Source organism: Lepeophtheirus salmonis, chromosome 8 (assembly GCF_016086655.4).
Source record: "Lepeophtheirus salmonis chromosome 8, UVic_Lsal_1.4, whole genome shotgun sequence".
In the NCBI taxonomy this organism is placed as follows: domain Eukaryota; kingdom Metazoa; phylum Arthropoda; class Copepoda; order Siphonostomatoida; family Caligidae; genus Lepeophtheirus; species Lepeophtheirus salmonis.
This window is the reverse complement of record NC_052138.2, coordinates 36,760,367-36,904,545: the sequence shown is the minus strand read 5'-3', so window position 1 is coordinate 36,904,545 and position 144,179 is coordinate 36,760,367. Positions and strand designations below refer to the sequence as shown.

The window sequence follows — 144,179 nt, the reverse complement described above, 5'->3', positions numbered from 1 at the left end:
AGAGTAGAAAATTGTTTAATGGACAGTAGTACTTCTTTTTTCAGTATACGAATAGTACATATTGAGTGATGCATATAGTATGTCTTGTCCGCTATGTAAAAATAAAAGAAACTGAAAACTTACTCATTCAATAATTAAAGAAGATTGAGTGATTGATATTAATTGATATTTTGATATATTAAAGTATAAACAATTAGTTACAAAACAATGCAACCCTGAGCTTTATAAGTTATGTACAAGTCGAGAAAATGACAATTGACCGTGATGTACAAATTTCCATTCGCGCACTCCAAGCAGTTGGGCGTCTCCAGAACCACCGTTTACGCCGTCAGCAAGTGCGAAACGTTGGAGAAGAAGAAAGCAAAAAAGGGAAAACTGGATCCGGAGGAGTTAAAGAAAAATACCCAGGCCAATGCCCTCAAGTAGATGAGGGCCCTCGAAAGAAATCTCAGGGTTTCACACTACACAAGTAGGTGGAAAGAGCCTGGTGTTGGTGGAGATGCCACTTTTGACACGACCAATGAAAGAAACCATTCCTGCTTTGTAAAACTACTTCAGAATGAGTATTTTAATCTCTTTTTGACAATTTTGACTCCCAACAGTCTTTATGCCCATACCCCTTGACAACACCTTTTGTGTTCATGTCGAGGGAAGACCTGCTGTGTCTTCTTCCAAACACCAAGGATCTCAAAGCCACTGTTAATCTGCACTTAGACGCCACGATAGAAGACTATATCCGCAGTGGGTCCTTGTCCATCCACCACCCCCTGGGGTCCATCATTGCCGCATTAATGATTAAGAGAGCTCAGACACACATCTATTTATAGTATTAATTTTGTTGAAATTATATATTATGAATTTATCAATTATATCTTTTTGAAATTTTATTAAATTCCAAATGCTCAGATTTTCTGCTCTGAGAGAGTTGGAATGGAAGTAAACACAAATCCCACTCCCTGATAATTACTCTTACGTATATCCTTCATTCAAATCTGAGTGGAACGAGGAATTACAAGTTTGAAGTAACACATATAACTCCCCAAAATCATCATTTTACTCTGTTTTGTTTCATAAGCACACACAAATATTCAAACCGATACTGTGTCTATTAATAGTGTATAGGTAGGAATGGTTTCACTATGATATTAACAATTAAGTATTCACCCATTGTTTTAATTTGTCTTTATCAAGGATAAAAAGTTTGTCAAATGGTCAAAAATATATTTAATTCAGAAGATTCTTTCAGATTTTTGACATGCCCTTTTTTGTAATCATGAGATCAAAGCACATTGAATAAGTTTAAAGAAGAAGATATTAAAAATAGACTTCAAAAGAAAGAAGGAATTTAAACTCTATAAAAATTTGTATAATTAATTCCAATTCTGATATTTCCAATTTCACTAGTTATATAACCACAAGATGCTTGTCTCCTGCAATCCATTTTGATAATAATCCGAATTCACTCTCGCTTCTCCATTATCAAGTCAATGGAGTCTCAAACTAAATAAGTATTATCCAAGATTCATTAAGCATTTCAGGGTAAAGATATATTTATTGCAATAGAAGAAACTACAGATTCGAAGGTGATCCATGACTGCATTCGTGGTTGGTCCTTTGGATTGTCCTTTTTTGAGTCGTCCTTATCTCATTATTTGGTAATTATGTAAAGATTACAGGTGTTGCTGTATTAAGTACACGCAACGTTCCTGCCTCCAATTGTAGAGACGAATGAGTGGAGGTTTTCATGATCAATGTAAACTAAGTATTCAATTAAAGTAGCTAAAAACCTTAAACAACATTTTCCAATTATTTTGCATGTCACTTGTCTAGCTCATGGTCTCAACAGAATAGTAACACTCTGTCCAGATTATTTCTAAAGTAGGAGTACAAACACTATCATCTAGGCAGTGATTATTTTTTTATAATTCAGATGATCTAAAACAATTGACTATTACGCCAAGCACTTCAACTCAGTCAAAGAGTATATTAATGTTATGAATGGAAGCAATGTTGCAATCTAAAAAGAAAACCAATTTCGTCAGAAATAATGTTTATTCAACAAAATTTGAATCCAATCCAGGAAAACATTAAAGTATTAAAAGAGGGATTGCCACAACTCCAAAGTATAATTATTGTTAAAAATCTATGCCAAGATATTACTTTTGAACTTTAAAAAACTAAAAGCTTGAGGGGATATAGAGAGAAAAAGATATATATCAAATTGAGAAAAAGGGCACCTGAAACCATCAATCATGATAGCGAGTTTTTTAAATACCAAACCACTCCTATTGTCAACTTTGATCCTGAAAGGATTTTCATAGGGATGTCGGACATAAATGTACCAAAAAAGTTATATTTGAAAGAGGTTCACGTCAAGAGTATGATAATCAGACGAAGCATTGAGATTTACTATGAAGATGACTTGTAAATTTAGTAATATTAATAGATAATTAGAAATTTTAACTCTAATTTTGAAAATTATATACAAATTACAGGAGTCAATGTCTCAAATAGCTAAATCTTCTTCTTTCATCGTCGACAACGTTCCAATAGCCAAATTTAAGTACCTAAAAAAGTAAGAAATTAAATAAATAATAGTTTAGTAAACTAGTATGATTTATTAAATCATAATATCTTTAACGTGACTATCCGTCAAACAGGACCTTTTCGATTATGTCCGACATCACACTGAATACTTTTTCAGAATCATAGTACGCGATAGGAGTGTTTTTTATATAATAAAAAAATTGCTATCGTGATAGATAGTTTCAGATCTTTCGCCTCTGAAATCAGAGCCAAGAATTTGCTGATACTTTTTACAACAACACTTAGAATCGTTTTATTGTCAGCTTTCATAACATCTACCAAATTAGTGAGACCTAAAAAAATAACCATTTGAAGGAGCAACCAACACTCCAGTCATGGATCGCTGTCAAGTGTCTGTAGTTTCGTACAATGTAAAAATATACCCTTCCCATTAAGTTATTTTTTTATCTTGGATAAAACTTCTTTACTCTAAAACTCAATTAACTGGATGACAGAGAAGTGTAAATTTCTATGAAATTAACAAAATTTGAATGATTCACGATATGGAGTGGAATATCGATGGGGATAAGGACCTTGATCAGTAATAAAAATTGAAATTAATTATTTGACTTGTATACACTACCAAATCCCTTTTGTTAATTTTAATTGTAATGTTTTGTTCTACTTTGAACATCTTCAGGACTATAATTCTATAATTACAAAGACGGCATGTCAAAAACCTCGAATCTTCTTCGTAACTCTATAGATTTTTATCACTATTATGAGCCATCCAGGATTTGATACCAATAGTTAATACTTAATCATACTTCATCACGGTACAACTTTACGCGTTTCTAAAACTAAAAAAATAGTATATACGTAATTAAAAGTTATTTATTAATATACGATTATGAAATGTTTTCTACGCAAGAATGAAATAATTAGCGTCACAGCTTCTATTAATAGTTTGTTGTATTATATGGATTGCCCATTCAAAAAAACCCTTTCACTTTTTCAGACATATAATATACATGTCTGACAATGTGTTTGCCGAATGAAAGGAGGGGTCCACAGAAAAGAAGGAAAAATTATCTACCATAAAGCAATTGTAAAGTGTTGAAATTTATTTATTAAACGTTTTTTTTTTAAATTTGGTTATAATTTTTTAAATAGTGCTCCTATAAATATTATTAAACTATTACATTATTACAACACGATCATGTAGTAGTTATTGCTTTTAAATAAAAGCTGAATTAGTTGTTTCATAAATTATTTTTAATTTTTTTATTAACAGATAATTTTTGTCCATAAAAATATACCCATTCAGTTTCTTGACACATAGCAATTGCATCTTTTGAAAAGTATATCAGGCCTAGTAAATCTTTCCTTTTAACCAATGATAAATTGCTGCGATCAATTTTAGATGAATCTGTTGCTACACCACAACCAGAAAATGGCTCAGCTTCTGTGAGACATGTCTTCAGAACAAAAATCGAGCTAGAACCATAGACATTTTGGTGAATAGGAAGGAGTGGCTGAATGTATACGCCTACATCGAACTTCTTGATGATAAAGTGCTACTTTGGACCAGAGAAAAGTTCGTGGACAACTTTTTTTTCACTCAAGACGGAGCTCTGTGCCATCGTGCCGCTAAGACCCAGACCTTCCTGAGAGACAACTTTCCAGACTTTTGGGACCTCAGAATGTGGCTGCCCTCCAGTACAGACGTAAGCCCCTTGGACTACTCTACTTAAGTGCGTATGGACGAAAGGGTATGTGATACTTCTCACAGGAGTGTTCAGTCTTTAAAGGCTTCCATCAAAAGGAATGGAACTAGCTCTAGTCTGACTACATGGTCTATGTCTGCAAGGGATTTAGGCCCCGTAATGAGGTAATTATTAGAGAGCTGTGGGAACACATATAGAATAAAAGTCTACTATTTTCAAATGATTTTTTTTAAATAAATATCTTCACAAAACAACTCGTTTAAAATAAACTCTTGAAAAATTGAAAATAAAGAAATGTGTCTAACAAGAGCATACACTTATAATTCCCTGGAAGACCTTCCTTGTTAATATCCGCCATTTATGAGCAAAAACTCTTGTTAAAGTCTATTCCAATAGTCAATACGAAAAAGCCTATTCAAATTGTAGGACATATTTTATACACCTTTGCAAATCTTCTAGTTATTCATATAAGATAAAAACATGGTATTTTATGTAAACTACCTATGATTTTTTTTTAGTGGTAAATCACCATTATGAATACAATTTAGCTGTTCCGAGCCATGCACTATGTTAATTGGTGTTCGGTAAAATGATTGTGGTGAGAGGTCGCCAACAAAATTGTTGGAGTAATATCGTTATGTGGTAAAATCGTGGTATATGTACAAAATATGAGAAAAAAATTCTTATGGGTAATATATTCGTGAAGCAACATTCAACGCAAGGCAATATTATCCTATGTTATTTCATTTTACTTAATAGTCATACTGTAAAGCGTCAATCAAACATTTCAATAATGAAAAAAATTCAACTGCATCTGCTTTTCTGTGCATCCTGGATCCCAGCTAATATCCAAAAATACACCCCAAGACTCAGGTTGTATAGGTGAAATTATGGGCCAAGGCAGTTTATTTTTTTACTACCACCGCGTTTTTACACCGGAAACACACCTTCCACGTGTGTGCAGGTGAACAGCAGGGCCCTTGAGCAAGTTAAATTTATCCACCGCCGCTTCCTAGAGCATCAAGGAACCCTTTTAATATCCCACAAAACAGCTCATCCCTCAGGTAGTTCATTTGAACTGCTAGTCCACAAGATAGCTTAAACGTCACTGCCAACTCGTTTCTAAGCATCCCGGAACCTTTTAATATATCAAAGATCACAGCTGGCGCCGTTGAGTCGCTAGGAGTGTACCACAGGATTTTACTTTGGGTTCATGATTATTCGTGAAGCAGCAATTTAACATGCCTCGGGACCTAGCATTTAACCTATACAGCGAATGGGTGTGGGTGTGTTATAAGACATTAGGAGGGGTTCTTGATGCTTAGAAGCACGGCAGTGGTAGAGTTTTAACTCTCTCAGGTCCCAATACTCTACCTGTACAACCTGAGGGCCGTTGTTTCTTTTCGGATATTATAAGGGGTCTATTATTCTCAGAAAAGCGGCTGCCTATGGAATTTTTTTATCATTCAGTATTTTGATTGCCCAAATATATAATATGATTGCAATGTCTTCCTATAAAAAATTAATCACAGTCATATTTCCTACACTTATGTTGCTTTACCAACTACAATTTTGTCTCACAATGAAAACGAACGTTACGATTTTACCAGGGAACCCAAACAATTTTGTTCACAACCTTTCTAACAAATTTATTTTACAGCTTAAACTCTTGATATGACTTATCAGCGTTACTCCACGTCATTCTTGAGCAAACACATTCGTTGTTACACTTTATACGTATATCTTATCCTCACAAGAATGAAAGATTAATATGAACAGCTTTAGAATATAACAAAGCCATACATTCAGGTAGCAACTAAAAAGAGCCGGTCTCTTTCCAGAATAATATTATTTTTATGTGACCCAATGTCCTTCTTTAATGGACAAGGACGACATAAAAATCTTCTGTATCAGCGACCAAAATGAAGACAAATAATTTTTATAAGGAGATGGAATTTTGGATTTAATTTCTTTTTTCTGCACAAAATTAGACACTTTTTGCAAAAAAAAAATTAACAACTTGTTTAAAAATACCATATATATTTTTATCCTTTTGTATTTTTAAGACAAAACTATCTTATCTTCGCTGACATTGGGCGCAATGGGTGGCCCTCTATTTTAAACATTAAAACTAAGTTCAATAATTCCAAATGCTCCCCACCTCCCACAAAAATCTTTTAATAGCCACAACTCAATTTTGATCATAATTTGAAAACTATTTTTAAAAAGTCCTGTGTTTAACCAAAAAAAAACACACAGAAAACACGTAATTCGTTCAAAGTTGACTTCTAAAATTACAATACAAGTCGTTTTGGATCCATTGTTTTTAAATAACAAAAGTAGCGAGACAAAAAATGAAAGAGATTCCAAGCTTTGTAAAGTCTCAAGTCTTATCTTTCAAATTTAATCAAAGTTTTCAACCTTTGGTTTTGAGTTCAAAGAAAGTTTTTTTTTAGTAGATAAAACTTCCTTATAAATTTTAAAAAAAAAACTAATAAAACTAAAATTAAGAGAAACATTACAATCAAGGATGGAGACAATATATTAAACTGTAAATACAAAAGATAAAGTTCACGCGTAGAAAAAAATTAATAAATAGTAAAATCAATCAAAAAAACTTATTAATAAAAATAATTGTAATCAAATCTGTTAAAAGTAGTTAATTAACTACTCAGTTTTGCATTCTGGTCAAAACTTTCAATCGTTGATATTAATCCCCTGATAATCGCCTTCACCCCTTGACGTAATGCCTTTTTATTTTTTCTTGCCGTGTACATTACTTTCTGTATTCCCATCTCCTCTATTCTATTAAGTAATTGTCGCACAAACGGGCTGAGGAAGAAGAGGTGCTCTGAATTTTAAATCGCTCGAGCACAGAAAGTGCTATATTTATTTTATACAACTGACTTATTTTTGTAGAGGGAATATGTAGGCATTCGATATTGGAACGGGTGACTTTTGTCCATAAGAAAAACAATCTTCCTCAATATTGACAACTCAAGTCATCAAAATTACAGACTCAATCTCCAATCCCCACCTCTGATTTAATACAATAAAAAAAAAGAATATATTTATTGAATATTAATTAATATGAAAAAACTCCTTTCTAAAAAATAATATATTTTTTTGCCTTTCATTTTATATTTAATATTTGGATAATTAGGATTTGAATTTAGGTCACGTTGCATAGATACATTTATTTAATATTGAAAATAAGTGTATCAATTATTCACTTAATATTAGTTCTCTTCTGTTTGACTAAGTATGTGCTTTATGTAACACTTTGTTCAATTTTCCTCGTCATAAACTTATGTGCATATACAAGACTGAGGACAATTGACACATTTTTTGATTTTGGCTCATTTACATAAGCTGGTTTGACTACGGGACGCCTAAGTTTGTCATAACGTACAAAAGTATGTCTGTTATAGTTTAAACTAATTTATAAATTATGCCAACAAAGTAGTTTTTACACAAATTGCATTTGAATACGACTCGTCAAATACTAGATTTGTTAGTCCAAGAATTGGTCCTGTCCTTCCCGTTCCTTCCAAGTGGCATTGTGTCCCATCCCATCCTGTATTGACATGTTCTGTCTTGTCCTGCCTTCCCCTTCTTTTGAGTCTTTCGAACCCAATTAATTATTGATGAAAATATAAGGATTTGAGTAATAAAGAGATTTCTTCAAAGGAATGAATACGATCCAGGTTGCTGTGATATATAGAGCGCAAAAATCTATAGCTATTCCCAAAAATTTTATAAATTAAATTTTAATTATTAGAATTTTTGGGAAAAAAATTCAAAGGTATATAGGTATTCATAGAAGAAAAAAAAATCTTGGCCTAACGGCATAGCTTTATTTACTACACATTTTATATATACACTAACATGGGTTAAATTTATAAACAAATTTAAAAAGCATATATTCATACATATTAACAATTAAACAAATGTAGAACAATTAAAAACACAGTAAAATATTCAAAAACAAAAATTTGAATCATTTAAACGAGAAAACAAAAATAAAATGAGTCCCTTTAACACTTTGCTATATAACTCGGTAGAAGGGATAACACCTCGGAGGTTTATGTCTCCTTAGGTCCTCTTTGCATGTATAATTTGCTGTGCCTTTGTTAGGATGGTACTGATAAAATAATTTTCTTTTCCACTATAATAACCTAAAAACTCATCACGCCCGCTCTTGACCTTAAATGTATTCAACAAAAACTGTGAAATTATCCCATACAGATGCTTCAACATCTCAACCTGCCAAAAGCGATACTCCGTCGTTTCACTGACTAAATTGCAAACAGGAATTGCCCCACCGATCCTTATAAAACTTTGAAAAAATAAAACTATTCATAGAAAATTAAACTTTTTGTAGAAAAAGTTTTAAAAATTAAATTGCACATACTATATTTTTAGAACAAAATTTCAAAAATCTATAGTTATTTACAAAAAAATTCAAAAATCTATAACTATTCACAAAAAATAACAATTTTAGGGAGAAACATTTCAAAAATCAATGACTATTTACAAAAAATTACATTTTTTGGAAAACAATTTCAAACATTAAATTTTTTAATCTCCTTAATAATTTGCCTGAATGACGAAAAAAATTGATAGTACAAATAATCAATTTCTTATATGACTTAGGGAGCCGGAGGGGGATCTACATTCCTGCAGCACACCCACTAATAAGACTTTAATATTTATCTTCGAGAAATCCTATCCTCACAATAACACGAGTCAAAAGATGTTCATAAAGTAAGTAAACAATTTTATACCTATCAGTATTCAAGGTTGTATGTGTATGTCGCCTTTTTCCTTATAAAGCCTTTAGACTCATTTCTCATGTTCTTACTTTTATTCATTATCACTAATAGTGTGCTGTTCCATTCTTTGGATTCCGTAATCCGATCCGACTAGCAAAAAAATAAATTTATATTATCAAAGCAAAGTTTATCTGGTTGTATATACTTCATTTTTAAGTGTTACAACATGATTTAAGGAATATCAATTCTGCAACAAGCTTACTGTAACTAAGCACAGTGGCTCATATTAGAAAGAAAAGTAAAGGGTGCACTCATCTAGGGTTATAACATTTTTATCGTACGGTTTTTATTGTTGTTGTCGACCTGTACAGGTTCTTTTAATGTTGTTATTAGATATTTTTATTATATTGCTATTAAGGAAAGAACATCAAAGTGTAAAGTTTAATCACGACTGTGAGTTCTCATGTAAAATGTAAAGTAACGCTGAAAATTTGTTGGTTTGAGAAAATGAATATTATTAGAGCAAAGTTTGTCTGTTTGTCGACGTCTAATAACTCTGCACAGGTATTATTACTTGTTAAATAATAAATAAAGAGAGATGTGGGTAAAAAAAAAAGGTTAAGAATTCGATTAGGAAAGGAAAAACAGTTAATGTCTTCATCCGAAAGAAGAATCCTGGTCTATCTTTGGTGTAAATAGATTTTAAAATACATAATTAAATTAATGTATCTAAATTTTAAATATTTATATTATTTGCCCTGCACTAACGCTATTTTAAATATGAAAGGTTCTCCTCTTTATATCAGTTATTCATTTTCTCCCTCCAAAAACATAAAACAGGCAGCTGATATTGACAAAAGTTTTAATTTGTGTGTACCATATATCTAGCTCGGCCGCCGTCTCCTTCCACTTTCACAATATTCAATCCCTAATAATAAGTAATTTGGTTGAATAAATATAATTTTATAAAAGTTATATAATTCAATAGTTAAAATCAGAATTTCTTGGGGATTTTCTTTAGGTTTAATACCCAAGAAAACCTGAGATTCTGAAAGAAAGCCTATATCATGAATTAAGTCTAAGTAAAAGTATCTACCAATGCTAAATTCAAATTCTCAATGTGTATCTAAATGTTTTACAACAGACACTGTAAATGTGTAAATAACAATTACTTTTTTTATATTTCAATATTATTTAAAACTTAAATATTTGTTGAATACATTAAATCAATATATTTACACATTATATGTCAATATTAAGTAAAAAAAAATACTTAAATTTATATGTTGTATAAATGTTTTTGCTACATTAATGTCACCATAAATAATTAATTTTAGTCTATACCGGGTGGTCCATTGAAATCTGAATACTTGTTAATTCAATAATTTAAGGGAGCTGAGTGATTGAAATTCATTCATATTTTGACATATTAAAGTAAAAGCAATTAGTTACAAAACAGACCAACCTCTGCTCTTTAGCTTACGTACAAGTTGAGAAAATGACACTTGAACGTTATCGACGATTTTCCATTCGCACAAAACCAAACAGTTGACATCGCCAGGAGCACTGTCAATATCGTCAACCAGTCTAAAACATTGGAGTGGAAGAAGGCCTCTATCAAAAAGGCAAGTTAAGTCGTACTTAGGAGAGTTAACATTAGAATCACAAGGGTATCAGTTGTGATACCCATTTAGGATTCAATTAAATATTTTGCAAAACTTCTTGATTGTATTTGTTCATAAATTCTTGAATTTTCATAATTTATTTAACTAACCACAAAAAAAAACAATATTAAAAACTAAAATTACTAATCGTTTTCGTTGATATCGTGAACACTACCTTAACAGACGTGGTTATCATATTTGATACCCAATACCTTAAAATAATCTTTTTGTTCTACAATTTTGTATGAAAAGGCTCAAGCAATTTCAGACATGAATGAACAACTCTAGAAAGGAATTTTGTGTTTTCCTTCTTTAAATATAGACATAGATTTTGCTGAACTAGCCTTTTCGGAATAATATGCCTCGCAACAGATATAAGGGATTATTTAGATTTATCCGCTAAGATATTTGTTCCACAAGATCACAAAGACAAAAAACGACATCTTCGCCTTGAATTCAACGGTGGGATCGATTCGTCAAAAATTGTAAGTAATCATACATGCCAGGTAAAAATATCTGATATAAATCTGATGATCAAATATTCCCAACAAAAGCTAGATATCCATATACTCAATATTTGGCTAATAGGTATGATAATTTTTGTTTGCAGTTGTTGTATCGTCCAAATACTTGATAAATTGATTTCCTTTATTGGGAAAATATTATCAAACACCAACAAATAAATTTTTATCAGACTATGTCACAATGAAGCTAACGGAATGGAAGGAATATTACAGAAGATAGCTTCTTTTACAGAATTGGCTCTTGTCAATAAACTTCAGAAAAATAGCACGAGTATTTTAAAAAATATGAATCGTGCATACAAATAAATACCTCCTATTATATAATATATTATTTTTGATAAATAAGCAAAGTAATACTTATAATATAATACTTATGTTCTATTTCCCAAAGGACATGAATACAATTTCTTGCTGATTCCTTGTCGTATATATACAAATTTTCTGTAAATTAATTTTGGTTATCATATACAAATACAAAATGTAGATCTACGCTTTGAATAAAATGTTACTAAGCAATATTATAGTACAGTATTGAACAAAATAATATATAGGATTTTAATATTGTGAAATATAATGTGTACAAGTTACAACTTGTATAAGTAAATTGTACATGTTACAACCTAAAAACAAGATGATTTATTTTAAGAGAAGGATTTACAGTATTTGGAATGAGAAGAACGCAAAATTTTGAATATTCCAAGGATGTTCCATATATTAATGGTCTAATTTTAGACTATTTTAGTGGTTCATTATAGATTTCAAATGCCCACAGTTAAATTACTCATAAGCAAATGAAATGATAGTATCAATTGATAGTAATTTTAGGGACTCATGTTGTAATTATCTAATTGGGAATTTTAAGACGAAGAAATTTCAAAGTTGTAACTTGTACAAACATCAAATCTTTTACACAGTATATATATTTAATTCATTTAAAAAAATGTGTACAGGGTAGTCCAGATAAATTGGAAAACCTTTAAAGGCTCTCAACGAACAAGCTTGTTCTTTATAAGCCTTTAAAGATTTCCCCAAATTATCCAGACCACCCTGTAAAAATAATAATAGTCTAGGAGTTATTAAAGAGATACATAGCAGTTGGTATGATTGACTTATAGGGATGACTAACTAATGATATCAGGTATTTATTTTTTAAAGAAAGGTTGCCTGATAGAATAAAGGTCAGGGAGGAAATGCAGGTAAAAGGAAGGTGATAAATGCATGATTCTATATAGTACATGTCTTTTTTTGATAATGATTATTTATTTTAGAAATATTCTATCTTCTTCAGCATGGTTTTCGAGCCTGAGGTACTTTTCCCTATCTCAGGGGGTATATTTAAGTTTTTCGTAAAATAAAACCAAAATAAGTTTATAATCTTTATTATTTACCGGGCCGTGCAGAATTATTTACCGATTTTTGTTCAGAACATATCGCGGACCATAATGACATTTCGAATGACTTGAGAAACAATTTATTCATACATTTTTAGAATAATCAAATAGTTTGTGATCAAATTTAATCAATGTAGCCACCATTTGACTCAATGACACTGGTCAGGTGACGTCTGAAGCTGCCACAGACTTGCTGGATGTAATCAGCGTCCATGGAGGCCCAGGGCTTGTTGACATCAGCCTTTAAGGCATTTATGTTCTTGTGTCGTTTTTTGCAGGCCTTGGTCTTCACGTGCGCCTAGATAGAGAAGTCTAGTGGGTTCAGATCTGGGCTCTGAGGGGGGCAGTAGTCTTGTTGAACCCCCCAAGGAGAGTTGCCGACTATGGATTTGATCCACGGAAGGACCTTGGATGCCAGAATCTTCACATAATCCTCCGCTGTTAATCTGTAGCCAGTGGGGAACCATACCGTCTTCAAGGCCTTCTTGTTGGAGACCACGAGACCCAACACCATCACCAAAGCAGGGTGCTTTGTTGTTGCCACATAGCGGTGCACATCTCCAAAGCAACAACACGGTCATTTTACCTGTTGAAAACAAGATCGACCGTAAACGTTTTCTCATCTGAAAAAATGATGATGCGTCCAGATAAGCTCTTGATATCATTCAAGATTTTCTTGGCACGCTCAATTCTGACTTCTCGCTGACGTTCAGTTGGCAGAGGGTGTTCAGTTAGCAGAGACTTTCCTCCAGCCCTTTTCAATGCCCTTGAAACAGTTGATCTCGACGTTCCCATCTTTCTGCCCATGTCGGCAATGGACCTGTTGGGAGTCCTCTTGAACACTGCCTTTACTGGCCTTGTTGAGACAGTAGGCTTCCTGCCAGCCCCAAGGGAATGCTTGAGATCACCCCGAGCCTCCAAGTTCTTCAAGTTCAACGAGGCCCCAACCTGTTCCTTAATGTTTTATGAGGCTCTCCCGCTCGGAGGAGGGCTGCAATTTCTATCCTCTTTGTTTCCTGATTGGACATGGTCTCACGTGTGGAAGTTGTTACGCTCTCACAGGAAGGATTTTTGTTTATTTTAACAGTAAAAATACCAAACAATCAGATTGGTTGCCACAAAACCTCTTAAAAAGTATATTTACATCATCTGTAAATAATTTTGCACGGCCCGGTATTTCGATATAACATTCATAACAATATAAATTTCGTCAAATATTAATTTCAAAAGTCAGATTTTGTATATCGATAAACACTTTATGATCAGTCGTGATAAAGTTATTAGAAAAGGAGTACTCCATATAGTCTAGTTAGGTACAGACTGGTATCTTACCTCACCTTGCATAATATTTATATATTTATTCATTCGAAAACAATCTGTATATATTTAGTTTGTATCTGTTTGTCCTTTATGGGAGCCCACATTGTCGAACTTAGGAGCCTGAAATTTTGCATGGGTGCCTATTTGGAACTTGGTCAATGCCGATGTATACGGGGGGGAGAGGGGTCAATATAAGGATAGTTTATTCTATAACCGAAACAATAAAATGGTTTGTTGGAGCTCAAAGAGACTAGATAGGCAGTTGAGATGTAAATCAAAAATAAACTGGAGTCTCAAGCAACAACTTAACGAAAACTAAAGTTTTCTTAATTCATTCAAATCAAAAAAGGTATGGGCCAACCAAGAAATCGGTAAAAATTGTACTTATTCGTGGATTACCAATGGAATATAATTGGATTAGTAGATGAAATTAAATTTGAATAATTTTTCTACTTTTTTCATTTTTTTTTTCCATAAAAAAACATTTTTAATTTTGTAAGAAGAAATGTCTCAAAGTGATACATTTTGTATATCTCTATATATTTAAATCACGTATAGTATTTTCAATTTCCCCAACATTTTATGAAATAATTTTTGCAATATTTTCAAAAATGAAATAATAAAATTACCAGCACATCGCGAATGGATCACTTTATTATTTCGATCCAGTAATTTTCCTCGGATGAATTCTCCACTTATCGTCCCTCCTCAAATTCGATATCTGAATTCGAACATCTCTTCAGAAGTTAGAAGTATCTTCATTTGATTGCCTTGATCTTCCTTTTAGGCTGACTATTTGGTAGTACACCCACATTAAAATAGGATCACTACAAAATTTTCAGCCTAGAAATGGCAATATATCGAATTCAAACCAAGATACAGAATCAATAAAACACTTTTTGTCATTAAGACCTGCTTCCGTTTTCGAAATTAAGTTGAGGCCAATATTGACCCCAAAGGCAATTATATATATATATTTATTCTTTTGTTTCAGCTTTCAATTTATATTGGTTTTTATTAAGATTGGATGATTATTTTATGGGGAAATCTTCGTTTTTTTTCAATTGTGTTGACTGTTAAAAAAGAAGTGATTAAAAGAATATTTTTGAAAATGAATCAAGCCTCAATATTTTAATTATTTGGATGACAAAGGAGCTCATTTAAAGAATAAAGAATTAGGGTTTCATTTACAAAAGATTATTTCGTTCTGAGAGGTTTAGTTCAACAGCAGTATTTCTGTTTGAGCAATTTTTAATATCCATTTATAAATTTAATAAAAAAAAAGAATTTTACATCTAATTTTCCTGATTATATTTGGAATTATTTCGAAGCGATTAAGTAAATATTGATATATTTTATTAAAATAAAATATAAAGAATGGATTAAAAAGTTAAAGACTCAAAATAATGTAAAAAAACGTGATTAAATTAACGTGAAATGAAATATATTTGTGTGTTTGCATAGTTAAAAATGGTTTGAGGTAAGGCTGTATTTTCGCAAAAGTTTAATTAATTTTTTTACTTATGATTACATATATAACTATTTTGTGAACTGCAAAAGAGATAGATTTCATTTGATCTTCATATATATAAATTACCTTGTTTCGAAAAAAAAATCGATTAAAATATCAGAAATAAACTAAAAAGTAAGTCATATTTATAAGGTAATAAAATTAATTTTAATCAGAGGTTGTTGTTTTTTTTAAATCAGTTTTTTTTCAATTGTAAAAAAAATTATTTTAAAATAATACAGGTATGGGATGTTGTAAACAGGCCTTACCCTAATATATGTAGGTATGTACATTGTACATAGAAATGTAGTACTTGAGGGAACTATATACATGCATTTTATATGCATATCAGATACTTATTTGCAAAATTTTCATAGTCAGAAGAGTCAAATTTAACTCTTTATTACTTCCTAGTCGTTTTCATCTATCCACGAGACTAATATAGCTTTCTAATATCATGTGTGCATCACACAGACTCGATTATATAAGACCGAAAATTTTAAAACGAATTTAAAAGAACATGTACGTAAAATAGTGCTATAAAATTAAAACTAACGCTATATATAACCATAAAATTATACAAAGTGGAGACACAAAAATTGCAGTGGCATGAATATATTACGAAAAACGTAATTTTTAGGGAATCAGGAAAAAACAACTCACAACGAAATTTTAAATATTTAAATAGTATACAGGGAGCGGGGATCACATTGTCGCCTACTTTAAACCTTGATAGCTTGAAGACGACATTATCAAATAAAAAACCGGTTACCAAAGAGGAAAGCTATTCTCGTCAGCTGACGATACGTAGTTCAGTTAGCATCATGCCGTCATCATATGAGGAGATAAAGAGCTATAAGTGGAACGAGGAGCTTTTGAGGTCCGCCGTGTCATGGCATTGGTTAATAATGGAGGTGAAATCTCGAATTCAACGATTGCTTCAACCTTAGGAGTGAATTTACGGACTGTTCAGCGTATCTGTAAGAAGCTAAAGGACACCTGGGATATTGATGCCACCATAAAGAGGACACCCAAGAGGAGGGCGCCGACAGGAAGGTCAGGGACACTGACTTTGTCGACAAGGTGAAGAAGATGGTTGAGGATGACCCTACCAGGTCCATGAAGGCCGGAGACAGGCCCTGGGTGTGGCAACAGGACTCAGCATCCTGCCATGTGTCCAAAATCTCCATGCAGTGGTTAACCGAGAACTGTTATGACGTCGTAACCAAGGATCTGTGGCCTCCTAACTCTCCCGACCTTAATCCTTTGGACTATTTTGTCTAGCGCTATGTCAAGAGACATACCGACAGACATTCCCATAGCACCAAGGCCAGCCTGATGGACTCCATCAAGGAGGTATTCGGCAACATGGACAATGAGATGGTCAGAAGAGCCTGCAGCCGGTTCAGAGGCCGTATTGAGGCCGTTATTGATGCCAACGGTGATTATATCGAATGAATGGCTACTCTATACCTATATGCTCGTCATGGTTTTGATTTTCAATACAAAAGTTAAAAAATGTATATTTTGTGTTGTTTTTTGTAGAAATATATTTTGGCGACAATTTGATCCCCGCTCCCTGTATTTTTTATTCAATATGTTCTTCTTAACGTAGCAAAAACAGCCTCGACACGCAGGCAAATAGATTTGCAGCTATTGACGATGAAGGCTAAACCCATGCCGTATCACATTGTCATGATGGCAGCTCGGATCGAATCCAAGAGTAATCCGATTCACTTGATTATTTTCATTTAAGTTTACTAATCTTTTTGTATTTGACCCTATAAAATATTAGTTTTGGAATTCTAGTACCTATATTTCTAAAAGTAGGAGTATAACCGTGAATCCTGGCACTTTTTACAATACCCAATGAATCATTGGCACTTTTTATAATGCCAAACAAAAGTCCAGGGGGTTCATGAAGGATGGCTAGAAGTGGCCCATATTGTTGATGAAGATGTTTTGGTTCTTCTTAGCTGTATGTGCATATAATGGACTTATCCATGTTTTAGGAAGTCCGAATGGAGATGCCAACAGTCTCTGCAGCCTTTTTGACACCGTCGCAGAGGAGATGGGACATACATTGTCTTTTGCTCCAAAAAATTTACACCTAGAGACATGGGATATAAACAAAACATATGTATTTTTGTTTCAAAATATAACCACGTAAAAAAAAATAACGAGGATCAAATCGTTATTAAATGGTACTCAATGTTTTTAGTGCTCACTCTGTAGTAGAATTGCTCTTATTACGATTTTTTGACCAGGGGACTTATAACATGCCAAGACTAGATTTAATGGATGGTTTTCGGTCAATAACAAAGATGGGAAATATGTTCTTATCACACCATGGCAGATGGATATTTTAAGACTCTTGTCATTCTGTTTATCTTATTTAGACATCATCAACTGTACCCTTGAAGTAACCACGCAAGTTTTTGATTGAGTTAGAATAGTAATCAGTGTGAGCTAATTCAACCATTGCGTTATTTCCTCATTCTTTTGACATGAAACTTCTAGTTTATTTATATGATATATATTTTTTTTCCTCTAAGATGTAAGTTCTTAAATTTGAGGATGGTAACAAATTATTGGGAAATAGGGAATCTTTTTTTTTTTTAGCCGTCATTTGTTGCGTAATGAAACATTGTAATGAGAAAGAAAGGTGAAAAAGTTATAATTGAATGCTACTTCAAGTATTCCATCCCACTTCTGTAATTAAGAGTAAACGTCACTTATCTGTACAGTAGTATAAAATATTAGTCTCTTTTTTCATGATTTTTTTAATATGTATTTGAATTCGATCCGTGAGGATTTTGTTAATAGTCGCTTCTAATTTAAAGGTATTCGGGCCAGGGTCGGTTTTAGGAAAGGAAATTTGGGATATTTCCCTCAGAGATTCGATTGATTGTGAAAAATTATAGCTCAATTTAGTTTATCTGTATATATATATATAAAAGAGAATGTGTGTGTGTATACATGTCCTTTATACGTTTCCACAGCGTTGAATCTAGGAGTCTGAAATTTAGCATAGGTTCCTCTTTTGAGCAGAGCAGGATAAGACGGGGGGTAATATAAGGGGGTTTATCCCGTACCCAAAACACAAAAACCGTTTTTTGCAGCTCAAGGAGACTAGGTAGGGTTTTGAATTTTTCATCAAAAAAATTGGCATTTCAAAAAACAACTATGCGTTTTCTAAATTTATTCAAAATCGAAAAAGTTATGGGCAAAAAAAGAAATCGGTGAAAATTGCAATTTTGTTTATTTCAGGTGCAAAAAAATAAACTTCCCATAGAATATGGGATTAGTAAATAGAATAAAGTTTGTAGAAATTTGTCTAGAAATTGGTTTGCATATAAATTTGCCAAATAAAAATTGATGTTTAACTGAAATTTCGGTCATTTTCTGAATAATTTTTTAATTTTTCCCCATTTTTTCATCAAACGTCAATTTTCAATTTTTTAAATGCCACGAAACGATACATTTTGGATAACAAATTTTATAACTCTTTAAATCTTCAAAGTATTTTCAATTTCCGGAACATTTTATTGAATAATTTCTTACAATATTTGCAAAAATGAACAAGTTATCGAGGTCTATTTTTTTGACAACATTATTCTTCATAACTTTTTTCTTTTTGCAAGTACGAAATAAATATTGTAGGTTTGTGTTTCTTTAACAATTCCAATAAATGCTATTAACTTTTTTTGCAAAATTAGTGCAAAAAAGTTTGCAATTTTATTAGCCATATTCGATTTGGGAATTTTTTGTAGTAAATAAAAAATGTACTTCTCATCTAGACAATATCTAAGATGAATATATGTTGTTATGTTATTGTAGTCTGAAGAATCCAAGAGAAAAAGAATTAGAATTATCAGGATCTTTTTCGACAACAACAAAACATTCATATTATAATTATTAGTATATAGAAGTATTTTCTGAATACTTTTTTAATTTTTTCATTTAATTTGACCTTTTACAATATGATTTCCCTCTCCCTCATTAGGCTGAGCAACGCCGGGTAATCCTTAGCAAGTAAATATATATTAAGATTTAAATATCTTTATTTTGACTAAGTAAGAATTATCATTCCTTTATACGAAAATAAAAAGGAAAAGACAAGAAAAAGAATACAAGGTACTATTATGAATAATTGATATCATCTAAACAAGTCAAAATCCTACACTACTCCCCTTAGACGACAGAGTGAGTAAAGAGATCGTCTAGTTAGTAATACAAAACAATTATAAATAACCAAATAGATCATTCTCCAGTTGTAGATCTTGTGCATCTTATAGTCGGAGACGCTGGAAGGATACTTGGAACTCCAATTGCAGGTCGAAGTCTATTGATCAAGCCATTGTCAGTTTTAGATCCAAAGTCTAATTTAAAAGTAACGATTGTGCCTTTCAATCACCTTAAACGGGCCCGAGAAAGTTGGAGAAAGATAATCTTTTATGGGTTTATTTTTAACAAATAATTTGTTAATGGCTCCTTTATTAAGTGTCTTGGAGGAATGTGTATTATTTATTGAGAGTAGTATTGTGACATGCCCAAAAATCTATGCAATTCATTTTTTGATTTTGGTGTTGGTACTTTTTGGATTGCCTTTAACTTACATTCTAGAGGCCTTAAACCTTTTGATGAAATAAAATGTCGAAGGAAGTGTACCGATTTCATGAAAAACTCACATTTTTTAGGGGAGAGGATCATACCAGCTGTTTTAAGTCTTGATAAAACCACGTTCAACGTTTTCCAATGTTCATCCGTCGACTGCAAAGTGGCAAGGATATCATCAAGGTACACAAACACATTTGGGCTTCCTCTTAGAATTGAATCGATGAACCCCTGAAATGTCTGAGCAGCATTTTTAAGACCAAAAGGCTCCCTCAAATATTCATATAAACCAAATGGCGTAATTGCAGTTTTATTTATAGAAGTGCTATTCATAAGTATTTGGTTATACGCTCTGTGAAAATCCATTTTACAAAAACAGTCCTACTTTTTAGATTAACCACCAAATCTCTTAGATTTGGGACAGGATACCGAACAAGGTACGTCATCCTATTTAATTGACGATAGTCGCTGCACATTCGCCAGCTTCCTTTGGGTTTTGGAAAGACGTGAATAGCGGAAGAAAAATGAGAAAAAGACGATCATAGGATTCCTTTCTTCAGCAATTCGTTGATTTCGTCTCGTACAAAATTTATCTTCTCACCCTCTAACCTGCGTGATTTCGCAAAGCAAGGAGGACCTTTCGTCTCGATATAGTGTTCAACTCCGTTAGCTGGATAAGTTTCAATGAAACGTTTATTATCAAAGAAATCCTTACATTTCAATTTGATTTCTTGAGTCTTCGAGAGTTCTGAAATGAAGCACAGTTAATCTTGGAATAACTTTTTATTGAAAACATCAACTCCAAATCTGAAATTATATAAAAAATCTGCACCCATTGTTGTATCAATAACATCAACGACGGCTCTTCCATATCCAAAAGAGTTTTCTCGAACAAGACTTTTATGTCTTTGAAATAGAATAACAGACACCAGAAAATCAATTAAATTTGAATTGTCTTTCATGAAAAAGAAGTTTGATGGTTTATTTACAACCTCGGTTCCGTGCAACCGAGACAATTTAGTTTTTTTTTTTTTTTTAAAGTACATAAAAACGGCAACTAGCTCCTGAACAGGTAGTTGCGACAATTCCAAATTCAGAATGATAATAGCAGATATCTTTTTTCTCCTTCGATTTAGTAAATTTGGACGTGTTATGAAGAGGTTTTTTGAAAACATGATTGATAGGAGGCGAAGCGGACGAGTCTTCAACAGTGGAAATATGTGAATTACTATGTTCTTTGGCTGCAATACACATTTGCTTCATCTTTTCAATTGAATGGGACAGTGCTCTCAAGTACCCTTGCTGGTCTTTATGTACATTTCTGATGAGGGCCTCCCTTAGTAAATGATGACACAAATCATGGATGTATTCTTCGTCAAGGAGACGCTCAAATTCATCTATAACTTCCTCAGGGAAAATCCAGATGAATCGCAGAACATGTCAGAAATTTTTTTAATTCTGTTTGAAGTTGAGAGACTATATTTTTGTAAAATTGCATTTTTTGCACCATCATACATGAGACCTTCCTTTTTAATAGGGATAAACCTAAAAACTTCACCAAGTAATGCTGAATCCATTAAACAATATTTAGTCTGATCTTCATTCATCTTCCTCATCAAAAAATCCAGCTCCATTCTTCAAAACCAATTTTCCAGATCCATCGCCTGATAATTTTGGAAGACATAGTTCTGCTATGGCAAGAGTTAAGTTGCTGACCTCTTCCGCAACGTACTTTTGTTCCATCGGAGGGACATTGTCCGCATAGTCTTGACCATCAGAATGAGATTTTTTAGGAGGCATGATATCACGTCGGGGTCACCAATATTAAGATTTAAATATCTTTATTTTAACTGGGTAAGAATGATCATTCCTTTATACAAAAATAAAAAGGAAAAGACGAGAAAAAGAATACATGATAAAGATGAATAATTAATATAATCTAAACCAGTCAAACTCCTAAATATATATTTTTAAATGATCAATTGTAGAAAAAAAAGGTATTTTCTAATAAAAGGGTAATCAAACAATTTTATTTTTTACAGTAAGGTCTTTCGATACACAATTAAATAAAATCGTTAAAAAATGTTTCCCCATTTTATGCTTTCTATATCAAAAACAAGAATTCGGAATTTATTTTCTAAAAAAAGACCCTAAATTATATTCGCCATTGTACCGCTCACGATAAAACTGACACTATCTCTGACCACATCAACTATTCTTACCGGGTCTTGCAAAAGTTTTGAGACTAAAATGAACGAGTTAATCAATGATGTTCAATTTTTTATTTATTTAATATTCTAAACAATTTTACGATACAATTTATAAAAACGATGTTAAGGATAATTATTCTTGAATAGGATCGTGATAGGCAAAAATAACGGATTCAATGCAGCGGTAGAATTTGCCAAAAGAGCTTTTGATGTAGGTCTTTGTCATAGAAGCCCACTTCTCATTGAAAAAGTCATTTAAGGTCTCGAGATTTAGGTTTTGGATTATGCAGCCTTGAACTCTACTTGAAACCAGATACTACAATCCAGGGGATTCAGGTCTGTTCTTTGTGTGTTATCTGAGCACCTTAACAAGCGCTCCTTGACACTGTTTGACGAGTTTTTTAGCCATATTTGACCGCAATAGCTGCTTTAGATGACTTTCCGGGTGGAAGAAAGGTCAAAATCTTTCGTCTTTGTTGTTCTTGTGACATGATTATAAGCTCTAACGTATTGAATTTAATGTAAAGTAAAAGGAGACCCCAAGCTCTCTGTACATAGGGAAAAGATGGATCAATTCCACAACATCCAGAACGACCGCCGGCTTGTAGGAACAAAAGACGAGGTCAAAGGAGTTTACCACACCAATTATCCGGCCTAAACTATGGTCTTCGACGTTGTGGCCTCTGATGGAAAGAAGATGCTTCATTTATTTTCAAGGCTGGAGAAGAAATGTACCAAGAGGCTACTATAAGGTACTAAAAGACATCTCCTTGCCGTAGCTGAAGACTAACTACTCGGAGGGTAACTATATGTGGACTCAGTTCTGCGCAGATAACATGGATCGATTTTGGTCCAAAGAGATATAGTCCCCTTCTTCGCCAGATTAGAACCCACTGGACTTTTCTAATTGGGGCAGTTTGGAGAGGGAAACCAAAAGGATCTCACATACAAATGTGGACTCACTGAAGTCCTCCCTAGTGGCTGCAGATAAATTTGTTATCAACTCCTGAATGGATTCCAGGTGACGTGTAAAGGCTGTTATTGATGATCAAGGTGGCCATATTGAGTGAAAAAAGTTTTGCAAAAATTTTGCCCCCATATTTTGTCGCCATTATTATTTTATTTTTTTGCATACTATTGAAAATATATAATACTTGCGTATTGCGTTTTAGCCACACAATTCCTACTTTATACTTTAGATATCTTACCTCTTCTAGCCTTCGTCCTCAACCGGCGTGAACCCTAAGGACTTCACTGTTTTGTTCTTATTGGACAGCTAGACAAACAAGACTTCTCACCCGAATGTCGATGCCCTGAAGGCTGTGATCACAGAGGGGTGAAAACTTTTCTTTGGCCTTCATCAAGGCCAGCTTTGCTTCTGTTTCTCCCGGTATGGAAGCCTTCATTTAGAATAAAGGGGGACATATTGAAGAAAAAGTGTAGAAAATTGTTTAATTACTCACTTTTGCTTCAAAAGTTTGCCATAAAAATGGCACAAAATGAAAATATGTAGAAGTAAAAACGGATTTTAAAATTAGTGCTCAAACTAGAACAAAAATATTGGTATCGTGCAAACACTAGTAGATATCATTGAGTAGTAAAAAATAAATAGATTATCATTAGTTAATAATTTTTTTTTACAAAATTATTTATTCAAATCTCATAATTATAATAAATTTTCTTGACTTAATAATTAAATTAGTTTATGTAGTATTTGTATAAATATACTAATATAATATGTACTGTATTCGATAATTAACTCATGGATAATTAATTAGTTGTGGTTAAAATATTTTATTAATCGGGTTTCTAATTTGAGCATACACTAAAATGACACTCATTTAGTTTGAAAAATTACACCCTGTATTTTTGGGTTGCAAATTTGACATTGAAAACTCTCCAAACATAGCCAGTTTAATGATGCCCGATTCCTGACCCACAGAGCAGGAGCATTGAGACCTTACTTTTCCAGTCGAAGGTCTTCCAGAAGTGTACTCTATTTGCTTATATGTGGATGATGTCAAACCTGGGGTTTTGCACATGGTACAAAGCGATGCTGAGCCATTATTATAGCCATTGCTTTCATATTTGGAGTAGGGTTTGATGGAATTGCTACTTATTTTCTCTAAAATGTTACTTCCATTTTCATAGGTCAGAACTTTACTTGAATTAATAGCGGGAAAAATAGTTCCGTTATGATAACTATTGCTAACAATACTGGAGTTGAAATTCGTTATTGGGGCAGTAGAGTCCATACACGACACGATTCCTGTCTCAATGGGAATGGGAGGAAGAATTTTGTTGGTCTCCTCTGTTTTGCTAACAAGATTATTATTTGTGAAGGGTAGGACTTCCATGATGGGCTCCTCACGCGGAGATGTGGTAACCTTTTCCACTTTTTTGGTCCGGAGATATTACTGGAGGAGAAAAGACTTCATCATTTTTAATGACGGTCAATACTTCATCAATCTCTGCATGATCTGCGTTTCGTGGAGTATGATTTTGATATGTTGCTCCATTTATTGAAGATCGAGGAGTCTCTGTTTCCTCAGAAAGATTATCCTTAAATCCAACGGATTTGAGCAATTTCTTTTCATTAATTTCATGATTATCTCTCACTGTCTGCTGTTGTTTCCTCTCTCTTGTCTCTGAAATAGGCCCATATACTAAGGAAGGATGTGAAAAAGATCCTTTTGTTGGAGATGATTGTCTGCTAAAGGCTTTTCGATGGCCGTTCAATATAGGCGGTAAGTTTTCACTAAAGTCCTCCATAGATACTGACATTGACGAAGGAGTGGTGCATCGTGATGCAATTCTAGATCGAGGTCTTCGAATCCAGTTGACTTCTTGTTGAAGAGAATTCTGTAATAAATATTAGTGAAAATATTAGTGTAAAGTGATCAATTAAGTCAATTTTAAGTAAGTAAAAATTGCATAAAAATATTTTAAATATATGAATATGGAGCAGACACAAATTTAAATGATGAGACTGAAGCTTTTGTCCCTCGAGATTTTTCAGCTTGAAATTATTTCTAAATAATTAGTAGTATAACGAAATTATTCTTAAAAGTAAAGTAATATGTAATAAGTATCTTCCTTTTTTTCAAAAGGCAACAAAAAAAAAAGTTTTAAAATAGAAAAAGATTTATTCTGGTTCCATAATTATTTTAATATACATTTAAACTTAGGTTTTATACAGTTTTGAAAATCATATCTCATAGGTGACGTCCCCTATTGCCATACACTGAATAAACATCACTTCTGTATTTTAATGCCTGGTGGTTTTTCACTTTTTTTTATGACCTTCCCGTTAGATGGAATCAGGACTAACATCATCACTGAAGCAGCGTGTTTGGTGGTGGAAGAAATGTCGGTGCTCCTCTTCTACATGTCGCTATTCGATCATGGTACCTGTTGAAGACAGGGTCAACAGTAAAGGTCTTCTGATCAGAAAGATCACTATGCTATTCTGTCAACAGAGGCTTTCAACTTTCCCTTTTTAAATCCCTATACACGGCTAATGGGGACTTTTTCGTCATCCTGGTTATAGCAGCAATTGAGGAACTCTACTTTTCCTAGAAGGCCGACAGGCAGTTGATGGACACAAGGAGGAGGATTTCCTACCTGCTCCTAGAGAGTATCCTATGTCCTCTCCGATCTTCAACTATATGAAGACATTTTAAATCGTCTTCTTCGATATCCAAATGACGTTCCGGGGCAATCCCGAACGTAGGAGCGCTATTATCTCAATCCTCTTCTGGTACTGTGTTCTCATGGTTGTAACTAGGACAATGTACATATTTCTCAGCAAACGACAGCTAATTATGTGTTATGTGTCAATTTCTATGAAATATTAGCCTATATGTAAATATGAAAGAAAAACTAAATTGAGATTTTCTCCTTTTCTTGATTTTTTTTCAAAATTGTTTTCGTGTTGACGTATCTCATATATCAAGTGAATAAAGAACAGAAACAAAAATAATAAGAAATATGATTTATATAAATGGTATTACTTACGAACTGGAGTAAAAATAATTTGGTAATGAAAATGTAGACTTAATTATTCAATTTTAAGACCTTTGGAAAACGTTTTACTTCATATATACGTAGAGACCAATATTTCAAAGACATATTTGAATTAACTATAGGCTTTTTATTTAAATTTATGGGATGTGTCAAGGTACCCAAGAGTTTTGTCTATAGTTTAAAAGCCTTACTTAATTTAAGAGACATTCATTGGCCCCAATATACGTCATATTAAAAAAAGATAAAATATGTAAAATATTTTAAAACCTCAGCACTTATAGGTTAAATACCACATATACAGAGGCAATTTTGGATTCAAATCATAAGTATTACCTTGTGTCGATAGAAAAAAATATTATGTAAAATAAATGTTCAAAAGAACAATTTTGCAATATTTTTACTTCCAGAGTAGTTTGAAAATGTTATTTTTTTTTTTAAGAAAACTGATATTTCTAAGCACGGAACAATTAATAAATTTCCATTCCAGAACCAGCGGATCTATTTTACATATTCTACAAGGCACTTTAGTTCCTTGTTTCTGATTGGACAAACCCATATTATATATAGGGTTTTCCCTATATAATCTAATCAAATCAAATATATCCTTATGAATAAACACCAACAAAGTTTATATTTTGTGGTATTCTGGCCCTGTACATTTTTTACATGGCTAGTTATAAAATTGACTAGAACTGTTGGCTAGTAGGTAATTTGATGAACCGTCAAGCCCTGCATATATTCTCATGGAGCCCTTCCTTCTGCAATTGATATTGGATCTCATTGCCTCAATCAACCTGGATGTCCTCATGGACTTCGGGCGACCACTCCTAGGCCTGTCATCGACACTCCCAGTCTCTATGTACCACTTGATCGTGTAGTGGACCGATGACTTAGATACGTTGAGATCTTTCTGGCCCGTGGTAATGGCCTTCTCTTCCAAATGAAGCAGATGATGGCACGCATCTGGTTCAGGATCTTGTTAAAAATACTTTTCAGGAAAAAGTTGGGTTTTTTTTTTTTTGACAAACAAAGATACGGGTAATTTGAATCATAAGCATCAGACAGAATTAAGAACTATACACCCGCATAGGATGAATATTAAGTTAAAGTTGCTGTCCTACGACTTATGGATTACCTGTGTATATCCCCAATGCCCACTATGGGTCGTTAATTCTACGCATTCTGTAGTGTTTAACTGTTACTGTTATAGGGTAGCCTGAACAATATTCCTTATATTTTTCTGATGCAGTTATCATTATTGATTTATTTTTGAGGAGAGAACATATAAGGATTATGTAACTAAGTGTGAGTTTGCTCATAAAAACGCTGAGTAACATAAAGGGAAATGTTTTCTTTATTATTAAAGCAAAGTGTGTCTATTTTTCGTTGTCACATGATTCAGGACAATGTGTGTTAAATAAATAACACATTCGGGGAAGCATATTCTTATAAAAATATGTGTCATAAAAACTGCAGCACGGGATACTAATCCAATTTACATGTGTATTTAGTTACTTTTACATAATTAGACATACATATTTTATACCTTCCTCACGTGTGTGTGTTTTTTTTTTTTAAAGTAGTTGTTGTTCAAGTAAACAATGAAGTATGGTAAGTACTTAGGGATTAACCAGACAGAGTAAAACAACGGAAATAACCTTATTAAAAGCACTAATCTCGTCATATACATACATAACGTAAATTTGAGCATAATCTGTCAGAATTACATAGAAGTATTTCAAGGGAAATAAACGTTATATACATACAATGTGTGCAATTTATTTACTGCATGACAAGGTTTTTTTTTTAAAGTACAATTTTCTTTCCATCCAGTTATCAAATTAAAAAAAAAACAGATCTGAAAACTTTATGGCACTCTGATTTATTTTATTCCATAGAGCCTCAATTACAGTCCCTATACGAGGGCAAAAAACGCGAGCAGGCCTTTATCAAATGGTCTCTTGGCAAACCCTGGAATTATTTCATGATCCAATTGATAAATCGTCTTTGGTGTTGCAGGGGTTCGGTTGATTTGTCATAGGATCGCACCCCACACAAAAAAATCCATCGGATTCAGATTCGGCGATTTTAGAGGCCCAAAGTCCGGAAAGATGAAGTCGTCAAAATTATCTTGGAGATATTTGAGAATTTTTTTACTAAGGTGTGGAAGGGAAACGAGTCCTGCTCTCAACTTTAAAGGCTCCCATTGGCAGCCATATCAACTCAGGGCTTCCATCTTGGGATCTCATAGTTTGAGCAAATTAGTTGCTCTTTATTAGGGCTAAAGCGTTCGAAGGCCTTCTCAACAAAACAAAAAATCACCTGTCTAGGTACCAGCGTTTTTTCGAAATAGAGCACGCCATAGGGGCGAAATGGATAGCGTGTTCACCCTGTATGTACCACCAACAACGTTTTTTCTTTTTTTCTACTCCACCATATTCAATTTAAAGTGAAGGAAAGCCATATAAATAATGACTCTATGAAATTCACATTTCCCCTAATACTTTTGTAAATTCATTTTTAGTTACTTTATATTACATATATTATAATTAAAACCCTAATAGGTCATTTGTGGAGGAACATGGAATATACATTAATTATAATTAACAAACTATATACCGCTCTTGAACAATATATCAGCAAGACAATTAAATTTTCTGGCTGTTATAAATAGAGTTGTAACTTCGGTGTAATTTTGTACGGAGCGGATCTTTAAAATGATATTATCATTGTTATTTCATTCTTGAGGAGAGAAGTAGGTAAGCATGGGCGGGTATAGAAATTTTTTTCCAATCCGATATCATTCACAAATTCAAAGAAGATCAAAGTATGAAATATACATGCTCAAAGAAACATGGCTAACGAGTGATAAACTTACACGTGATAAGATGAGACTTCTAGTACAGCTATATAAATGTCACTGGTCATTTCTGGCCTACCTGAGTAAATGGAAAATATGAATGCAACATACAATGCCGGTATGGAAGAATTGCAGAGTGCAGAGCAGGTATCGTCTTGTATTCAAGTTATGCAAGAACTGTAACGTTTCTTTACAAAAAGAAATCCCTAACAATGAAGGGAGTCAAAATATGAACAATGCACAGTAGACGATTTTAAAGTTATCAGAACTCTAAGTGATATTTTCTTTCAGCATTGATATAGGTATTTGTCGTCTCTTTCCTTATAGTTTCTTTAGATTCAGCCTGTATTTAATATGTACTACACATGATTTAGCAACGAAATCTGGCACAGTAGATTTCCAGATTTTTCCAGCATATATGATGAAAAAATTGTTCAATATATATATATTTTATTCGGTGAAATATTCAAATAAGTGTTTCACTTAGTAGTCAAAAGACTGAAATGGAGACAACAATAGAAGATTTCAACCCTATTACATTTTCAGAGACAGAACAGAGGTGGGATGTTGTGATAATTTTGGTGAACAACGATCTATATATTAGCTACGCTGAGGTCTTAAAGATGGCAAGGATCAACAAATATAGGCTTCTAGAGTTGAAAAAGTACTCCAAGGGATGGTATGCTACTGATAAGGCTTGAGGATCATCATTAGGGTATATCTGGAGATGACAGAGTCTGTGGTGGTCTCCTGGATCATGCAGATCGCCAGGGAAAATCCATGGGTCATGACAATGACCCCTGCCATGGTTTTAAAACTACTTGGCCTTAGGACACTGCATTGGCTACGTGTCCAAATATATTTGGCCTCTTAACTCCCCCGGCCTGAATCCAATGGATTGTTTTGTCTGGAGTTACCTTGAGTCAAAGGTTAACAGAGATTGTAACACCAACAACAAGTCCCTGATCGACTCCATCATGATAAAATGCAAGAATTTTATTCGAGCTCTAGTTTCCAGGCCGTGTGTGCGGGTCAGAATCTGAATTGAGATAATTATTGAGGCCAATGGAGCCTACATTCAGTGCAACATATTCTCAATGATTGTATCTGCTGTCGCGTTTTTTTTTTGTTTTTGTTTTTTGAATTAATCATTAAAAAGAATCATTTTATGTTAATTTAAAATAGATGGATAAAAAGCACCAGATTTCGTTGTTATTCCCATTATATGTTGTGTTCAAACAACATATAATGGCCTGGTTTGATTTTCAACTGTTTTCGAATTTCGATTTAGGGGACTGCAGAAAAGTTGTCATATTGTATGAAAATTTCCTATGCAAATTCATCTTTCTACGATGCCATCTTTAGGTATCACATCCTTTTCAAAGTTTGAAAGGAGACAAAAACTCTTTACTGCGCCAATAAGGATTAAAATACAGCATAAATCATTATTTTACATTATTCTAAACTTAATTATGATAGAACAAAAAAAGAAAAAAACAAAAGAAAAATTTGATCATTCCTTTCTAAAAAGATTTTTTTAAATATACGCGGTCCATTAAATTTTCCGATTTTTTTTTCTTTTTATAACCAATAAGACAAATTTATAAAAGAAACTTTGAAGATACTTTATGTATGGGAGAAAAATGCCTATCAAAACAATTTAATGGCAAGTAACTAAAAATGTACTCTTAATATCTAAACTTACTAACAAAAGAGTGTTTGCTTTTTTTCATAGCTTGATCGCGATCTCCGACCTAAAGATCACCTCGTAGGACAATGCAATTTTGCGTAGTTAATTTTTATACACCAAGGCAACTTTACCACTCTACCCCTAATCGAAATTCGAAAAAAAGTTGAAAATCAAATCGGTCCTTCGAACAAGTTTCAAAAAAAATTAAGAAGACTAATTTTAAATTAAGCATTTATATTGTAGTACTATAGGATATTAAAACAATGAAAAGTTTCATTGCTTTATAAATGATATAAATTTTGACTATTTTAAGAATAAATTACTACCGTCACCTAATAATGCTCAAATACCCAAAGTCATGTTAGTCATAAATAGATAATAATCCATGTAATTTGAATAGATCAAATTGAAATGATAGTTTCAATTAATATTTGGTTTTTAAAATGACCAATGTTGTACTTAAATAATATATTTGAAGACGAAGAAATTGCAACTTGTACAAGTTTCTCATACAAACAGTAACTTAATCAATCATCGTAACTTGTACACAATATATAAAATATAATTTTCTATTATTTTAAAGTAAAGAAATATAATACCAATTTTCAAATAGATTTTTTAATTTAATCACCTATATTGTATTTGCAAAATATTATTACAGATAGAAACAGTAAATATGATATAGATTATATAATTTTTTTTTTTTTCCGTGCCAAGGCTTTTATTTATCCATAACACATAAAATATAGATAAATAAAAAGAAAAATTGCGTTCTAAATAAACATTATTAATCTACAATTAATTTCTTTTTCACAAACCTAAGAAATAAGTTGTAATTAATTCCTACCAATATCTTTATGGTAAAGACTATAACTGAATATAATTATTATTATTTTTTTTTCAATATAAACAAATATTTTTGAACCAGGGTTGTAATATCATTAAGAGAAGCAAAAAAAGTAAATCATGAAACTTTAAAAAAGATATCTGAACCTTTCTGCTTATAAAAAAACATTAGAAATTTCCCTACTTATAATAATGATTTTTAAAGGAACATTTTGATTTTATAACATGATGATTTTTTTAGCCTTTTACTCAGGAAAAGATTTTTAATGGTACTATTACAAAGGCTCAGTATATCTTGTATGCAAAGTGAACTTACTCGGACTATGATATTTCCAGTGTTTTATCCGTTGTGCAACTTCATCTACGTGATTTAAGACGGATAGTCCATTATAAAACACTCTACAGTTCAATGTTTTCTTGTTAAGTTTTTGTAATTATCTTTGTGTGATATGTTAATTTTTGTTTTTTTCTATGTCTTTGATTAAATTTTAGTGTCTTTTTATTAGTAAGCGTGTGTATATTTGTGTGTAAGTATTATTATATAATTTCAGTTTTTTTAAAGTCCTATAATTAAATTAAATTATAGATAAGCCTTGTGGCCTAAGATAAAAAAAATAATGATTTTTTACATACTTTTGAAAGATATAATGGATATGGTGCTTGGAAGTTGTGTGTGCAACGTTTGCCATATAATCATTGACTAACACATTCATTTCCAACATTATTAAAGCTAGATGATGGTGCCAATTTGAGGTCTGTACCTCAATATGTTCTCAGGTTATGACCCATTATGTATTTTTAATTAACGTTTTGCCTTAACTTCACCACTTAAAATTTAATGGCCTTTTTCTATTAACAAAGTTTGATCAAAATCGATCTGTCACTTCTCCCCTAATCTTGGAAACGAACAAACAGAGACAAAAATAAAACCTCCACTCAAATTCGTTGCCGAGGTAATTAAGAAACATAAATAGCTAAAGTGTATTTTGTTAAATGAAGAACTAGTCCATTCCCTTCATGGGTTTGATATGTAATTTTTTAATGGGGAAGACGTCTATAATGATGAAGTCTTTCCTAGTCTTTTTTGCATATATCATTTATTGACTTTCGGTAATAATGGCGTTAACCTAGAATAGTGTCTTAAAAATTCATCTCTATCAGTCGTTATTCTAAAAATCTTCAAGTAGGTCATAAGACTCTCTTAAAAGCCCATAAGCTACAGAAAAGATGGTCAGTAGTCGCTCTCATAATTCCTTATTGATCCATCACTAACTTTTTTGAAAGAGTTTTAGCCAATGATTACATCAAAAGAGAAGCATCAATCCAAAGGATGAACTATCGTCCTCGGATATGGAAAATAACGTTCTGATTAAAGACGAAGGTAAGATTAACCAAAAAGATCAAGGGTCTTTATTTAGTCTCAATATCAGAAAATTTGGACGGTTCTATACGAGAAATTGATGAAGTCCTTGACTACAACGTGGCAATACTTGTCTTAAAGAAAATAGGTTTACCATCATACAAAATATTGGAGCTCTGGGTAGAGATGGGATCGGGAAGGGTCATGATAGATGTATTAAAACCTATAGACTCCAGTTCTAAATACAAAGATATAAACCTACCTTTAGCATAGTAACAAAAATCTATCAAAGTAAAATTATTAGTCGATATACGAAGGTAAGGTAAAAAGTTTTCATTAATATAAGGCTCTGATCTTTATCTACACAAGCTCATTGTTAAAAATGACTTATCAGCAGATAAGCTATGTTTTATAAATTTATATATATGAGTATGTTTTATTATAATTTACGTAACGTCAACACCTTCATAGTTAACTCTGTGGTTATGGATACAATTAAAACATAAAGTTCGTCTATTCAGAATGAAAATAATAGGTTCATACTCATAAGGCTGTCAACAATATTAAGAAAAAAGAGTTATTGATAATTGCACATTTAAAAAAAAAGATGGTTTAAGTTTTAAAAGAAACATGCACAACGGATTGCCAGTAACAATTAATGCATCGTTTTGTTTGTTTAGGAACATCAAAACACTTGATAATAGACTAAAGGTCAGCAATTGATGAGAAAATGCAATATTTATTAACTAACATTAAAACTTCTTAACAAAGTGTAAATTGAACAAAACAAAGAGCCTTTAACTAATCATATATTGCATTTGTAACGATACAAGAGGCCTCTAAAAATAGTCAATTTCTACTGAAAAACGATAGTTTTCAAATGAAAATGACTTGTACCATGCAGTAAATACCCTGAAAAAGCTATGACTTTTTTTTTTTTTTTTAATGCAGACCAAAAAAAAAAAAAAAATAACAAAACGGCACATACTGATTTATACAGAGTGGGTAGCCAAAATTTGCAAAACAAGTGCTTTTTATGGAATCAAGAAAATATAGCTCAATTTAGTTATATTTTTTGTTCAACATGTCCTTCTTCCCAAGATGTAACAGCCTTGACACACCAGCGAACAGATCGGCAGTTCTTTACGCTGAAGACCTTGTCTATGGTATACCACGCTGGGGGGCGTTCAAGGCAGCTCATAGCGAATCCAAAAGTAGATGAGCGGTGCAGTAGAGATTCTTCTCCAACATAGCCCAAACAGCAAAGTCCAAGGGTTTAGATCAGGGCTGGAAGAGAGTCATATTGAGACAGGTCAGAATTCAACCGTATTGTTTCTGCATAAGGTTTGGTTATAATTGGTTGTGTGGAGCTATAAAGAACTTATTGATTTTGTAGGTAAACCGGATAGACATTTCAACCGTCTCTACAACCTTGTCGGCGCTGACACCGGCTAAGCATTTTGTATTGTTCCTCCGTCATTTCTACATGTAGAAGCATGGGATAAGAACAAAACTTGTGTATTTTTCTTTCGGCTGTCTTTTGGTTATTTAATGAAATATCATAAGTAAAAATAACTATTTTCTAATTTATATGTGTAGAAGTTACATATTTCCAGGATGGATTTCCAAGAGGATCTAATTACTTACATACATACGTCTTTTATGGTGAGTTCAAAGGCCTCACCATCCCAAAAGAAACCAGCAACAAGAAATTTTATCTTAATTATTTTAATTTAGTTTTAAATGCCACATGTAAATAACCTAATGATGTAATCTACTACGTCACTCCTACAAATAATTTGTTACTCTTATTACTGAAAGGGTGGTTTAATTGTCATAATTAAAGATAATAAAAAAAGAACACTTCCCGGTAAGCGTTGATCACGCTACAAGAGCAGTTTCTTAATAGGGGTTGTAAAACTTTTACACACGTGTGAAATTATTACTAGCTGCAAATCTGAAAATGATTTTAGGTTTTATGATTATATGCTGTAACTTGTTCTGAACTCGATATATTTCCATTTTTAGGGTGAAAAATGATGAAAAACGACACTCTTCTTCAGACTTTTATAACTAATTCATAATACAAGGTGATGAAGAATATCCTAGCTTATTTTACAGAAAAATATTCAATTTATAATTTTAAAAAAGATCTGTTTAAAAAATATGCATATTCTAGGACTTTTGTTCCATTTGGTAGTGATCCCATTTTTATGGGGGTGTAGTAGCAAATAGTCAACATAATCATCATATTTTCCCCCGATTTCAATACAAATTTCATGACGTCATGCCTCGTAAAAGGACGATCGAAACAGTCAAAGGAAAATACTTCTAAAGGGGAATTTCAATCATGGGAAATTACCAGACCTCTTTAGAAAATAGAGTGGACTCCTTCCTTGGGAATGAGATACCAGGATCGATAAATAAAGCAATCTGTTCACGATGAGTAGATAATTTTATTATTTTAAAGTAGGATCAGGTAAAAAATACAAAATGGAATAAAAATCCTTGGAGATGCATATTTTTTGAAATAGATCTGTAATAAAAACTTATCTCCCATCTGTTATGACTTAAATATGTTGAAAAAGATGAACGTTTTAAAAGGGGGTTTGTGAGGATATTTATTTTACAAAATGTGCTCGGAACAAATTTTTTTTTCTACATTTGAGCCTTCATCTCTAATTATTGCCTGAATACGAGGCTTAAATGCCTTGCAACCCTTGACTATGTAGTCAAACTCGAGCTTGGTACACTCCTAGCCTCTAGAGACTGGACACTCATGTGAGGAGTAGTCCACAACCTCTCCTCTAGACGCGCCTAGATAGAGTAGTCCAAGGTATTTGCATCTATAGAGAAGGGCAGCCACATTGTGAGGTCCCTAAAGTCTGAAAAGTTGTATCTTAGTAAGGCCTGGGTCTTAGAGGCGCAATGACACGGCGCTCCGTCCTGAGTGAAAACAAAGTTGTCCACGGACTTTTCTCTGGCCACAGGTCGCACTTTCTTATTCAAAAGTTCGGTGCAATGTAAGTTGAGCCACTTCTTCCTCTCCCTAAAAATGGGAAGACAGACTCTACAACGCCCAAGACCGTAGTTCTAGCTAGATTTTTTTGTTCTGAAGAAATTTCTCACTGAAGCTGAGGTATTGGCTGGATGTTCAGTTGGAATATGCCGGCTGTTCTGCTTATTCAAAGTGGCATCAATGGGGAAAAATTTTGATCATAAAAGAGCAAAACAGTACCCGAATTTTTATTCGCCTTGAGAAAAAATTTAGAATCTTCTGTGCTCTTTCCATCCGTCTCAGCTTGCTCTGTTCAGAAATACAATGTCTTGCTCTACTCATCCGTAATTTTTGCACCAATGTCATTCCGGATTAAAATGATAAAATGTGTACCACTCGATAAGATCAACCCTTTGTATATCTCAATAAGGGCAATAGTTTTCCAAAATTAATTTACCATTATCGCAATAAATAATTAAACTCTTATAAATACTAGATTATACTTTGCCTTTGATTATCAACATAAAATACTTTAGCCCTTTTCCCTTCTCAAATGTCATATTATGACTATACATTGAATTCCAAATTTACTACATAAATAAAGGTAAAAATAGATTTACATAGGTTTATATTGAAAGTAAGTAATACGCTGGATTTGCGTTTATATTTATATACATATTGTATGTAGACCACTAAATAAATAAGTTATGATATAATATGAAATAAATAAAATTTCAAATCACTGTGTAGCCATATATATTGTACAAATAAGTTGTTTAAGTCCCAACTTTTCTATGGCTTTTCTTCTGAGGGAAGTTCTGATACATTTAGTTTGTGGCTCAATTGCTCCGAGATGGTTGGCTTTAAACATAGAGCAATATCTTTAGTATTTTTTATCTATTTAAAAGTTTTATTAGTCAGTAGTTTTCCCTCAAATTGGATACGAATTTGACTCGTCAACTACCCCTGGAGTCAGATTCGGTTGTAGAAGTTAAATATAGTGAAGAAACAGAATGTGTTGTAACTGTTCCTAATCTATCCGACTTGTCATTTATTATGTTTTAAAAAATAGATCACAATCATGTATAATAGTAGTAATGATTAGACTCTTTTAATGTTGCAATTGTCGTTAGGGACGCAGGTAATAGTTTGAAAACATAGAGCTTGAGTTTAAGGAATAAATCAGTAGAATTTTTAAGGTGCTGATTGATGGACTTTCAATGTGTTATACTCGTAGCAGATCAAACTATAATTATATTTATATTATAGATTGAGGATCAGTGTTATAGATTCAAGAAATTCACTCTCACAAAACTCTTTAGAGCCTAGCAAGTAAACATGCTACATATGAATTGTATTGATATACATTATGACCCTAGGGAGGGATCATAATAATGTATGGAAACTTGACATGATGGAAAATATATGGAGGACATTAGTTCCTTCTGTGGCCAACCATCTGTCGTTCGGAATTTTGTGAGATCTGTCGACTGTCCATTGTTTCTCATACGAATAATAAATGATTTGGTTACCATAGCACTTCAAACCTTTTAGCATTTTTTTTTTTTTCATGAGCAGCCCGGGTGGCCTTTATTTTGTAGGTAAGGATATGTCTTTTGTAAAGGCGGTATGAATTTATCCTCAGGTCAGTGTTTATGGCCCTGGAGACTGTTGCAAGAGCCTTAACCTGTGTCCCAGGAGATGCCTTCCAGGAAAATTTAGGCCTACAAGGAGTCTGGGAGTGCGTTTTTATCACTTCAGGACTTGTGGGTTTTTCTCTTATATTCTCCCCCTCCTTCCAACAGTTGTAGACGCTGTAGACTGTACTCTTAGAAAAGTAAAGTATCTTTTTAATATAGACTGGGCGGTTTTCAACATCACCCAATTGGATGATGGTGTTCTTCTGGGTCTCCTTTTATTAACCTTGACATTAGTTAGTAGTTTTATATCAATTGCATTCTAATGCAACTCGTCTCATGTTGCAATTGTCCCCGTATACAAGGGTGGATACAACATTTTCATTAATGGAGTTCTAGTTTAAAAATAAGACAATTAAAGTAAATAATATTCCGTCAGATAGAAATAGACAGTCTTTTAAATTGTTGAAAGATTAGATTTCAATATATTTTTTCGGATTTGCTTATTATATCTTTGATAAGTATTATTTACAGAACGGAGAAATTGAATATTACAAACCCCTTTAGGCCCCTGCCGAACAAACATCCCTGGTGTGAGGTGCAAATATATAAATCAATTAAGAGGAATGAACATTAAGGAGTTCGTTTTTGTAACACTTGTTACAAAAACGAACCAGGGCCGTCGTTAGCATATTTCTTTGGAGGGGAGGATATTTTTTTTTCTTTACCTCCCATTCTACTATTAAATATTAAAATATATTTTTTTTAGATAGAACAGGTACAAAAAAATGGTGCCTTTCTTAATAAATTTTTTATGAATGTAATGTTTATCGAATGACTTTCTTTTTTAAAATTAATGTTTTATTTTATTTTTAGAAATGATAATGTCAATCCCTCTTTTTTTGTCTTCTTAAAAAATATAATAGCTTTAAATTATATAGTCACATATTTATAAATTATTTAGGCTTCGTTGGTCAACTGGGATATTATATTATTCTTATTCCTTTGAATCTTCATTTTATCGCCCGTACTTTTAAGTAGTAGTCCCTTGTTTAGTATTTATTCGTAATTTTAAAATAAATAAACTATTTCCGTTGTTTTTCTATTTGATTTCTTGGATTTTTTGTTTTTTCTATGTGAGTACTAAGGTGTACAAAGGAACCAACCAATGCATGATAATGTAGCTATTCATGAATATAATATACCCAACTTCCTCCATCACTAATAAGTACTAATTTTATTCCAAGATTCGTATTAAATAATATTTTAACTTTGAGAAAAACAAGTCTTATCTTTTTGAAACCTTCACCTCCTTATGTTAAAATTATCATAGAATGGGGACTTTTATCCTCTATTTATTTTTAGAATTTTAATTGATATTTAGAAGGGAAAAATGCATGGAATAGTTTTTAAAAATGTTAGAAAATTTATTTGACCTAATTATGTTAGTATCATTTAATTAAATACGTTTTATTTTTGGGGGTTTTACCACGTTCACTAACCGCCTTATGCAAAGGACATTCATTAATAGAAGGTTGAAGAAGAATAAACAATACGACAAAAATTGTTGGGAATTAAAATCATGAAAATTTCAAAAATTTGTTACAATTGATCCTTCTCCATATATTTACCCTCAATGAGTGAGTTTTGAACTTCAATCAAATTATATCAACTAATAGTAAGAAAATCAATAATTTCATCAAATTATGGAAGTTATCTTAAAAACCACAAAAATTGACTAGATTTTGTACACGAATATTGTTCCTACAGAAAAATACTTATACCCTGCAAAATATCCCATATAATTATTATAAGATTGGATTATACAAAGTATTTCTCATCCATTTATTCCTTGTAAAACAAGAAATAAGTATTCATATGTAACTGAATAGCTAACCACAAAACACTAGTATACTAATTTTGTCACTTATGAGGGTTGTTACGACACATATATAGAAATGACCGTCAAATCCAAAATGTCAGCTGATGTGGCCTACATAATTAATATTTCATATAATATCAACAAACCTCAGTAGTTATTACTAGGAGCAAATCTTATATCATCTTTAAAATAATAATTTATTTAAAATTATCTTTTTTATATCAAATGGTATTCGTTGTTAAATGATAAATAAAATAATTTTTTAATCAAGAAGTATGATCCCACAATATAGGATTAGGGCAGCAAAACGTGGACTCTCGAGCCTCTTAGTCTTTATAAACTCTGGCAGAAGGGGGCACTGTGTCCTTGTAAATGAGTAAATCCCAAGTCGATCTTCATTGCCCTCCTGATGATCCTAGAAGCCGCGGAGAAGTAGTTAACAGGGGAAATTATCGATTTGGTGGGATCTTCCTTGATCTTCTTTTCCATAGTGGACTGGAACTCCGGATTCCTCTTCAAAGTGTGCCTTCCGCTACTTGCTTTCCTGGAGAGGTCTTACACATCATTTTGTATCTTGGTCACATTTACAACTAGGCTCCTGGAGCACTTCATAATGTCCATAACCCTCGCCAACTCAACTTTGCATCAAGGAAATATGAGAAGTTTTGGCTTTTTGCTCACTCATGATGACGAGATGACGAAATATTTACCATAGTCTGCTTATGCACAAAGAATAACAGAACAAGAATTTCAAAAAATTAACATTTATTAACATTCCATGTTTGATTGTCCAACCCTGCATATATTAGAGCTATTTTTTTTACTCATTTTTGGTCATTTCAAGTATTAAATTATTTAGGAAAAAATTTCCAATAACCCGTATCTACTCTCAAAAAATTACTTTTTGGGAAAAAAAGTTTCAAATATTAAAGTTTTTGGGAAATAATCTTAAAAATCCATAGCGACTCACAGAAAATAACTCTTTTGGAGAAAAAAAATCAAAAATCCGCAGCTGTTGACGAAGAATGAATTTTTTGGGAAACCTTAAATTTCAAATATTTATAACTATTTTTAAAAAAATTCAAATAAATATAACTACTCTCAAAAAATTTATTTTGTTGAGAAGAAAATTTCTAATATTAAACTTTTTGGGAAATGATCTTAAAAATCCATTGCTACTCAAAGAAAATACCATTTTTGAAGAAAAAAAGTCAAAAATCCACTGCTGTTGACCTAGAATGAAATTTTTTAGAAAAAAAAAAAATTTCAAATATATAATTTGTTGGAGAAAAATTTCAAAAATAATCTTAAAATCCATAGCTACTCACAGAAGATAACATTTTTGGAGAAAAAATTTCAAAAATTCACAGCTGTTGACCAAGAATGAAATTTTTTGGAAAAAAAATTAAATTTCAAATATACCATTTTTTAGAGAAAAAATTTCAAAAATTTATAGCTATTCGCATAAAATTAATTTGTGGATAAAAAATTTGAAAAAGTAAATTACTTTTTTAATTTTTGGAAAAAAAAATTCAAATATTAAACTTTCTAGTAAAAAGCAGAAATTCTTTATTTAGGAGGGGGCTACAGCGCCTCCAGCCCACTATATCAGGCCCTAAACTATATCCAAAATTCATGGATATGTTAACTCATCACACAAATTAGAATACAAGTCAATAGTGAGCTCAAATATGTTCATGGTGTATGCATGAAGTTAAACAATAAATTGAGATTTTCTTGTTTTTGTGCAATTTTGTTTTTATGTGTACGCACCACATCCTATATAAATATATATGACATATGTATATACGTTCACTGTATGCCTGTAGATTATAAACTAGGTCAATAACAGAGTTAAAATTATTAATATATATCAAAGAGATCAATTTGCAACCATGTGGTATCAAAAAAGAAGGCAAAAACATACTGATCGGAGAAGTGATAAAGAGGCTAGTTTATATATATATATACAAATAAATGTTATCTGAGATAACATCTTCTTAAAAATACAAAGGGATGTTAAGTACAAGGTGCTACAGATAAGTTGGGAAAATCTTTAAAGGCTTATAACGAACGAACTCGAATAGGTAGACACATAATTTTTTTATTATTTGAAAGCTACATTTAATGTCATTCAATTATTTATAATAAGATCCACCTCTCTTGATTATTTTGTTCAAACAGGGCAGGAAATTTTGGCAGTCCCAGGCGACGGATTCAGCATTCCCATGGTCCTAGTTCTGCTTTTCCACTTTTAATTCACATTCCCAGGATAGATGGAGTCTCCCAAAGAAGAAATTACACCTTCCAACAAGAGAGTACACCTGCCCACAAGGCCATATAAGTGCAGTAAGTCTTGTCAACAAAATATCCTTACTTTTAGAGCCTATATTGTTTCCCTACAAACAGCCCAGACCTTAACCATGGGATTTCTATCTCAGGGGAGGATCGAGCATGATGCCTGTGCCAAGGATCATTCGTCTGTGGAGGCCATAAAAGAGTCGATTACCCGTACAATGGTACATCTGAATCTGCACGAGGTCGTCTGAGACTTACTAATACTAAATTTGCAGGTGACTAGCGTTGCTTTAACGTATATCTCCATATTTGTTTTGAATTATGTACTCGTGTTTATTTTTTGGAATTGGTAATTTGAAGTATAAATTATCCTGTACTCATTATTAGTTAACTCCTGAGTAGTGAACTTTTTTTCCTACTACATTCTAGATTCAATTTTATTCAAGACCTGATTGAACATTGATGATTTTTTTTTTTTTTTCAGAGTAATATTTGTTAGTCCTTGTGGGACTCTGAGTAGAATTTTGCAGTAAGTTTGAAAAAAGTGAACCTTTATTCTTTGTAAATATGGGAACTAATATAACTCTACTTATTCTAGGTTTTTATAGGTCCCACTGGTGTTATAAGCAACGTTTTGCGCTTGTATGAATCTAGTCTTAATATAAGACTTAGGAAATAAAAACCTCTGTTTTATTTCATATTTAGAGGTAAAAACATGTCACTAGACCATAGCTGTCTGGTACCAATAAAGGAAGAAAGACAACAATGAAATTTAATAAATGGGTCAAATTGACCAAGATTGGTAATTTAAAGTGTTAAAAAGACAATTAGCACACTAAATAAAAACCATACAACAGAGGGTAGCAAAAAGTGGACTGTTAATTCATGCTAATTTTTAATTTCATAGAGTCATTAGTTTTTAACATTTTGGTTGAGCCATTCTTTGTTAATAAATAAACTAAACTAAACATTTCGTCATCATGAGCGAACAAAAAGTCAAAAGGTAAGACATCTCAGATTTTCTAGAGGCTGAAGTTGCAGTGGCGAGATTTATGGACATTGTGAAGTGCTCCAAGAGACCAGTTTTCAAGGTGGTCAAGATGGTTAATGATGGAAAAGATATCTCCAAGAAGGCAGGAAGTGGAGGACACAATTTAAAGAGGGGACCAGAGGTCCAGTCCAACTTAGGGAATAAGATCAAGGAGGATCCTATCAAATCGATGAATTACCTCTCCAAAGACTTCTCTGTGGCTTCATAGTCCTTAGAAGGGCTGTGAAGGAAAACTTGGGAATTTCTTCATACATGAAAACCCCATTTCAAAATATATATATATTGAAGTATTTATAAAACAACCTTTCGAGGCTATGTTTTACTGCCCAGCCCAGTACATTTTTTTTTTCAAAATGTTAGGACTTTAAGGTTTAAAAATGCTCCAACGAACAAACAAATAGATGGATAACTACGATTTATCTAATTACAATTATCGTACATACTAGATTATCATAAAAACCATTGATAGCAATCTTATTTAGTGAAATTTATTATATTAATTGTAAAGCTGGAAGTTATATTATGTAGATGATATTATTAAAACAGAAATACCCACAAATCATTTTAAAAGTAATAATATTCAAAGCATTAGGTCCAGTGATCTACCTACAAATATTTTTTTTTGTACAGAATTCAAAAACTGCAAATGAAATTTTTTGAACAAAAGAAACATTTTTCGACATTAAAGTTCCAGTTTTTGATTTACACTGATAAAGTTATGGACAATTTTCACACTGCTAGATATTAATGAATGCTACATCCCTTTGATGTCATCAACTACCTGTTAAAAGATTTTTGTAGGGGTAAACATTCAAGTAAGTTTGTACAAATTATCATTTTGTGGGTATGCTAAATAATGAAGCCGAAAATTAACATTGTAATTGTAATCATTTGAAGAATGTTTTCTCCAAAAAACTTATGACGTTTTGATAGATTACCTACGAACAGCTAAGAGGGGAAATAAATAAACACAAATACCATTCGCAATTTAGTAAGGACATGGGTAGGAATTACTACAATGTTGATTCTCAATTCTACTCTGAGTTCTATGTATAGTAATTTATAGAATTGTAAAGAATATGAGCGTCGGCTATACAAAAAAAAACGAAAACTCTGAGCATTTGGAGAATGTATTTGGGAGAATAGCAGCTGAGAAGTCATGACTTTTTATTAGATTAGCTCAAAGTAGGAAGTGAAATATACACTCTGTATTAAGTAATTATGAAGTAAAGAATTACAACAATGTCGATCCGCAATTCTACTCTAAATCGAACAACGATTTACACATATAACTCAGTTCTAACCTTTATCCTTCATGAAAACACACACTCATAATTACCTTATATATTTAGATGCTCTCCTTAAGAATTAAAGAATAATGATGGAGAGGTTAGAAAAAATTTGGAACAACTTTCAGATTCTCAAATAGAAAAAAATATTGGACATCATCTAGTTCATATTTTATACAACTCTATTATAAATGAGAAAATTGACCTTAAAAAACTACTATTCATACACACTACATGACAATATAAACTAATTGCAAAACAAAGGTAAATAAAACTTTGTTATTCTTGTTTTTTTGCACTGATACTTTTTTATTCTTTATTTTACATTTTGGCATTATTTGTTTTAGCCTCGAAACATATTTGTATATTATGTACCTACTATATAGAACATAGATTTCTCATGTTCCCATGTTAATGCTTCGACATACGCATACATGTTTGCAAGTATTTTTCAAAAGCAATCAAAATGTATGTTAACTTTTCTTATACAGTTTTATATTTCTAACAAAATTAATTCGAGTTTCTCCCTGTTCTAATTAATTGCAAGACATTGATTTCCGTCCTTATATATAATATATTAGGGGTGTCTGTAGGGCAGGCTGGAGGGGTTGTGTCCTCCCCCCTCCTCAAAAAAAAAAAGGAAATTTTGCTTTTTACCTAAAAAATCTATTTGAAATTTATTTCAGAAGAATTAATTCTTAAAATTTTTCTCAAAAAATTATTTTTTGAGTACAAATATAAATTATTTATAATTTTGTCATGACAATTTAATTTTTTTTTTAAACTGTAAATTTTTGAAATATTTTTCCAAAAATTTAATTTCATGTAAATAACTGAAGATTTTTAAGACAAATTGTTTTTTTGTGAAAAGAATTAAATTTTATGGGAATAACTAGACTTTTATTAAAAATTTAAAAAATAATTTTATGTGAAAAGAATTCAATTTTATGTGAATAACTAGACTTTTTTTTATATTTAAAAAATTATTTTTTTTCGTAAAAGGTGTAAATTTTTTCCAAAAAAATTTAATATCCAAATTTTTTGTCAAATAAAAATAATTAATTGTGAAAAGCTGTAAATTTTGAAATTTTTTTCCAAAAAATTTAGTTTTATGGGAATAGCTGTAGATTTAAAATAAAAGTATTTATAAAATTATTTTTTGGTGAAAAGTGTGAATTTTTGTAATTTTTTCAAAAAATTTAATATTCAAAATTTTTTTTCGAAAAATTATATTTTTTTTTTTTTTTCATGAGGCTAAGGGCGACTACTTTAATGATTAACAGAGCTCAAACACAAATATATGTATTTATAGTAATAATTTTGTTCAAATTATATTTTTAATTAAGAAATTATATAGCTTCGAATTTTAAAATTCAAAGTGTTCAGATTTTAATGTGCCACTCAGTATCTTATGAGGGTTTACTCAGGCACTTGAACCCAAAGTTTTGGTTCATCCTACATCATCAGTTCTGCTTACCAAAAATGGCCCACTAGGTACTCCGATTTGAAAAAGTAGGGGGTCACTTAAGTAAGTCTCACTTCTCAAAAATTTAAAGTTTGACCATAATATGGGGACGTTTCGTCCCCAATACTTATAATTATTCGCTTTACCAGATGAAATTCGATAACGTGCACCATCTATCTTGAGGGAAACCTTGGAAGGAACCAGCTACTAGATAGCTCGACCAGTCTTTTGCCGCTATACCCAGATCCAAGGATCTATTTACACTCTAGAATTCTACGGTCCTCCATCAGGGATTCCCCTGACTTTGACACTGGTCAGGCATAGTTCACCATCTTTCTGAAAGATGAGGTTGCCCTCGAAGAAATTTCCTGGACTCAGGTGAGCAGGTTGCCCTTAAAAAAGTCGATGCACTTTGCTGCCATGAGCTTTTAACCCTCCGGGAACGAGATCATGGGCGTCCTAGAGGGCATCTGCATTAATGATGACCATTTTTCCCGAACCCTCTTTCTTCTTGATGGTGTTGTTCTGTTTTAGCCTCTTCTTATAATTGTAGATGATCTTACGAGTCATTTCCGTCAGCCTGGAGAAGATTTGATACCTTCAGCCTTGAATCTCTATGTGACGCCATAACTCGTCCGTTTTTAAATAATTCAAAAAGCAGCATTTACCTGTGATGCAGGGCAACCTAATGATTACAGACAGTTCTAGTTTCCTGACACAGAACCATTCAAATCAATATAATGAAAGTCTGTAAGTTTCAAGTTTCCACCCGGTCAATTACTAATGACGTTGACGTGTAATAATTCCATGCCATACCGAGTGATACTGATATATTTGTCACACTAAATTAATTTTACCACTATAATATGTATTTACAAGAAGTTTTTAATTGAAATCGTAATATCAATGAATGAAAAGTTCTAAGAATAAATATATCAATATTAAATAAGAGAAATTTCTTATTGAGTGTGTTTTTGTTCCTAAAAATAGAAAAAATGAAGGGAAAATAAAATAAATTAAAAAGTTATCCATAGATTTTGTGGACATGGCTTTTTGTAAAACTATACTATTGACATTAGGACAACAAAAAATTCCATTTTTTTTTAGGGAAAAGTAAATGGCTTATTTTAAAAAATGATTCCAAATTGTATGAAAAAAACATTTGAGAAGATTAAAGCTTTTAGTATAAATAATAAATTGTTCTTAATAAACGTACAATAAGATATATTTAAAAAAATATATATATAAAAATTAAATTTATATATCCAAAATAATGTGAATTGAAGTTAATATAAGTTTAGTTCACGACCCCTTTTTTTATTTCTTTAGTATATCGCAACCCAACTATTGGACTGATAAATATCAAAATTTTCAAAGAAATTAGACGCACAATATATTCAGTCAAAAAAAAAATCTCTTACCCATATACTTGGTTACCTTTTCATGACCTTTACACAGAGGTCCTAACTTTAAATCAATTTCAATTGATCTTATTCAAAAGGCCAAATCTACTCCAATATAAAATTTTAATGATAACTTTTTGTGTTCTATAGCTTAAATAACAATACTAGATGTGGGTTTTAGCTGTCGGGAGTTCCAAAACCTGAATTTAGTGGCACAGTTTTATAAGTTCGTGTTTATTCTTTATTTATCCATATCTCAGCTATAGATCAGAAAACAGAGAATTTCAATCAACATATATTTCCATTCACGTACTGAATTTAGGTATATGATTTGAAATTTGGTCCACGTCCTAAATTTTTTTGTTAACCAAAATATCCGTCTAGAGTGTTCTAGAAAATTAACATCAGACTGAACCAAAAAAAAAAAAAATCATTCAAATACCTAATCTTAAGACTACTATTTAATAAATAATCTCAAAACGTTTCCTAAGATCTTGATGAACAACGATTTCCTGGGAAATGAATAACCCTGCCATCATTTACGTTTAATTTATGGTGGTGACTATTTCTGTGAAAACTTAAGACTATTTATTTCAATTTCTAATGTTTTAAAATACATTCTCTTTTTGCGTTGATTAACAAAACTCACAATCAAATTTACAAGGTGTGATGTGCTAAATTTGTAGGTCCATTTTATCTCATAGAAACGAATTTTTTAATTAAGACGTTGCATTATTTTTTTGATCAATTCATTGCATCATAAATAAGCTTTGTTTAATGCAGTTTTGACTCGACCCCCAAAATCAGACAAGAGGAGGCAAAAAGTCAGGAATTATTCGATTTGCTTGACGCAAATATAGCCCAAAAAGACATAGCTGCCATCCTTGGGGTGAATGTGAGGACCGTCCGTAATATCCAGCATATTAAAAACGTTGACAAAGACACGTCCAGGAAGTGGAGTTCTGCACTCAAAAATTTGCAGATTTCTGACCTTAAAGACATGCGGCCTCTGACATCCTCCGACTTGAGCTCCCTTGATTACTTTTGGTGGGGTGTTATCCAGGGCATTACAAATGCTACCCCACAACGAAATGTGGATGACCTGAAGTCAAACATCAGCAAAATATATACTATCCGGCCTGATGACGAAATTGTAAAGGCATATATCAGTTTTTGGCACAGTCTTATTAAGGTTAGCATTGCTTCTAATGCAAGCTGTATCGAATCAAATGCAGCCTCTATGGTTTTCCACAAGAAATTGAAAATATATTTTTCAAATCAGTTAATAAAACGAACCAAAAAGTTTTATTTTACACCCAGTTTTTTTTTTGTTCAAGATTATTATTATGTTGACACACCACAAACTTTATGTGTACATTGAAATGCTCATGTATCAACAATTGTAATTAATGAGTATATTGATACAAAAATATGGAGAGCTTTCAAATATAAATAACATTTTATGTTACCTGTCAATATTAAAGCATGGCAGAATGATTTTCCCTAAAACAGAAATGGGATTAATTTGTACTCTTCAACTAATTGTTTTCTATTTCTGGTATGAAAATAATTTGATTAATCCTTTGGACACACTGCAAATTACGCTTAAAGGTGACATCAATTTCCTTTCTTAATAGTTCAATTTCAATGAAAGGATCCTTCCTCCCTTTTTTTTTAATATGACGCGCTCAGCTATAGCAAGGGTTGTGTTGATCTTTATTTAGGACGAAAGACTGCAGCCCCATCCACGTCCATGTCTGTCAAATCCAGCTCAGTCCTGCATATCTGTCCAACAACTTATAAACTTTAAAGTCCTTGATGACGTCAATCGACTGTATTTTTTTTTTTTTTTCATCAGTTATCCGAAGGACCGACTGCCTGAAGGATTGGTCCCACAAATTAATGGGACTGGTCCTAAGACTGCGCTGGACCTAATAAACAAGGACTGACACATATAACAATACACACTCGTTGATAAAATTAGTCTTTCTCAGACAATCAAACAAACAGACAGACAATTTATTGCTTCATTAATATTAAAAAGGGATTTTTAATTAAAATTCCAACTTGCGTTAAGATTCATTTTAATATTTATTAAAGTATTAATGAGTACTCTTTTCTGATTTCAAGAAAAACTAGAGTACATTTGCACGGTGTTCTCTGGGGCATAAAGAAATTAAAATTAATTAAGAACTCTTTTGTTCAATATATATATTTTGAAAAAAGACCGTAAGATTTATAGAATTATTCTCATGTTGGTTTATGGTTAATTTATTAACACTCTTGTTTCATGCAATGAGGAAGTGGTTGCTTTATTTTGGGTCAGACGCTAAACTCACTGCTTCCCTGATCATCGAGGAACCTTCCTAATATTCCGAAATACACAAGTTGTAGAGGTAAAGTACTGGGCCAAAATACAGTTTCAACTCATCCGCCTCGTGTTTCTAGGGACCACGGAACCCTTATAATATTCGATAATACATCCCAGTCCATGTGTTATTCAGGTGAACTGCTGGACCCAAGGCAAGTTAAATTTATCCGCTGCCGCTTCCTTGAGTATCAAGAAACCTTCCTAATATCCCAATATACACAGGTTGTACAGGTAAAGTACTGGGCCTCAAAAAAGTTTAAACTGCACCTACCTATCCATTTCTAATTAATAAGAACCCCTTCTAATATGCTAGAATACACCCCTGCCCACGGGTTGTGGATGATGGTCCCTGAGGCAGGTTACATTCTTCCACCGCCGAGCATCAAAGAACCCTTCTAATACGAAAATACACCCCAGTCCTCAGGTTTTACAGGCAAAGTGCTAAAAAGGATATTTAAAGGTCCCCATGCCCTTGAAGACCAAAAAATGTTAGCAAAACCGTTTCTTGAGCCTTAAGAGCCTAAATGAAAAATTTCCTGAGAATACATTCATTGGTTTAGCCTTGATTGAACGACAAACATACGCACACAGGCATTCACATTTAATATATAGATAAGCCCTGCTTTTAAAAATAAAACATTTAACAAATAGCTTTTGAATCATGTGCAGCTTATGAAAATTGTTTAATTTGAGGGGAAAAAAATAGAATTAATTACTTTCACTTGCTCAGTGAGAGAAGTGAGATTGAGATAGTTGCCTCCTCCGTCAGCTGTTGCTAACATTATCATGTTAGCACTGACCACACTCGGTCATCACACACGCTAAGCTCTGTCCTTTTTTAGCGGTTACACTTTTTCATATAAACCACGTCTGTATACAGGTGTGTTACGGTTATAGGTGCGGATAGGATATTCTCTGAGTCCGGATACGGACCGGAGTCACCCAATTAGTCGCCCCTGATATATAAGAATATTCTTGATATTTATCCAGGACTGTTTTGTGTTGGAGATGAGTATTTTAACCAAAATTCAAAAAGGTGTCATATTAGTAACTAGGGACAAATCGAGTAGCGAGCAGTATTAAATAAGCTAACAATAACAAATTATTTCCATATACCTTAAGTTGGTAAATAGTTAGCATATGGTACCAAAAAAAACCATAAATTGTTAAGGCTATTAAAGAACTATTTTTATGGGATATTGTAACCAATATATTTGTCATAAATTATTTAGTTGAAATGGTTCATTCAACTTTAAATTACTTTTGATAACAAACTGTAAATAATTCTTTAAGTAAATCGATACAATAGCTAGAAATATACGAGTAGGTTTAATCCTCATGATTAATTGCTGGGTAAAAATGTTGATTGCTCCGAGTAAAAACTAAAAATTTAAACAGTTTATGTTACAAAAATATTATTTTATACTAAGCTATCTATAATATTATCAGCCCGGGATATCTCTAACTTTGCAAAAAAAAAAATATATAGTTATCGCAATTAAAAAATGCCTTCTTGTTTAGATTATATTAAATGCCATATTTTCCGCGGGGAAAAGAGTAATATTCGTTCAAATTTAGACTTTACTGAAAAACTTTACCTCTAAAATTAAAAAAAAATATAATTTGTCAAATTTGTAATAAATAAAAAGACAAAAACTTTTCCACCTAAAATGTAAAATAGTCCTACGGCCAAGCCCCAGAAAAAAAAATCTTATAGGTGCTCTTGATGACGTCACAATTATATAATCCATCCCCCCCTTCCCTCCCCCTCCTCACTTGAAAATACATTCTGACGTCGGCAGAGCTACGGAGTAGGTACATAAAATCCCCAACTCCAGAATTTTGAATGTCACCGACTCTGACTCGAACAAGCAATTTTTTTAATAATATATTTTATAGCCTATGTAAGTGTACTGTATTTACAAACTGCAAAGGATCTTCTTCCTTCTTTCTTCCCCGCATCTTCTTCTTTTCTTGTATTACTTGATATGTGTTATGTATATATATGTAGGGTGCTTACATTATAATTCTATGTATAAATACCCTGTCAGTATTGTAGATGTCAGAAGAGTAGTCTATATATTATGTGTATGAATATAATGTGCATGTGCTCCTTGTAAGTCAACCTATGTTTTCATATTCCTCCACGTTAATTATCTTTCTCTTAGTCGTTCTGGATTCCTATTATTAATTAGATTCTGTCTTACAAATCTCGTCAAAACACAACAAAAATGTCAATTGAGTCATTTAAATCTAGAGGCTATACATAAAGATTTAATTTAAAAAGCTATAGGTAGTTATTAGATATATGCAGGTAATAGTTGTGCAGGCTATAAAGAAAATATTTGGAAATTATGATACAACAAATGAAAAGGATCAAAATCTATCTATTGCTAATACATTAATAAGTTCTGAACATAATTTATGCACTCGTAATCGAGGAACAACAATACGAACAGGCTCTCACTGCAACGTTACACTTTACTCTGATGACATTGACTATGCACAAAAACTAAGTAATGAAATAGTATGGATTGTGGCTATGCTCTGCCCAACAAAATAATTTAACTTTAGATATGTTTGGGGATTGTGATTGCATACACTATAGAGAACGTTTGAAATTTGTACAGTAAACTAATAAATTAGTTGACCTTCAAGTTTCATAAATTAATAATACTATACAGTGAATACCTACTATGTATAATCATTTAGAAAAACACTTAACAAACACTCAATGTAAATAATTATAAATAAGTTTTATTTACATAAATTATAATCATTTTTGTAGTTGGAGTCATGTCAGCAATCATAGAATCGTTCAGGAGCTGAAACTCGGCCATAAAAATGTTTTGAAACATTTACAGAGGACTGGATACCAGGAGCAACTCGAATAAGAGGGGAATTGTGTTTAATCAAGACAACGCCAGGCTGCATACATCTTTGACGAAGCGCTAGAAGCTTCGGGAGCTTCCACGAGAAGCTCTTATGCATCCCCCTCACAAATCCGACCTGACACCAAGTCACTAACATCTGTTTCTGTCTATGGTACTTGGAGATACACATTGGGCCTCAATAGAGGCCTGTGAAAAATGGGCGGGGCATACTTGGCTTAAATCGGATGATGGTATTACTTCTTATAAAGCATTGAAATAAAGTTAAAAGTGCGGGGTAATTATTAGTTTCGACCCTGTATAATTTATGTAGTTTTATGGCAGTCTGTGTATTTATTTTTTTTCTTGAAGAAAAGTAAATAAAATAAAAACTTGTATAAGCAATATTCAATTGATGTTTTTTCTTTACATCCTCGAAGGACCTCCACATACTATTACTACAGTCCTCTGACTTTCTTTCTCACAAAATTATTCACATGTTCATACGCTCCCTTCAACCACTATTATTGTATAAAAGCGTGACTTCTTTTTTGTTATAATCTTGAAGAAAGATCATCATTTTTTCACGTTTTTTAGAAGAATATAAACAAATATACACATGAGTAGTAAATCAATTGATTAATCAAATATACACATAAATATCTGATGGCTTCTTGGAACTTTTATGTTTGAACGTTTCTAACACATCTGCCTACAAATGTGAAATAGTAATAGTGTTTATAACTAAGGTTACAGATCCATATTTTATCTTCTATAGTTGCTATGATAATCCTTTCAGTTTTGAAAAAAGAAAATCAAAGTTTAAAATGTAACCTTGAATTTGTGTGAGGGATCATCAAATCAGGAGAGGGGCACTGAGGATTGTTTGAGGTGCATTTTTTAGATCCACCGTTCTTTGGAATTGTTAATATAAAGAATGAATTTTCTTTTCATCAGCTGTTGTCATCATTAATTAACTCCTGACTAACTCCTTTCTACTACATTCAATTATATTCAAAAACCTGATTGAACACTCGTATGGATCGTGAGAATTTGTTGCAAAATTATAAGTCCTTGATGGAAGCTCAGAGTAGAATTTAGGATCGACAGCGAAGTAATTCTGACTAATGCCGCCCTTATTTATCTTCTTCGTTCCTTCCTCCCTCTTATTAGCTGATTTAATGAAAAATCGTGACAGCTAAGCAGCTCTCCTCCAAAACATTCTTCACATTGTTCGCGTTACCATCCTGATTTATTTCAACATGCCCAAAATACTCGAATGTATAAAAAAATGTAGACTTATACATCTACTTGCAGTAGTATTCGACGGTGCGTAGACAAAACATCGACCGACAAAACATCAAATGGACAAAACGTAGAATAGACTAAACGTCGACCGACAGAAGGGCGGCCGTAGAATTTAAAATAAAGGACTACTCCAAATAGTTTTGCAATATATACCATTCAAACATTTCCCGCCTGAAACATTACTGTGACCTCTTACAAAGGAGAGAGAGAGAAGGACCTCATTAGCAAACGACCTCAAAAGAGTTTTCATATCTCGGACAAGGGAACTCTTAGTTTCTATCGATCGCAAAGCTCAAATTGATGCTTGTGAGTCTGTCCAAATGAGAAATCCACTAGGTATCCATTTCTCACAATTGTATTTAATCGAAGAAAGAGCCTCTTTTATAGCTAACTTCTTGGCTTGGAAAACAGGGTTTTGAGGAGTTAGGTGATTGGAGGCTTTGCCGTAACAGCCTCTTCAAGGACGTCAGTTGCCTCGGCAAGAGCTGAGTCCTTAGATCGACCAATTTCAAAAGCGTGTTGCGAATACATATATAGAGGCAGTTGTTCTTGAAGATACCATTGAAGAATCCACTCATGTGTTTCAAGAACAAAACATCATAAAGTTATAGGTCGAAAAGACATTGGATCAGCTTACGATTTCTTTCCCTGGTTTGGGCACGCAGATTGCTCTAATCTCTGTCCAAACAAAAGGAATCTCATTCAATCGTAGAGAACTTTCAAAGATTGTAGAAGTAATTTAATGTGCATACACTCAAAAACATGACCCAAATTCAATAACAATAATATGTAAAGTAATATATTTTTTTAGAGAAAGCACACAAATGACTGATTTGCTCTAATTGTATTAAATAATCAAGTATCACAATATATTACTTGTTCAACGATTTCATTGACTCTCTTGATGACTTAATACTTCATTATTAACATTTTCTATATAAATTTAACGACTCTTTAATAGCGTATTGTACATATTTATGTAAAATAGACTAAAATATTATTTAATGTTATCCATCTTTACCATTCATCAAAGTGTCATTTAAGTTTCTTTTTTCATGCCTACCTTTAAAAAAAAAAACTCCTTATTTTTAACTTAGTTACACTTCTTAAAGCTCAATTAAACTATGTGTCTACTTGTTTGTAGCAAGGAAAATAGTAAACTATGAGATGTCAAAATGGAACTAACAAATAAAAATACTTCAACATTATAAATATAAATATATGTATTAAACCTATGTTTTTAACCATTTTCTGAAACTTATTTAAGGTTCTCTTGCCAAAATATATTTCTTATTAGGATTCAATATCTCATTATAATGGTGATTATTGATTCATTTTTGGAAAAAGATAATTACATTTCAAAATGTTAGGGGAACAAGGTCATCACGTAAGAGATATATAAAAAACTTCTTCTAATATATGTATTATATAAATAAATATTTAATTCTGAGATTACTTTGGATATTCAGTGCTGTATACAAAAATCCCGAGTGTTAATTGGGAATGTATCACTTCAAAAGTTAAAAAGATAAACAAATCAAAGATGAATTATTTACATTTTCAGAATTAATTAATAACTTTCTTATTTGTATAATGCGTAGTTATTTTTTTATTCAATATGAAAGAATCATAGATCAAAAATGAAAGTGGTAACCTTGACAATTTAAAGAATGTTTGTCAGGAGAGCAGCATAGCTGATACGACGTTTCATTATAATTCCCTGTAATTTTCTGTTTCATGGAATAATGGATTTGATGACATAGAAGTTCCTCTCCATAAAATCTATTACGTTCATCCTGTAATTATACTGTAATGGTCCGTGGTCAAAAGAGAAAGTCGTCGGAATTTACTTAATGAGATGTACTCTTCTCCAGCCTCATCCCTCAGTCTATGGATTGACTCCGAATCTCTCTCCCCAGCTCAGAGTGCTAATTGTTTCGAATATCTCGAAAAAGTAGAAATATCTTTCCTCTTACACCCATAATATATTCTTTGTATTTCTTATGAAAGGTTGCTATAATTGAATTTTAACTGTCCCATGTTGCTGGCTCCAATTTCGAAAGGGAAATAGAAAATATGATGAGAAGGTATAAGTTTTTTAGAAGAGACAAAACTTGTTTTTTTTTAATTTCAGAGTTAAAAAATTTCAAAAGAAACTAAATTCAAAGGAATAACAAAAAAAGAAATAGATTTTTTTTTCTCCAAAATTATGACATTTATAATTATTTGAGAGAGGAGGATTTTTTTTATTGTGATAAATATACAAATTATTCAAATGTGGGAGGGGTAATGACCCTATGGTTTCGGCGCCAATGACTTATACAATTCAGATATAGCATGCTTAATTAATATATAACACTGATCCCGGATCTATAATATAAATATTATAATAGTTTAATCTGCTACGAGTATAAAAAAGGGAAACTCAAACCTTCAGCAGTAATAAAAATATAGTTATTTATTCTTAAAACCTTTCAAACTCAACCTCTGTTTCTTGAAACTATTAAAAGCCTCCCTAAGGAATAATTGCAACATTTAAAGAGTCGAATCATTACTGCTATATCGCATATTTGTGAGCATTTTTTTAAAATCATAATTGTATGAAAAGCAGGAGAGAGGGGGAAGAGTTGAAACACTGTTTTTATATTCAACATTATAGTCAACATTTCAAGTATTTCGGAGCCCTTAAGTTCCTCTTTTACAAAATATTTTATGCAAATTCTTTGATTCATGTTTTTGAATCGCAAAAATCGCCTAGCAGGCAAAATACTTCTGACTTTTAGGCCTCTCACAAAACAAATCCTAACTTTTCTTTCTATTCCATAAGAGATTATAAAAAAAAAAAAAGTTTAAAAACCCTTTTCATAGGTTAAAAAATGTCTATCATAGTTATTTCATGCAAAATAACAAAAAATGTATTTTTAGCATTTAATTTCACTAAGTAAAGAGTGTTTCGTTTTTTCATAATTTGATCAAGATGTGTGACCTAAGAATGACGTTGTAGGACAATGCAATTTTGCATAGGTCAATTTAATTATGACAACTTTTCCGCACTAGCCGTAAATCAAAATTCAATAAATTTGAATGCCAAGCCAGTTACAAGTAATTGAGCCAAAAGCAAAATGTACCACAACTATTTCTGGTCTACTCTACAACATACTCAGAAAAAAAGTAATACAAAGGTTGATAAGTACAATTTATTTTTACTATTTTCATAAAGATATGAAATTGATTTATTTCATATTATATGTATCAATCATGACTCATTTATTTAGTTTGCTACAATATATATGAAACTTAAATCCAACGTATATAGATATTTAAATTTATTTCTACTTTTTTATGGTTAAAATATGACATTAAGGAGGGAGAAGTGATCATTGACTAATATAGCATTTTATGTTATAACCAAAAGTGTAATATAAATAGTATTTACAACAGTTTAATTATTTATTGTAATAAAGGTAAGTTAATTTGCGAAATCTATCAAGCTCATACATACAGGGAGTGGGGATCAAATTGTCGCTTACTTTAAACCTTGATAACTTGAAGACGACATTATCAAATAAAAACCGGTTACCAAATAGGAAAGCTATTCTCATCAGCTGACGATACGTAGTTCAGTTAGCATCATGCCGTCATCATATGAGGAGATAAAGAGCTATAAGTGGAACGAGGAGCTTTCGAGGTCCGCCGTAGTCATGGCATTGGTTAATAATGGAGGTGAAATCTCCAATTCAACGATTGTTTCAACCTTAAGAGTGAATTTACGGACTGTTCAGCGTATCTGTAAGAAGCTAGAGGACACCTGGGATGTTGATGCCACCATAAAGAGGGCACCCAAGGAGGAGGGCGCCGACAGGAAGGTCAGGGACACCGAATTTGTCGACAAAGTAAAGAAGATGCTTTAGGATGACCCTACCAGGTCCATAATGGCCGGAGACAGACCCTGGGTGTGGCAACAGGACTCAGCACCCTGCCATGTGTCCAAAATCTCCATGCAGTGGTTAACCGAGAACTGTAATGACGTCGTAACCAAGGATGTCTGGCCTCCTAACTCTCCCAACCTTAATCCTTTGGACTATTTTGTCTGGGGCTATGTCGAGAGACATACCAATAGACATCTCCATAGCACCAAGGCCAGCCTGATGGACTCCATCAAGGAGGTATTCGGCAACATGGACAATGAGATGGTCAGAAGAGCCTGTGGCCGGTTATTGAGGCCATTATTGATACCAACGGTGATTATATCGAATGAATGGCTACTCTATATCTATATGCTCGTCATAGTTTTAATTTTCAATAAAAAAGTTAAAAAATTTATATTTTGTGTTGTTTTTTGTAAAAAAATATTTTGGCGACAATTTGATCCCCGCTCCCTTTATATATATATATATGTATGTAGATAAAACGTGAATCCTATTCAAAACGTTTGAGTCACAGAAGTTGAGGCAAAAAGTTAGTTTTTATCAATTCAACGTGATCGTAGGTTATCGTCTTCTTTTACATTCAAGAGAGAAACCTAGTGCATATACCATTTAACAAAATTTAATTAATTATTTGATAAAATACAATAAAAGTTTTCTTCAATTGAGTTTGCATTACACTTTTTTTCATTCTTGTTCTTCGAATAGGAATTGAGAACATGTTTCTTTTGTATATTCAAATATTAAATCATTTGAGTTAGTAGAATTTGCTTTCCTTACCTGCGAGTCATTGATAATTAAATTTCCCAGTGACGCAGTAAACGTTGAGTTGGCTGAGCTCTCCAAATTCGTCTGCATTTTTTCAACCCGATTTGTTCTATCATTAAAGAAAAAGACGTCATGTCCCATATAGAGTTTATCATAGCGCAAGGTCATTCTCCTTGCTGGATCACGGGTTCGAACTTCTTTGATGAATTTAATTAATTCATGTCGATGTTCGCGAACCTTTCGCGAAAAATCTTCAGAGAGATAAATATTTGTGCCTTTTAAAAGACGGCTTTTCCGGAGAAGTTCTTCTTTATCGCGATAATTCACCAAGCATAGCTGAATAGGTTTATGTCCTCTGCAATCCGGGCCATAATTAATTCGTGATATCCGACTCATAGGGATATCTCGACTAATATATAGCTTTTTGTGCAATACTTCTCTGACCTATGATGGATTAAAGACTTGCTATAAAAGGATCTAATTTTGAGTTGCAGCCTCACCTTGTCGAGAGTCACCATGGGATCTTCCTCATCGTCCCCACATGGAACCCCAAAGAGAACGAGATTATTTTTCCAACTTTTATCTAATTCGTAGAGACGATCCTGTATATCATTTAAAAGCGAAGAGAGGGAGTCCACTTTCGAACCAAGCTCTTGAACATCCCTACTATCATTAGCAGCATTCCCATTCAAGGACTGCCAATTCCTCCGTATTTCACTTAGCTCTGCTTGAAAATCCAGTGTCATTATATTTTGGGATTCAAACTTTTTCTTGAGTGTCTCCGTTTGAGCCCTTTGGTCCCTTAGTAAATTGGAGTGCTCCTCTAAGAGAATCCGGATTCGATTCATATCCATTTCACCACTTCCGTTGGTTGAAGAATCCATGGCTTTCTGTTTGCTCTCGGATTTACCTCTCAATTTGGAAATGAGTGGATTTTTTGTACCTTTTGTGGGCCCTGGATTTTTTTCTACATCATTACAACACTCCAAGAGTCTAAAGATATGAGGTTGTTGAAAGGAAGGAAACATTTTGAAAGAGATTAGAAATAACATAATTTGTGCGTCTTTTTAAGAGCCCTGAAATTTGATTTTTTTTTTTTTAGAAATGTTGGTGCTAGGAGTTGATAGAGATGTGAGACGGAGGGTTTAGGTAAGGGATGAAAAATTGATCCATGGATGCTTATGTAAAAAATATTAAGAAAAACAAAAAAAAGAACAACAGCGTAGTCCAGTGAGGAAGTTCGAGTAAGATTGTAGGGTTTCTGTAAATGCAATGAAAAGACAAAAAAGGGAAATATTATGACAAACACAATTTGTATTAATTATATTATAAACATACACCTATTAGAGTGGCTCTTACATTTGGGATTTTTCGATATATTGGAGTGAGTTAGCTCAAAAATGTTTCTTTTGATAAAAAATCAAGAAATATAAAGTATATTGATTTATGTTTAAAGGTTGCACATGGTCCTTAAATTTACTCAACTATAAGATTTTTGTATAGAAAATAGCATTTTTACCTGAGAAAAGTATATATATATAGCCATTTTTATAACTAATTATTTTAGATAAATGAACAATCTTTCAAAAACGTTTATCTAATTTACTCATAAAATGATTATTTCCTATATAGAAGTGATCAATAATGTAATTTTGTAGCGCATATAGAGCGCACTTTTGTGTCCTTCATATGAACTTATTTTAAAAACGTTTTTCAATGTAAAATAATACATATTTTTATTAAACCGTTTGCTTATAACATCCACCTGACATATTACATTGCTCCGGGACGGCTGAATTGCATTCTTTGTAGTGGAGTACCGCCAAAACATCAGCAGTAATAAAGAAAGTGTAGATCTTACGTTATTGATAAAAAAAAAGGACAAAAAAGGACAAAAAAACGCTATACGCAGTACAGCAATAATATAATTAATTTTTTTTTTTAATAAAAAAGAATCCCTTGTTAGGATTACTAAAATTTTGAAAGACTTTTTGTTCATCTAAAAAATGTATTCAATTTTTTATGAATTCCTCTATTCTAATGTTTATTGCTCAGAGTTTTTGCTAAGCTATACCACAAAGTTTTAAATTGCCTTTGTTACCACACTCATTAGATGGTCAATTGGCAAAATTTAAACTTTTTATATCAATGAATAATTATGTCAAGGTTTAATTTAAAATACTTATTATTAAAATCTAAAGAACTTCTCAAAAATAACAATCACAAATAGTAAAGGACTTCATTTTAAACAATATTTTTAGTATTTCCGTATTTCATTAGAATAAATAAACCCTTTTTACAATCAAATCTTTAGCATCCAACATATAGAACTGTCCTCAAAATTATTCATAGCCTATTAATTTTTGTGATTATCTTAGCTCTAACTTCGTCTCATCAAACCACACGACGGTTAACCAAAAAATCTTGCTTCAGATAACTTCTAGCAAAGCCCAGGCAAGCATCTACATGTTTTTGCTGAGCAGCGGTGTCTTCCATGACCTATGTCCATGGATATATCCTCTGTACAAGACTCACTCCATGGAGGACCGTGACACTTTCTGGTCAAGCGTTTCCATTAGAGTCTTACCTGTTGACCTCTCGGAATAATTTTCTGGCAAGTTTGGGGGACATCCTACGCTTCCTGTCACGCCCACTGAGGGTCGAACCTCATGTGATCCTTAATTATGCTCTGGATGGTCGCCATAGGGACATTATACTACTTTTAATTGGCCTTGTAACCTTTTCCTTCACTGTAGGCATTCACAAGATACAGGTCTTCACTGAGCTCTTTCATTTTGACCATACTGACCAAAAATTGAGTGTGACGAGAAGATTATTTATACTCTTTTGGAGATATTTCATTTCTTATCTTGTTTAACATTTGGTCATCAGAAGAGGTATTTATTCTATTAAGATATCTTGAAAGAACTTTAAACCAAATCTTTGACACATTTTCATTGACATTATTGTCAAGGGTATGAATAATTTTGAATATATATCCTTTGGTTATCCATCAATAAAATACCTATGAAATCAAAAGTTCCTTAAATTGTGTGTATTAATGACAATCTTTCACTTGTTGGTAGATATATTTCATAAGGAAACTTGACAAAAATGCATTAGTTTCATCACAAAAATTAACAGGGGTATAAAATTTTTTTGAAGGACAAGTTTAACAGATCATGTCTGTTTATATGTATAACGCACTGCCCTTTATCTACACACGCTTGTTCCTACATTGTTCTTTCTGCTATCAAGTAGTCACACAGAGTCCTAAAATATTCAGAGCACACTCAAAATAGAGTCATTCACAGAAACACAAAATTTGATTTAATAATAATGATATTTAATCCTCTTTTCTTTATCTTTTTTTAAATGACGCGCTGAGCTTTAGCTACACACATGTTCGTTACCACATTGTTTTTTCTTAGATTAAGTAGTTACAAAGTTCAAAGATATTATGCGAAACCTCAAAGATAAGTCCTCCCCATACAGAAAAAATTTGCTTTATTTATATAGATTAGAAAGTTTAAAAACTCCAACTTTCGAAAAAAAAACATTTAAGAACCAATCTAATACTTTTGTGTATGACTTAGGTGGGTGAATGATGAAGCAATGATCATGCAATTCTTTTTATTTTCATTAAATGGGAAAGTAGGATTGATATTTACACATTCATTAATTCATCAAGTGTTAATGTTGTTTATAGGTTATTAAGTTTTATGGATGTAGTATGTCATTATGAAAGTCAATATTTGTTTAATGATCTTTGATTTTAAAATGGAATCATTAGATAAAGGGAAAAAATGCAGTATTTGCACCTACTTGAAGCTACCCAACATTCAGTAAAACATATAAATCAACAAGTCAAAAATTTCAACTTTTTGATGCCCTTGGATTGCGACTGATAGAGTTGTAGAATACATGACCAAAAACGCGTGCAAATAGTTTTCTATTAGCCAATCTGAATAGTTTATTATCTCTTTCCAAACCTGTTATGATTATTCTTTAATTCTTGAGAAAACAACATTTTAGTATAAAGTAGCTAATAGTGCGTATACTCATGAAAGACTCTAAAGTACACTGATCATTTATAAGTGTAAGTCCTTGTTGGACTTGTCCAGCATTGGAGTAATTCCAACCTATATGTCCTTGCTATATGTGGAGTGGGATTTTTGTTTGTTTGTTTCCTCCTACTGCCTCTTGCAGCTGATCTAACAAAACGTCATGACAACTAAGCTATTCTCCTCCTAAATGTGCTTCAAACTTTCAGGATTACCTCCTTCATTTTTGAATATTGCGAATATTGTCTAAATTGCGTTGAGTATTAATTTTTTTTTAAAGTATTCAGGATAATAAATTCAATTGTTAATTGTTCCTTCCCATTTTAAATATGAGGACTTATCAGCAAGGAAGTTATACTATAGTTTATATCAGGGGTTATCAACCAATGTCCCGCAAAGATTATGGTACTATATTTTTGTATTATTTTTTACCAAAGGAAACTAGTAAAACCACATGATGGAAACCTTTGGATTTTGGATCCTTTCTCTGTGGATCCTGCTTCAAAAGACTCTCCACTATGTTGGAAAATGAACAGATGTAACTATCAGCAGATAACAAACTGAAGCTTCAGCTCATACAAGTAAGCAGACAGTCACAAAATCAAAGGCAAGGAACAAACTGAAAACAAATTTGAATACTACTCTGCATGTCAACTTCTCACCCATTCTACCGCGGCTTGACTTATTTATTTCCTAGATACATTCCCAACCGTATCACAGAAGGTAAACAGGTAAACTTTGGCCATTACATCTAATAATGCCACAACAAATATATATATCCCTGTATATTATGTATTCTATAAATATGTTAGGTTTTTTACTCATTTAATTGGGCAGGTGAGCCTGGAAATATTTTGACAATCAGAAATGTACCTTTGGTTGCAAAAGATTTGGAATTCCTGGTTTATAGTCATCTTTATAAGTAGATATGTTGTATCTCAAAGTTATCATATTTTCTATGACATTCTCTCAGACGTGGTTTTATACTTACCACAATTTAGACAATATGTACATCTCCATTTTGAGTAAAATTGCTCCAAATATGATCTGGTGGTGTACCTGTGAGAGTAATGACATCATAACCCTCACAGTTTAAAAAATGATTGGGATAAAAGCAGGATAGCTATCATATGCTTTATTCGATTAGCTAGAAGAAGCTATAAAGAAAGGGGGAAAACACCTTGAGATTGATAAAAACAAGTTGGAAGAGTTTTAGGTCATATTTACTACAACTCAAATTATAAATATAAGTACTTATTGGACTCAGAGTAGAATTGAGGAATCCTTTCACAAGAGGACGAAATTTGTGTATATATATAAAAGTAACTCGTAAGATTAATACAATTTAGATTAATAATTAAACATATATTCATTGATAAATGTCTTAAATATTAATTTTTGGTATATGAGGCTGTTCTTATCACTTATCTATCGTTAGAGAGGTCACCATCTTATTAAAAAAATTCGGTTTACACTGTCCTCTCGACATCTTGTCAGATTGTTCTACTCAACAAGCAGTTTTCAGAAAATATCAATTTCATGTTAAACACAAGCCCTACCTTGTCTGAATGCAAGCCCAAAACGGATTAATATGTTGAGTTTTCCTCAGAAAATGGAGATTTGGTGTTATTTTTTCGCTTAAAGGATCTCAACAGTATAGAATATACAGAGGCACTCTATAGAGAGGTTGTTTTGTCATGGGTGCTTGATTTCTTATTTGAAAGGGCCTGGTTTGAATCACTATTGATGACTCACCAATGACATTAATAAACCCATAAGTACTACTACTGAGCAGGCCCCACTTCCGGGAGTAAGTTTTACCCTGGTATAATTTAGAGCTGTATGTTTGCAGATTCAAAAAATATTTCAATTATTTCTGTATCTCTTTCCGAATAGGAGAAAATCCCTTGTACGAGTAAGTGCAAAAAAAAGACCTTTTCTTGGAAAATCAAATAAATGTACTATTATTTATCACAATATATGTAAGTTTGTTGACCTTTTTTTGACCTTATATGAAATGTTGCACGCTATAACCCACAAAAGCATAAATTTCCTGTTATGTAATTTTCAAGTTTATAGATATAAAACCAAACAAGGACACGCACAGGGCAAAAATTTGTTGATACGTATTATTTAATATTTAACGCAAATTGAAGTTAGTAAATGTAAAAACAAATATTGTTTTTAATCACTTTTCAATATATATTAAAATATAAATTTGTGAAGGTTGAAATAAATTAGCTTTAAAATCAATCTAAAAAATAAACAAAATGTCGATTAAATCATTTGTATTTATTTACCAACTGCGTAAATTCAAGCACGTGAAGTGTATATAAATTATACATTTCAGTTCTGAAAAATTGTACTACTAATTAGTATTTGCATGGTCTTTTAATTATCAAAAATATTGAGTAAATACTTATATAATTGAGCCTGATAATATTTTATAAAAAAAAATACTGATAATATTAATCAAATTATATTGTATATATATTGGAATCCTTATTGGTGAGTTATTGGTAATTGATCTATTATGACTTTTAAATGATCCACCAACCCTATGATTATTTATTTCTAGGATTTGTAGAAAATATAACGAAAATTTTCAACGATTCCCTTATATAAGAATCGAATATATATAAATTTAATTATAATCGTAAAGATTTGTTTTTTATACAGTCAAACTTATTGCTCAATCAATTTTTTTTTACTTAGCCTTTTCTAAATATTTGTTCTCAGTGTATATATATGTTTGAATTATTAAAAAATTAGCCGGAAAATAAATATTTCCTTGGGTTTTTTTAAAAATACAATATCAGCTAATAATTTTAATCATATTTCATTCAAAAGTACTATGTCTATTCTCCAGTCTCGCTCCCGTCTTTTCCTTGCGCTCTACAATATATCTATCACTACTTGATACATCGATAAATGATTTAGGAAGTACTTTTTAGTACTAATAATAGTCTCTTATTGTTTAAAAGAGTATAAATTAGAAATAATCATCCTTGTCTGACGATAATTTTAATTAATTAATTTGTTTTAGTCATGAATTTAACTATTTCACTGCATATAAAATATTTAGAAATTATAAAATGTAAAATCATTTGGGAAATATTTTATCTACAGTGCCTGAGAAAACTAAAGAAATATATATCATTTACAAGGTTTTGTGGATAGAGCAACACGCCTAACTTCTTTTTATACAAATTTTCTGCACTAATATATATTATTTGAATCCAATATATATTTAACTTACAAAGATTGTTCTATATTTTTTTTTCTATTATTAATTAATTAAATAACTAGGGGAATTCCATTAAAAAAATATGAATACACATTTTAGTTTAAAATTATACCTTCAGAGATTAACAAGTTTTTCTGTACTCCTGTTATGTCTCAATTTTTGAACAGTCTGAAGAAGTGAAGGAAGTATTCCTTGAGGAGAATTGAAAAAAGAAAATAATCCTTAGCATAAATAAAAAACATTCACAGAAATATTCAAAAAATGGAGATAAATATTGAGAAAATTTAAAAGGTTATAATTAAAAATACCAGGGCTATACAATTATTGAAGACAAAAATTCTTTCTTAAAATACTATCAATACGAAGAAGCTAGAGGATTCTACATATACAAAATCTAATAACTGGTCTAGTGAATAGCATTGAATTTAAATTTCTACTTGTGGCATAAAGTTTTCTTTAATAAATACGTACTGTCCTAACGAAAAATCATTTCTGGCAATAATAAATATTCAAAAGAAAAGAGCCTACTCCACTTTATTTAATTTGGAGATATGAATGTCAAAAATCATCCGGAAAATATGCAAATAAGTTTATTCTTCGTGAATTGATTGTGGAACTCGATTTACTAGATATAGTTGGTATTTTGAATCAAAGGGATTGTATATCATGGAAAAGAGGAAAACTATTTTCCAGGATCGTCTATCTCCCGTTTTATTTTTTTAAGGTTAAAAAAGTGTATTACCATCCCGTACATTTTTCAGACCATAAAATAATGGAACTTCAGTTTAGAAGTGTATCATCGTCACGTATATTCAAAATCCCAAAGTGGATTTTATTGGAGATAAATATATTAAACTACTACAGGATAGATTAAAATTGAAATTAGATGCATCCTTTACGGCACGGAGAGGAGCTAATACTCTAAAGTATTGTATCCTTGATCCTTCCAAGAGATTTGTTACGAAAGACAAAAATCCTCAAAAGTTAAAAAATTAATTTTTAATGTTAAGATTTTCACTAAAGCCGATGATGATATATAAAAATGTTTTCAAAAATATTTTCAAGCCACGATGGATGGGCAGAAAATTCGCTTCCTAAATATTGTAAGAAGTCTACGGCTCCTGGTTTTCCTTGTGAAGAAGTTTATTCCCTGTTTAAGGATGAGATTGTTCCATATTTAACATGTGTTGGTAAATTTATGTAAAGATACAGAAAGCTTCCAAAATTTATCACAGAGGGAAGAATTGTATTAATTCCAAAAAAGGGAAATGGGACTGACATTGGTCACTGGAGGCCGATAACAGTGCTAAATGAAACATATAGAATTGTATCTGGAGTAATTGCCAATCAGATTCAGCCAATATTGAATAAGAAGATTTGTGTACTACTTATTTATGTTAATACAACGCAATTCTTCCTAGCCATTTCATAATACAATATTTTATATTTTGTACATGTCTGCATATGTATTATATGAATAAATAAGTTGTTTTTTTGCAATATGAAACTTGGAATTAAAGAGTCTAAATTAAAGGGCCTTGGTTTTTGGAGGCAAACTTTATTAGTGAAGAATAGACCAACAGTTACAGAAAGTTGGGAAAAGACCATATAATTTTTTTTACGGGAGAGGTTTAGAGATACAATAAAAATCCCTAGTAAATAATAAGTATTTGCCCAGCAATATGCGGCCTGTCACAACCCTTGAAGTAAGGGATCGATAAAAAAGTGCCATTAATATTGTTTATTTATTTACTTTTTGATAAAGTTTTATCAATAATGACAATTATTATTGCTGTTCCCTCCTGCTTTATAACCATAGGAAATATGAGAAAAATCAACTCTGTGTGTTCAACGGATTTATTAAGTGGAACTTATGCTTAAAAACTTAGCAATTTTAGTTGTACATGTGTTATAAAAATATTTATTACATGGCATAATCAAAAATAATACCAATCATGTTGCCAAGCAGATTTATTTTACAATTATAAGGTAATTTTTTGATAGTATGTTAAAATATATCATTTGTGGTAAGAGTGTTTAAAAGTTTAAAATGCCAAAGGTGTTACACATCCTACCCCCCCCCTATATATTAATTTTAACTTGAAGCAGAGTAGAGTTGAATGAAAAGGTGTGCAATCTTTTTTTTTTTTGCCAAATGACTACTAGTCACGACACTGTTGATATGGAAGGCCACATAACCTTACAATTTCATGTGATTGACTACAATCACAAATACTATAGTTTTTTAGGAGACATGGGTCCATAAAATCCTTTGATAGACTGGATGTCTCCATAAAAGATCTTGTATCTTAAGTCATAAACTACATATTTTATCAAATATGTGCTGAATTAACATTCAAAAATCAAAATAAGGAGAAATGTCCAATTTATTTTTTTTCCATCATACCTACATTTAATGGACAATGTTATGTACATTATGTACTTTATATCAAAATTTCTGGAATGAATTGAGCTACTCAACCATATGAACTATAGTTGAAAGCTGTCATTTGAAATATGAATCTTCATTTGGGTCCGATATGGCCTTTCTAAAAAATTTGGAATTATTTCATGAGGATTAATGAGAAAGTCTTGTGTTTATTTTTTTGTTTTTTTTTTGACAGAAATTGACGATAATTGACAAAAACTATGAATGTAGGTAAATGAAACTCAATTTTGATAAAAATCCATTTGTATTACTACTGTATTGCCAGGCCACATGTTTAAAATTCTCCCCCCCAAAAAAAAGGTAAAAAAATAGAAGAACCTTAATTGTCTATCGTGTCAAACCACAAAAAACAACCGGAAATAAAGCATACAATTTTAACAAGGAAGGAACAAACTATAATTATTTTGCAGCTTGACAAAACTTTGGTTAGCCAAGGGACTATATTACCTTTCAGAAAGAAACATAATAGATTTGGACTCTGTCATTATATAGAAGTCCTAATTAAGCCCTATGAAGAGCAGAGGTGCAGTTTGAGGTTTAAAGAAAAAGTATACTATAATTTATATAAGGCCTTTGTGGTATTATGTATGTGTCTTCATAGTGAGTCAAGCCAATGATTATATTATTGCTTTTAAGAAGAATAAATAATTATAAAGGTGTTGTTTTTTTCTTAGATTACTTTCGGCTATAAAAAAAAAGGAATATGAAACAAAATTACTACAATTATATGGTACTACGATTTATTACCACAGAGAGAAAGAAAAAGGTCTGCAACGGAAAGTATTTTTTTTAAAGAAAGAAAATATTTCTAAGAAGAAAACTACATATAATCATTACTATTATTATAAATGAAGAAAGAGGCTTACTTACATACTCACCTACTTTTATTAGTCATGGCGTTGTTAAGGCTCGGAATACTTAGAAAGAGAGTTTATGAGCCTTGAATCAACACAAAAAAAAGTAATCTATTTGATCAGGTTTCATGAGAATAGACAATAACTCCTCTATAACTACAACTTTTGCAACTTTTACAGAAAGGATATTGACACATTGCTTTGGTTCATCTAAAATGTTAAAATGTTTGTTAAAAAGTAGGATCTTTCTTGTCTAGTTGGCAATCTGAACCGGCTTTTAGGCTTTCTAAAGCAGATTATTTAACTTTTGAGAAGGGCACATCTAAGTATAAAGTAGTAACTAGTGTGTCTGCTCATTAGGTTTTTTTGGTAGTCCTTGCAGAACTGAGGATCGAAATCGGAGTTATGATTCCTGCTTATTTTCTCCCTAGATGCAAAGTGGGATTTGTGTTTCTTTTAGAAGTGTATCGATGCATCAGAATCGTCAAGAATCGGCATTTTTTTAATTATTGGAATCGGCTCGAAACTGCCGATTCCACAGATATCTATCCGTAATTATTAATACGATAATTATATATAGAGATTATATGACTTATTTGAGCTCATTCTTGGAGACAAAATCACGGTTATAACTCAATAAATAGCTAGATTAGACGACGTTGTTCCGACAAATTCAAAATAAAGGGGGGGGGGAAGTACAAAGAAAGATTATACAAATTTGCTGGTATTTACAGGAAATGTACTTGAAAGTAACAATTAAAAAATAACAACATTTGAACTGTAACATGAGTCATTCAAAAAGTCCATAAGCGTAGGGGTTGGGTTGAGGGGTTTACTTTGAAAACATTGAGTAACTTTGTTACTAAATATTTCTTTTTTTTTATGTTTGTTGAATAATATTGTATATGACAGAACTGAAGTCGAGTCCATATTTTCTGAGTCTTGTTCGGGTCATCAGTATCCGTCCCGGTCCATACAAAAACACAAGTCCTTACTCGAGCACTGGTTTATACATATTTCAATTTCTAGGCTAAGCATATATAGCTCAGTTAGAAACTGGAGAGAGTTCAAGACCATTTGATCTCATGTAGGCCAAAACAGTAATATAGCAGAAAATAGCCTATTATGAGTGTGGGATTTGAAATTAGAAAAGGCTGAGAGGCAAGGAGTCTGAATTTTAATAATAACTAACAACGGAGGGGCGTCAAATTTCCTTAAATTAGCCAACCAGAAATAAATTCTTCTCCTGAGCATGGAGAGGAATTAACCTTTCAATTTTTATAATTTATTAAAAACTAACTATGATTCATAAATTTATGGTGTTGTTTTTTTTCTTATCCGTAATTAATAAAAGGTTAAAAAACAAAAAAAAAGTAAAAAAAATTGTTCAAACTAATCCTCAGTCTTACTCTCAATGGTTCCTGAGCACACTCATGGTTACACACTACAGGGTGCGTGAAGAAAATCTTAAATTTGCTGATGTCTGATCCGTCTGTTTTGGCTGTTAAAAATTTTCCCGGGTCATAGGCGTCAGTTATTGTTTACCGCTTGTAGCAATAGCATCATTTTAAGTGCCCAAGAAAAGTTATTATGTTCAATGACAGAGATCACATGAAATTCAGCAATGCTGACATCTCTGGCCTTCTGTCAATGCTAGTTAGAACGGTCAAAAGTCTCAGGAAGCAGCTGGAGGAGTCATTGGGCCCGATAGACGTTGTTGGCAGGAAGAAGAAGGAGGAGAAGAGCACCAGGATTGTCCGGTACGTCACCTTCATCAACAAAGTCAGAGATATCATCGACGAGGACCCCCAGCGTTCTATGAGAGCCATGTAGAGGGACCTGGGCGTGGCCGAGTCAACCGTGAGGGCTTGAGTGAAGGAGGACTTAAGGTGCAAGTCCTACAGGCGTCAGACAGTCCAACTTCTGACTTAAAAGACTCAAGGGTTGCGGCTGCTCAAAAGCTTCAGGCTGCTGAACATCTTGAAGTATCCAAAGTCGCCGAACATGCTCTGGTTCTTCTCTGATGAGAAGAATTTTGTTCAGGATCAAATCCACAACTCCCAGAACCATCGCTGTATTGCTGTGAACAACAGAGACGCCCCAGGGTCATGAAGACCAAGTTTCCGGCCACTGGCATGGTCTTTGGGGATCGTTTCAAGTGAGGGGCATGTCATGCCGTGGATCAAGTCTGTTGTCAGCGACAGGCTGTGGATATAGCAGAAGGACTCGGCTCTTGCCTACAAAGCTAAGCGAACACTAGAATGGCTGAAAAGCAATGCTTTCGCGTTGGTACCCTTCTCCTCTTGGCCTCCCTCATCACCGGATTTGAACCTGTTGGACTACTTTGCCTGGTCCTACGTGGAGAACATGACCAACCGCTTCTCCCATAACACCAAGCAGTTTCTCATCACCTGCATCAAGGAGAAATTCAGTGAGATAGAAGCAGTGCAGATCCAAAATGCCTGTTCTCGGTTTCGTAGCCGCATTGAGCGGGTTTTGGCCGCAGACGGCGACTATATTGAATAGATAGCTGCTCTATATCCTAATAAAGATATTCGTTTTTATTTTATCAATAAATTTTATAAAATAAGCTTGTAGTTGTTGTTTTTTGAAGCGGCAGATTTTGTCCACGCACCCTGTATAGTTTGTAAGTTCCCTCCACAAGAATAAAAAACATTTTTATAATGTATATAATAAGCACTCTTTAGATTAGTAAATGCACAACCTCAAAAATGCATAGACAATCCTACTTATAGTTATAAAATCCTCTACTTACGCTATAAACATCTTTCGTCTCGCAATATTATTGAGGATAGGATTAAAATTAAAAAGTTCCGAGTGTTTTTCGCTCAATTTCGTTACATTGCACTAAAAAAAAGCTTAAAGTAACCTTAAAGGTTAAGCGTACACATTAAACAAGTTCATTTGAAGCCAGTTGTGTGTTAGAGCGTTCCAAAATGGAAATAAAAATGAGAACATTCGATACATTCTTCAGTATCAATACGACCAAGGTGAAAAGGTTGCCAACAAATGTATGCTGTTTATGGACACAATACAGAATTGCAGTATTGCAACAGACAATCAGTAGTCCCAATGATTATGTTCTGGTAATATGGACGTCGAAAATGTGGATAAAATAATGGAAATCGTCAAGTTGGGCCGACATGTGAGCTGTTATTCTCTTGTCCAGGAACTCAAGATTAGCCAAAAAACCGTTTGGAACCATCTAAATCGTATAATCCTAGCTATGTTTATTTTATTGTAAAAATAAAGCCAAAAAATGATCAAAACATTTTATTTCACCTTTTATCAGAGTTTTATTATCCTCGCGTACTAAAAAATATATTTCCAAACAACTTTTAAACATTATTTTTTGTGAGTGTTTTTTTTTCTTATTTTGAAGTTGTATGTTCTCACTATACAACAAACTATAATATTTGTCATTGAGTCTAATAAAGGAAGAATTTATTAGACTTTCAATGAAAGGGTTGAATTTATCGTTCTTTTTTGTAATTACAAAGCATTTTCTCCGATTCGAAAAAAGATAAATCATTCAAATATATTATATTGTAAACTTTTTTTTTTTTTATTTAGATGCTTCAAAGAGAAAAATTAAATTCAATCATATATTTTTTTTTTAAATATGTAGGTAACAAAATCAGACATTTTGGCTTATAAAGATCATTTTGATGTTTCTCAGGATAAAAACAATCAGGAACACATCTTCTTAATCCAAGGGCAAAAAAAGAGGACATTTTGTTCACTCACAGTTTAAAGGAATTAATTTTAACTATTTAATAGAGCGGTTTCATAGATTTAGGGTCCCAGATTGCATAAAAATCAATAGATACACCATTTTGGAGGTATATAGTTGAATTATCACCACACTAACTATTATTATTTACTAATCTCTTTTACGCAAATCTGCCATATTTCGCAAAGCAGACTGGGTCTTCAAGGAAAAAGATTTACAATGGTTTCCATCCATGGGAAAAAATACCCTTCTTTGCTAAACAATGGTTTAAAAAGTGTTATACGTTTAAGTCAAATAAAAAAATGATTATTTTAATAATTTAAAAAAACTAATTTTGAGATTAATAAAACGTATTTTCATTGTTAATCCCGGATTTTCAGGCCATCTATTATATGTGGTGTACAATGTTGCAGTTAAGTAAAAGTTGTAGCTTGTATTCTAAGCAATAAATGTACAAAGTGCAACCAATAGGTCATTAATCAAGTATTTTTTGACATTCATATAAATGTCATTATATAAAAAATGTAATCTAAAATTACATAGTCTATCACACAATATAAAGTTCAATGCCCACAATTATATTACTCTTAAATACATCATAAATGGCTTTACAAAACTAAAATGATATGATAGCGCAATATATATGAGCATAGTTGTAATGCTGTAATTAAATACCATAAAACATATTAAGACGTAGAAATTATAACTTGTAGACATCATATGTACATAATATCGGTTGGAAACTTGTTACTTACACACTTGTATTATATTGATTTGAGAGGTTTTGTGTGAGGAAATTATATCTGTCTGTAATTGTATAGGTAGCCATGACTCTCCAGCAATTGCTTCTCTTTGATTTTTTTAAATCAAGCGAGAAATGGCATTGCAGCTAGATTCAAGGCATAGTGGGCCTCACTCCAATAGAAGTGGCCAGGCTGATAGGAATGTCTCGTAAGACCATTAACAATTTTAAGGCTTGAACAAAACGAGACCACCAAATACCCAGCATCAGCCATACTGCTAAACATTGTTTCCTCCAGTGCCATTGTAGGTTCCCTGACCTGGTTCCCAAAGGATTGCAGACTCACAGTAGACATGTACATGCATCAATGTTTTCAAGGCCAACCTTCTCCCCTAGGTCCAGGCAAATTTATCTGACGGCAACGTAGTCTTTTAGCAATATGAGACCTCTGCTCAGACTGAGAAAATTAGCTAGACTTTATTCGCTAGCAACATCCCCTTCGGGGACAAGATAATTTGGCTACCATACAGTCTGGATGTCAATCTCTTCGACTTTTCTTTCTAAACTCACATGTAAAGGAGAGCCTGTATCATCTATCACGAGAACTTTGAAGCCATGAATGCCTTTGTAGACGAGGAATTGGCTGCCATGGGCCATAATTTCATTTGCAATAGTTGCAACTCTTTTCACAAAAGGCATCTGTGAGGTCAATGTCGGCCGAATAGAGTAAATCAATTCGACATTGAGAATGTATTAGAAAAATATAATAAATATTTTTGTTAAATGTATAATTAAAGAAGGGCAGGCCATTTTCTTTTTCTTTCCAAATGTGTAAGTTTCTAGTTTCAATCCGATATTAATAAAATGGTCAACCTTCTCATCCAAAAAAAGTTTAATAAAAGCGTCATCTAAAGGATTTTAAAACGAAAAAGACTAAGCACTTCAATGAATACAAATTTATTCAAAATGCTATTTCTAACTGCAAAAGCTTGATTGCAGAAAAACTAACTATTGCAGAGTCCATCAAAGTAGAAAGTCTAAGAGCACTAATGATTGCGGCTGGAGCAAGATATTCATTCTTTTTTATACAGATTCCTAAGATTGGTTTAACTTCATAAAACAATCTACTGAAGATCTAATAAGACATTATCCCTCTTAATCAGGTTTTAGAAAATTACAAAATGAATCAATTTCACATATGTCGTTTTGGGTTGCTTAATTGATTTAGTTCCTACACAATTTAAGAGCCTTGCATTTGAAGTCTTATTTTTGATTTATTTTTAAAAATCAATACCATATATTTATATACATTTTATTCGAGTAATTTTCTTCAATCTTATTTTTCGTGGGGATCACTTTTTTCTAGAGACTTATTTATAAACTAAAATGTTTATGTTATGTATGGTATCTCTCTCTAGAATGAATACAGTTAAAATAAAATTAAAAATTTGTTGCTAATAGACGTAATTAATTATGGAGTAGATGTTGAAAATCTCCCTAGAACATTTTCACAGGAAGTCAGCAAACCTTAACGTCCGTCATTTTGGGAAATGCATAAATAACTTACTTACATAAGAATAAAAGCCCTTTTCCCCATTAAAATGAAAGGAAATGATGAATTATTCCTGCTGTTTACTTGGCCCTCAAATTTGTAATGACAAAAAAAACAATCTAAGCCTTCACTGCTTCCCAAAAATATGAAATTACCTCATTATACATTCTTATGTACGATTGTACATAAATAAATCAACTTTTTTCACTAATTATCCTACTATTTTTATCCAAAACAAAAATAACAGTAGAAATCTAGCCATTTCATGCCATGAATCATAAGGACATTCAACACCAAGATAATTGATTTAATTCAAATATCAGACATTTCTCTTTGCCATCAAATATTATTCAGAATACAGGTGCTAAGAATTTTTTTTTTAATCATTACGAGAAGTTTCATAAGTTTTTAGTGTAAATTTGTCTATTATTATACTTGTATTTACTGCCTTTTTTTTAACTACGTGTATATTGTACGAGTAATATAACGTAAAAACGGTTATATATAGAGAGAGTAACGTATATATTGGTCACATCGGATCATAACATGATGAACAACATTGCGCAAAGCTGGTTCAGTCATGAATTATCGTGCGTCGAGTATTGGGGTCTCAAAGGAAGAAATTTGCCATATTTTTTATTTTTAAAACCTTAAAAAAAAAATCCGTCCAAAGCGACCAAGATAATTTGCGATGTATACGGATTCTATACTCTTTTGTTTCGTTTTGCACAGCAGTTGTTCAAGCGATTTCGTTTTGGTGTAGTGTAGGTGAATGATATACCATGCACAGGCAGGCTTGTCATCTAAAAAATGTTTATAAAATCATATAAAATATCGAGACCGTCATGTTAGGGGTCGTAGTATCGCTCAGGAGCTGAACATTGATCATAAAACTGTATGAACCATTTGCAGAAGTGTTAAATCAAGACAATTCCAGGGAGCAAACATCTTTGATGACTCACTAGAAGCTTCGGGATCTCGGATGGGATGTTCTTATTTATCCACCCTACAGTCTTTTCCTGTCTATAACAAAGAGGCTTAGGGGTACAAATTTGGCCTCAATAAGGCCTAAGAAACTGCCTGTTCTAGTTTTTTTTTGTCAATAGGACAAACAAACAGAACGGGGTATACTTGGTTTCCATCGGATGATTAAAACACATCGTATGAAGCATTAAAATAGAGGAAAAAATACGAAATTACCTTGATATGGTTTTCAAACTTGATTTTTTCTCCCCCTAAAATAGCTAACATCAATCATTCTAACATGACATAAAAACTCTCTATAAAGGGATGTTGATTATAACTAGCTACAAAATGGTGGACATTCACAATACTAGCGTCACGTGAAATTGTAATTTATAATCCAATTATAAAAATAGATCCTTCATTTGTTGCAATTTATGTAAGTGCATATTGCAAATAATTTTGACTTCAATATGCAGAATATTGGCAATGGCTCTATTAGACACATAAATCTTTTCCCTTTCTTTCATTAATTATAAGAACATTATGTGGCTGCATTTTCAACTTAAAGTAACATGTATGTTGTGTGATGAATAGGAAGGGAATACAAATTGGAGAGTAAGTAAATTTAAAGCCATGGGATATTAAAATATTAGGGAGGTTTGTTTTTCTACTTTTTTTGAATTTCGATTACAGCAAGTGCAGAGAGTTGTCATGTGGCAAGAAAAATACTTATACAAAGTTTCATTGCTTAGTGATGATTGGTCAATGTTTGAAAAAAAAGACAAAAGTTATTTATTTAGACAATTAATGAAACATGCTTTATTTTAATAATAAAGCATTTTTAATTTTTTTGTCTATGCTACTTTTGAGCTCGAATTAAAAAGTAATTACTGACTAGGAGACGTAAAAATGATCAATAAATATTTTCATGTAAAGGCTGACTCATTCGACTCTCAGTCTGAGAGTCCTCTTTCGTTACAGAGGCCCAAGAAAACTATGTAAAGGGACTTGAATCCGTGAGTCTTGGTGGATCACCTTTCAATAAAGGTCGATGCAAGGATACGTAGTGGGCATTTCTGCTTAATTAAGTTATGAAAGGCCCAGGTGAAGGGGACCAAACAAACCTTCACTGCCATTTCATCACTTATTTATAAAAAGAAGATAACAGGTGTGCTTTACCTAAGTCTTGTTATAGTGGCCTCTACAGAGACGAGTTTTTCTTTATTTAAATAAATTCAAACAGGAAGAAAAAAAATTGGATTAAAGGCTTTCTAAATCCAAGATTAATTAGTAAGGGACTTTAAATAAATTGCACTAACAAGTATTGACGTCAAGAGAAGTCTAATACATCACGAATACGGGGATCGAGGATTGAAATACTAGGGGTAAAAGGAAGTCAGTACTTTCTTGGGACTAAACGGAAGGGGGTTGTTGTGGAGGGGTATGAGCCGTAGAGTTGTTATTTACTCACCACATGACAACTTTTCCAAACTTGCTTTAATTGAAATTCTAAAAAAAGTTGAAGAAGCAACCGTCCTAATATATGTACATGTTAGTATGTTGATTTTATGTTCAACGTTGCCTCTGTTAAAAAAGAAAGAGAGAAATGAGGTCAAAATAAACCATTTTAAAGTAATGAAAAAAACTTTTTTTTATACATGGTGCTTTCATAATGAAAGATTTTCTTTTTTCCTCTAATTGTAAATGTAATATTGACGAATATCAATTGGAGATATCATGAAAAATGATATTTGAATCTATCTAACAGCCATTGGCAAAAATAGTCCATACTTAAGAGCGGCATTGTATTTTACGGAATTTTTTAGTATAGTCGAGATTTATGGAAACCTTTGCCCTGATTGACGGAAGTTTGAAGGTTGTTCATACTATTTTGTGACTTTTTACATACCTCAAACTCCAAGTTCAGTATTTTGAGATCTGCATAAGCCAGTATTTCTTAGTGCATCCTCTATGATATCTAAACATAGATTAAGGCCAGTCCTAAAGCAATATCTAAGACGTTTATGACATCCGGCGCTTGGAAAAAGTATAGATTGCCCTCTTACAGACTTCAATCTACACGTAATCCTCTATTTTTAATGTTCCTATAATTGGTCAGAAGGAGATGCACTGACTAAATATACGTAAGCATTATATTATTACAATTCCTCCATCTTACGTAGGAGGAGGATATTTCCTTCTCCAGGAGTGACAGGGAATCGAACCTACACACATTGATTTCAATAGAATAATTAATCCCAATCGCACTGTTCACTGACCTACGCCTTTAATTTTTTAGAATTCAACGCAAACGGAGAACAGAGATCTCATTTCTTCATTTTGTATTCCTTCGTCATATTTTGATAGAATCAAAGAATTTGTTAGTTTTAATATTTTGTAATTCAAAAAATTATTTTTTTTTGTATTACTTTTGCAAGCCTCATACTAATCTAGATCAGTGACTCCCAACCTTCTCACTCTATAAGCCATAGGGCTCCAGATTCAGCCCCACTACCCAAACTACTATTATGCATAAGGATTTATTGTCTATCCAATCTCTCACGGAGGACAAGGGCTTAGAAGAGCCTGGTCTAGATTGAAAAGTGCAGTAGATTAAGATCTAGACTCTGCAAGAGGTCATAATATCTTAGTCCAGACAAATGCATATTTTAGCCCAGAACATATTTGAAAGATTTGAATGTGAGTATTTATATAGTAAACAGCCCGTATTTCCACATGCAATTGGCTAAATAAATACTCACACTTTTTTTTCCTATCCATATACTAGGGTACAAATTCTCATTGGGTCCAGAAAATAGGTTTTCTGAGCTTAGATTGAGACCAGTCTCAGGACAATATTTAAAGTCGTCTTTGACCCTTGAACATAATGTATATTACCTCTAAGAATATGAAATCTGCTCAAAAATATACTCTCTAGTAATTTCCGTGGGGAAGAGTGTAGGAATCTCAATTCGTTTACCAAATTTTGGGAAATTTAAATCATTTGAATGTGTATATAGAGCCAGCAATAGTCTGTATTTAAAAAATGTCATAAGTATACTAAAAGAATCTTAAATTTAGTGACAAATATATATTAATGCAAGCCCAGTATAATATATGACATTAGTTCCAAAAGTTTATATATAATAATCATTATTGAAGCACACAAAAATGTAACTTCTTTTTTTGGAGGGGACTATGATCTAAATATAATTCACACCAAGGGAAAACACAGACCACTTATTGCAGTGTCTGAAAATCTTATGTTAAAGAATTTTTTTAGCATAAAAAAATGTATGCATTCTAAAACTAATAATTGTTCAATTTAAGCCCTGAAAGTCAACAACAGTCACGCCATGTAGACGTAGAATATAAATCTGAAATAGTTACTTATTTTTATTATAAAATGATCAATAGTTATAAATTAGATAAAAATCGGTAAAAAAAAATATTAAAAATGATATTGAAAAAATTTAATAGTTGTTATTATCAATTACTTGAGAGTTTCACTCTCGAAATATCTTATGGTTCATTAAAAGAATAGAAGATTCATTAAATATAAGGTCGATTTTTGGTGGATCAGGGGCAAGATTCATTAAACCTTCCATATAGGTATAGTTGTTGCTGGATTTTTGGAGTATGATTTTTATGGAAATTTTAGCTCGTATAAATTAAATACGCAACGAAAAATGATATATCCAGAGGCAATGAATTTCTACCAAAAATCTACCGATAAAGTGTGTAGCAATTTATACTAGAGCGCAAAATTTCACCTCTAATTTATGTGGGAGACATATTATAAATTTGGGATCTTTCACAAAAAGATATTTATGATTGATTATTATTTTTTTTTTTTTCAAATATAAATGTTGTATATCCAGAGGGAATGTCATACCAAGAATGTCATAACAAAGAAGCAAAAAAATCAATATACGTGGTTGGCATTTTTAAAACAGGCCCTACTATTAATTACAAATATATCTACTAAAATTATAAGGACTGACGCTTCAGATTACATCAAAACACAGCTTTACTGTTTAAATGTAAAGAAAATTTGTGAATTTTCTTTTACTTCAAAAGCACGAAGGAAGTGATATGGAAAAATAGAAAGATAAAGAAATGAAGCCGTGATGCTTCTCAAAGCTTCATATTCCAGATCAAAGATAACACTCCTTGGGATTATCCATAGATCTTTGTATATTGACGTTATGTTAGGGATTATTTCTTATTAAAATACCAAAATCTTGGGACCTTATACATGCTGCAATAACTAACTCCTGTCGTATGATTATATTAATTATATCTTCCAACTTTGTTTATCTGAGGCATTAAGAGTTTACAAATCATTTAGTCATTTTTAACTCGTACATAACTCGTTTGGTCTGCAGCAAAAAAATATATAAGAAAATTATTAAATTTTCTAGTAAAAAGCAAAAATTCCTTCACTTTGGGAGGCTACAATCCCTGAGAATACCGCAAAATTAATTTTTGTGAATAGCTGGGAAATTTGGGAATGTTTTTCGAAAAAATTAAATATTAAAAAAAATTTCAAAAAAAAAAAACCTTTTTGAAAAGGTATACATTTTTGAAAACCAATCCCCTCCAATATATAATCCTGCCAACCCCTGTATTTCGGACAATTTTCTTCCTTGGTCAATTTTTCTATTATCCTTATATGGTAAGTATTTATTTACTTCAGACTTACGTTTTTTACGATTTTTAAATAACAAAGAAAGCATAATTATTATTTAAATAAATGACAAAAATACTACATTTTAATTTTTTTTTTTCAACAACTATAGTTTTAAAGGTATTAATTTAAAAGTAGGAAATTAAAGGATAATATTATTTCAATAAATAAAACAAAAACTCAAAAAGTATTATTTAGGATTAACAAATTATTTATAAATTGGTTAAAGTCTAAATTAGAAAATGAGTTTAATTAGTATTGGATTCGAGTTATAACATCGAGTTCAAGTTTTGACATCTTGTGTCAAGTTGAGTTTAAGTAAAGGTTACGATTTCTCATGTTACCTGACCTTAAAGATATCCCTACTCAAAAGCATCTTTCACAATAGGGGTATCCAAACTTTCAAGCCTTTAGCCTCATACTGATAACTCCAGTAAGATCTAGGGGCAAAACTGTTTCATTTTTTCTGCCAATTAGCTTTCCAGCGTAAAGTTCATTTTATAATCATTTGGCTGTCATGATCCAGATTAAATACATTTGACTCTATTTAGATACCCCTGATCTATAACACCATATTATAAAAGCTCAAAATGGGAGCTATTTTGTACTTTTTGTAAAAATTAACAAAGTAAAAATACTAGGTACGCCAATTGGACTTTTAAAAAAACTCGAATCTATACTCAAATAGTCTTGTACCGCTCTTTATTTAGAACTGAAAACCACAGTCGAGTTCAGTCCCTGTCTATGTCAGTTTTGTATATCAGTTCTAAACTTATAAGCTGTTCTCCTTCTTTTTTAACTAGTTCTACTACTGACTGTCCGAATGACTGACGGTTCTAAGGACTAGCCCCAAAGAACTGATCGTAACTGTTCTTTGACTGGATAACTTTCATATAATATTTCGGGTGAGCCGGAGTAACTTTCATAAAATGTTCTACTTTAGTTGATTAGAGTTTTTTTTCGAGCTTGAGTACTACTCGAATCCAATACAAACTTAAAGTTTATGATGGGATAATTTTAGAGTATATTTTCATAAAAAATAAATATGGTTAGAGGATTTTAAACAAATAATTAAATTATTTAATAGTTAAATCACTTGAGATATAGAATTTAATTAGTATGAATTAATTGGGGCAACATATATTTAAGGGAATGGAATCGGTACAAAATTAATTTAATATTATTTTTTTAGAGTTTAGGGTTATTTGGGTTTTTAAATAATAAGTTTGAGATCCATACCTAATCGATTTTTACAAATGAATTCAATCTTGATGAAAAGGATTTTGTAGCAAAAATCTTTTATCGCAATAACTTGCTACGTCTCTCTCCACAACCCTTCGTCTTCACCACTTAATGTGTTTCTGTAGTACCATAGAGGCAGAAAGACCCGTATTAAATAATAAACTTTCTTTTTCTATCTTAGAGTTATTATTATTTTTTTATTAAAAAACAAAAAAATAACCCTCCTCGTGGAAGGAGGTTTCCTCCTACTTCGTCCCAATTTCTTATGGGATAAGATAGCTATTTATGAGAAAGCCTTAAGGTTGAAGTATTATATACATATAAATACTTATTCTTATGACATATAATGTTTTCTTTTGTAAGTCTTTTTTTGTGTTATTACTTATAATAGCATTATTTACCTTGGAAGTTTGCATAAAATTACTTTTATACTAAAGCCTGGTTAAATTTTCAATTTTTATTTTTATTATATATATATGGTGACTTTTCCATAGTAATAACATTGATCAGGAGACGTGTAACAAGGGACAGAAGAGCCGTGGCCAATCCACGTTTGGAAAATTTAACGTTATCATATAGTTAGGATGTCCAATTCAAAAAAAAAAATTATTAATTTTTGATTATGTACATACCGAGTTGGGCATTAAAATCTGGTCACTTTGAATTTTAAACATCTACAAAATATAATAATATGTTTTAACAATAGAATTTCAACAAAATAAATATTATAAATAGATGTGTGCCTGAGCTCTCTTTTTCATTAATGCCCTCTACGTTTGTAGTACTCAGTCATTACGTCCCAGTACTGGCTGACTTTGAAGGCCTCGGGCTTACAGCTTTAGTGGGCCAAAGGTGTCAAAAAAGAGTCCAAAAGAACTCAAAACACTCATTCAAAATATTCTTGAAACGGAATTGATGGATATCTATCATTGCTGATGTCAAAAGTGAACCCTATGCCCTCACGAGGTTCTTTCCCTTCTTTCTGTTTTTATAGCTCTCTTGACATTGTAGTGTGAAATCCCCAGATCTCTTACATGGGCCCTCATGGACTTGAGGGGATTGGTCTTGGCTGTTTTCTTTCACTCCTACGGGTTTAGTTTGGACTTTTGAAAGCGCCATTCTTCCTCTCGAACGTTTTGGACTTGTTGACAGCGTAGACGGTGGTCCAGGAGACGCCCAACTGTCGCGATTGCTAGAATAGAAATTCGTCGATGACGTTCAAGTGTCATTTTCTCAAAACTAGATGTTAGCAAGAGAGCTCAAATTTGTTTTGTTTTGTAATTGATTATTCATGCTTTAATATATCGAAATAAAAGAGTTAATTTTAATCACTTAACCTTCTTTAATTATTGAATTAGTAAGTGGACCACCCAGTATATTCAGGAATATTTACTTTTACATAAAAAAAGTTGTTAATTTGTCCTGATTTCGAGGGCAAACCAATATCCACAGATTTTAGCAGGAGGTAAACCGGCCCTACCAAATCTTTCGGCACCGTCTGGGCGAAGTTGTCAAGAAAGGCAGTTCTCATTAAGAATAATTAAATGTCATAAATGTAGCTTTCAAATAATAATAAAAAAATATGTTCTACCCGATCTAGTTGGTTCGTTATAAGCCTTTAAAGATTTCCCAATTTATGTGGAACACCTTGTAGTACTAAAATTATTAATCCTACCAGGAACATTATTGAGAATTGCGTGGTTATAATTATTATATGTTGCCAATTCGGGAGATATACCCACTCTGAAAGATCAAGCAAGAATTTGAGTCCATTATATTTCATCTATTTCTAAAGGTCAACGTCGGAATTGTACAAAAGAAGCCCAGGAAGTATTTCTTTATGAGTCAACAAATTTCATTCTTCCACCAAATGGCTGATGGGAATTTATTTAGAGTCGACACTCGAAAGAATGATTCAACAAACCAAATTTTACACTTGCCATTTGCTTACCCCCGTGTTGGACATTTCTTCGTGGATGGCCATGCCATAACACTCCCAACTACAATTTGAAATGAGGCAGCTTTTCTTGGAGACACGTGATTTAATAATTTGATATTAATATGTTGTTATATAAATTCAGTACATACAGGGTCTGGATTCTTTGTTGACTCCAAGTTGTAATACAAATATTTATTCAATTGAAATTTGGTTTTTTTATTTAATCTATACTTGAATACGAAATTGTGTGGTCCTAACTGCCCTACTTATCTATTGGTATTCATGATATTATTTTCAATCCAGAGTTGCACTTTTGCAAAATCATGTGGAGAACAAGAAAACATCTTATTTCTGAACAACTGCAATAGTACAACCGAACATCCAAAAAATGTATAAGCTTGTGTGAGACATGTCTTCAGCGCAAAAATACAGTGGCTAGCAAGGGCAATTTCTGCCGTCCCATTTATGTGGAGGTCAAGGAGCGGCTCAAGGTTGATGCTTACATTGAACTTCTATTAAGAAAAAGTTCGGGGACAACTTTTTTTTCATTAAAGACATAAATCCGTGTAATCGCACCGCTAAGACTTGGGTTTTAGCGGCGCCTGGGCCTTCCTGAGCAAGAACGTTCTGGACTTTTGAGACTTCAATATGAGTCCAGCACTATTTTCCACGATTTTTGTAATAAATGTCCTCACAAAACCTCTCGTTTAAATTTTACTCTAGAAAATTGAAAATATTTATTTTAAACTCATGTACATATTCGTTCAAAAATCAAAAAAATTACTTTCAAAATGGCCCGTATTTTATATAAATTGGATAATTCTTACTATGCATAATAAATATTTAAAATGAAAGTGTAAATATAGGATTTCTTTTTACTAATCAGACGGGAAACCTGGGTTGAATAACTTTTTCTATCTCATTGAACACGACAGATGTTCTCTCGACGAGATTTCAAAAGTAATTATTGTATGGCCCCGGCGCTATAAAAAAGTAATTTGATTTATGCAACCATGGAAAACAACATTCTAGATGAGTTGGTGAGTCCATGTTGGACTCAGAGTTGAATTCAGCACGGACATCCGAATCATTCTTGCCAATATCCTTGTTTATTTCCTCCCCCCTCATCACACACTGCATGTAGCCAAGATAGTGAAAAGTCATAACAGCTGAGCTCTTCCAAATCATTCTTCAATTGTTATTGTTAACATGTTGATTTTGCTTTAACATTTTTTTTGTATAACATTTCACTCATTTGTTTCCCTTATTTAAAATATTAAAAAACCACATTATTCTGATATTAAATTAGCTTTATTGTATTTGATTGATTGATACACTTAAAATATCCGTACATACATCCATAATCTTCTTATATTACATAAGTTGCGCGTTATGCATCAATACGTTTTATTGTATTTGTGATTACATAAATTGATAATATTGTTAAAATAGCAATATTTATAACGAAATTGAACTTTATCATTGTACATATACAAGAATTAGAAAATATATTATAGTTAATTCAATTTCAACGTTTAAAATGAATGTCAAAGAAAAATGTTTGATAATTACGATAATTAATTAATTACAATATTGAAAGTAATTTTGTTCTACATTTTGAGTATGAACCCATCAAGGAAAGAAAATTTGTGTTGTTTTGAAATTTACCACAAAAGCAAATGTTTTATATTGAAGTGTTTTTTAATACATATTAATGTGCTATTCAAATAATTATACACTTATATTAGAATAGTTCAAAACATGAAAATAGAGAGAGAAAAGAAGTGGGTTTAAAGTTACATTACTGAGTGGTCCATTAAAATTGAAACATTTTGAATTTTAAATTTCAACAAGATATAATCTATTAATTAATAATTGAATTTCAACAAAATTAATACTATTTATAGATGTGGGTCTTAGCTCTCTTAATCATTAATGTAGCCAACCTTAGCAGCTGTGAAGGCTTCCAGGCGGCAATTAAAGGACTTGTACCCACTATGGATACAGTCCTCTGTCATAGGGCCCCACATCCAAAATGTATAGTCGTATTTTTGCAGGCTCAAGGTCACACAAAAAGTTAAAAACACAAAATTAACCATAACTTTTGAACGATTTTGAGATACATCATTCAAATTCAATTTTGAGAAAAAACGTTAAAAACACATCATTAGGGAAAATATTTTTAGAGAAAGGTTTGCGCTTTATTCGATATAAGATTCTTCGGCCAATAAATTATTCATCCAATATTATAAAACCCCTTTTGAAGCTTCGTAATCATCCAACGGTTCTGTTCGTGCCTCTGATATCATGTGTAGATTACTTGCTTTTAACTTTTTGCCTTTCTATATTATATTCGTTACTTATGTATATATGCTGTGTACAAGAGCCAAGGTAATACTGAGGGCACATCCACGTAACATTTTTGTCGAATTATCGCCGATATTAATTCCATCGCTTCTACTTTTGGCCCCCCCCTGAAAATGAGGCCTTCAAGATAGAACTCTTAAGTTGAAACATAACCAAAGTCAGAGGATACTTAGTGGATATTTTATAGCAAATTTGAGCATTGGGAAAATCACAGTGAATATTAATAATAGAAAGTGACTCTTTTAAAAATGATGGATCAGTGTTGATAAACAACATGAAAAACTATATTGAACCAGATTATCGGTTTGGGAAAGAAGGGAGAAGATCTCACTTTTATCTATATTGAAAAGTTTATATGTTTTTTATTTGTTTATCCATGTTTATAAAAGTCTGATCGTCACTTATGAGGGTTTAAATTGATGATAACTAATCATTAAACTAATCTGCGTAAAAAATTAAACTTTAGCGATTAGAAAAGGAAAGACGGTTGTTGCGTGTGATCTTTCTTTTTCTTTTTTGTTCATTATTTAATAGCTCGTCGTAGTGTTAACTTCTCCATCTGAAGTAGGCATTCTCAGCTATCTTATAAAATATTTTATTTTAAAACAGAAAAATAATATGTACATATATGAATTTGAATGTAATTAAAATTATTTTCCGGCACGAATGTTCTCTAATATTAAAACGAGTCAAAACAGTAATACCATTAGTCTTGCTCGTCTTGAACACACCTTTAAACTATTTTAAACATCACATATCTATGATCAAAGTGATCATATTATCCAAGGTTAGAGGGTTTCGTTTACCTGTGTAACGAGGGACGGCAGGTATTTATAAAAAGTAATTTAGTATTTTTCTTCATTTCAATGCTTTATAAGATGTATCACAATCATCCAATTTAAGCAAAGTATGCACTGTTCTGTTCCATAACTTGCTACCAAAGAGAATTCAACTTCATAACAACCTTTTCGTAGAAGTCCTTGTCCCATTTGGAGAAAAAAATCGTTCAACTAATTTTCATGGGCCTCACAATTCCTCTCGTATTTGAGTTTCTTTTTCTATCCAACCTTCTGCAAATGGCTTAAAACGGTTTAAGGATCCCAGTTCAGCTCTGACGGATGCTACGACTGCTAACGCGACGTCTATCTCGATATTTTGCATGATGAGAGGAAAGGTCGCCGTATATTGATATTTTCGATGACAAGACTGCCAGAGTATGGCGTATCATTCACTTAGACTACACCAGAACAAAATGACTGAACCATGGTTGTGCAAAACTAACCGAAAGAGTATGAGCCCGGTATAAATGGCAAATTTTCTTGGGTTTTTTCCCTTTCAGATGTCGTGATTGTTTTCCGCTTGACTTTGCAGTGTTTGGGCGTTTAAAGGGGATGCTGTCGGGAGGCCAATACAAGTCCAAGGACCAGCTGAAGTCTACCCCAAAGAATGCCTGAGCCAACCTCGACCAGAGCTTCATCGCCAAGTCATGGAGCAAGTTCTGGTCCAGGCTGGAGTTGGTAGTGGAGAACATGGGCGGCCATATTGAATAGACATGTGTCTTTTGATTCTCTTCTTTCATATTAAATAAATTAATTCGTCGACCACTTTAAAAATTACAGAATTATTTAACTATTTAAAAAATTTCAGAGTGTTCAATTTTAGAGCCGCACACATGTATATCAGGTTTCTCAAGTTCTTGAACTAATACTTGCGTGAGATTTGAGATCTTATGTCAATTTACTACATAAAAATATAAGAAAATCGTATTTATGATGGGAAAGTTCATTTACATGTAATAAAGATTTATCTTCCAGCAGTATCGCCACACAGGAAGAAAGTGGTGGTATCTCTTGGGGAACCGATATCTGAGTCTTCTTAAAGTGGCCAGCTACATGATAGGTAAACTTGTGAACCGAAAAAACAGGAGAGAGTCAAAGATACAGAATGGAAAAAAGATTCTAGCTACCTGAGATATAACTTCAATCGTCTTATTATTAATTATCTCTAAAAATTTTGATGCTATTGCATACTAATAATACTAACTTATAATTAAATGAGCGGAAATTTGAGCGCAATTTATCGCTCTCCTAAAATGGAGAGCAGTGTACCATTCTCACACGTTATTTTAAAACAGTGAGCGTTTACCTGCTCTTAATCAAGACTCTTGAGTGGCGCTCAATTAAGTGCAACTCAATAATCCTTTGCCAAAAGTTTATAACCTTCAATTAATTTATATGACTTGACATTTTTCAAGCCACAATATTTCAAGTCCATCAATTTTTGACAGAAATTTTTCCTGGCTTTCAAGTCAGTTTGTTGAGCATCTCTTAAGAACAGTCACCAACTTGATTATCTGAATTTCTTTCCGTTTGGCATTCCTTTGAATCGAGGGTCGTTTTGATTCACAAAACTTTTTGATTTGTTGAAAAGCAAAAACGCCTAGGAGGCTAAAAATAAACTAGATAAACATTACGGGCACTCTGCACCTTCGATTAGAACAGTTAATAAGGTGTTTCAATTTTTTCGGAGTTGCCATATGGGCTGGGAGGCTGAACGTTCTGGACGCCATGTTGAAGTTACTACTCCAGGAGTCATTGATAAAACTTATTGTATGACGATGGATGACAAAAGTGTGAAAATGCGTGAGATTGCTATTGATGTGGGTATCTCGAGTTGGAACTCTATTTCCATTAGTTTTGCGACGACAATTGCTGAGATGTGAGCTGTTGCCGTGTCGTGATGGAAAGAAATTTTTTTGGGCCAATCGTGGGCGTTTTCTTGCAACTCGGTTCTCAAACGGTCCAATAACAATGAACAATATGCACCTCTAATAGTTTCACCCTTTTCCAGATGTTCGATGAGGATTTTTCCTTGTGAATCCAAAAGAAAGTAGCCATAATCTTTCCGGCCGATTCCTGTATTCAAAGGAATGCCAAACAGAAAGAAATAGAGCGATTTGGCTGAAAGTTGGTGTATTTTCTTCCAAAAGATGCTAATTACTAAAGATAACCTCAATACGTTCCAGTAGGTCTGTCTTTTGGACTTTACATGGACTTTTCAAACGACTGTCGTAGTTGATAGAAATAAATTTTAATTCCTCAAAAATTTAAATGAGAATAGTGTTGTGCCTTTCCTTTTTATTTATTCTAGTCTTAGGACCAGTCCCATCAGTCTTTGGAACAGATCCTTAGTGCTGTCAGTACTAGAACTGATTAAACAAAGAAGAAATAAAATTGAGTGGCATCCTCAAGGACCGAACTTTAAAAGTTTTAGAACTGAACTGACCAGAGACTGAACTAAAAGGAGATTCTTACTAAAACTAATCCATACTCCATTTTGAGAAAATCATTCTAGCTTGTTTTTTTGTTGACGCGCAATAAAGGAAATCACTCTAATAAATCTACTTTAACATAATTGTCGGGATTTTCAATTGAGCATAAGTAATAAAAATATATCACGTGACTGCGGCACGTGATATAAAAATGTTTGATTATATGTTCCATGTTCACATATCTACACATAATATAACATAAATCTTAGTATGTCAAAACAGCTTGACATTTTCTGATCACTATTTTCCGTTTTGTTTAAGGTTTAGCTGAAACAAAAAAATCATCAATTTATTATTTTGAAGGGAATTTGTAGGTATATAAGTATATTTATACTTAGTACTTCTCCCCCCACATTGTAATTGTCAAATAAGTATAGAATAAATGGCTAATCACATTGGAAAATCAAAGTGTAAGCCAGGGGTATCAAATTATATGAATTTTCTTTTTATTTAATACATTATGAACAACACTAGGAACTCAAAAAAATAATGTGGAATTTTGTAACAACAGTTTTACTCTATCGCAATATAAAATGCCAAAAATGGCTTCATTCCGCGTGGCCGATAGTTCTGTAATCCAATCTGCCACGGTATTTCTCGTCAAGCTAATGTTAACAAAAGGTGTTGTTTCACAGGGCACACAATTTCAGCCCAACTCAACATGAAGTTTTTAATGAATTCCCCATCATTATGATTCATTAGTGTTAAAACTATTTGGTTGCTTTCCCATACGTATCACTGGCTTCTCGACTCCGGACGAAAACAGATTGCTATTTTATCAGACAGCAACATAATTTTATTTACCTTTTGTTTTCTCATTTCCCCCACTAAGCTTCATTATTCATCGCTTAGAGTGCGTGAATGGAAATTCGTCGTTAACGTCCAAATGTCATTTTCTCGTCTTGTACGTAAGCTAGACAGCTCAGCTTTGTTCTGATTTGTAACTGATTGCTTATGATTTAATACATCGAACTATGAATGAATTGTTGTCTCTCAACCTTCATTAATTATTGCATTAATAAGTGTTCAGATTTCGATGGATCCTTCGGTACTCTTATCTTATATAAGCTTCGTATCAAATTTGATTAAAATCTATTCGTAACTTTTGGCATAGTCCTGGTGACCAATTAACAAAAAACATAACTACCGCTCAACTTTGTTGACGGAGGTAATAAATTTGTCCTCCATGTTAATTAAGACAAATGAGACACACTATTTAAAAGAAAAAATATATAATTCAGCGCAAAACTAACACAATTTGCATTTTCAATGACGCCTACCAGGAAAAACTATTTTTAACCATTCCTAATAATAAGTACGTACTCTTTATTAGAAAGGTAAATATTCACTAATTAATTAATCTTTTATAGATTTAATTTGCTTTATTAGTTAAATCCAATTTCTTTTGAAATAATAATTAAATTTATAATGCATTTTTATCATGGATTATGGTTTGCCAAAGGGAGAGAAAAACTTAATTTTTAGAGCCAGATAATTTGAAAAGTCTGTTAAGGCTGATAACGAACGAACTAGATGGGGTAGAGCCAAAGTTTTTTTATTATTTGAAAGCTAAATTTATTGATATTCAATTATTCTCTTGATAATTTTGGCCACACGGCGCCAGAAGCTTTGGCAGCCCAGATCAACCTCATGCCATGCCTTGACATTGTACTGGTTCTAGTTTTGCACTTGAATTGAAATTCCCTGCATGGACGAAGTAGCCCAAGGAAGAAATTACACCTTCCAACAAGTCAGTGAACCAGTTCACAAAGCCAAAAAGTGCAGGATGTTTAGGCCACAAAATGTCTTCGCTTTTAGAGACTGGATTTTTTTAGCCAGTAAACATACTGGTCCTTAACCCATGCGATTTCTATCTCTGAGGAAGATCGAGCATGTGGATGTGCCAAGTATCATTCGTTATTCAACTGTTCAGTAGAAGGATGGAACAGAAAGAATAAAAGAGTTGGAACTGGATGGAAAGACTATTCATTATTCCCGTTATTTAAATATTTAAGGTTTGCCTAAAATGAACTTTTATTTATTAGACTTTTGAAATGAAAATTGATAAATTGAGAGTTTTATAAACTTTTGATTCAACCAGGGTAGGTTATTGCACCAAAGAACCTTTTAGGACCTCTAAGCCTCTGTATACATAGACTGTCCTTTAGGATTTTGAAAAAGTTGGAAGATCTTCAACCAGGGTATTATCTCTGTGTCCTTGTACTACAGATGACCCCAAAGAGCATAAGGGAGGCAGGATACTTTGTGAGGTTACCCTTCATCCTCTATTTACGACATAGACAGTGACCAGGGACACCCAAAACAATGCCTGCAATACTATTTGGGTCCTTTTGACCTTGAAGAAGAATGGTAATGATTTTCCAATTGTGCTCTGGTGAATAGATTTTAAACCTGCTTTTAATGGTCATTTTTAAGTTACATAACGGAGGTGGCTGGAATTTAAATTAAAAATATTCAAAGAGTGGATTCAGGCAACTTTATTCTTTATTTTACTTTTTAAATGAAAGTTGATAAATTAAGAGTTCAATAACTACAATTTTGGACTCATAGCATCATATTGGCCAGAACAAGGTACAAGACTCTTTCACAAAAAAGTAATTTTGCAAATTAAATTTATAAAAACAAAGGACAGCTGATGCAAAAATAAACAAGTTTTCTTGTTATCCTATGTCTTTAAGCGTTAAAGATTCTGAGCAACAACAAAAGGAAACGCGTGTGCGATCTCTTCTACGCCGGTATCATTGCCGAGACCGTTGGCATCTCCATCCATACAACATCGAGTACATTACGGCCACATATAGCACAGACGAAGCAAAACTTATATTGCAACAATATTGCCTACTTTTGGCCTCTCTCTATGTGGCTCTCCTCCAGCCTTGATGCCCTAGACATTGGCAGTTTGTAGAAAAATGCCAGTTGTATTTCTCATTCAAATTTGAATTCTCTCTGAGCTGTCATTATGACAACGTAGTACGCCATCAACTCGGTTTCATCTGCAGGAGCCCCCTTCGCCTGCGTTTCGAGGCTGTTATTGCTTGTAGAGGAGGATATATTTATTTAATAATATAGCTAAATAGTGTATTTAAATATATCACAAAATTAGTTTTGAGCTGTCTATTCTAATTTCAATAAAAATCTATTTTTTTGTAATGTAGTCACACTAGTGAAATATTGGATTCCCAGTTTCTATAGAAAAAAATATTAAGCCAAAAAAAATGTAACTATTTAATGTAGGTTTAATTTATTTTGTCGTATCTGATGTTTTTATAAATTAACTTTGTTACTTTTTATTCCTTTTATCCTATAAATTATATTTTTGATTGAATGATTTACTATATCAATCAATATGCAGGATAATTGAAGACGTTAATTTACAAAGTACAACTTAATTAAAGCTATTAAATACGATAGGATTTCTGATTTTAATGAGCTATATGTGTCTAGAAACTAGGTTGTAAACAAAGAGATATACCACTTCTTACAAATACACTCAATAATTCAAAATAAATTAATGAGCTAATTAATTAGTTTCCTTATTCTATTGCACAAAGAATAAATAAATCTTCAGCTTAATTAAAAATAATATAATCTATTATAAAGGTATTGTTAATATGTACTTAATCAGAGGCGTCCGAAGGATTATATATATTTATTTATTTGATTTGATTTAACGCATTTCTTTGGGGTGGGGCGCTGGGTTTCCATAATTTCTTGAAAAAAATTTAAAAAAACAAATATTAAATATTATTATTTTTCTGGAAAAAAATTCAAAATCCACAGCTGTTTGGACAAAATTCAATTTTTGAAAAAAACTTCAGAAATCCATACTCATTCTCAAAAATTAAATTTCAAAAAAAAAATTCAGAAATAAATACTCGTTCACAAAAAAAAGTTGGAACAAAAAATCAAAAAAACCACAGCTGTTCAGGAAGAATTTTTTTGAAAAAAATTTCAAAAAAATTTTGAAAAAAAAATTCAAAAATCCACAGCTGTTTAGACAAAATTCAATTTTTGAAAAAACTTCAAAATCCATACTCATTCTCAAAAATTAAATTTCCAAAAAAAAATTCAAAAAAAAATAACAGCTGTTCAGGAAGAGTAAATTTTGAAAAAAAACTCTTTCAAAAAAAAAAAAAAAAAACTGGAACAAAAAATCAAAAATCCACAGCTGTTCAGGAAAAATTTAATTTTTTGAAAAAATTTCAAAAATCCATAGTTGTTCTTCGAATAAGAATTCCGTGTGGCCATTATTGTGTCTTCGTTCCCGGTGCACCCCCACGGATACAAATAACTCCATAGATGATTATGTTTTTGAGAGAGCTGAAATTGATGTTAACAGATCCGGTGCCACGCTAGAATTCTTCTTTAAATTACTGTGGTTTGTACAAATAGACATAATTTGTCATAACACTGCCTGTACGAATAATGGTGAGCTTTGCCATGTGCCCTTGGTACCTACCACATATACAATCCATATTTATAAACTGTGTCTTGATATATAATATTAATGTGTGTTATAGAAATGTTCCTCAATATGTGGGCTGCAGATCTCTTAGAGGTAGATCGTAGAGAGTTGATCAAAAAGATGAATATAGTACATCTCAAAATCCAGATAAAGGAAACTGCTATTTTCAGATGAAAAGTTGATTAGATCTATTATATTTAAATAAACAGTTGTTGGGTACTTTTGTAAACACGGAGTAATTTGAAACTCACGATTTCGAGGCAACCAGTGTTTGATTAGATCCTGTTTCTGACATATGATAGATTAGTTTTAGTTTATCTATCAGCAAAAATGTTTTTAAGTAACACACATGATATATATCCGTATTCACTGAAAAACCGCATGAATCAGAATTATAAAATGGATATGTTTAAAAAAATTGAAAATCAACATGGTAACCTCTCTATGACAAGAGGAAAAGGAGACCAGTATATAAACAAGGACATTTTCTAGAATTACTCGATCTCGATCCAATTCTACCTGAGTTCAACAAGGACTTACAATTCTAACTCCACAAAAAAATCCCCATGGTTATGTTCAGTCTTTTATCAGCACCCACGAATTTGTCATTTTAGGTTTTGAAACCCCTTGAATATTTTAGGAAAGGATGTTCAGTGTTCACTACTCAGGAATTAAATAATAATGACAACTGCTAAGGAAAATAAAATTCATTATTTATACTACAATTAAAAATTAACAAGCCAGCTAAAAGCATCAATTTACATCATTGGCTATAAGTGTTTTCTCATATCCGGATTTTATTTTATTATTAATATTCTCAGTTATATAGGTATTTCAAAATGTTAAATAAGTACATACAATATTTGTATGGATCCTGTTTTTAAAAGATAGTTCATCGATTTATTCTATTCGATGACTGTATTTAGCTAATTTTAGATTCTTGGAGAGTCAAAAAGATTTGAATGTTATTTAATATTTGTATTTATTTTTAAGTGTGTATTAAAATAATTCGTTGACCCAGCGCGAAAACTCAACTATCTGGAAAAAACTCGAACTGAAATATTTAACCTCCAAAGAGGCTTAGAAGGAACACGGATTGATGACAAGAAATGTGTATTCTGTTAACAATCTATATCTGGAGAACAAAATTGTTTCATCTACAGCCTTAAATCCACGCTTCAGAACATTCTAGTTTTACCAGGGAAATGAAGAGGATTAAATATCTAAAGTGATCACATTCACAATCTGCTCAGGGCAGCAAGAACTACAGTGAGGAGGTAATCACAAGCAAGAGGAGAAAGTAAACAGGATGATGCCCCTCTCTTCATGGCAGTTTAAAGGTGGCTGATGTAGGACAGTGCGTCAAAATATCAAGAATCAACCGTGGAAAAAACAGATCCCCACTACTTCTTGGCTATTGGGATCCATGTGACAGAACGGATCTTATAGATTAGGGACAAAAATGGTGTTTTAAAACAGCTCCATATAAGAAACCAGTTTGAGCATTGCAAGGAGGCATTCCTCAATGTTGATGACGTTCTCAGAGATAAGGAAGTTATTGCAACTGACCACATTAATTCTGTCGGATGAAAATGGGCGAAGACTTTAAGCAGTGCAATTGCGCAAACTCAAAACAAATAAGTTCAACTCAAAAAAGGATACCTCTGTAATAGCAAATAACATAATATAGAGACAATATACTGCAAAGTAGTTTTTATTTGGTTAATGTGTTTATGCTTAGGATATATTAAGTAAATATTTACTACATTCTTATTATTAGGTATGTTCAGAAAGATAATTCTTTGAAAATCTTACAGTACTTTATTGTCATATTTGATATAAAATAATATTTCAGCCAAAGTCGTGCTTTTTCTGGGTCCTATACTTTGAAGTTTAAGTTTCTATAGAAATGGATATGCGAATACGAACCGTGTAAGTTGAGATAATGCACGTAAATCATGTAGGATTAAAATGGCTCATCTTTTTGGCTTACATTTTATTACTGAGAACACCCGCAGATGCCCCAGTTGCGGGTAGTCGGCAGTTACAGGCGATTAACCACCACCAAATTCACACATTCATTTACAGAGCGCCTCTAAAAGTATACGTCACCAAAAAAAGTTGAATCCCTCAGAGTCAGGTGTGAATAAAGAAGGTCCTAGGATTCTCAGGTGGTGATGGCCAGTTATCCACCTTTTGTAGCCGTGGGTTCACTAGCACAACCCATTGACTGGAGTGTATTATATATATAGTAGAAGGGGTCCTTGATACCCAGGATAGCAGCAGCAGTTGGGTAGCGTTGGGCGATGTATTATAATGTATTACAAGGAGTTATCGATACTCAGACTAGTGGTGGCGATAGGTTTTGATCCTATTAGTGACCCACGTCCACCTGCACAACCTGTTACCGAGGTATATTTTGCAAAATAAAATGGAGTCTATTGTGACATTTTCTTATGATAAAATAGTTAATTGTCTTATTACAATATAAATTTTAATGAAAATAAACTAGATTATAAAACTACTAGCAATGAGGTAAAATTGTGTCATAATCAAATTGTTTGCAATGAAATTGTATCTTTATCAAATCCTTAATCCTCTTTCAGGACCATAAGGTCCCTGATGAAATTTTTATTCAACTATTTATATTTTTACTCAATGACAAAACATTTTCTTTTTTTTTTTTGCAAAGAGTTCATATCTAGGTTAGCGAGATATTTTTGAGGACACTGGTGTTCCTATTCTCCTGAAAGGTAAAATAAAAAAATGAATAATTTTATAATAAAGTATTTTTTGCATTCTTATAATTATTTCCTAAAACCTAAACATTTTCTATATTTAAATAAAAATATATAAATTATCCATTATAATTTTAAATAAATAACTATTCTTTTTGAGCATGACAATAAATAAAATACTTGGCATTTTGTTGAATATGAGCTTTTATTCTCTATTTTTATGTTGCTTTCAATTTATACATTTCCCCCTCACCAATAAAATTGTTGGTAGGGGAGTGGAATAGTTTTAGGAATGATTTCTCGGGGTGATGCATGACCTCTGTTTGCAAACTTTGCATTCAACTACCCAGTATTTACCTATACGGAAATTTTTCTAAAATAATTTTGAAATAATCATTCAATTCCTTTTGAATTATTGTTTTTCTAAGAATATGTGAATTAACAACACAAATATCCGAGATTTTTAAAAAAACCTCGATAAAAATAACCTCCATATGATTTGATCCCAATCTATAAGTAGAGTCCTTTGATCCAGAATATCAACACCTCCTGAGGTTGTATTTTTGTATAATGGATTGACATGGGATGACTATTTTAGAGTTGTTTTTTTTCTCTTCTGAGGACGGAATTGAAACTTTTGTAGAGTTCCAAACTTGTGCCAATTAAAGTTAATCCACGACTGTCAACCCCTTGACTGCTACCATAGTATTTATATTTTGCTCAATTTTACCTCTACTCATTTCTTTTATCTTTCTTCATAGTTGGCATGTTTTCCTATATTTTTCTTACCGTTCGATACAATATCCATGTTCGTGAAATTTATTAATTAATTAGGAGAACAGAAAAAATTATCAAATATGAAGGATTGAAATGCTTCATTTAAGTTGTCAATAATTGATCTTATTTTTTAAGCTTTGTCAAGATTAATTTGCTTCTAAGTTATAAGCAAAGTCAAGACTTGGAAAAAGGGACAGAAATTGAGTTCTGGGGATTGCATTTTTTCCACTCAGTTGATATAAAATTATCAACGCCCAATAAGATTACAAATGATCTACCATTATAACATAATTATTAAATATTGTGACCCCTAACGTATTTTACCCTTCAGGACAAATAGGATAGTCAGAGTCCCGTTATTTTAAAATTACATATGAACTTGAAATTTGTACAGTACATTAATAACCATAATTTAATATAACTTCTAAATTAGTAAAAACAAGTATATTTAGAAATAATTTAACTTGATCATACAAATTAAATAAAAATAAACTCAGTTTAAATAAGATATTTAATTTAAAAATATCAATATGACAGAAAATAAATGAAAGAACAGATAAAGATAATCATTTTAAAGTAAAAAATAACATTTTTAAATGATTAAAAGAAAATTTATAGACTATTAAATTGGTGGGACGCTCATGTCCTTATTGAGCCGAAAGAGTAATCAAATTGTTGCAATGAATTGTTTAATAATCAACTTACCCACAATCACTAACCTGGAAATGTAAATGAACGTAAAATTGGAAATTTTATAGATTGCCTGGAGCATTTTGCCAAAGTATGCCCGATTTTCCACGCCCGTAACATATATATGTAATTCATTTTAAAATGGAAGAAATAATATGACAGTGATAGTTTGGAAGTACATGGGAGATAAAAAGCAGTTGGTATGATTGACTAATCTGGCTAACTACCAGATAGTTAATGACTTTTTTCTGTTTTTCTTTTGGAGGAAATATTGCGTGATACAATAAAGGTAACGACGTGTAGAAATATACTTTCAAGAAAGAAAAAGATAACCCTAAATTATCGTCATTGCATCATATAATCACTGGAATTATAAAGTTTTTAATTAGTCACTCAGGCCTTATAAATATCAAATGTATAAAATGTATTTACCAAATAGTATATTTATGCAGACAAAAAAATATTTTAGAAATTCACTGCAGAAACTATGCTATCTGTTGTGACTGCATACTAAAGTTCAAGTTTGAAGGATATATAACTATTTTATTAAATGAAGAGAATATACAATTTACTAAAAATGTTCTTCATTACCCTTAGAAAATCTCCAAAAGCGAATGAACTTTTCAACTATTCATCTTCAAATATGAAAATGGATTTGTTTGCTTTTTTTAACTTCAGCTTTTTGTATCTAATAACTAGCCCTGTAAAACCTCTTAATAATAAGTTATTTAAAGAGAAACAAAAAAAATGGAAAAATCACCTGGTATTTAAATACCAAAATTTGATTTATTCAAAATGGGACATCTATCTGATATAATTTTCAATACTGTGTAAAACAACATTTAAATGTGTATTATCATTATGAAACCAAAATAAAATTTATTTCAATTTTATATAACTTATTTTATTACCTTTTGAAAAAATGAAAACATATTTTCGCACTTTTTATTATATGTACGCATCAAACAAAAAATCTTCCACCAGGCCAAAGCGGCATTTGCTATTTGGTAATTTATGTATTGTTCCATTCATATTTAAATATATATATGATGCATAATATTGCGATGAGGTGTGAAGGTTAATAGAAACAAGAACAGGCAGAAACATCCTGAAATTAACTGCATAAATAACAGGTAAATTACTTGCCTACTATTACCAGGAATGTACTTTATACTATGTTATAAGTATTAAATTATACAAGCATTTACTAGATATTACATTTTTTCCAGGTTAAATATCCCACATTCAATTCTAAACTGACCTATCTGGTTTGGATTGAAAAGTAAAGTTGAAACTTCAAGGATATATAACAATTTTACTGTACTTAAAGAGAAAAGGTTTTCTAAAAATGCTGTTGAACACTAGTAGATGTAGCTATTGACATAAAATGAGGGTAGTAAAAAAATCTATAAAATTGATTCTAAAATATATCTTTTTTTTTTCAATAAGGTTCATCTCATAGGGCATAAAAAAACAGTACTTACATGACGGTTAGACTTGACGATTTCTATTATTTATCCACATTTTCGACAGTTAGACTTCAAAGCGTGGTGTATTTTTGACATCGAGGATACTCGAACGGAATTGACGAAACCAAATTTCTCTAGCGCGATTAACTGTTGTAAAGTATAAGGACTTCCAAACATTATTACAATTTCTCAACCTGGCATAATTGTGATTAACTCTTACAGTATAAAGACTTCAAACATTATTACCTATTTTCATGAACTCTGGTACGCGCGAGATGCACTTGAGGCATCGGGGGATTAAACAAGTTCGAGCGTGCCGGGGTGAAGAGGATTTACTAGGCGCAGCGCAGCTGAGTTTTGTCTGGAACTCATACGTCAGATTTTACCTCAGTAATATGTTTATCAATTCATCATGGTGGAAGATATACGCCATCAAACAACGTGTAACAAATTGTTCTGAATTGTACTATGAAAATCAGCGCGTTCCGTGAAAGAGAAGTTTTCTCAAATTACTGCCCAGCTTGCGGTCGAGCACAATCGACCTTCAAGAATCCACACACTCGCAGAATAATCGAAAAAATTTGAAGGCAGCAACTTGCTGGGGATAGTTCTGTCGATCATGCAGTGCTACGTACAGCGCGCAGCGAAGGCAGTAGTGCGGCCACTGTGCCAGACGGAGAGTGTAAGCCGAAGATCGTGAAGAAGAATCGATTCGGCCGTTAACGGCGAACGTTATCGCGCCATAGGTAACAGACTTTTGGTATCTCAAATTGAGTACATGGTCTCACGATATTTGGTTCCAACAAAACAGTGCCACTTTCCACACAGCGCGCGTAACAATGGACCTATTGGGACATCATTTTGGTGATCAATTAATTTCACGTTTTGGCCCTGTGAATTGGCCACCAATCGTGATATCACACCTTTTGGACTTTTTCTTTTGGGGCTACAAAAGCAAAAGTCTATGTGGATAAACCAGCGACGATTGAAGCATTGGAAGCAAATATTGAGCGAGTTATTCGTGAGATTCCGGTCACAATGCTCAACGCGTCATTGAAATTGGTGCGAAAGAATGGACCATTTAAAGGCACGTTGCGGCCAACATATGAAGGGGATTATTTTCTAGAAATAATTGTAAAAGTTGTTTTTCGTTTTTAATAAAGTTTATGATTATAAATATAATATTTTATGTGTTTTATTTCTACAATCCAAAACTGCTCGTTTTGAATCACCCAGTAGAAGAAAAACTCCTAAAATATAGCGTATTTTCTTTGTTGCTGTCCATCCTTGACGCTCACTCAAACCACATCTGAGTCAAACAATCACAACTGTCCATGAAATGTTTTTAATACAAATCTCATCTTTTCAACATAAATCTAGTGTCAAACCATTCAAAAATACACAAGAATAGTTTTAGGATATCCAACACTCAAAAATGAGGCGTCGACAAATATATAGACAATTTTTCACTATTAACATAGTTGCAGGGCACACGTGCTCCGAGGAGTCCTGATGGGACCATAGCTATAAAGACTATATAATGGTTTCATAAGCTATATAAAAGGATTAGCGGATGCCAATGGCTCTTATTCTAAATTATATAATATTTTTGCTTTTAGTTTATTATTAATATTGCTTGAATTATTGGGTTCATTTTTAGTGAAGTAATGGGCAAAGTTGAAATATACCTAATATGTTTATTTTTATAATTGATGTTATAAATATTTATAATTTATTTATTAATCATAATTTGATGAGTATTTTTTAAATAATATAGCTTTAAGACTTAAATGATGTTTTGATAGTTATATGTTTATTTTTATAATTAATGATGTAAATATTGAATAATTTATTTATACATAATATTTTGATGAGTAATTTTGAAATTTTTAAATAACTGTATAAATAATTAAATTTATATTATTTTTACTCAAGTATTTAGAAAAATAATTCTTGCATAATTTATTTAATCGCGTCATTATATAAGTAGTTAAAAATGTAGGTATTTTAAAATTGATTTTTTTTTAAATAATAAATTAATAAAAGGATTAAATTTACTTTATAAACAAGTAGTTTTCAGAGTGGGTTTGTGGAAAATCTTTCCTTTTTTTGAGAGAGAGAGAGAAATCCTTATTTTTATCATGTATTTCCCAGGAAGCTTCATATGAAAATGAAGGTTCTGTATTATTATTTATTCTATGTCGATTAAAGTTTGAAACACGGGTATATACTCATTACTCAAGTCAAATAGTTTTAAGCAATGCATTATTAAAGGAGAGACACTCAAAATTCATATGCAGAAGTAGGAGAACGCTCCTGATTCATACATTGCATGTGGTGAAAAATTCAAGTTCAATATTGAATAAATTATATCATTTATTGGTATCTTACATCAAAGAGTTTCAAAAGTATAAACCAGTGGTTCTCAAACTTTTAATTCACTAACCCCTTCCAAATATTTTTTCACCCACATATTCCCTACCTTTAAACTTTTTATTTAGTAAATAAATATATTTTTGTAAATCTCACCTACCTCTTAGAAATTCTCTGCATGCCCTATTTGAGAATCACTGGACTATAGACAATCAAATTAGTTTTACATATTTAGATGTTCCCAACAATAAATAAAGAAAAAAATACTTCCCAAGTTGAAATGAGATAATTCTAACTTTTTAAAGATATTTGATTAAAACTGTTTTCTATTTACATACATCTTGAAATATACCCAGGTTAAGCCAAACACACATGTGAAGATATATTTAAAGTGTTAAAAATAAGTATAAAATAATATATATATCATTACATAACAATTTTTAATTCTATCAGATATCAACAAATCATTATAAAAAAATTATAAAACCAGCTAGTATCCTATCTGAACAAGAGATACTGATTTGAGCATTGAACGATTAGCATACTATTAATTAACAAGATAATCTTCTGAATACGTGGTGCAAATAATATAATTATGTATTTTAAAAATCAATTACAATTAAAAATTGACTATCAAGGATAAATTAATTTTAAAAGATTTTTATAATCAAGTAGAATGACTTCAACAACTCAAAGTAAAATACAATTTTCTTCTGTTTGAAAATGTTTATGAATTTAGCAAAACTCAACTGCCAAGGGTATAATCAGTTGCGTTTTTATGGCATAGTGGAATCTAAACACTATAACTATAAAAAAACCTACTGTGAAAGAAATCAGTAAAATTTTAGCTATCAAAGTTATAGATATGTACCAAACAGTTTCAATTCCTACTGTCAATACAAAAAATGAAATCAGATAGTATTATATCATAAAATATAGAAATTTGTTGAAATCTCTTTATCAAAGGATTACGAGGGCTACCAAGAAAATATTGATTCTTTTTATTTTTTTTTACATTCTTAATTTGATATTTCATCTCTTGTAAATGTAGAAAATTTTTTCATCAAAAAATTTCTGTTATGGAACAAAACTACCTGATTGATCAAAGAAATAAAAGAAAATGTTTATTGACATTGCCGTCCGACAGATGCAAAGCAAACAATTGCCCTACAATGAACGAGAAATTAGGAAAAAAAAGAATAGGCCAAACTTACTTTACCAATGCGCATATCCAAAACTCCTTGAATTGATAAACCGTAATAAAGATTGTAGCCTTTCTATCTTAGTGTAACAGTAGCTACTTGAAGATTTTTTATCACCAAAAAACCACTCTTCAGAGTATAATAATACCAGAAGAAAAAAGAAAGGTCCAAGTTTAGCTTTTACAAACATTCTTGCAAACCTTGGATGCCTCCCCACCACATAAAGACGACGTGAAACCTTCATTCTCAGCTGCCACAAAGCGCCGAATACGCTGAAGTTTTTGTGTCCAGACTTAATAAGGCAAGAAAACACAACCTTTCCTTGATGTAGCAATGGGGTCATTTGCCAGCTCTAGATGGAGTGTAATGTGCGAGCAAGAATGTTACATTTTCATTGCTTCCAATCTCTAAGTCTTGAGGATTTTCAAGACCTTTGAAGAAAAATCTCTTTCTGATTAATTATGTCTCTAATTATTTCCACTGTGATGTCGAGGTAATTCAAGGTTTACAATCCAACCACTCCTTTGTACCTCAAGTACTCATTAGAGATGTTTTTAAACTGAGCGACCAAGGATATATGCATGAGTTAGAGACTACAGTTTTCCCTTGAAGCTCAGTCAAGTTGATAGGTCCTACTTATAAATTTTAGTAATACCCTAATCAATAGTAATATATATCTACCTAGATTATTATTTTCTTGACACTAAAGACATCAAGGTGACATAATGTTGGACTAATGAAAAGTACTTTCCTTCAGTAAACATTTTTCTGCATTACACACTATTTTCAAAAGTAGTCTTACATAATAATACTTTGCAAAGTACATATAATCATTGCAGAAATAAGAGGAATGATTTAAGGTTCTTCTTCATGTTATATAACGTCTTTTTATTCTGATGCAAGGGTACTACATTTAAATATGAGCAAACCGTCAAAGAATGATCCTACCACTTCATATGAAACAAGAGAACAGATACTCAACTTGCAAATACTTTCCAGTACTACTGAGTAGAATTATACAAGTTATAGGCATTATATAACTGCATTAAACGTCTTCAAACAATTGGAAAAGAAGTCGAAGACGGGGAAGCAACTGAATTGCAGAAACCCTGGTAATTTTGGATTCCAAACATCAACGAATGAGTTTAATAGCACTCTACTCGTCACATTAATTTCAATTGCTTTCGATGACAAAAGGACGCTATAACTAAGGTTGGTTTAAAGAAACAATTTTTACTTGGGAACACTCGGTCAGTAGTTTTTTTACTAATTACCAGCGGAGCAAACCGACGTTACCTCAAAAATACAGATAAAGTTTTTAATAATATTGAGCCCTGAGCTTTTAGCGTTACGACGACACTTCGAGTTGATTTTCGTGGAGACTGTAAGTAGTCACGCAGTTCTAAGACATTAACTGCACATTCAAAATAGGGCGTTGACAGATAGACATGATTTCCTTTATCAATATTAAAATTAGTGAGTATACATGCTTAACAATTGGAAGCCCCTATGTTCGCGTGCCACTGGTTGGTAGTTGACCAAATATTTTCAACCATGGAATTATCATTCAATAAATGTTGAGAATTGTTCACAGAATAAAAGGAGCTAATTATATTTCAAAAAAAAAATAATTCAGAACACTAATAAGGAGAAAAAAGAAGCAACATCCACCATGACAACAAAATACACAGTATATTTTTGTATAGTTTTATATTCTATCCAACCAGAATTTCAGTAAAATACTTATAAATAGGTTCCATTGATTGCATCAAAGTTGCGTTTTTTCAAACTATAAAATTAAATGACAATAATTTATAGCTAATATAGATTCTTCTCAATACAGACTGTTGAGAAATTGAGCTGAGTCACTTTGCGAGAAGGATTGTAAGGAAACAGCATCACTCTCCTTCTTTCTATGCCACTCTTTTCATCATTATTTTGTAACATGGGGAAAAGCTACGACATGTCAAAACAAAATAGCGGCTACCTTGAAGCACTTAAAATGGAATCATTTACTTTTAAGTGCGAAGTTTGAGTAGTCTCACAAGCTCATGTTTTGCCAGATGAGATCTGTAGATAGTGTGGCGCCATAAATGACTAGTAACAGATAAAATAAAGAGAAAATGGCTGAGAAACTGGGATAACAACAATTATTCTGAAAAGAGGTACTATCCCTCTTTTCAGTAAGATTTCTCATGAATAAGAGAGATCCCCACAAAGATGCTTGCTTGGCTACTACTAGAGTTGGCTGGCGCTATGACCGATTTTGCGGTGATTCTGGAAAATCACATTTACATAAATTCCCTCCATTAGCGCTGAACAGCGGGAGAAACTCAAATAAGGAGATTAGATTAAGCTCTACAAATTTATAATAATAAATTTCAGAGAAAATGAATTCTTCCAAATTTCAACCTACTTGACACTGCGAGGAGAGGCGCCCACAGGGGATGGGGCTAGAGGGACTCCGGTCCCTTCCCCAGAATTAATGGTAGACCGTTGCTTACTGGCAAATTCAAATGTTTGAAAAAATTTCAAAAAACTTAAAAAATTGCTACATGCTATTGCACATAAGAACCCCTGAAAATTAGCTTTTTTTTGAATTTCAAAAATTTGCAATTGTTTATAAAAATTACTTTTTTTGTAAAAAAATTTCAAAGTCATACTGTCCTCTAAAATTTGAATTTATTGGAACAAAATTTAAATACTAATTTACATGTCGAAAAATTTTTAGAAAAAAAAAAAAACATGAAATTAACAGTTAGTCTCAGAAACGTGAATTTATTGGAAAAAAATTCAAAATCTATCAGTTGTTTCTGAAAAATTAAAATTTTTGTTGAATAAAAAACTCGAAAATTAAATTTCAGGTATATAACTTTTTTTGAAAAATAGTCTCGAATATTCAATGAAGCCCCCAATCTTAAAATCATCGTCAACATGATATCATTGAATGACTGAGCTGGAAGTGCATTCTCGCAACCGACTAATCGAGGTAAAGTCGCAGTCCCTGAATAGCGATCCACGACAAAGATATATGTTTCCCTTTACCTTCATTAGATTGGAAGACAACGGATCTCGAAGGGCCTGCGTGGATGCCAAATATTGTTACAGTGATTCTAGAAGCTAATGAAGTGGGCCCAGCCTCTTGCGAAGTGAATTGACAGCTTTAGATATCAACTGCTTCATTTCGTTTGAAATTCCAGGGTCAAAAATATGAAGCCTTCAGCCCTTTCAAGGCAAGTTCTTTCAATGTAGCATTCGTAAAAAGGGGATGTATGGAGTTCTTTTGAGGAATGTGTGGTACGGTTGAAGGAAGGAAACCACAATACGCTGACCGTGCATAAACTATATAGGTTAGTGAAGTTTCACTCCATGCCGAGAGAAGATCCCACTGTTTGGATGAGAATGAGGGAGTGCTGTTTTGACGATTTATATTTTCATGAAGGAGCTGATTTCACTGCTTGACAAGATGTACCATCTTTTCCGAGCATCAATTGTAACTTTCGGCATTAAACCTCGGCTGGTAGTGTGAAGCACTGGACGCACGCAGAACAGAAAATGTCCCCGCATTATCATTTTCAGGATTAAATACTTGAAAACGTGATTATCATTAGTAATTTTTATTAGGAGAGAGACTTGAATGACTTGATCATAACTAATGGAGTAACATATGCCGTGATGTATGTTTCGAAGACTTTTCCAATTTTGATAACGAAGACAGACGGCGCCTCATGCATCTCAAGCTTGGGAAATTGTTCGCTGCTGAGATGGAGAGTCTTTTATTCGAGAGTCTGGTTTCGATGTGTTGTAACTCTCAATACCAAGTCGCAGAGAAATAAGAGGCTCAGAGTAGCTCCAGTATCAGCAGAGCATTCATGACAAAAGTTTGATCTGACCTTGCGATAAACTTCCTAGCCCTCGAGATATGTAAAGTGACGTGACTCGATGGATAAAGTCTTCACTCGGATCGTCGGGACGTGCTGATTAGCTTGGCCTTGCTTCCTGCTATGGAAAGACGGCAATCGTTACAAGCATATTTTCTCTAAATGCGCTTCTTCTCTTACATTCCTCTTAAAAAGTCTCATTTTTAGCTGAACATTCAGAAAGGTCGGACGCGATGTAGCTTGACTAGTAGCTACACCGATGGGATTTACGTTTAAATTCAGTGGATGATGATACTGCTTGTTTATAGTCTGATTTTGTTAGAAGCACGTTCTCGATCTTTGTAAGTAGACAGAGCTGCAACATCTCTGCTTGTTTTGCATCTTTTAATTTTTCCTCCATAGATAAAGCCCGAACTCCCATGCCATGGCATATCTGTGGAATAATAGAAGCTTCAAAATAAGTCCGCCATGATCTAAATTCCGCCAGTGTCGAGTTTTTCGTGAATCTCTGACTCCTAGTGCAGACATGCTTCCAGGACCGATACCACAGGGTGTGGGAGAGGGGTGATATCCCATGGATTATAAAGATTGGAAAAAAAAGATATGTCTGTCCAAGAACTTGGACTATTTTATGCAATGATAAAAAAACTGAATGTCCCCTTAAAAAATGTTAAGGTCGACTTGAGTTCAATGCTTTCTATAAATGGTTGTTATATATTACATTTTAAAAAAACAGAGTACACGGGCTTATGAAAATGGCCCAAAAGGGGCTTCTTATTTTGAAACTAACATTGTTTTCAATTACTTTTCAACTGCTTTGTGACATGGCTAAAATTAAAGAATAATTCTTACCATCCTCTAAAAATTTTCTTCAAAAAGTTCATATAATCAACTTTACTTTAACTTTAAAAAAGTTAATTTCGGACCTTGCTTCATATAATAACTGGTTCAGTGTAAAAACCGATTGGCGAAAACAAAAATATTGTAACAAAAGGTTGCGGACAAAATCGTTGAGGTAATATCGTTGCGCAGTAAAATCATGCTGTAAATTTAACATTATAATTGTGATAAAATTGTAGTTTATCAGTAATATCATCGTGAAGCAACATCATTATAAGCAATGGTAGTCTTTGTTTAAATGAAGATATTATAATTTAATGTGATTATGTGTACAGTGTCATGATTGCAATAATGGTGCTTTTTTGGGATTTAAAATAATATTCTTCAACCTCTTCAATATTTGAAATTAAAAAGTAATAAATTAAACAGGATAATGCGACTCAATATAGTCTAGATATCAATCTTTCAAAGCAAGGTTAAATTTAAAGGACTCAAGGGACTCCTAGTTAAAACCAATATGAATAGTATTTATTAATTATGAAAAGTACTTTCCATTGGAGTTATAGATTCAATCTTCTATGAATTAAGATATTTATGAAGAAAGTATAAACCTGGATAATAAGACCGGAATTAAATAGTACATGAGGTACTACTTACGTTATTGTAACGGATTCTTTATGACATCCAGATCAAGCCGTCAGGGGGAGTCTTCAGGACTATATTTTCGGGTGGGCTTGGCTTAGAAATTTCAAATCTGCCCCAGAGAATCGACATCGCAAAAAACATTTACCTCTATTTAGGCGCTGCAAGTTATTTTTAGTACAAAGGAGGTAATTCCTTGATTTTGGGGAGGCTACATCCCTGAGTGATCGCCTAGTGAAGCCCCAATAACTGTGTGGGTTCTCATTTCTTATTCTCTGAAAAGTTGATTTTATTAAGAATCTTATTTTAATAAAATGCAGTCTAATCCTTTATATTTAGGTTGATATTTCCTCATTATTCTCGATTTTTGAGACATTTTTCTCTGAAGATTTTTAATTCTAAGCATATTTCTGTTAGATATATGGCAGTGGCTTCTTTTCATGCGCGTATGAGAACCTATTTACTTTTGTTTTATGTGATCCGATTAAAGCAGAATCAACTGCTTCATGAGTTACTTCTACGCTGTAAGTAGATGGAACGTCACTGATCGACATGGTTATATTCTGATGCATTGTTAAAAATGAAGACTCAAGCGATTAAGCTTATAGTGTAATTAAATTTATTCAATTAGATATTATATATAATATTTGAATATATATATATATATACCATATCCTATAATATAATGTACAATTTTTTAAAAAATATAAAGAATACTCAATGAGAAATGAATGCAGTAATACAAGTGGAAAGATAATATAAATAATATATATATCTATTTCAAAATTTATGACGGTGTGAGAAGAAGACCTTAATCAAAAGTTTTTCTTAGTAATCTTCATAGGTGATGCAAGAGAATCCCTTCCTCCGCTCACCACCTCGGCCTCCACGTGACTACTGTGGGGTGGAGTACCTTCTACCTCTATCGTCCACGGCAACTCCTCCCCACTTTAGGCCACCTCGCCGCTCTTGCGTCTGGTGCGCTACCACCTTGAGGACAGTCTCTAGACACGTGGTCCTTTCCTCGTTACAACTATAGCATGACATAGCTTTCTTTTCAGAGGCAATCCCTTGAGATGTGGCCTCGCTCCTCACAATTAAAGCATTTGAGTCACCGGCCGCCAGTGGGGCATTCTCTTGAGGAAATTTGACCAACTTCTCCGCATTGTAAAGCCAGCACTTCTCCACCCGAGTTATTTCCCAGGCCATTCTCTTGAGAAGAAGACCGACCTTACATTACACATTGAAACAACGCATTTCCACCAGATTCACGATCTCACAGACCACCTATAAAGAACAATATTAAATTATAAACAGACTCCATATACTTTGTAATATAGAGCGAAGAAGAAGGAAGGATAGTGTGAAGTAAATTACCTCGTTGAGTCAGACTTCTCCTCTAGCACTCACGGCCTCTGCTGTCAAATCCGCCTCTGTGGGTGAAACTTCGAGAACTGCTCAACAGGCTCCTCCTCTACTTCCATCTCTGCAGTTTCTAGTGGGTCTTGCCCTCAGGGGTCTCCTTCTTCTTCGTTGTAGCTATCAGTCCTCATCATCCAGAGTGAATCCGCCCACTCCCTTCTTCCCCACGGCTTCTCTTTTCTTTTGACGGGCTTCTTATCGGACTTTTCATCTGTCAGTCAGGAAGATTCTCTTCTGTCAGAGGACTTCTTCTTCCTTTCCTCAAACATGCTTGTTCTTTTTTGGGAGATGGCTATTTGGGCCTGGATTCTTCCTTCGTCATCGCTGTCTTCATCGCTATCATCACCGTGTAGAGCTAGCGGCTTTTGGGAGCTTCCTTCTTAGGGGCTTCCTTCCTTGGCAGCCTTTCTTGGGCTTAACTTCTTCCTTCCTCTTCATCATCACTATCCTGCTTCGGAAGAAGATGCTTCCTTCTTCTTTCCATTCACGGCCTTCTTGGCTGGAACGACCTTCTTAGGCTTCTCTTCTTCTTCTTCATCCTCAGATTCTTCTTCGGATGAAAGATTCTTCCCTCCTCCTTCTTGGCCTTCTTGTTCGTAGGTCCTTCTTGGCGTCCACAGCCTTTCTCTTGAGAGATGGGACTTCATAGTGATCCACGAGCTCTGTGATTGTGGGAGATCCCGCCCAGGAAGAGTCTGCTTTAGATTTGTAAACTTCTTGAACTGATTGGCCAATTTGTCTGAGACGGTGTCCTTGAGGTAGTCGTAGACAGAGCGTTCAATTTGGTCATAGAACTCTATCTTCCATCTTTGAAAGTCTATGATTATTTGAGGATTAACACTGGTGCAATAATAAAAGTACGATAAAGAGAAGAAGTGACTCTACTCCTGTCTATGATAGCAAGATGAGTGAGAGTATGTAGTTACAAACGTGCTAAGAAGAGGATGGGAACTTTCTTTTAATGCACGTGCGTAGAAAGCACTCACACAGAGTACTGCATAAACCACGAACTCATTGCAGTCCACAGTCCATATAATACATAGAAACGTAGTAGCATTCTCTCCAAATTGAGTAGATATAGGCAAGATCCTCTTCCCATAAGTGCTCTAAATTCTTCATTTAACATTATTATTCCTCCCATTTTTGTTGGGATTGCAACTTGTACAGCCAACAAAATACGGCTAACCACTAAAACGTATCTTACAATCAAAACCATTATTTTTGGTTACAAAAAATTCATTGAGGAAAGTGCATAACGGAAATTCTAGCCAACCGGTCGTTGTTGTGTAGCAGAGTATAAACTACTTTTATTGGTGTAAATTGACGTCAGTGATTCAGTCTTATCGTCACGTGTTACAGCTCAAACATCAGCGTATAATCTATTTAGAAATATCCACGCGTAGGGTAATATTATTTTATCACTGTTTTGTTTTTGATGTTTCGATTATATAAATTAATGATGTTTCATTAATATACTTGTATATCTAGGTTTGTAGTCGAAACATATTTACCCATTGAATTATTATTATTATTATTATTGAATATGAGAGTCCACAAAAAGTAAGTCGACTTGAATCATTTGCTTATTTTCTTTCTGTCCTAAATGAGTTATTTTTTTGTAAAATTGACATCATTTTACGGATTATTTTATGCTCTGTTGTTTCTTTACTCCCCTTCTAAGAAGGAAAATGTATCAAGATTAAGCATATATCATCAGTAAGACAAATCATATATATTTTAAGAAACGAGAGTACGTTGTAATCAAAATTGTATATAGAGTAAATAAGAATGTGCCACTATAAATAGAAATGGCTTCATATACGTATCTATTATATAATTATTATTTCTATGTCCTTCATATATGGTAAATTAACGAATTATAAATATTAATTAAGAATACGTGCATTCAAACTCCTCCATAACACGGCCTTTAATTTCTAAACTGGAGATAATCCAATTGCGGCAATCAACTCACGGATATTAGAGGCCTATATTTCACTTTCCAATGAATAATTTTCATACATTAGAATGCGTGAGAATTACTTTAAAAAATATAAAACGTGCCCACATCTATATCGCCTTTTAGACTTCACTGCCCGCCGATCACAGTCAAACTTACCTTTATTGTAGCATGCAACCTTTCTCCCGAAAAAAAAACAGAAAAGGCCCAGAATCAGCTTTGGTAGCCAATTACCCAATACTTCCCAATCATGGAATTATTCTGCTGCAAGATTGTTGTGAGAATTGTTCAGCAGCTTAACGAGTTAGCTGAATTGAAACCAGCCAATCATCAACATTCCTGAACATTGGTAACGACTAACACACAATATGTATTGTGGTGCATTTTTGTTGTTTGCTTTCTTGATTCATTCACGTGCTACTTTTTACCCCTCGATGGAAGTTCTGATAAACACGCTTCTTTACGACATAAGACTTCTTATTTGATGCATGGTAAATAGTTCATTTGAGTCATATTTCAATATCAGATTGTGTTTTCTTTTTTGTTTTTAAACTGGATTCTCTTTAGAAGCTGAGTGTGTCAGAATTTTAATATTCCAACTCAATTATTTTTCGATAGGCTACCTGTAGTATACACAAGTGCAAAAGAGTAAATTAATTCAAAATTATTAGATAACTGTAAGAATACGCTTTTTATATGGTACTATCTAATAAAAATGAAAAAGAACTTATATTGCTTGCAACGCATAGTCTCGTTCTTTTTTCTTTAAAAATGAACGTAGGACTTTGGGTATTTTCGTTAATTTCTTTTATAGCTTGACTCTCAGTAATGTTTTGAAGCAGCTTACCCATGCAATATCGCGAATTACTCGAAAGAGTATTACTAAAGTGACTCTTAAGATCACACAATACTCTATTTGTACATATTATATCAGTACTGTTAATCGACCAATCAGGTAGTGGTAACTGATCATCCGTCCTTCTTAATTTTGATACAACGATTTAAGTTATAAACATTGTACATCCTTTACAAGAGCAAAGATTTGATTCCAACTTTAATTCGATTTGTTCTTTTGCAAACTGACTTGATATAGAAAAGAACAGATATGGTGATTATGTAACGAGATACTTAATTGCAATTCATGCTTTTCAAAATTCTTTTAACCATAGAAAAATACACTTCCCTCTAATTGAGGTTGAGTATGAGTACCTTGTTTCACTGTAAGCAGATATTAGTAGAACCTCAGTAGATGTTATACATAAGATATTGATTTTATTATCTTTATTTTATATATCAATTATGTCATTGATAAGCTTCATCGATCTCTCATGTGTATATAATTACTACCAAACCATCCTATGAAATAATACCTAACTGTAGCCGACTACAGTACAGTGACAATGAAATTCGAAACCTGAAGGAGTGCTTGTTAAAAGCCTTTGATCATCAAGGATTTATTTGTATTAAGTCGAAGAACATCATTATCTTCCCCACTCTTGTTCTATTTTAACAGCAACTTAAGTATTTATGCTACTGAATAACACCAGTTTGATTTAGAAAAGTATGGAACTGAAATGATCAAGCAATCAACTATAAGAAATATTTTATATTTATTCATCATATATTATAATAAAAATTAGATATTGTAAAGATATCAACTATTTATTCAAGAGTTTATTCGGACAATTTATTTATTCGTCGTTTGCCAGGTGGATCATTGTCTGATCCGTAATTCAAGTATTCCAGAACAGTAAAAAACAATATTCTTAATTTCTACTAAATCCGGAAAAATTTAGAAATCATCATCATCCCAAACAGAGAGACTTGAAATTAGGATTGACGTTTCTCTATTAGTAATTTAATATCTATTATTTGATTTGATTTCCTTAACTCTATATTGCTAAATCACATGTGAGGTTAGATTAACGTGTGATAGGAAAAGTCGCTATATTTGCAAAAGATATTCCTTAATAGAATATCAGGGCATTCTTTTGCGCTCCAATGGCTCTCTGGCAAAATGATTCAGAGTATAATGCATGATGTGGAACAGCTTTTTAGCCAATATGTCAATAGCGCATGTTAGCTAGTCACATCAGATAGAAAATTCCAGCAAGCCCGATTACATCAAGGGTCTAACTCTTGGTAGAATAAGCAGTTCTTTCGATAGAGATTCTAGTAATCCTCAACTGTGGAGAGGCATATTTTTAAAATCTGATCGTGCGTATTCGTGCGAACTCAGTAAATCAGCTTCTTCCCTTGTAGCTGGTAAGTTGAAAATAACATATCGAGCTGGGCATTTCATTCCTGCAGAATGAAAATTTTAATCTTAGTCTTGCCTTGAGTATGCCAAACTGCTTCAATAAAATCCTTGAAATACCTCTATTTTTATTTATTCTCTCTTTGATTAAGACGAATAGTTTTTGTATATATACAAACGTATATTGACGGTATCAATGTTACTAGAACCAAGATAATTTGTATCTTGGTTCTGGTAACGATGCGGCACTTGTAGTATTTCTATCAGCTGTTAATTGAGTTGATAATTGTATGATTGAAAACAGTTGACTCTTCGTACTAATAAGCTCTAAAGGTCATTACATTGGATTTTATTTTCATACTAATTCCTATCAATCAAGGACTTCAATTCAATAAAATTGAATATAAAGTCTTTGAAAAATATATACTTATTTGCGAGTGGATAAAAATAGATCATTGTGTAAAAGCGTAAGTCATGTAGGCTGTCTGATTAGCATAATATCCATGGGGACCCTCTGTGCCCTTAGTAAGACAAAAAGTAGACTAATAGGGCAAACTTCTAATTTGGGGAAAAAATGTTCATGTGGTCATCGTTTCGTCACCTAATAACTTTGGGCATAACTATACAAATATAGTGCTCGAGTTGTATGAAATAAGTGTATAAAGCAGCGTTCCTGAGAGTTAGTTGTCGTTGGCGGTATTTATATATAAACTGATCTTGGGCCTTTCTCTTTTGTTTTTGGATGAGAGGCTGCGTGATACAAAAAAAGTAAACAACGTGATGTATAAATTTGATCCGGTAACGGCTGAGATTATATCAATCGCTTATATTGTCCTCAAAATAAAATTTTTCAAAAATGTGAAATGTTCCAATTAGGAGAATATTGAAAGATGTACGATTAAAAAATAAAAAATTTAAAAGGGTTTTGTAAAAGATGAGCAACACTTTATTTTTTCATTTGGTTTTTAGCGATAGGAATATATGTAAAGAGTAATCCTTCATTTCAACTTGAGAATAAACTTTGCTTTTAGAGACTTTTAGTTCAGTAGCAATATTGATTTGATTGCTATACAATCTCCGTAAGATTAGTTTTATAATAATAAAACCTAACTCTATATCAGTGGTTTTCAAACTGGAGCAGACCCTCATTGGAAGTATTCAAGGGGTCAAATCAGAAAAAAATCGTAAATGTAAATAGTGTTAAGCAATTAATTGGTGTTGTATGTGAGATTCGGAGGAGTAGGTACCAGAACAAATTCAAAAGTGAGGGTAACTTCAATCGCGGCCTCATATCATATTAAGGGTCAGGTTTAACCTGATGCAGAGATAAATGGGATAAAATTTGATCTGATTTGATAATTACCTTTTTTTGTCCTTTTGAATAATTTATGTCCATATTTTTTATTTTTTGACATTCTTTCAGAAGATATATATTTTTATATTTAAAACGACCTTTATAAAGATTTGGAATAGTTACTTTAGATGCATGTAGTCAAGAGCTTCGTCCGGAGTCCTCTGCAGTAATGAAAGAAAAATAGGAAATTCAGAAGGATAATTTTACATAGGACTCAATATCATCTCTTCGTAACTACTCAATATCAAATGAGCGAGGGGTTGCGGGACTGGTCTTTTTGTTCCCCTAAAATAATCGCCATAGAAGGAGGGAGTTTGCATAGTCTGATCCCTGCTCACCATTCATAAGAAAAATCAAAGTGAATCTTATAAACTTTGTTGGTGTAACGCTGAATGCAGGAAAATAATGGATTTTAAAAGAATATTTCGAAGCTCAAAGCAGCTGATCATTCAAGTACTTGTACTTAGAATTTGTAATGGTCATGAAATATTATTTTTATTAATGTAATATAGTAATACTACATGAAATGCTAGAGAAAGGACTGAATACAGGATCAGACAGCTATTGAGTGCATTTCCCAAATTCAAATTATTTTTACTTCATTGATTTGTTTGTTATTGCTTCACTCTTATGACATCAGAAATGAAAATAAGCAATTTTTGTTAAAGAACTTCAGTCAACAATGACTGAATTATGTCTCCGTCCTTCAGCAGTCCTTGAATACTGGGCCGAAATAATAAAAGTCGTTATGTGCGGACGTCTGGCGAGGAAGAAAATAAGTGAGATGGGGAGCTGAGAGGGGAAAAAGAGGGAAAATTAAAATAATATGGCTAGCTAGAAGAAGCTACCATTGAGTAAGAAAATATAGATATGCCAAGCTTTACAAAGAATATTTCATTGTTTCAGCTGTTAACTTTAGTTTGTAAGGAATAGTAGATAACAATGTTAGGCAACAAGTAAATCACAGATCTATCTTATTAATTATCAACTAACTAACTCTCTATAGTGACCACATTGGGCGCATTTTTGGGGTAAATATTTGTAATTACTTTTTAGGTAAAAATGTTGTAATTTAATCTTATTTTTTCCGTTGATTCCTTATTTATTAACGCTATATTTAGGGTTTTCAATTATTCTCTAAAGTTATATTCCTTTTTTTTTTTGAGGGTTCCCAATGAGCTCATTCGTTATGCTAGTAAATTTTGAGTGAGAACAGAAAATCGTTGCTGACTAACCTTGTTTTAAATTAATAACATTGGAATAGTATTTTGCCGAAACAGCCATTAATTTAATAGGCTGATTCTTTGCACTAGGGTTTAAAGAGAATACTAAACAAAACAGCTGCATACCCTTCTCCAGATCCGCATATATAGAAGAATTGAGTTGACTAAAATGAAGCTACTAGCTATCTAGCTAGAAGAGAAGAAAGAGAGAGGAAAAAAGAAGAAAGAAAGAAAGAGAAAGAGTTAAAGTGGGAATCACGAATCAGACTTGAGACTGAGGAGCCAATGCTGAATCCAAATAGCAATAAACAATAATAATATTCTGGTTATAGGTGAGAAATGGCTTGGGAGGAGGAGGAGGACCCATGCTTAATGAGTTGTTGTTTTCTGATCCCCTAGAGCTGAGTACGAAGAAGGCGGGAGAATGTCATCATCGGAGAGAAGGAGTTCGTCCTCGAGCCTGAGTTCCTCGAACGAGGAAGCGGGTGCTCGAAGTAGAACGAGTTCTTCCTCCTCTCCAGCTCTGATGCCTCCGCTTCCAAAGAAGAAAAAGAGGTACAAGGCCTCTGAGAGAAGGGTCTCAATGAAATGGCGGAACCGGATGTCATTGTCGTCCATCAACGATGATGAAGAGGAAGAGGATGTTCTTGTGGCTCCAGCAGAGGACACATTGAGCCAGAGGAGCTCCACCGAGGAAAACAGGCTCCAAAGCAGTCTCGAAAAAGAAAAAGAGCCTCGGAATCCTCCTCTGAAGAAAGGAAGAGGTCGAAAGCCTCTAAAAGGACGAAGACTCTGGTTCAGAGGAAGGAGAAATCTCCGAGGAGGAGGGAAAAGAATTTGACGATGGGTTGGATGAAGATCTCATTGGAGATGAAGAGGATAGAAATAATCTTGAGAACTTGACAGAAGGGAACGAGAAGAAGAGCTTTTCAAAGAGCAGAAACGAGAGAAAACCTTAAGAAAAGGTTTGAAAATCCAAAGAAATTGAAGCAGCAGCATCAACAGAAGCGGGAGTTGAAAGCTGCGGAAAAAGATTCGGATAGCGAAGGTCTTCTTCAAGATGATGAGGATAGCCTGGACGAAGTATACATCGACAAAATACATACATCTGTTTTACTTTCAGAAGAAGAAGAACCCGTTAGAACCTTTGATCACAAGGAACGTTCCTTTGATCGCCGTAAAAAGCTGGATGCCCTAAAATATGACAAAAGTCAAACGCACTCTCAGAGCTTAAAGCCAAACGTCAGGAAAAGGGCAAAAGAAAAAGGATGCCCAAGAAAAAAAGCCTAAAGGAGTCGGACTCCGGAAACAACCGATTGGTCTTCAAAAGAGATTAAAAGCCTCTGAAATTTATTCCGATGACTCGGATAGCTCTGATGGATCCCCTTCACGACGGCAGTCTCGATCTCCTGAAGTTCATTCTCGTAGCTCCAGATCCTCTTCCAGTTCCTCTTCATCTGGGTCATCAGGTGATGACTCAGAAACAGAACGGTTTCATAGCAAGAAAACTCAAAGATTTATTGAATTACAGGATGATTTGGAACCTATTCGTCTATCTCGACATAAGCTTGAGCGCTTTGTACATTTACCTTTTTAAGAAAACTGTATTAGGTTGCTTTGTTAGAATTGGAATTGGACAACACATGGGGAAATCCGTGTATCGATGTGTAGAAATAGTAGATGTGTGTGAAACTGCAAAAGTATACTCAGTTGGGCGCAGAAAGAACCAATTGTGGACTTCGTTTGAAATTCAGTAAACAAGAGCGGGTTTTTCGATTAGAGTTTATTTCAATCAGCCATGGACACCTACAGAGTTTTCAAAGTGGAAGAACTTGCATGGAAAATAGCATGACTCTCCCTCCTAGAATTCGTAAAAAGATAAACATTCAGAAATATCGAAGGCTATGAGATATGAATTTACAAATGATGACGTTGATAAAATTGTTGCCCAGAAAACAAAGATTCCATCGTCATCCAGTGAATTATATGAATACAAAGCTCGACTAATGAAGGATAAAGAAATTACTTTAGCTGAGGGACGAGAAGAAGATGCTTCCGCAATAGAAAAGAGATTAGCAGATTTGAAGAACGAGCCGAGGAATTAGATAAAAGAACTCTCTTCAATATCCACAGTTTCCCTTATCAATGATCAGAAATCGAAAGATAATGTTCGCAAGGCTGAGGAAGCCATTAATAATGAAATCCGATTTAAGAAACAACATGGTGGAGAAGCACCAAAATCCCGTTTCGGCGCCATAAGTGCAATCCAAGAATGGTTACTAAGCACAAAGATGGTACATTTGATGATTCACTTCCCCTGTCTGATAATGCCAAGGAAAATGGTAATGTGAAGGAAAGGACAGTTCAAGATACGACAATCATTGCTGGTCCTACACCTTCAAAGAAAGCAAGCGTCAAAAAAAAAGAGAAAACGGATCTTTTCGATGCACACAATTTTGATATTGAGATTGATGTGGATACTCTTGGACCTTCGAATCCAGTTAATGTTAATTTAAAACCTGTTAGTCTGGCTCAAAAAGGATACTGGTCCTGCAAAACGATCATTAAATTTAGATGATTATAAAAAGAAGGGACTTATTTAATTTAAATTGTGATGGAACGATTCCTGCTTAATTAAATACTAAGTGTCCCTTAAATGTTGGTGATGAGGTTTTATTATATATTATGATGATAATAAATATGTTATTATGTTTCCCTGATATTTAAAAAAAAATATTTTGTTCACTTGTATATTTGAGTATTCAAATTGTTTTGTGTAAAATATCTATCATCTTTAAGTATTGTCTGTCTTGAACAGCAGAACTGATTTAACATATACCTGGTTTCCAATTGGATGACATACTACTCCTACTCAATGTCCAATCAGTTGCTATTGTTATGAATCCTATTTTCTATAGCAAATGCTACAATAATATAAAATTATAACGAATTATTATCCTTCGTGTAATCTACAATTTATTTATTCATGATGAACTATAAAATTTTCTCATGAAAACATTATTAATTTTTCTTTATAACATAGATATTTGGCGAATATCATAACTACCGGATGGAGTTCGTCGGGGACTACGTACCGCCCAATCATATGTGGCATGCTTGCTTCCTGATTGGAAATATAAATCCTGTCAGTAGCCTTATTATATTCACTAAAATCTGCATCATTACGACCAAATTCTAAATTATGTGGTTCTTGTACAATAATTTCAGCTGCTAAAGGGAAATGCCCTCCGGTCTGTGGAGAGGACTCTAATCATTGGGTAGAACATACAAAACTACTATATGTATACAAGAATAGCCAATAGGAGGTCCCTATCCAGTCAAAAAACTGACAGGATCGAAAAATCTCAAATTACTCCTTGGCACTCATTTTCTTTGAGTGATGTAGACTTTGCTTTGAGCCTTGTATTCTGGCTACATTTCTTAATGCTTTAGGTCCTCATGCTCGTTTTAGTAATCCTAGTCCAGCAAACCATACCTATTTACACCTAAAGAATCTTGTCGGGATCCTTAATGCCAGCCCAAAACTTAAGAAGCCAGGTATAACCCTGTACCTTCTTCTTTTAATTAATTTGAGAAACCCTTATGCTTCTAGCAAAAGTGAATAATACTATTATCACCCCTAAAATAACTCCAATAACTGAAACATATCTTAGTCACCGTGAGCAAAAAAATACTAACTAAACTGCACCTTAACCTGGTCAGTATTATGAGTGACTAATATGCTTATCTAAAAAAGGAGTTTCCACCGACCTATATATTATAAGTAATACCCTATATATTATATACGTCGGTGGGGTTTCATATTTATTTAATAATTACAAATGTATTTTTCAAGCTAGTCAACTTAGTAACATTAAAATCGTAGTCACGGTCCTTGTCCTTATAGAATCTGAAATATCTTTCATTGTATATAGCCCTGGTCTGGCTACGGGACTGTATTTAGCTATTATACTACTTCTGTTCTATTTAATAGTGTTTATTATTATCATCGTTAGACTAACTGAGATTTATTCTGAATATCAAAGTATTGAGTTACAAGTAATTACTAAATTTCATCAATTTATTCTTATAATTTGCTAAAATTGTAAGACATAATATTGAAATTGCTTTAAAAATCATTTAATTGTCGTTGGTCTAATCATTTTTTAAAATGACATATTTGTGATGTTAAATTATGATTAAGAACCGTACACATTAATTATATAAGTCAACGTAGTACTTAACTAGATGGTCACGAATCTGTAATTAGTTTTTATTATATCAAATTTAGGGTTGCGAAATTCAATTCCAAAGGAAACATGGATTTTCCATGAGAATTTTAGATTAAAAACAGTAGCACGAAAATTAATCTTTTCTAGAATTATGACTATTCAAATATATTTGTGATGAGTAGATCAAAGTTAAGTATCTAATGATTAGAGCAGTGGTCCCCAACCTTTCTGGAACCCTGACCCATTGATAACATTTGCAAAAGTTGGAGTAACCTTAGGGATAATGGTAGTTCAATTGATCCTTCTTCACTCCATTTTGGAGCTAATGACTGCCATATTTTCCTGTTGGTACTTGCCGCCAAAACAAACTCTGTTTTTATAAATATCCTAAAATACTCCTGGATAAATGCATCTAGTTTTTATCCTCTCATAACCTCGATTATCAAAAGGGAAATGAAAAATTTGAAAAAAACATATGATATTCCAGTATTTTTTGTTGTTACTAACCGTTAATTATTATTTAGAGAATATTTGTATTATATATGTACTTATTTTTGATAAAACTATCAAAATAAGTATCCCCATGACAAGAGTATGAAATGAGATAAATTTTAAATGAGGGACTTTTCCCCTTCGGACATCCCTGATATATAATGATTATACGAAAAACAGAGTCGCTGAAAGAGAACTAAAAATCCTCGACTAACTGTCAAAAATAGGATTTATTTAAATAAAATAGGAAATGTCAAATTATTTATTTATATAAGTATAAGAAGTAACTTTTTCATCTGAAGGATATAAGTTTTCTTTAACGTGATTTGACTGTATTATATATTTTTTCCAAATTTTTACTTTCATCCTTTCAAATAAGGAGTTGTATTCCCCCTCCCCCAAAAAAGATATATTTAATTATTATACAATAGGTTTGGGAATAAGTAATTTCGTATTTTTCGAATGATTTAATTCCTTTATAAGAAGTGTTACAATCATCCGATTCAAGTCAAGTATGCCCGTTCTGTGCAATAACTTATTGCGAACTTCATAATACCCTTCCCACGCAGAAGCCCTTGTCTATTGAGGCCAAATTGTATCCTCAAGCCCATTGGTCATAGACAGTAACAGGTAATAGTCATAATACCAGGTCCGGACTGTAGGGTGGATGCGTAAGAACTTTCAATCCGAGCTCCCAGAGCTTCTGGCACGTCATCAAAGATGTGTACAGCCTGGCGTTGTCTCATACTCACAAATGCTGGCGGCTTCATTTTAATTGCCAGCTTCACATGAATTCAGTTGTTCCCAGTAGAGGGCAGAATTGAGCTCGGGAGGGATGCTTGAACCACTGTTGTGCAACACAAACCGATAGAGTATCAGCCCCTTTTACATAGGAAATTTTCTTGGTTTTCCTTTCAGATGGTAAAAATGTAAAACATGGCCACTATTCCTTTGAGACCTCAAAACTCAACGCACAGTAATTCACAAGTGAACCAACAGTTCGCAACACTGTCCCAAAGCGTGTGTGTAGTATTCCTCACACCATAGAAAAAAACATACCTTTACAACGTCTTACATATGATCCCATTTGACCAAAAATGAACAAGATATATTCAGTTAAAAAGGGCAGGAAATACGAAATTAATTTTCCCCATTCTAATATATATAAGTGCCGTAACGGACAGACATAATATTATCTGTATTTAATCAAATAGATATTGAACTTAAAAATATGTGGTAGATAATTCATTTTGTATAAAGAAAGTATTCAAATGTTTAGTAATAATATTTTATCAATTATTCTTAAAAGTTGGAAAACATAAAACACTATGAAATAATTAGTTTGTTGGGTCATATTAAATAGGATAACCACATCAGAAATTATTTATAAAAAACAAACAAACAATGAATAGAACAATATAGGTATATATATATATATATCTTGACTAATGATGATAATTATAATTTGGTATTAAAAAAAAATACGACAATGAACATATTTTGCTCTCAATACAATAATAATGATAACTGAATATATAAATGAGTGAATATCATGATTATGTATAAAAAATAATATTTATATCTCAATATATTGTAGATGCAATTTTGCAATGACATCGATCATAGAATACGTATTTTTATCAATATACCAATAAAACAAAACAATAAATAGATAACTTTTACATATTAGGAGGTTGAAGAATATATTATTATGAAAAAAAAATTAAGTACGGAACAACAAATTATTGCCTAACGTGATAAGGAAAGATACATACTGTATACTTAGAAGTAAGCTACTTTTAAGCCTTTATCCTTGAATAGAGAGAAAGGACACTCTCCTGTTTCCTTAACTACTTACTTAAATATTTAAAATGAAACAACTTATACGGATACATAATACGTTGCAGGAAAAAAAAAATAGAAAATACTAAGGCAAAAAATTAATGGCAGATGCATTTTATCTATAAAGATAGGAAATTTGTACAGATTTCAACTTGGAAATGGGTATTGATCACCACCCAATACATGTATGATGATTTAGTTGATGTTCAGAGTTTTGACCTCTTTTAAAAATAAGAAGAGAACTGAACTAACGGAGTAGGCAATAATGTATGTATTCAGGTTTAAAAGTTCTTATGTTATTGGAATGTGCATTTTTTAGAGTGCAAGGAAAAAAAAATGAAGGAAAAAAGTTACTAAAGTCAAACACCAGTTGAAAAAAAAAGGCATATAAATGTTATGTCTGACAATCAATGGGCCTTGGAGAAGACAGGGGTTGATTTGAAACAGTCTTTAAGCGTAATTCCTCTGAGGCTGCCTCAACTGCCTCTTTATACGTTTGAGCGTCTTGTGTCTTAGAAAAACAGTCCTGCAAGGAATCGAAATATACAGATAGATAGGCCATTAATCCCATTTATTAAAATAAATCTGCAAACCTGATATGATTCTCGAAAGGGTTTAATATGTGGTACGCCGAAGAAGGGGAGGAAACGATGTCATTCTGGTATGTATACCAAGTTACTTTTGCTTCGGGCTGAATGTCTCCTGAAGCATCCGGGTTTAAATATATGTCAGTGACCATTTGGGGGAAAAAAAGAAGAGTAAATAGTATAATTTTTCATTTCAGTGCTAAAAAAAGCTTACTTTCTGGCCACCATGGAAACTCCTCTGTTTTCCCCACACTACATCTCCAACACACATAGTCTTTCCATCTTCCATCATACAGAATCTACAGTTTGCCCAATTAATTCTCCTAACCTTGGTTGATTGGGTGAAGTTGATGATGATGATTCGTTTGAACTATTGTTAGATATTTGCTCAGAGCCAGTCGTATCTGGTAATGCTTTCACATCATCATCTTCCGTTTTTATTCTTTTTTATGTTTTCGTTTGTGCTTGGACGGGCAGAATATCATTTTATTTCTGGGCCTTCCCTCCGTTTGTGACGCATTTTGCGATGGAGGGTAGAATGACTGAATAGGCAGGAGATGAGCCAGGGTAACGGATCGCGGTGACATAGTCATAAAGGAGACCTTGCTGGAGAGAAATTATCAGATGAGCCACTTAAAGGACTTGCAATATTAGGTCTTCAGGAGAACAATACACGGGAGAACCCCGATAACGAGGTGATGCAGTCATACAATTGGTTTCAGCCTTTTTCTGTGCCTCTTTACGAGCACGTTTTAGAGCTTTCTTAGCAGCCCCTAGCTCAGAAGATTCTCCTGGGGCTTTCTTTTCTACCTTACTATTTTCTTCATTTCCTTCTTCCAGACCTCTTCGAGAGGGGACATTTCTAGCACGGGCAGGGATTTTCATAACGGTTCCACGCCCTTGATGTGATCAAAGGAAATTTTCAAACAGGTGGACTTGTGTGGTAACTCTGAGGACTCTTTCACTGAACCTATCCTCTTCCTCGTCGTCCCAGCTCTACAACTTCTCCCAAGTCTTTATTAGATGAGACGACTCTTGAAATACATTTTCATCCCATCCATAGGTCTTCCATGGATCAAACAGCACTTCTTTTCCTTCGCAGTGCTCTGTATGCCCCCATTTTCGAGTTGCCAGATAATCAATTTTAATAAGTGGTTTATCCACTTCAGAGGAGAATCTGAGTACTTGTTGATTTCCCTGGGATCAGTCGTCTAATTTTAGGAACAAGTAAAGGGAGGTGTAGGATTTTTGGAGGAGGAAGAGCACTGCAGACTATTGTTGCCTCGCGTCATCCTTTTCACGGGATGCTTCTTCGTCTGTTGTTGAACGTTTTCCCCCTTTTCATTGCAAACATTTTGCAGTTGTGACAGAGGACTTGTCGTGCTCGAAGTCACTCCCAGCTTCTTAGCAGGAAGAGTCACCGGATTGGGAGAGGCCCCGAGCCCCATTTTCGTAGTAGGTATGTCGGCGGGAAAGGGTCGGGAAGGATTCCAAAGCAAAGTCCCTTGGATTGTCATTTTTCAATTGGAGTGGGAAGTTATCAATGTGCGGAGGCCTGGCCCAGGAAAATCCAGAGATTAAAGTTAATTTAGGAATCTGGAAAAGGATTCGCTTAGCTTAGGCATGCATACCTTTGAAGAGGCGGCTGGTGGATGAGAGCTCCTTGATAGATTTTCCTGATCCGCTTGAGGAAGTGAAACTCACAAACAGGATATCCGGCAACACATTCTCCACGACACATGAAATCACCTTTGGATTACTCATTGCCCCCATTCAAATCCAGGAATCAAAAACATGATTTAGAGACCAGTCAGTGATGATTGATGAGTAGAGTCCAGAGTGTAGTGGCTAGACCTCCCCCTTCTACACTGCTTCTTCCTCAGTTGCCATTACTAAGCTTGAGGTCTTCCAAAACTAAGCACATGAAAAATATATACAGGGACAAGGTGTGCGCAAGAACGTTCCACTATCTTTTGCTGTTTACTGTATGCTCATAAAAAAGCAGACCGCCGAAACTGCCATCAATTTAATAGATTCCGATTTTATAATATCTACTTAGCCAGACCCAACACAACAGCTGCATTACACTTCTCAAAATTAGAATATTTATTCTCTATGTGCCTCAAAAGCCAAGCAGCCAAGTAAATCCTTGTCACCCCCTATTTCTCTTTCACTAGCTATGGCTATGCACTACGCTGCACTCCACAGAAACAACACCAATCACTTCTTCTTTCTCTCTTCTTCTAGCTAGCTTCTCCCTTTCTAGTTAGCTTTTTTTCCTCCCTCACTCCAAAGTAGGGTGCACAAATACAGCCCCAACTATGCATGATCGATGTGTTGCCTTGGCAGTATTGTTCTTTTGTACAAATATTGCCCGTATACCAAATTTAAAGCAAATGTATCCATGATAAAGGGCTGCGCGCAATATGTTGAAATTTGTAGAAGAACAAGCCATTTACTGAAAATTACACGTTATATCATAGCAGAACTATTTATAAGATACATCCAAACCAGATTACATCGATACACTTAAAAATTTGATTGAAAGTAGAGCAATGACGAAGCCATCCTTCCTTCCGATTGTTATCCGATACTTTAGTGACACAGTAAAAGAAAAAACAGAATGGGGGATAAAATGATTACATGCCAAAAATCTGATTTCCTACAGATTTTGATGAACCCATGTTTTCCTTCGATCCAAAAATACTTATTTGAAACGAATTTATCAAACTATCTGAGAAAAATACTTTGTTCTTGATTGCAACATTTGGAAATGAATTTCTTCAAATACCTGTTTCTGAATTGAACAATCACAAATCTAATAAGTGAATGAAGTACCAGTGATATAACCTTCAATTTTTATGACTCTTCGATATTTAAAAAAATATTTTTATTGTTTAAGAGTTGATAGAAACATAATTATAATACACAAGTATTTAAATATAATATTTAATGCAATTACTAAATAAATGTTTAAAATCCACTGAAAAAGTGAAGTCTTAAATTACAAAAATGCTTCAATTTAGGGTGATGTACGCAGCCCTTTAACATTAATAGATTTATATGAAATTTTGCACAATTTGTTCTTGAGGTAAAAGGAACACTTGGGCAAAAGCACATCAAGATTGGATTACTTTTTCTATTTTAAGGGTATTTGATTCACCCTACTGCATAGTGCACACACACTCTCTTAATATTCAATAACTTGATTTATCCTCATTACATAATTATATATGTATAGTATTTATTACAAGCAGGATTGAATTCAATAAAACTCTAATTATAAATAAATAAAGAAAAGTATTAATTACAATCATTAAAACCTCCTTTGGTCCCTCAAAGACTTCACAAATGTAGATATATTTGCAAAGTCATATAATATCAATCTCTATCAACCTCCCATTAGTCATCAGGGCATTCCTATCACGTTTATTACTCTCCTAAATATGATGTAACATATTATTTACAATTCGTTACCTGCGGCCCACTCATCAGTCATCATAGTATTGATACTATGCAAACTTATTATCAATACCTGATTGATTCTTTTATTAATAAGGTATTTTTATTGGAATGCATCAGGTTCGAATCACCCACTTATCTCTTTACTATTCAGAGTAATCGTACTATGTCTTTTATATTGCTTACAAGGGACTAATTACCCCCTCCGAACTTATAAATCTTTCTGCAACAGTGAATAATATGGAGATATATACATTTAGGTTGAACAACTGTTCACTTTTACATCTTGTCAGGACCTTTTTAAAAATAAATTCATGAAAAGTCAGTGTATAGAAATTACATACAATTCGAATTTAAGAGACGAAAATTTAAAATATTTAGGAAAAGTAAGACTCAAAGTATTCTTCTCCTTAAACCAAGTGTCCTTCTTTTTAAAAATATGGCTATCCCTAATAATACATGACAATCATCCGGATGTTGTTATACTTGTATATATACATTAATTAAAAACCGGATCTCCCCCCACATTAAACTCAAGGAAATATCATCCATCATATTGAAATTGGAATTTACGTTTATTAACAGAGAGCATTATTGATTAATCAATAAGAACATACTCTTAATACTATTTCCGTCAAATAAGAAAGCCACTACTTAAGACTTGAAGGCCACGCGATGAACAAACAAAAAAAAAAAGATATATTATGCCTCATTAAGGGAGAGGAGATATGAATGATATATTATATTACCCAGGTAAGTATGTCCTTTGAGCAACATCAAATCTAATTCTAAGGCGTAAAAATGAAGCGCTTTCCAGATCAATTAGTTTCTACTCATGTAGGGCGTTTAAATTTGAATTACCGAGTGATTTGGTTTGTGTTAGAATAATATAAATTATCTACAGATTAGTTGAATTAATTTAGAATTGCGTCACAATCCATAGAAATATAATCTTTAGAAAATGATATTATACATTGATTAGGATAATAATTATACGCCATATCAGTGTTTCTCTAAATGTGCGCCACGGTGCAATAATCCAAACGTGTCATAAGTTTATCTTGTCTATAAAATAACAAAAATGTCCATCAATCAAAGATTTGGTTATTTTATTAATGCGCCCCTCAAAATATGTTAACACTATATTATAATTATTTTTTCAACATATAATCCTCGTTGAACGTCCCAAGACTTTTCATGGGTTAATATATGATAGTCATTGAGTCTGGAGTAGGGTTTTATCTCATAGGATCCCTGGACTTCACACATACGGGAAATTCTGCATTTAAATATTTCATAGTATTAGCATCATTTAGTTATATATAATCCACCAAAAAATAGCTTGTTCATCACTTATTAATCTTTTTTTTTTTTTGGTAGGTTGGATTGGATCACAGAATTCAAAAACGATAATGAAGAACGTGATAATTGATAATATAAAATGGTGTAGAATGAGCTTACATTGCCTTATTTCTTCTTAAAACATATAAAGAAATAATTAAATAAAAAAGTTCCCCCAGGAAATGAGACACTCTAGTCTGGAGTGACATATTTATAAGACTCTGTAGAGATTGGTACAAATTAATTTATAAAACAAAAATAGATAATTGCTCATAATTGTATGCAGTAGTAATATATACTCATTCATGGACTGACTAGCTTTCAGCATTCACACACCAAAAATTTAACAAATTATAGATGGAGCACAAGGCCATTGAAAAATCGCCAAAAATGCACTAAAAATAAGTTTTAAATCGGTATACATAAGCAGGTTTTTTCTTCTACTACTTTTCTTGAAGAAAAAATATATATATTTTACAATACATAATTAATGATTCCCTATTGATATTAGTTATTACAGACTAAAATGAGATAAAGACCGAAGGTCGTGATATCATTTTCTATATATCTAACAAGGTTTTATTATCATATATATATAATTTTTTTATTTATCTAAAAAAAAAAAAAAAAAAAATTAAACTATTCCATGAAAAATCATGGATTTTTAAAAAACACTAATTAAAATGATGATGTCTTTTTTGAAAACACCTTATTCTCTTCTTTAACATACTGATGACACAATGTAACAACAATGGAAAAAACTTAATATAATTTTTCAGATAGTTTTTGTTTGTTTCTAAATTATCAGTTAGTTTAATTCAGTCTGTATTATACTCAATTAAAAATACGTGTAAGTGAATTAAGCCTTACAATTATTATCTATTAAAACAACAAGATATTAATTGATTTCAGAGCTTTTTTCCTTCTTCATCTTTCATATAATTTAATTTAATAACAAAAAATTTAAAGGGGAGTAGATGGTGAAATTTAACATATTAACTGCATGAATAATAGTTATCAAAATCATTAGTTCATCAAAAGTTTAAAAGCTACAAGATGTAATAAAAAAAAAACAAAAAACCGAAGACTAAATTCAGTGGTGGCAGACTAGCAATATTTATAAATAATAATTATATATTTTTTAAATACCCAACGAATTGTATGCACAAAAACAAATAATAATGAACTCCCCCCCTGTAACACGTGAAAAAAATGATTATTAATTATTTATCTTCCTTTTTGCTTGCCTGCTGATAATGAATAAAGTAAAAGCACTGGTTTGTTTAAATAAAAATGAATGTTATAAAAACAAGTAGGATTATAAATAGCTTACACACACACACACCGACAAATAAAGGTGCACAATGACTTATATATATATAAATATATAATATGCTGCATATGTTCCGTACAACAAGGGTTCTTATGGACTTATCACACCAGGAAACAATGAATACGTATATAAATACCATCTCGTCCTACTAAATATTACAACTCAATTCGTTTCTGTATGTAGTTATATACTTCATTAGCATCAATATATATTTATTTTATCATCAATTGGGAAAAACAACTGAATGTATCCATAGCAAGAGAGAAAGAATGAAAGAAAACAAAAAAGCTTTTGAATCATGTTTAATATTAATATAGTTATTATCATTATTATCAAGTAAGAATAGGAAATTGTGAGACCATAGGGTAGTCTTGAGTGGTGCTTAGTAGTAGTAGTAGTAGTAGTAGAGTGGTAGTAATAGATAATTATTACATACTATCAAATAAATCTAAGAAAGATAAAATGCGTTAACACAACGAGTACATTTAGTTTTTTTTGTTTATTTTTTTCCAACGGTTTTTTCCAAAATATTCTTAAGTTATCCCATTCTAAGTAAGTAAGTGCTATAAACTAAAAATATTCAAACTCCTAGCAATTTTGACATAAAAAATAAAGGGAACTTTGATGGTAGGACATTAATTCAGTACATCTATTTGCAATTCTCTCGACTAATAAGAGTGATATTATCATCTTTGATTAAAGAATTATGGCACTAACATAGTTTTCCTTGGAATAGAAACATTTTTCACCTTCATAGCAGACGAGATATAAATATATACGGATACATATCTTTCTTTTAAAAATAAATACTTTAGATCAAGGGGCACATCTGTCTTTTTTAGTGCTCAATTAACACAAGGTTCGCATAGTTTAAAAATTATCACTTCCTCTTTAAATTTCTTTGATAATCGAAACTTGGCCTTTTTCATAAACTAGTAAAACGTGCTATACGATATCTTATCCTTTCTTCTCGAAACGGTTTACTCCATACATTTCTATTTTTTTAAGCTTATCAAATTTATAAAAACTTTTTTTTTTTGAAGTTTTTGTACGTTTTCCGATATTTCACGAATCAATTGGTATGGAAGAAATAACTAAAACGAGATAATTTCGCCACTGATGAGAAGAAATTTAAGGATGATGACCGAAAAAAGACAACTGAAATGGTTCGCCTATTATTCCGACGCATTACTGGGATGATATTTGATTGATTCTATGTCTATCCCCTCTTTTTGGGCATTTGTTAAAGATAGATTTTCAAGCTTAACCCACAAGTCTTCTCTTTCCCTTTCCGCTTACGTTCTCTGTAATACAAATAAGGTTTAAAATAATAAAAAATACAAATTCATGGAATTTAAACGTTACTTGATCCTCTCGGCCTTATAAGAAGCTGTCAAGTCGTCAAACAAAATGGGATTCATTTCCATAAGGGATTTCAGAACGTTGTAAACAAAGGAAACAATTATTTTATTCCAATGTTCCTTCGACATTCGATATAAAGAAGGAAACATAATTGGAATTATGACTTTACTATTTTCATCAATCAGAGATATGACATATTCATTATTCCAAAAATAGAGCGCGTTCCGCAACCTAAATTTAAGAAACATTGAATTTAAAAATTAAATGAAAATGTCTAGAATATAATTAACTATACCTGAAAATGTGGACTTGAAACACAGCGTGCAATTTGCCTAAATAAGGGCTCTTGAATTTTGACAAATTGTGTAGGGTCAATGACATCCAAGATTTCTTCAATCTCTCCGATAAACATGACCTAAATCAATAATATTTTTAAGATAATCTCTTAAAAAATTAGAACTCCTTAGTTACCTCCTTATGTGAACACGTTTTAGGCCAAAATTTGAGTAATCCTTTTATGACTTGTTCTGTTAGTGTTGGATCTTTCTCCAGGAATTGAACTACACAATAAGCTAATTGGGCATGATAGAGCGATAGGCATCTAACTTTATGAAGAGGGATCAAGACTTTACATAAAAACTGAATATGTTCAGGTTTGAGTGGCAAAGCAAAGCCGTTTATGATACTTCCCAAGATTTCCAAAAGTTCTCCAACTCCATTAAAGTGTTCAGTTTCGTAAATAAATCTAAAATAGCCATAAATAGTATTAATAAAATATTTGATAGGATAAGAATTCAAAACAAAATGTTTTTAATTGATTCAAAATTACTGTTTTCTCGCACAATGCATAGAATCCCCCTATTGAAAAAAAAAAAAAAAAAAGAAAACTATTACATTTAACACTGTGACTATGTACTCTACGACATAACATTCTATCCCTAGCTTACTACAAAATATATAATAATTTTATTCAAACAAAATTCGACAAAAGCATGTCAGTTATAAATATATATATATAAAGACATAGATAACAATAATATGCATTTCTTGATTAACAAAATTAATAGGACCTGACCTACTGACGAAACAAAATATTTTCTCTTCATTGTTAAACTGCAATAGACAATTTTCAAGTAATTAACTTCAAATATTTTTTTAAATAAATATCATTGTTTCTAAAAATATATAAACCTTACCAAGGAGCTCAGACATTCTTGAATACCCTATTGATAAATACAACTAGGGAACATTTCAAGAACATTATTTTCATTATAATTTTAAAATTAATGCAATTCTAAACTTTGTTTAAATATATTTGGTTTGAAACAGGGATAGCGAAATCAAAGTACTTGAAAATTCACTCTTGCTTTGGTAAATGCATATCTACGTTTAAAATTCTTATTATATAAATATATATAATATGGCTCCTTGCCAGGTCAACAGTCTACATAATAACAAATCGTCAGTTTCTAAAGATAAATAAGATGAAAAAACGATATTCATCTAACTTATATAAAGTAATTCACATTTCAGTGTATTAGGAGCTTATCATTGCATATTTATTAATATAAAAAAGTTCTAAAGATAGATATATTATTTAAATGAGAGAAGTTACTGTTTGAGATATTGTATATCAATTAAATTTTTCAATTAAGGACAACCAACGATTTGCAAAATAATTAACAGAAAAAATGACTAAAAAATGGAAAAAAATAAAAATACAATATCTGTAAGTCTAGAAGCTCATTCACTTCCCCCTAGGAAGAGTTATTTCACATATTTGAAAGCTTTCCAAGATATATACGATTTAAGTTCAAAAGAAGAGCATTTTGTCCATTCTGGATTACTTTCTCTACGAACCGGCAGCTCGTAACATGTATGAAAAACAGAGAAATGAAGTTATCATTATTATGATTAAAATAAATCTCATTAGCAATAAAAAGGAAACGGAAAGAATGAAATAAGACTTGAGCATAATGCATTACAGATATATATAAAAAAAAGTTGTCCTTAATAAACCAATACTTTACACATATGATTTAAATTCTTACTTGAGGAAAAAATTGTTGATTTGTTTACGAATAAAAGCTCTCAAGCCCAAAAATTTCCCATATATTCTATGAAGAATAGTCTTAAGAAAATCCCGTTCGCGTGGGTCTTCACTGTCAAATAGCTCAAGTAATTGAAGAACGAATTTTTGATCAATAACTTTTTTGCCGTTAACAGGCTGAAAGTCGGGTGATTCCAGAAATCTCAGGAAAAAGTCATACACAAGCTAATTAGGGAAATTAAATATTATTGAATACAAAGCAAACAAAAATTACATCGTCATTACCTTCAAATGAGGCCAACTTGCTTCAAATGTAGGATCATCTTCCTCAGGATCAAAATCTATGTTTTCTATAGGCGGGAGAGTTCGAAAAAGATTACAGGCGACCTAAAATAAATAAAGGCGAATATAAAATCATAATGAAGAGTATTTGATATTGATTTACCATACGAATAATTTCTGGATACATTGCTTCAGTGAATGCATTTTTTCCTGGAGTTATGTGATCTAGGATCTCCGTTAGAGTTGCTCTTTTAACTTCTTTACCCTTAATATCCAGAGCAGCATCACTAAAGTCAAAAACTACACAGCACTGACGTAATTTACGAATAAATAACTCCTCTTGTTCGGTAGAAGGAACATCTGAAACGGTTAAGACATACACACAATTAGAATCAATACAAAGGAAAAAGAAGAGCAATACAAATTATTTCCGAACATTTACACAGAATAAGTACATGATTGACGAATTATACCTATTAAACTTGGCATTGTTAATGGGGAGGACGTGGTAGGACTCACAGGACTCTGAACAACTATTGAAGGGGGCTGTACTAAAACAGACACTACTGATGAAGTTTCTATCAAACTTTGACCTACAGCGGGAGTTTCGGCATTCTTGGTATCTTGAAGCCAGTTTAAAATATAATTGTGAGAGTTTTTGGTATAACTGATTTCTGGGCTGCTCATAATGACAGCGAATTATATCCATGGCAAGCTGAATTGTATAACTAATGTAAAATTAGATGAAGTAGAAAAATCTGTTGAGAACACTCCATTCACCACGAGATCATTAAAATAATCAAACACTTTGACGATATAGGTTTTAGGAGTATATACTTCCTATCAAATATAGAGCTTCTCTTTCACTCTATAATAATTTGACAATCATTTAAACAAAATAATATTACTAGAGACAACATTTGCAATGAAGTATATATTACTATTTCTTTTCAATAGAGCGCACGTAAGAAAGAAACTGGCCTCACCTATCTTTAAAAAAAAGAAAAAAAATCGGTAAAAATGAGGCCGCCTCTACGACACTCCGTTGAGCTTCAGGAAAAGAAGAGTCCACTAAGGTGGCTTACTACCCAACGAAACGAAAGGCATTCCTCAGACCCGCTTTGAAATATCCCCACTAAAATTATGACGTTAATGACTAGCTACCTTAAACCGAGTGTCGAATAACACATAGTTACGTTATCTTTATTAAGTCATTTATTTGGTATTTTAGTCATTTACATTTTGCGTACTTTTTAGAACAATGATCAAAGTTATAATGTTAGAACTATAGAATAATAGGTTAAATATTTCCCTTTTTGTAAATTCAACAATTACATTAAGTAAAAGAGCATATTCGTAATAATAGAAGAATATACACTATCTAGCTATATTTGTTATCATTAAAAAAACAAAAATACTTGATTTCCACTCGTACCCCCCCATTTACAAGTTCCATAAAAATTACGTTTTCTGTATAGAACAAAAACAGGAAATGTAATGGTCAATAAGAAGTGATGTACTTAGTAGATAATTAATTTCAAATATTACCTTGTAAAGAAGGAAATAACTATATTATATTCCAACACAGGGTTAAAAAAATGGCCAGAATTGTATTAATATATTTATTAAAAAACAACGATCCACGGCCAGTTGCATATTACTTAACAAATCTAATAAAATAAAGGTATTCAACAAACATACAAATAACATTTTATTCAAACTGAAATGATGTAGTTTAGAATAATCTAACTTATAAAAATGATATATTTGAACTTATCTAATGACTTTATTACAGTATAAAAGCGAAAACATATTTTCACAACAGCTCTTCATTAAAGTTATAAATAATATTTTTTTCATCAGCTATATCTAGTAGTATTACATTAGATTTGTATCAATAGATAAAATAATAATATATTTAAAAAAAAAGAAATAAATAAGCAGAGGTCAGATCTGTCATTAATAGATTTTGTGGTACTAGTTTAATTAGATTTTTGAATACAATTGATGCAAGTTAAAATGATGAGCAATAATAATTAATACATAATCCCTTTGAACTTGCTACGGAAGACAATACAAGATAATTTAATTATTAAGAGGGAGAGTAAAAAAAAGAAAAAAGAAGAGAATAACAGGAATTAAGAACTTTACTTGAGCTGTGAAATTTTCTCAGAAATATGCTAAAACCAGCACAACCTGTTCATTAATCATTACAATTAAATGATCTAGAACTCTCTTTTAAGGTAAAATTGAGCTAAAACGTTATGTTGTTCCAGATCATGAACTCACTAAATAAAAAGGTTCAACTGCAAAAAGAAATAGAAAAGATGTATGCTTTCCTTGCCATTTCTATATATGTAGAGATATATATAAATGTTGTCCCCAGTCGTATATGTATGCAGTATTGTTTTTTAAGTGTAAAGGCCATCATTTTGAACTACTCATGAAGCACATGGATATTTCAAGGGCAAAATTCAATGGAAGAATAGGAGGGATAAGGACCAAATTGTCGTAGCTCAAAAGTACTACTACAAGTGTTATTGCCTATAATGTATGCCAGCCTAGGAGTCAATATTCAATGTCCCTACTTCAAAATAGAGAAATTCAGCCCAGAAAATGCAACCTGATTGACGCAAGAGGAGGAACGTGACTCTTTGGTTAACTCAAGAGTAGGGTTTCTAAGCCCTGTTAGGAATGCAAGAAGCCCTATGAAGGAAGGGAAAGAAGCCCTTCAAGTGCCCAAAGTGAATCCTAGTGGGAGGAGCAATGAGCAATGAGCAAAATGAGTAATTACCTGCAAATGCTGACAAGGGTTGAAGATCCACGTCTCCTCCCGTTCGAAATCGAGAGGATCCTTGACTTTTCTTTTGCTTCTTTTTCAGGGATCTTTTCGAGAAGGGATCGATACGATCCACGAAAGTTCCAGCAGAAGACATATCCTCAGAGATCGGGTGGTCAAGCGGCGGCGGCGGCGGTCAGGGGAATCAGACCCAAGCAGCAAGCGAGAAAAAGCGGGAAAATGTGTCTTTGGGGACGAGTTGCTCAACTGATAAGAATCAATGTAGTAATACTAGGCTTGCTTCTTCCTGTTCTCAGAATCCATCATCCCAAGGGCTAAAGCTCAAGCCAGAGCAGAGGCTAATTCAATCAAATGAGCGTAAAGGAGAGGATGATCCACAGGACAGATACGCATAGTAGTCAGGAGTGCACTCCACAAGGCTCAAGGGTGGGATAGACTTGGCTTCTTCACTCTGCCTAGAGACTATCTATCAAGTCGATTCTAATTTTCAACACACAGAACTTCACTAGTACAAGTAACTTGCTTCTTTCCTTTTCGTTTTCCTTCACTCTTCTTCTTCTTCTTCTCTTCTCTTCTCTTCTCTTTTTTTTTGGAATTCTTCTCCTTTTCTTTTCTTTCCTTTTCTCTCTCTCTCTCTCTCTCTTCTTCCTTCCTTCCTTGGAGTCGAATATTAAATCTCAGATTCTTCTTCTCTTTCCTTATTTGACTTCTTACTCCCTAGGTGTAGTAGTAGCAGTAGTAGTTGCAGCGAATTCAACTCAACTCACACAAGTCCACTCCACGAATGAAATCCCCCTTCTCTCTACTTAGTTCTTCTTTTCCTTCTCCTCTTTCCTCTTCTTGATGTTCTTCTACTCCTCCTCCCCCTGCACTACAGTCAGTACTACTCAGTTGCAGTAGTCACTCACTGCTGCTGCGACTGCTCTTAGTCCTTCCTCTCTTCTTTCATCATCACCATCCACAATCTTAACAATGAATCCAATGTAGGGCTAATAGGATCACTCTCACTCACTCTATTTCTACACTATTCTAGGACAGACAAAAAATGTCACCTCTACTTCACAATATTTCTTTTATTCTAAATAGGAAATGAGAGACAGATCCTTAAACTCTTTGCAATTCTCTTCCCCCTTTTTTAATTCTTCTTTCTCTCTCTTTCTTTTCTGCCTTCTATACCCGTAACTAGCTGAGAAAGATGGCCGAAATAAGTTAGGTCTGGAATAATCAGAGACGCATCCAAAAGGGCTTAGGAATCTATTTTTCTTTTCCTTCTACTCAATCTCTCTTGCACCTCTCACACTCCAGCAATGGGGCAGATGAATCGGAATCCTTAAAAATAGAGGACACAAACGTGGCTTTGACGTCATGGATCTCAATAATCTAAGCTGGGAGAGCTATGAGGCCTCAAAGCCCACCCTGGCTTCCCAAGCCCTTTCTTTCTCATGCCTTTCTTTTTTTTTCCTAGAGAGGCGGGGCTCCCTCCTTCCATTCTCTCTCTAGCAGCTCAAGTTCATTTCATTAACTACTTGTGTAGTGAACTGCATTCCAGAGAAAGAGAGAGAAAGAGGAGTGAGGAGATGAGATAGCTCCTCCTTCCAATGACTTATCTCCATTTTCTTCTCCCACTATTTGTTTCTCAGCAGCACTCTCTTTTAACTCTTTTCACTTTTATTTGGACCAAGTGCGATCCTAGGCAGCTAGTGAAAAGAAAAAGAATGTTGTTGACATGAAGTGACGTCAATTGCAAGTTTCAAGATCATGACGTTTTATTGAAAAGGACAATTTACTGTTAACTTAATATTATTATTTCTATTATTCCGTTGTGATGATGGCAGCATCGGATGGCGCTCTGGACTTTGAAGAGGCCATGCGAGATTTCCGGGTTATGTTCCCGGAAATGGATTCAGAAGTGATAGAAGCCGTTCTTCGAGCTCATGGAGGAGAAGTGGATGCAACAATTGATCATTTATTAGCGATGAACACTTCAGAAACGGAGAAGTCCCTTCCAAAGGCAAAAGAGCCTCCAATGGAAGATCTCATTCAACTTGGCCCTTCCTTAAATATTCAAGAAACCATATTAGATCCTCTTAAGGTTAATAATATCTAGGCCTATATCTAATCCCATCAATTTTTAGTTGTTATCACTTGACACTTGGGGTTCAGTCTTTACAAATGACCTTGTCAACTTCATGTTGTCCCCTTTTCCCTTGCAGATTGAGAAGGATTCTTGTTCAAAAGCAGTTCTAGCTTACAGCCATCCTGAAAGAGCCTCAGATGAAGACAACACTCAGACAAAAGTGAGTGTTGTTCCTACTCCTCAAATGTTACAAAATCGCTATGAAGAGAATCTACGAAATCGAGAGCGTGTGCGCACTACGGGTATTGTGAATGAACCCTCTCTTTCACAATACTTGGAGGATGAAAGAGTGGCACTCATGCTCCAAAATGAAGAATTCATGGCAGAACTTAGAAGAGATCATGAGTTCATATCTGCGCTAGAAAATGAAAACGCTTCACCCGCAACGCTAACATCCTCCTCCACAAACTCGTATTCTTTATCGCCCAAAACATCTAAATTATCCATGGATGAAGCCATATTTAGAGAAAAGTTAAAGAATATGGGGAAGACGTCTAAAAAAAAGTTTTCTCAATTAGCTTCAATGTTTAGTAGAAGAAAAAATATCGCCAAGAGCATGCTTGGCACATCTTCAGCTCCATCAAATGATAATTTACTCCTTGGTGCAGAATCTCTAGTGAATGAAGATGACTCAGAAGATGAAAAACCATCATCATCCGGCTCTAGTTCAATGTTTAACACCAAATCCAAAGGGGTGGAAAATATTCGTCCTTTTTGTAGTAATGCGAAAAGGTTTGTTCATATAAAAAAAAAAATATATATAGCACTCGTTGTTGAGAATCTCTTAGTAAATATTAAAGGGATATATTAAAATTTTATTTATATATTAATTATGTAATTTTAATGGGGTCTGCATGGGCCACGATGAATTCCCTTCAAATATTTTAGGGGAACATCCAACAAACATTTTTCTTTCCTCTGAGCAAGAATGATTGCTCCATCTATTTGTATTTACTCTGTACCCTCGATTTCAATTTTTAATTACTCAATTGTTTTAACAAAAAAAAAAATATCTTTAATGATATATTAGGACATACATCTCAACTTCATGACTTTTCAGAAAGTTAACAACTACATACTTCATAAAAATGTGAAGTAGTCCCTGTAATTTGTATTAAATTATTTTTCTTTAGTATTCTAAAATAAAAGGAAAAGACTCTCAGCTGTCCGACTACTTTCTCAAATACTTAAATCCGCACATTGTTTTACAAAAAAAGTTGACATTTACCAATCTTTTTTTTTTTTTTTTTTTTATATTACGCTAGATAAAAATATGTACATCCCACTCCGATGGTATGAAAAATATATATTTATAATAAGACACAAATATAGTTTGTGTCTTATTATAAATTAATTTATATATTTCTATCTAATATCTATATTGAATCAAATTTAGTCATTTACTTGACGACTTCTGTCATATTAAAATAATTTGTTTTATACGAATATGTCACGGCTTATCTTTTGAAACAGGATTTCATTACTATTAGTCATTATTTGTTAATATTATATTTCATTTGTATTTTTTTCTATTTATATAAACTATTTTTTTTTTTTTTTTAAATAAGTAATCATGTTAATTGAAAAAAAAGTATTATTAAACATTTTATGATAGGACTACTGTAATTATTAAATATATCTAGAATCTCTTATACTTTAGCTTAAACCGCGGATCCTGAGCCTCTCCTCCTTGATATATATCTGAACCAGTCTTTTTGGCAGCAACATATGCTTCATGAATAGTCATTTTTTCGTATGAACTTGGTTCAAGTGAACTTCCGTCCTCATTTAACTTGTCCGATTTAAAGTCATTTACAATTTTGCTACCATATACGGCGTTAAATAAATCTTTGGGAGTGAGCTCTTCTTGAACAACATTCTTAGCACGGTATGAAACATAGGGTTTAAGCTTGAAATCCGTCAAGTCAGGTACTACGAGTTCTGGCCTCATTTCAGGAATATATTCCCAACCAATTTCGTGACGAATTCCAGTACTCCTACAACCGTAGTTCGTTGTGGGGTGATTAAGTTCAGGCTTGCCCTCGAATTTCTTGAAGAGTTTACTTTTGTGTACGGGCAAATGACGTTTATTTCCGAGTTTAAGCCTTCCTAAGAAGATTTTCTTGTAATCGAATTCACTCAAACGCTGGTGTTGTACAGAGGAAGTTGATAAATAAGTCTTTTGAATGAAGGGGCGGAAAGCCATGCTATAATAAAATAAATAAAACGACTTAATATAATTTATTAAGTATATAATGTAATAATATAGAAGAACAAGGAAGTTTCTGATAAATAATAATAGTATTAATAATTAATATATTTCAGATTTATTCATCATCAGAAGAAGAATCATCTCCCTTCTTCTGTTTTTCTTCATCCACTTTGTAATGTCTATATTCAGGCTTTAATTCCCACATATTTTTATGTGGATTCTTAAGATTATAATTACAGACTTCTTTCAGGACTTCTTTAAGATGTGTAATGGGCTGACGAGTTTCTCTAACAAGATCTTTAATATTGTAATATTGATGCTTTTCGAATAGAGCAAAAAGTCTCTCCATGACTTTTTCTTTATCGTCCCTACTCTTTTTGCCCTCTTCCTTTTTGCGACGTGCGTGTTCGATATTGGCTGCATGATTAGATATGGGTTTATAATGGTTGACAGCACGGTCAAGTTGGACAGTCTGTCTGGTAGGCTCAATGGCCTTAAGAATTGCTTCTCTCTTCACACTCATGTAGGTTTTATCTGATATTGGACGACATTCCGCCTTTTTCACAACACGGCCTTCAAGGGATACGCGGTCAGGGCCCTCTGCAAATGGAAATATCATATGTTAATACATTTTTCGATGTTAATGAATGATGATTAAATATTATCTCACCTGAATTGGAGGTGAGCCGGGAAAAAACTCCAAGTGTTTGTGCCATCACATTAGAGACAATAAACTTATGTTGCTTCGGAATGGCTTGATTCGTAGTTGACTTGGAGCCACTCTCTCCTTCCCTCTTTGCGATGATTTTATCGTCCAAACTGAATGAAACATCGGGTTTTGCTCGAGGACGCTTCACAATCCTCAATTTTCCAACTTCCTCATTTTCAGGGGCCTTTTCCCATCGATCAGCTATGTATTTTGGAACTTTGACGAGCCATACTCCTCTTTTACGATTCTCAGTAAATAGATCCTTGTCAGATATTTTAGTTGGAGGATTTGAAGACATATTTATAAGTTCACAGTCGAGCAGCAGTTTCTCCACTGTACCGTTCTCTCATTTGTTTATTTATTCTTCTTCCTCTCCTGAGCTTAAAACTCAGTCCTACCAACAGCTATTTACAACAGTAGCTGATATCCTTAGCTACAAACTTTAATAAATGCACATTTTTAAATATCCATTGTTTTATAAGTAGGATTTAAACTTCCATGATCTTATGACACACTCATCATAGGCGCAAGCAGGGGTGGGCTGGAGGGGATGTAGCCTCTTCCAAATGAAGGAATTTTGGTAATTCGATCTAAATTATCCAGCAGAGGGAAAAGTTTAATTAAAAAAAACAAGCCCTCTTCCCTCTTAAAAATATAATCTTGAGATCGCCCCTACTCATTTATAGAGCATTTTCATTTATGTAATAAATTGCATCATAATTGAAGGAGACACCATTTTAGGGACTCAAAGTTAATATTTGTGACTACGCAGAATGGACAAATTTCCAATAAGCCTTGATAAAACTCTATCTAATGCCTTTTCGAATAAAGGAAGACTTATCCACTGCATGGAATACTACTTAATACTAATGATAAACATAGATATTTGATGTACATCAAATTAATATTTATAGAAAATCGCTAAAAATTGTTAGATTTGTACAAATTTCTTATATTTTTGATCGACTAGGGGCGAGAAAAATATGATAGTTGGAGAAAAACATCCTATATATTCTATTAATGGTTAATTTGTATCTAAATACAGATATAAGATTATATAACGACGTAATAAAATATTTGTAATACATTTTAGGGTTATATGTATATAATAAAACTAGACAATTCAGCGATAAAAATGTAATAGACAGTAAGGTTTAAGTCCTTCTATTTTTTGGTCCCATTTTGATATCCAATAGTTCACTAATTTCAATAATATTAATAAAAAGCGTGTTTCATTCTTATAAAACTTGGTTGTTTAGACCCTCAAAAGGGACGACATCAAAATCGTGACGTCAAGTGTAAACGCTCTATAGTACTAAAGGACTCAAGTTTATATAGCACTGGTTCTTAATCTTTTTGGAGGCAAGGTAACTAGAAATATATGTATTGGAGATAGTGAACCCTATCAGTTTCATATTAATATTCACCGAACCCCTCTTCATTGGTCAAGTTGAGAATGTCATCACAAATCATCAGTTTTGTATCCGTTCACTCTTTTTCCGTTCATTTTGTAAAAAAATTCTGTTCACCGTTAATTCGTTCATTTTTGAATTTTTATTTATTCATTTAATATTTATCTAGTATAAAAAGTCCAACCTAAAAAAATACTCATTAATATACAAAACCCTTTCTGTATCGTAATACATAAAAATGAGCCTCAAGGGCGAAGCTCACTAAAAGCTAAACATGCAATCCCAGGGATCCTAAAATGATACTCTCCATTTTTATAAATGGTGTCCAATTTCTTTAAATTGTTTTTGTTTTTTTAATATCCTTAAAATAGAGGCAGTACTTTTATTTAAGGCAACCTCCAATTTATTTTCAACAGCCTCCCTCCTTTAAAAAATTGCTAAACCGACATATTTTTTATGAGTTACCTTATTTAATGGAAAGATTGACCCTTGGCATAGACAATATAGGCAAATGATTAGTGTGCCGTTCATTCAGGGTACGAAGAAAAAAAAAGTGACCCGAACCTAACCCGACTTTCGGGTTGAGCTTAACTTTTCCAACATTATAGTTGGGCCAAGTTGCACCCATAAAACTAGGTGCTGCTTGGTCTTTAATTGTAAGGCCCACTCGGATTTCATTTTTTGGCTGATTTTATTTTTTGGAAAGGCCTCTTATTGGTTTTTAATTGATTTGTTGATTTTTTCAAAAGGTTCTGAATTCCTCCTGTGAGTACATTTCTGATATACACAAAGTGGTCCTAGTTTTCTATAGTGTTAACATCTCCAGATAGGTGGGTTCTGTTTTTATTATTATTATTTATGATTTTTACAATGTCGAGGCATGTTGACTACTGACCAAAGCATGATGACGAGCAGATCATATATAAGATTTTTTCACAATTCCAGATCTGCTTCTATTTCTCGTTTGGTCGTTAGAGATATTAATGCAAGAGTTTGAGGTGGAGAGAGAGAGAGAGAGAGAGAGGGGGTGCTTGGCGTGTGAGAGGATAAAATTAGTCCCGAATCACTTGTCTATATTTGTGGCTTCAACTCGACCTGAATGC

General features: G+C 32.7%; 5 protein-coding genes, 1 long non-coding RNA gene and 2 pseudogenes across 9 annotated transcripts; 3 read left to right on the top strand and 5 right to left on the bottom strand.

Annotated features, from left to right (window-relative positions):
• Nucleotides 1-23,894: 23,894 nt before the first annotated feature.
• Nucleotides 23,895-82,024, bottom strand: LOC121123428 (uncharacterized). Of its 2 annotated transcripts, none has more exons than XM_040718549.2 (4): nucleotides 81,870-82,024; nucleotides 58,813-59,573; nucleotides 58,325-58,756; nucleotides 23,895-25,126 (listed from the first exon to the last, which is right to left on the bottom strand). In XM_040718549.2, exons 2-4 carry the CDS (start codon nucleotides 59,362-59,364, stop codon nucleotides 24,632-24,634), a joined length of 1,479 nt encoding a protein of 492 aa, XP_040574483.1. In that variant the 5' UTR covers nucleotides 59,365-59,573; nucleotides 81,870-82,024; the 3' UTR covers nucleotides 23,895-24,631. The 2 variants fall into 2 exon arrangements, with proteins under 2 accessions (XP_040574483.1, XP_071746635.1); XM_071890534.1 differs by having other exon boundaries at nucleotides 58,813-59,305.
• A 28,430-nt stretch (nucleotides 82,025-110,454) lies between these two features.
• LOC121123616 (uncharacterized) lies at nucleotides 110,455-112,840 on the bottom strand (annotated as a pseudogene).
• Nucleotides 112,841-116,537: 3,697 nt separating this feature from the next.
• LOC139906203 (uncharacterized) lies at nucleotides 116,538-117,333 on the top strand. 2 transcript variants are annotated; one of them, XR_011781566.1, is made up of 3 exons: nucleotides 116,538-116,631; nucleotides 116,960-117,155; nucleotides 117,223-117,333. It is a non-coding gene; the product is annotated as an uncharacterized lncRNA (long non-coding RNA). The 2 variants fall into 2 exon arrangements; XR_011781565.1 differs by having other exon boundaries at nucleotides 116,914-117,155.
• Nucleotides 117,334-117,424: 91 nt separating this feature from the next.
• Nucleotides 117,425-119,404, top strand: LOC121123615 (RNA polymerase-associated protein Rtf1-like; annotated as a pseudogene).
• A 10,994-nt stretch (nucleotides 119,405-130,398) lies between these two features.
• Nucleotides 130,399-136,742, bottom strand: LOC121123681 (serine/threonine-protein phosphatase 2A 56 kDa regulatory subunit epsilon isoform). Of its 2 annotated transcripts, none has more exons than XM_040718808.2 (8): nucleotides 136,601-136,742; nucleotides 133,970-134,166; nucleotides 133,810-133,911; nucleotides 133,526-133,749; nucleotides 131,946-132,219; nucleotides 131,770-131,889; nucleotides 131,478-131,705; nucleotides 130,399-131,416 (listed from the first exon to the last, which is right to left on the bottom strand). In XM_040718808.2, exons 1-7 carry the CDS (start codon nucleotides 136,740-136,742, stop codon nucleotides 131,676-131,678), a joined length of 1,089 nt encoding a protein of 362 aa, XP_040574742.1. In that variant the 3' UTR covers nucleotides 130,399-131,416; nucleotides 131,478-131,675. The 2 variants fall into 2 exon arrangements, with proteins under 2 accessions (XP_040574742.1, XP_040574741.1); XM_040718807.2 differs by lacking the exon at nucleotides 136,601-136,742 and adding an exon at nucleotides 134,280-134,784.
• Nucleotides 136,743-138,030: 1,288 nt separating this feature from the next.
• On the top strand, nucleotides 138,031-139,905 carry LOC121123683 (CUE domain-containing protein 1). Its single transcript, XM_040718809.2, has 2 exons — nucleotides 138,031-138,698; nucleotides 138,820-139,905. The coding sequence occupies exons 1-2, from the start codon at nucleotides 138,432-138,434 to the stop codon at nucleotides 139,552-139,554; spliced, it is 1,002 nt and encodes a 333-aa protein (XP_040574743.1). The 5' UTR covers nucleotides 138,031-138,431; the 3' UTR covers nucleotides 139,555-139,905.
• Nucleotides 139,906-140,195: 290 nt separating this feature from the next.
• LOC121122905 (large ribosomal subunit protein mL41-like) lies at nucleotides 140,196-140,949 on the bottom strand. The gene has a single exon (XM_040717984.2). It carries the CDS (start codon nucleotides 140,947-140,949, stop codon nucleotides 140,383-140,385), a length of 567 nt encoding a protein of 188 aa, XP_040573918.1. The 3' UTR covers nucleotides 140,196-140,382.
• Nucleotide 140,950: 1 nt separating this feature from the next.
• LOC121122904 (general transcription factor IIF subunit 2) lies at nucleotides 140,951-142,014 on the bottom strand. Its single transcript, XM_040717982.2, has 2 exons — nucleotides 141,626-142,014; nucleotides 140,951-141,555 (listed from the first exon to the last, which is right to left on the bottom strand). The coding sequence occupies exons 1-2, from the start codon at nucleotides 141,960-141,962 to the stop codon at nucleotides 141,071-141,073; spliced, it is 822 nt and encodes a 273-aa protein (XP_040573916.1). The 5' UTR covers nucleotides 141,963-142,014; the 3' UTR covers nucleotides 140,951-141,070.
• Nucleotides 142,015-144,179: the final 2,165 nt, after the last annotated feature.

What these genes read in the sequence shown, in the direction of transcription:
- LOC121123428 (XM_040718549.2), bottom strand. Translation starts at nt 59,364, where the DNA reads ATGTTATTTCTAATCTCTTTCAAAATGTTTCCTTCCTTTCAACAACCT. An exon ending in CCATGGTGACTCTCGACAAG is followed by an intron (nt 58,757 to 58,812) that starts GTGAGGCTGCAA and finishes AATCCATCATAG; the next exon opens with GTCAGAGAAGTATTGCACAA. An exon ending in TAATTATCAATGACTCGCAG is followed by an intron (nt 25,127 to 58,324) that starts GTAAGGAAAGCA and finishes TATTTATTACAG; the next exon opens with AATTCTCTTCAACAAGAAGT.
- LOC121123681 (XM_040718807.2), bottom strand. Translation starts at nt 134,493, where the DNA reads ATGAGCAGCCCAGAAATCAGTTATACCAAAAACTCTCACAATTATATT. An exon ending in AACAATGCCAAGTTTAATAG is followed by an intron (nt 134,167 to 134,279) that starts GTATAATTCGTC and finishes TAACCGTTTCAG; the next exon opens with ATGTTCCTTCTACCGAACAA. An exon ending in CAAGTTGGCCTCATTTGAAG is followed by an intron (nt 133,750 to 133,809) that starts GTAATGACGATG and finishes TTCCCTAATTAG; the next exon opens with CTTGTGTATGACTTTTTCCT.
- LOC121123683 (XM_040718809.2), top strand. Translation starts at nt 138,432, where the DNA reads ATGATGGCAGCATCGGATGGCGCTCTGGACTTTGAAGAGGCCATGCGA. An exon ending in CCATATTAGATCCTCTTAAG is followed by an intron (nt 138,699 to 138,819) that starts GTTAATAATATC and finishes TTTCCCTTGCAG; the next exon opens with ATTGAGAAGGATTCTTGTTC.
- LOC121122905 (XM_040717984.2), bottom strand. Translation starts at nt 140,949, where the DNA reads ATGGCTTTCCGCCCCTTCATTCAAAAGACTTATTTATCAACTTCCTCT.
- LOC121122904 (XM_040717982.2), bottom strand. Translation starts at nt 141,962, where the DNA reads ATGTCTTCAAATCCTCCAACTAAAATATCTGACAAGGATCTATTTACT. An exon ending in CCGGCTCACCTCCAATTCAG is followed by an intron (nt 141,556 to 141,625) that starts GTGAGATAATAT and finishes TTCCATTTGCAG; the next exon opens with AGGGCCCTGACCGCGTATCC.